Source organism: Ictidomys tridecemlineatus, chromosome 7, assembly GCF_052094955.1.
Source record: "Ictidomys tridecemlineatus isolate mIctTri1 chromosome 7, mIctTri1.hap1, whole genome shotgun sequence".
NCBI classification, from domain to species: Eukaryota; Metazoa; Chordata; class Mammalia; order Rodentia; family Sciuridae; genus Ictidomys; species Ictidomys tridecemlineatus.
The window spans coordinates 72,278,792-72,422,970 of record NC_135483.1 but is presented as its reverse complement, the minus strand read 5'-3'; the positions used below and the strand labels follow the sequence as shown (position 1 = coordinate 72,422,970).

The 144,179-nt window shown below is 40.1% G+C and overlaps 1 protein-coding gene and 1 non-coding gene across 5 annotated transcripts; both read left to right on the top strand.

Moving 5' to 3' along the window:
• Positions 1-24,944: 24,944 nt before the first annotated feature.
• Positions 24,945-142,919, top strand: Lyn (LYN proto-oncogene, Src family tyrosine kinase). 4 transcript variants are annotated; one of them, XM_013357547.4, is made up of 13 exons: positions 24,945-25,254; positions 82,789-82,862; positions 86,091-86,136; positions 87,187-87,292; positions 89,116-89,214; positions 89,334-89,437; positions 90,305-90,454; positions 92,377-92,529; positions 104,663-104,845; positions 106,931-107,007; positions 134,558-134,711; positions 136,319-136,450; positions 141,253-142,919. In XM_013357547.4, the coding sequence occupies exons 2-13, from the start codon at positions 82,794-82,796 to the stop codon at positions 141,453-141,455; spliced, it is 1,476 nt and encodes a 491-aa protein (XP_013213001.1). In that variant the 5' UTR covers positions 24,945-25,254; positions 82,789-82,793; the 3' UTR covers positions 141,456-142,919. The 4 variants fall into 4 exon arrangements, with proteins under 4 accessions (XP_013213001.1, XP_005322977.1, XP_077873288.1 ...); XM_005322920.5 differs by having other exon boundaries at positions 82,789-82,925; XM_078017162.1 differs by lacking the exon at positions 24,945-25,254 and adding an exon at positions 46,946-47,063.
• Positions 51,559-51,665, top strand: LOC120883768 (U6 spliceosomal RNA). Its single transcript, XR_005725965.1, has one exon. It is a non-coding gene; the product is annotated as a U6 spliceosomal RNA (small nuclear RNA).
• Positions 142,920-144,179: the final 1,260 nt, after the last annotated feature.

Here is a 144,179-nt window from a genome sequence, read left to right as displayed (position 1 = left end):
TACCGATGGTATAAATGGAGTAGAAGTGCTGTTCTCCTCCATTCCATCTCACATAAAGCCAATGACCAGATTCTCCTGAAATTCCTAATTTAAATTTTTCCATTTGCCAGCCTCTAACTCTCATTTTAGATCCACTGGCCACTTTTTCAGTACAGAAACTAATGGAAGGCTGCATTTAGCACTTCCAAGAACATTCTGATTTTGGACTTCTTAGGGTCTAAGACCATGTCAAGTAGCAAAGGAAGGAGAAATAAAATACAGATTTCAGATGTTTTGATTATATGTCCTATTGCTCATATTTGCTAGAAAATCTCTAGAATGTAGTGGACTTTAATTTAGGAGGAAAATACAAGTCCTAACACCAACCTAATGCCCATATGAACAGAAAGGACAGACAGTTTGATCGGAAGCATCAGAAGTTAACTGCACAAAGGCAAGCCTCTCCTTTCACCCTCTTATTCAACTCACATTTGGCTCTTGCTGTGTGTTGGAATGTTTTGGACCCTTGGGAAATGCAAAGTGCAGATTTCCTCCTTGTCTTCTAGCAATTTAGTGTGGTGGGGGAGTGGGGTTCAGCTGTGAATCATTCTCTCATTTCTAATTTCAAACTATCCCTAAATGTACAGAAAAATCGCAAGTACGATACCAAGACATTTCCCCTCAAGCAGCTGACACCGCTCCTGCCCTTTATCCCATCTGTATTAACCATGTTGCTTATTTTCTGTATTCCTATGCTTTGACATCTGAAGTGTTGCTGGCTGTAGAGGGACTGTCCCTTCCAGGGTTAGCCAATTCCTAGAGATAGCAAGCAACTCACCTGGCAGCTTATTTTTCATATTCAAACTAGTTAATCCAGAGTCTACTCCCCAGACTCACTCCAAGGGCCACTAACCTCCCCCACCCCGCCTAATCACCCCAGGCCAGGTCCCAACTAGGGCCACCCCCTCGTCCCCAAAGCCCACTGAAATGACTCAAACTAGCCAGGCACACGCCTACTTAGCCTGCTTCACCTGTTCCCTTCCATGGAAATTACAATAAATGTGGTTGCACACATTTCCCTCTCTCCCTCTGCCTCCTGACTGATCCTGGGGCTTCCCATGTGTCCTCCCAGGCACTGTGGCCTGATCTGTTGGCCTCATTATACTTAAATAATGATAAAAAACGATATTAAAACACTACCACTGTTGCACACTTGCAAACGATTCCTACATAATTACAGGGAAACTATTAAAACTGGGAAATTAGAGCCAGTCATGGTGATGCATGCCTGTAATCCTAGTGACTTGGGAGGGTGAGGCAGGAGGATTATAAGATCAAAGCCAGCCTCAGCAGTTTAGTGAGGCCCTAACCTTGTCTCAAAATCAAAAGTAAAAAGGGCTGGGGATGTGGTTCAGTGGTTAAGCACTCTTGGATTCAACCCCCAATACCAAAAATAAAATAAAATAAAAATAAAAACTGGGAAACTACAGGCTGGGGATGTAACATAGTGGCAGAGTGCTTGCCTAGCCATGCACAAAACCTTGGGTAAACCAGGTCCCTGGAACTGGAAATTTAATTTTAAAAAACCTCAGAAATTAATATTAATACTTTAGGCAACATACATCTGTAATCCCACCTATATTCTGGAGGCAGAGCCAGGAAGATCACAAGTTCAAGGCCAGCCTGGGAAGTTTAGCAAGACCCTGTATCAAAATATCTACAAAAAAGTTTGGGTAGCTGGGGATATAGCTCAGTGATAGAGCACCCTCCATTTAATCCCCAGTACCAGAAAAAAAAAATACATACGTGTGTCTGTGTTTGTTTTTGTGTGTGTGTGTGTGTGTGCATGCATGTGTATGCTTCACTTTCACCTAGTCTTCACATCCCCTTTGAACCTTGCCAGTTGTCTCAAGAATGTTCTTTAGAGCAGAGAGTTCCAGATCAGAACCAGGGACTACATTGACTATAAAGTCTCTACCATCATTTAAAATTGTAACAGTCCCTCTGTCTTTCCTTACCTCTCATGACTTTGACCCTTTGAGGAATTACAAGCCTTTTGTAGAAAGACTCTCAATCTGGGCCTGTGATGTTTCTTCTCACAGTCACACTCAGGCTTTGGCTCTGCAGATATCACAGCTGTGATGCTGCATCTTTCTGTGTGTCCTGGAGGATCATTTGGTCCCCAGTTTGGTTCATGCTTTGATGCCTTGATGAAATTGACATCTCCCAGGCTTTCCCCACTAAACATGTTTTCCCCCCCTTTGTAATTAATAAATTACCTTGTGGATAATTTAAACTTTGAAACTATGGAAACATTCTGTTCCTCATCAAGCACTAAACTTTCCATGTATATATCACACAGTCTCACGGTTTCTCTTTTACCCTTGAGGTGGTGATCCACTATACTTTGTTCCTTTCCCTATTTTATATTCAACTTGAGCCAACTTTGGCAAGAGGGAGCCCTTCCTGGCATTATCCCCATCGTGTTTAAAGCGTTTTCTTTCTGTTTCAACAAGGTGCTCCCTCTTTGTCTTGATTACTTTCCCGGCCCAGCCCTGGAATGGGCTGCTTCTCCGTGAGTCCTGTGTCTTTTTGGAGGAGAATGATACTTAGAAGCCAAGATGTGGGCACTGGGTGTGCTCATTTTGATTGCAGTGTTGCTCCTCCCAGGATCTCTGGGTAAGCAGAACAAGGAGATACGTTTGCATACATGTGTGCACTTGTGTACACACGCAGCACACTATTTCTCCAATGTATGATTCTATCTGGAGAGAAGGAGATGATAGGAGAGGTGCTGCCACTCGGGTTAGGATCCTGAGTGTCTGGTTCTCCCGTGACTTTTTGCTTGTCTGTTGGTTTATTGGTCGATAGCCTGCTGAAGTTGCCACAGCAAAGTGCCACAGCTGAGTGGCATGAACAACGGAAATTTCTTCTCTCATAGTTCTAGAGTCCAGAACTCCAAGAGCAATGTGTCAAGAGGGCTGTTTTTTTCTGAGGCCTCTTTCCTTGGCTTCTCAATAGTCATGTTTTGCCTGTATCGTCACATCATCCTCTGTGTGTGTGTGCACATGTGTGTGTGTCCTAATTTCCTCTTCTTGTAAGGACCCTAATAATATTCTGTTAGAGCCCACCCTCATAACCTCATTTTAACTTTATCATCTCTTTAAAGATCCTGTCGCCAAATATAGTCACACTGAGGTCCTGGACTTTTTTGACTTCGACACGTGAAGTTTAGAAGGACATGATTCAGTCGTAATAGTCAGCTTACCAGAAAAATCAATATCCAATTTGGCAAAAGTCTATGTGTTCTATACTAAGAGAAGTTAAGCTTAAACAAGACCAACAAGTAATAATAAAGATTTATGAGGGGCTGGGGATGTGGCTCAAGAGGTAGTGTGGTCATCTGGCATGCGTGCAGCCCGGGTTTGATCCTCAACACCACATACAAACAAAGATGTTGTGTCCACTGAAAACTAAAAAATAAATAAATAAATAAATATTAAAAATTCTCTCTCTCTCTTAAAAAAAAAAAAAAAAAAAGATTTATGAGGAAACAATCGAGATGGAGGTTCCCATCCCTGTTAGTGGGGAAGCCCAGTCTAAATTGGGCAATGGGCCAAATCTGCCCTCAGCTCATGACCTCCTTCATTTCAAGGCGTTCACAGATCCAAGGGGAGTTTGTTCTCCATAATATTTATCACGTGGTTATTTAAGATGCATTACATTTGAGGGTTTTTTGTTTTGTTTTGTTTCGGGTATTGAGATTGAGCCCAAGACCTCGCTCAAATCTAGGCAGGTGCTTTATTACTGAGCTACATCCCCACCCCTTTTAAAATTTTATTTTGAGGTAGGGATACTGTGCTAAGTTGCCCAGGTTGGCCTCAAGCTTGCAATCCTCAGCCTCCTCAGTCACTGGGGTTACAGGTTTTGGCCACCTTATTCAGTTTAAAATTCATGACTTTTAACCTTCAAGCTAAGCAATTATGGAGAGTTTTGCCTGTGAAAAATTTTATTCTTGTTTTGCAGAATTGTCAGTTCTACTGACAATCAAAAGATTCATTTTTTTTTTTGCACACTCATACATTGCTGGTGGGATTGCAAACTGTACAGCTAATCTGGAAAGCAATATGGAGAATCCTTGGAAAACTGGGAATGGAACCACCTTTTGACTCAGTTAACCCACTCCTCAGTCTATACCCACAGGACTTAAAAACAGCATACTACAGGGACACAGCCACATCAATGTTTATAGCAGCACAATTCACAATAGCTAAACTGTGGAACCAACCTAGATGCCCTTCAGTGGATGAATGGATAAAGAAAATGTGGTATATATACACAACGGAATATTACTCAGCATTAAAAGAGAATAAAATCATGGCATTTGCAGGTAAATGGATGGAGCTGGAGAATATAATGCTAAGTGAAGTTAGCCAATCCCAGAAAACCAAATGCTGAATGATTTCTCTGATTTAAGGATGTTAATCCATAATATGCTGTGTTGTGGGGGAGGGGATAGGATTAAATGAACTCTATATAGGGCAAAGGGGAAAAGAGGAGGGAGGTAAAGACAAGAGGAATAGGGGTAGGAAAGATGGTGGAATGTGATGGGTCATCATTACCCTAAGTACATGTAAGAAGACACGTATGGTGTGACTCTACCTTATGTACAACCAGAGACATTAAAAATTGTGCTCTATATGTAGAATAAGAATTGTAATGCATTCTGCTGTCATATATAACAATTCAGAATTTCAAAAAAAGTAAAAAATTTTAAAAAGATTCACTTTTATCTTTCAAACTGAATTAGATCAGAAACAAATTTATCACCATTTATTTCCATCTCATTCCCTTCCCCTCCTCCTCCCCACTTTTTTTTTTTTTTTGCAAATATAAATTAGACTGACACCAACAACCTCAAAGCCAACTAGAAAGCTATTTTTAGTGGAAATTTTTTTTCATCTTATCATGAATTTAGAAGTTGATCTTATGGTTAACCAGATTTTCATTATTTCCTTTCCTACTCTTCTTTTGTCTCCTTCTTGTGGCACAATGTTTGAAAAAGATCAGAGGGTTACTTCTTCTCACCTGGGTTTCAGTATTCTAATGAGATAGCATGGGGGAGTGGAGAAAATGTTAATATAAAAGTAGCTCCAGAGGTGGATTGTTTGGGGATACCCCATGCTCCTTTCCATTTTACCCTTTGTAAAGCAAATGTGCTAGTTGGCCTTCCCTGGTCAAGGTTGATTCCTGTTGTCGGGAGAGATTTCCACATGGCCTCTCTGCACAGGAGCAGCTGCCCTAGCTGGGGAAGAGAGAGTGTGCAGAGGACACATCAGGCTGACAGCTGGGCTCACCACCGCTGCAGGGGCATTTGGGGTGAGCGGCTGGGTCTCAGTGGTTCCTTTGCTTATAAAATGAGGATCATCTCCACCTGCCAGGGAACCTAGCAGATAGCAATTGCTCAACAATAACTGAATGTTGAATAATTAGGTGAATTAAAAAGAGATCACCTTAGCATATGCTTTAGCATGTTGCCTCAAGGATGCAAAAATTTTTGCAATGATACTCACTGGCCCAAGAGTAGAATCAGAAAGCAAAGTCGTTTTAAAAAGAGAAATAAAAGGGAATAAAAGGCAAATTTTATTATATACGTGTGTGTGTGTGTGTGTGTGTGTGGTGTCTTTGTCAGTTCAGGCTGCTATATAAGATTTCCATAGACCAGGTGGCTTATAAATAGCAGAAATTTATTTCTTACGGTTGTGGAGGCTGGAAGGTTGAGGTCAGTGTGCCAGCATGGTTGTGTTCTGGCAAAGGCCTTTGCTCTGGTGTGGTTCCAGTGTCCATCCCTAAGGTTCAATAGCAAACGGAGGCATGGTCCACAGGTTGGTGCTCCTGGGAGGGAAAGTGAGGTACAGAGGGAGGTCCTTAGGTCATTGGGGATGTTCCCTCAGAAGGTAGTTCTTTCAAAACCCATTGGTTGAGGTCTGAGTTTGGCCCCACCCAGTTCTCTCTGCTCCCTCATTGATATGTGGCCACTTACTTCATCACGTGCTCCTGCCACTGCCACCCACTGTCTGCCGTTCACCATGAGGTCCTCAGTAAAACCATTGCTACAGCCATGTCCCAAACATCCAAAACTGTGAGCTAAATAAACCTTATATCTTTTTAAAGTTAGCTGCCTAGGCTATTTTATTATAGTAATACAAAGCTGGTTTATACAGCTCTCTTCCAGGTTCCAGACTTTAGATTTCTTCCTGTATCCTCACGTGGTGGAGAAGAAATCAAGGGAGTAGGAGCAAGTTGGCTCTGGTCTCTCTTCCTCTTCTTATCAAGTCACTAATCTGGTCATGAGAGCCCCACCCTTATGACCTCACCTCACCCTCATTACTTCCCAGAGGCCCCCACCTCCAAATACCCTCAACATGCAAGCCTGAAATTAAGTTTCCAACACATGGGCCTCTGGGGGGACATGTTCAAACTATAGCAAACTGCACCCCACTTGCTGTGGATGAACCACTCTATATCATCCTTGTATTGATGTGGCAGATGCCACAGGACGTCGCTTATTTCATTTTGCATTCTGGACTGGCATCCAGGCGTCCAAACCCAGCTCTTCACCCTGAAGAGGGATTCTGTAGCCCCCCCCCCCCACACATCTCTGTGAGTCAGCCTTTGCCTGTCACCACAGGAAGAATCAGTTTGGTGGACAACACTTCTCTCTGGTTGGCTGGCACACACTGTTCCACATAAATAAAAGGGCATGTCATCTTTTTTTTTTTAAAAAAAAAAAAAAGAGAGTGAGAGAGGAGAGAGAGAGAGAGAGAGATAGAGAGAGAGAATTTTTAATATTTATTTTTTAGTTCTCGGCAGACACAACATCTTTGTTGGTATGTGGTGCTGAGGATCGAACCTGGGCGGCACGCATGCGAGGCGAGCGCGCTACGCTACCGCTTGAGCCACATCCTCAGCCCCATCTTCTTCCTTCATAGAGCTCAGATGTGAGTGATGTTGAAAGTGCTGTTCCCTGCAGTCTGGAAGTATTCGGATTTTTGAATTCGACATAGCAGAAATAGTTTGAAAGGTCGAAATATAAATAGGTTCTGTTATTTCTCTAGCAACATGAAACACTCCTTGCAAGTCCCTGTATTTTCTTCTTTCTCTTCTACCTCTATTTCATCCTTGAAAAATTTTCATAAGCCGAGATATGCTGAGTCACTTGTGTGTAGTATCTAAGTTAATCTTCAGTCCAGTTCTATGAAATTTTGGTCTTTCCAATTTAAAAATCAAATACTTGTGGCTGGGGTGTATCTTAGTGTAGAACATGCACTACACTTATTAGTGTAGATTATGCACAGGGCCACGGATTCAATCGCCAGCACCCAAATATGCACGCACGCACACGTGCACACACATAAACACACACACACACTAGTTATAACATTTTTTAAAATGAACATCAGATGTCCAAGTTTTAGTGAGTTCAATCATTTCCCAAGTTTGTAAGTGATGGGGTGGAATTTTGAGTCCAGGCCCTCCTCAGCTGTGGTCCCTGGCTGAGGAGAACCATGCCCTTGTCCTCTCAGAGGGGGCCTCTTGGGCTCCCATAATTTGGATCTTTACCCTCCCTTTCCCTGGTACTTGCCACCGGGGCCATCAAATCCAACTTATTTCACCTGGACAGCCGCATTTAGTGATTCTTTAGACTGTTCCTATCGTTCCCTCCAACTCTCCACTGTTTGTCCACAGTCTCAACTCCTCCCTGGGTTCTGAAGTCTGTACCGTCCAGCCTCAGCTGCCCTCTCGCCTTTATTGACTAATTTCACATTTACCCCTCCCCAGAGCAGACTCATTTTCACAACTGTTCCCCCAGAATACTCCCTACACAGGCACACACACACACACACACACAGGTATATGCATGTATACATACACATGCATGTAACCCCCCCACATCCCTGCACACCCACACTCCGACATAAACACACACAAGCACCTTTACATACAATGCACTCCTAGTACATACCCATGGCCACATATACACCTTCAAATGCAAACACCACACAAACACAAACATGCTACACACACACGAACATGCTATACACACATTCACACCCTGAACACACACATCTGTGTGCATATGTTCCTACACACACGCTTCTCTACATATATACACCTCTGCATATGTACCTATGTACACACACAAAACACATACTCCTCCACACTCGCCCTAAACACATGCTCTGCATACACATACATAGCTGTGTAGACTCCCTACTGCACACACACACATACACACACACAGGGCACAACTGGGTCATATCTGTTTGAATATGGATGAAAAGTAGAAACACTAGGGCCAAATTTTATCATTGAACAATTCCAGTGACTGATAGAGGGAAATTTTCTCTTTATGAAACTATTTTTTTTAATTTATTTTTTAGTTATGGGTGGATAATGTCTTTATTTTATATTTATGTGGTGCTGAGGATTGAACCCAGTGCCTCACGCTTGCTAGGCAAGCGCTCTACCTCTGAGCCACAATCCCAGCCCCAAAACTATTTTTTTAAATAATATGATTTGGCAATACATATATACTGAAAGCAGCAAAATCATATGAGGTAATAATGTGATCAAGAAGTTCTTGTGCAGAGGAGATGTTTTAGACTCTCTAAATAATTAGTGTAAATAACTGCTATTTATTTTTAAAAGAGGAAGAAATCTCCTCTGGGTGTTCATCTTGTTTTTCAGTTTTTTTTTTTCTCCAAAGGATTACAGAATTGGATGCATGGATTTGTTTCTAGTTGGTCACAATGAGAAAGTGTTATGGTCCCTTTTTATGCGAAGCTGCTTTTCTTTTCGGTATTATTATTATTATATTACTGTTGAGTGGGGTTTTTTTTTTTTGCCAGACATCACTTGGTTTGGTGTTGTTTGTGATGCTGGGGTTTGAACACAGGGCCTCAGGCTCACTGGGCAAGTGTTCTACCACTGAGCTACACTACAGCCCAGGATACTGCACTTTTCTGAGGGTAAAGAGCTGAATGAGAAGTTTTTAGTTAGTCAAGTGCCACCCAACCTTTGCAAAATAATGGCAAACACGCAGCGATTCTGTCAAGAGACATTCTCACACTGTTGATCATCATTAACTTAGGAAGGGGAACCTGGGGACACTCAAAACACTTGAGCCTCCTTGAGCTTTCTGAGTGATCACCTACCTGTCTAAAGCTCCTTTCACCTCTGCCAGGCACGGTGGTGCACGCCTGTAATCCCAGCTACTGGGGAGGCTGAGGCAGGAGAATCCCAAGTTCAAGACCAGCCTGGGCAACTTGGCAAAATAAAAATAAATAAAAAATAAATCTAAAGGACCGGGGCTGTAGCTCAGTGAGTACCCCTAGTTTCAATCCCCAATACCACAAAAAACCCAGATAGATAAATAAATGAATTAATAAAATGAAATGAAAACAAAGTTTCACCTCAAAACAAATTATATCAGAAACCTTTATATTAGGACAAATATAACTTGTTATCCTCAAATCAATGTGTTTGATATTTATGAGGAGACAAGAACCCTGCACAATAAAACCATTTCCGATGTGTCAAATTTTATAGTGAGTCATGGGTCTGTCCTACCAGATAAATGTAACAGGACATCCTGTAGACGCAGTGCAGTTTTTCCAATGCTTCTATTTTTTTTTTCCCTTTTCTGGCTCTGTACAAAATACAGAGGCAGCTACACATTAATCTAATACTAGAACACATTATAACTTTAGTTGAAATTGCACTCAAAAGGAATATTAAAGACACTTTTGAAAGATTACTCTTTCTGATAACATCCCTGACTTGATGGATTGATTGATTATTCTGGAGATTGAACCAAGGACTTTTTGCATGCTAGGTCAGTGCTCTACCACTGCACTACACCCCTTTTCACTTGTTAAATTTTGAGATGGGGTCTCACTAAGTAGCTGAGGCTGGCCTTGAACTTGTGATTCTCCTGCCTCAGCCTGTCAAGTAGCTGGAATTAGAGATGTGTGCCACTGTACCTCGCTTTGATAGTTATTCTTTCCTACTATTTGCTGACTGTGTGACCTCGGGTATTCACTCCTTATCCCCTGTGAGCCTTACTTCCTTATCTGCAATCTAGAGATTGATGAGGCTGATTGCAAGTCATTTTTATGAAAAGCAAACACAAAAATATAAAGCAAATATTCTGCCCGACGTGTAATGAAAATGAAACAAGAAGCAGGTGGTAGGAAGACCACAAACTTTTGAGTCAAAAAGCCTGTGTTCCAGGGATGAGGACGTAGATCAGTGGTGGAGCACATCCTTATATGTGTCTGTAGTCCCAGCTGCTTGGAAGACTGAGGCAGGAGAATTTGCTGGCTCCCTGGAGTTCAGGGGCAGCTCTGGGCAATGTAGTCTGTGTTCCATCCTGGAACTCCTGACGAGTTTAACGACATCGGACCAGGATTGTTCACTCCTTTGTGCTTTAATTTCCTTACAGTGAGATATATAACAAATATGAGCATATGAGTTTTAAGACAGCTTGGGAAACCTAGCAAGACTGTATCTCAAAAAAATAAATAAAAAGAACAGGGCATTGCTCAGTATAGTAGAGCACTTACCTAGTATGTGTGGGTCCCTGGGTTCAATTCCCAGTCCTGAAGATTAAAAAAAAATGCACATGAAGCTCCCAATCTGGCTTGTTGTGCCTTTTCTGGTTCTTGTTCTTTTTATTTTTTCTTCACAGTATTAGGGATTGAACTCAGGATTCTCTAGCATTATACTTATACATTATGTATAACCATAATATACTAATAAAAGCATTTAAAATAAAATTAAATAAAAGAACTAGGGGGGAAAAAGGTCCAAGCATAACATACATCCTAAGGCAGGCTGTACAGAGACATAGTTATGGACATATGCCTATAAATACAAATATAAAATTATGGTTTCTTCAACTTTGTTTTATAAATTATGCTAAAATTTTAATTTTCCTCCTTGATCTGTCTTTTATTTTTTAATTCTTTATTTTCCTAGTTTCTTGAGAGTAAGCTCAAGGAAGAATCTTGCTATGGCTTCAAAATAGCATTTCCATTCCCAAGTCTATACCCAAAGTGACTGAAAACAGGTATTCCAACAAATACTTGTACACAAATGTTCATAGCAGTACTATTCACAACTGCCCAAAGGTAAAAACAACCCAACCCAGATACTGATCAACAATTAAGTATTTGAATAAACAAAATGTGCTCTTCAGTTATAAAAAGAAAGTATTCATACATGCTGCAATATGGATCACCAGGCATGGTGACTCATGCCTGTAGTTCCAGCTACTCAGAAAGCTGAGACAGGATCACTTAAGCCCTGGAATCCCCTTAATCTGTCTTTACCCTGATATGTTTAAATTACAGTAATTAACATAGCCTATTTGGTTAGTTTTCAATCATTATCTGAGCCCATTTGTCTGGTAAATCTTTATATTAGATTTGCAAACTGGGTTCTGCCAAAGGAACCAATAAGAATTGAAAAATAATCTCTTACAACTATATGTACTCTATCAGCAATGTACCCTCTTTAGCCAAGCATGATGGTGCATGCCTGTAATCCCAGTGATTTAGGAGGCTGAGGCAGGAGAAACAGAAGTTTGAGGCCCAGCCTCATCAATTTAGCAAGACCCTGTTTCAAAAATATATATATGCACCTGTGCCCTCTTGGCCAGGTATTTTGAGGTTTGGGTCTCAAAATGGTCTTACATAAGGATCTTAGCACATTTAGTGCTGATTTTTCCAGACATCACAAGCTTTTGTCTTTCTGTTTAGCAGAGGCATCTAGTTGGACTGGTTTGTAAAAGCTGGTGGAGGTCAAATATCCTTACTGGGGGATTTTCTTACCACTTCTCTTGTTGTACCCGAACCTCTTGTGTTGCCCTTATTGAAATGAAAATCTCTGAATTGCCCTAAGCAAAAATATTGTTAAAAGAAAACAGTCTGTTACCTATTGACAAGCCAGCCAAAGAGCACCATGACAATGAAGAAGAGGAGGAGGATGAAGACAATTAGGACCTGAAGAGGACATATAGGACATGGACGAAATGAATGACTGAGTTACCTGGTGATGGAGAGGTCACTGAGCTTCTTGTCGAGGTGCACATGGACAGCAAGGAACAGGATGGGGACCAGAGAGTGATCTAGGCAGACAAGGCAGAACGGCCGCAGGGCAAATCCAGGCCAGCACAACCTATTCTATATCCCCACTGCAGAACCAGCTGGTGGACACAGCACCTGAAGTTCCCTCTTGGGCACCTTCTCACCAGGATCTGGTCTCCTTGACTCCTCCCAGGCCATCAGTGTGTCCTTGAATCCCCAGAGCCTGATCCCACCCCACTTCCCTGGCCTGTGCCTCATCCCCTTGGTTGCCAGGTCTGGCTTCTTTCTATTCCTCTTTAATAAAGATATAGGACTGATTCTCTCCCTACAAAGAAAGAAGAAAGTTTCCATTCATTAAGCACCAAGAGAGATTGTGTAGTAATCTCATTTCATTTCCAGTCTTTATTTCTTAATCAATACTTTGCTTTATTTCCAAATACTTTGTTTTATTTTTTATTCAATACTTTGTTCTATTTCCCTATAGTTACAATAAAGATACAGAGAGTATTAACTACCATACTATTGCAGCACGTTGAATGGTATAAATCTGAACCTGTAAAAAACGGCAATGACCTTTCTTTCCTGGGCCGAATGAGCTGAGTTCCTGGGGCACATCATCCAAGCTCTCTGAATCTCAGGTCTTCATGCCTACGCTCCTCATGACGATATTCCATTCCTTACTCAGAAAGAACAACCCTGGCCCCACTCCCTATGCAGTAAAGGGTTCTATTCTAGCTATGCCCCATGACTCCTCCTTCTAGAAAGGAGTCTGTTGGATTCATACTCTCTTAAGAGAGGGCCCGTGTACCCTTCCAGACCATGATCCAGGTACCAAAACCCCCAAAGTCCTCGTTCATGTGTTCCCGAGCAAGTCAGGCATATTGTAGATGAGATTAACCTTTCATGCAGTAGATTTTATGTAAAAAAAAATTAATTGCTTTCCATGGTGTGGGTTGGTCATATCCAATCACTTGAGGCCTTCAGAGGAAAAGACTGAGCTTCCATGAGGAAGAGGGAATTCTGCCAGCAGACGACTCTTGGACTTGGTTTGCAATATCAATTTTTCCCTGGATCTTCAATATGCTGAACTGTCCTGCGGATAACAGAATTGCCACCTTCCCCAATCCCATAAGTCAATCCCTTTAAATTAGTCCTTTTCTTTTTCTAGATAGAAAGATAGATATCAAGAGATTTCCTATTGATTCTTTTTCTCTGTTAGAAACTTGAGTAATTAAAAATAATTCAAAAGGATAAACCACATTTTATTTGTCACTTAATTCATAGGGACTAGACAGGTGGTATTTGGACCTCCATTTTTACTGTCATAAATGGTTCTACAAATATTAGTGCTGAGCTTGAATACTTCCATAATTCCCATTCTATGGAATGCAGAAGACCTGTACATGTGTGCTCTGTGGGCACTTATCATTACCACTGTATTATTGGAGGAGCTCCTTGTTACAGGATTTTGAAACCTTGACATGAGACCCAGAGAAACACCCTTATGACAGAAGGAGGGGAGGAATGGAAAGACACCGTGGAAAGACCACAGGCTAGCTTAGCTAAACCTAGACTCTTAGTCAAACCTAGACTGTGAGCTCACTAGCTGTGAGCAGTCTGTGTGATCCTGGAAAACTTTCCTAAACCCCCTGTGACTCAGTTTTGCCAAATAGAAGACAGGGTTAACGGCATGTGTCTCAAAGATGTCGATAAGCATTATATATGTAATGTACACAAGTGATTGCTCGGCTGGAGATTCAACCACCATTAACAGTCCCCCCCCACCCACAGGCAAAGTGTTGCCTCTCTGAGCACCCACACAGCAGTAGTATTCTCTCGTATCATACTCATCTGTCATTCAGTAAACTCACTCAGTACCTCCTGCTTACATGCACTGCTCTTAGTACTTAGGATTCCAAAACAACAAAAGAAGAGTTCTGGATCCCCTCCCAGGTTCACTGCTCAGTGTAGAAGCTCTGTGTAGAGAAAAGAAAATAAAGGTATAAAATGATGAGTGTCAACATGTGGTAAAGGCACTTTTCCACAGGACTTCAAGGAAGCAATGCAAGGTAGCGGGAAAAGATTTATTTGATAATGGGACATTTATACTGGTCCTTCAGTTCTGTGAAGATAAGAAAGACTTGGCCACATGAAGATAGAGGGCAAGGGTAGCCTGTAAGTAGAAAGATGCAAGGTTATCTGCCAGGGCCTAAGCCACATGAAAATGTCCTCCATAGCTTGAGTGCTCAGAATATTAGTTGACCTCTTTCTCTTATCTCTTCCCCCACGTCATGTCACCAGCACATTATGCATGGATTAGGGAGACTGGGTCATTTGACTATCTTCATAGGACTTGTACCAGCTAGATGTGACTCACCTTATAGGTGAACAGAGTCAAATGAAATATAATTTATCCAGAAAGAATTTCTTTTGACATCCACGGGCCATGTAAATGAGTCATTTAGTTTCCAAATCCTATTAGTTCAGACAAAATTCTCCTCATTGAATAGTAGGGCAAATAAATACAGCTTTAAATTCTAACTTCATAAAAATGTTTTTCTTCTTGTAACACTGAACCCTCTGAGACTACAATCATATCTGAAGAATCCCTAAGAGCCAAATGCCATATGTCATAGCAGGGTGTATTTTTAGGATAGTGGTATTCTCAGAGCTTAACAATAACTGATCAAAACAAACAGGACTTCCGAGGAACAGACACACATAAACTATTTACATCAACCAAAAGACACACCCAGAGGAAAAGAAAACCAGATGCCCACCCTGGGCTGAACTCTGTCGTTTATCAGGTGATTGATATTCTACTGAGTGAGTTAGAGGAACGCTCAAAATTTCTGGAAGTATTCTTCTGGAAGTGAGGTATGGAATGAAAAATGGCTATAATGAAGACATAGAGGTCTCCCTAGCATTTTAGCTAGGCACATGACATCACTAGCTTTTTGATCTGACATCTTCTGGGAAGATAAGACACTAGATCCATGTTAAAGCACACCACCACCTCTTCCCACATAATCTACAGATTTTTTCTATGAGATCATTCTCATTCCACACCAATGGTGGCCATGTACAAGAAGTGGTCATAACCAAGTTCCATTATCAGGTTGGTTGAACAGTTGAACTATTGAGGTCTCCTACCAGGACACAAAGAAGTAGCTTTTGAGGCCCCTGAGAAACTGGTCATTAATCAAACACATACCTATATACATGCATACATAAAAAAGGATGAAGTAGTGACCAATGCCAATAAAGGATGTTACCAGAATAAAAAATCATTATCAGCATTACATAAATATCCTCATCAGGCTATACCTTCACCTGATGGCTGCCATGAAGTTGCTTTTGTAAAACTGAATACAGCACCCCCGTTGCTGCTGGCACAAACGAGGTGCTGGGAAAATGGAAACAAGGGCTGACTGAGGGGGTTTGTGGATGAATGATGAGTGAGGGGCAATGGCATTAGCCAGAACCCAAAGGGTCTCTCATGGTTTGTGATGAAAGGTTACAATAGGTGAGTTGCATTCACACGGGGTACCAAAGCTTAGGGAAGGAGGCGGGGCTTGTTTTCATACTGGAAAGGGGGCTTAGACACCATGTGTATCACTTCACACTCACAGTTTAATTTAACTGTCCACACCAGTGGCCAAGGGCAGCAGCACATCAGTGAGCACAGTTCCAGGCACCTCAGTGACCTGTGACAATTCTGTCCACTGTTGGGATGTCCGCAGAGACATTGCTGCAAGACAACAGTTTATGAACATCAAGCATTTCTGAATTCGAACCATCTCAGCAGGTGGCTCTGAGAGGGCTCTATTCACATACGTTTTGCCCTGCAGGTCCCCAGGGTATCTCTCAGCACACCCATCACCTTGGCATACCTGTTGGGACAAACACACACTTAGCGTCTTCACCAAGATCCACAACATCTCTTTGCTAGCCAGAGCTCTGTGACACTGCATTCAATTCAAATCCCCCAATCCTATTTGATCCTGGATACCTTTCCACTTAATAAATAATACTCAGTCAATGTTTGAAAATTTTTGTTTGGTAGTAATGTATGCATAAATAATATTGTATAACAGTTATTAACACTTTTCTGTAGCCTAAAAGGTTTCTGTGAATTTTCTTTCTTTTTTAAAAAATTCAGTTCCCTAGTATCTGTAATCATTTGTGCTAAAGTTCCTCATTTTCCCTGGTAACACAGGTTTAATTTTCAGTCCTTTCTTTATTACTTTATAATGTATACATACATGAAACCTTCTTTCTCCTTTTTTAAATATATGCTATTCTCTCTCTCTTTTTCTCCATTTTTGCAGTATTAGGGGTTGAATCCAGGAAAGAGAGAGAGAGATTGCTACCCTTACCAGACAAAATACAAACCCCAAAGGCCATGCCGTCGGTGACCCACTCCTCCTCCAGGCACACCATACCTGTCTGCAGTTACCACCCAATTAATTCTTATCAGGGGATAAATGCACTAATTAGGTTAAGGCTCTCATAACCCAAACATTTTACCTCTAAGCTTTCTTGCATGGTCTCATACATGAGCTTTTGGGGGATGCCTCATATCTTCATAATATTTCCCTTGAATGACAAAAATCCACTTGCAGAAAGTTCTTTTTATTCTAAAAATCATGGATATATCATGTTATGGTTTGGATATGAGGTGTCCCCTAAGAACTCATGTGTGAGACAATGCAAGATGTTAAGAAGCAAAATCATTAGATTATGAGAACTTTCACCTAATTAATCATTAATCCACTTGAATAGATTAAGTCGGTGGTTAACTGTAGGCAAGTAGGGTGTGGCTGGAGGAAGCAGGTCACTGGGGGCACTTTGGGGGTTTATATTTTGTCCTTAGTGAGAGAAGCACTCTCTTTGCTTCTTGGCTGTCAAGGCCTGAGCTGCTTTCCTCTCTGCCATGTTGTTCTGCCTCACTTGGGCCCAGAGCAGTGGAGTTCATTCACCATGGAATGGACCTCTGAAACCATGAGCCGAAATAAATGTTCCTTCTTTAAGGGGTATATTGTTGGGTATATTGATTATAGTGACACAAAAATGACTAAAATATACCATTTGACCGTCATCACAGTCATCATTGATTCAGGCAAGAATTACCTATGGATGCTAACTAATATTAGTGGGCAAAGGTGTGATGAAAAACAGGAAACTTACAGTATCAAATTACCTCCCTACAAGATATTGGTTACTTATTTTTTTAAATATTATTTTAGTTGTAGGTGGACACAGTGCCTTTATTTTTATTTACTTATTTTTATGTGGTGCTGAGGATCAAACCCAGTGCCTTACCTGTGCTAGATGAGAACTCTACCACTGAGCCACAACTCCAGCCCCAAGATATTGACGACTTACTAAAGGAAAAACAGTGACTTTAGGGCAGAAAAACTGAGAAGACATGCCTTTAACCAAGTGATTAAATTTAACCTCACAAATGATGGCAGAGATAGAGCCCCTGTGCCTCCTGATAGACTGCATCCAAAATACAGCAACACAGCACATCAGAGGAATGCTAACCAAAAGGTATAACTTGACGCTATCATGAGGAAGTATCACATAAGCCCAAACAGAGAATTCTACAAAACACCCAGTCTATGTTCTTTTGAAAATGCTAGCTGGGCATGGTGGTGCATGCCTGTAATCCCAGCAGCTCCAGAGGCTGAGACAGGAGGATCACAAATTCAAAGCCAGCCTCAGCAACAACGAGGCACTAAGCAACTCAGTGAGACTCTGTCTCTAAATAAAATACAAAATAGGGCTGGGGATGTGGTTCAGTGGTCAAGTGCCCCTCAGTTCAAATGCTCATATCATGTACCACAAAGACAGATCTGTTCTAAATTAAAGATAAACTAAAGAAACACGAAAATCAAATGCAAAGCGTAAACTGTAATTTTCTTTTACTATAAAGCATATTATTAGGACAATTGCCAATATTTGAATAGGATCTATAATTTAATTGTCACATTCATGCTAGTTTATTGACAAATGTGTCTCCATTTTTTAAGAAATACACACTGAAGTATTAAGGAGGAAAAGAATCATTATGTCTGTAACTGTCAAACAAGAGTCCACATAATTTATACATAGATGGAGAGAGAGAAAGAAACAGAATGTGTGCTCATGAATACAAATTGATTAAATGTGAACAAATAGAGAATCTGTCTGAAGGATATACATGATTTTGTGTTTTTTTGGGGGGGGAATATTGGGGATTGAACTCAGGGGAACTCGACCTCTGAGCCACATCCACAGATCTTTTTTATATTTTGTTTAGAAACAGGGTCTTGCTGAGTTGCTTAGGCCCTTGCTAAGTTGCTGGCACAGGCTCATGATCCTCCTGTCTCAGCCTCCCAAGGTGCTGGGATTACAGGCATGTGCCATTTTGCCTGGTTGTGCTATTTTTAAAATATTTTCCTGTAAGTCTGAAATTATGTCGACATCACAAGTTCAAACGTGAGTTCCCAGACACCATAAAGTCCACCTAGAAAACAGATTTGGCACTTTGAAAATTCAAACTGGGTACAGAGCACATACTAGGATCTGAGTCAAGCTTGAATTGAGGAGCTGGACATCCTTGCTGAACAGTAAAAGGTGGAGGGAGGTGGAACTGGTCCCAGCCTCTCCTTTAAAAAGAAGCAGAAATGAAGTCACAGTGATGTTCCCTTTTACCTTCTGGACATTCCCCAGCAGACACCAGAAATCTCTAATCTGACTGTATGAGACAATTCTTAATGAGCAATCTACTATTTTGGTCTAATTACCCACACAGCACAACTTGACATATCATTGAATGTCAGATTAACTTTGTTGTAAAATAAGTTTCAAACTGTAATTATGCTATTATTGTTACTACCATTAGTATTTGGCTCCATTTTAATAATTTATTGATCCGGTAGCTTGTTCATTCCTTTAGAATGGCAAAGAATTGAGAAGGACTCAAGCTAGATTTTACCATGTTTGCTTTGGGGAATGCCATGCCATTTTTCTGGTATTTCGGGCTGAGAAGTCGAACTTCATAGAAGTCATTGCAATGTAAGGATACAAGCTTTGACGTCAGAAAGAACAGGGTTCGAACCCAACCCATTCACTTTGGCGAGGTGAATTTGGGAAGCCACTTGTCCCTTGTGAGCCTTTCCTATCTGAAAAGTGGAGGAAAATAGAGCATGGTTATGAGGATTGAGGCTTTAAAATAAAACTACCTGCCCAGTGTCTGGCTGCTGGTGGTTATGAGAGAAAGCCACTAAGATTATCTTCTTTCTGACAAAACTTGCACAAACCAGTGCTTCCAATTCCCTTTGTAAAACAAATAGGGGCTCGGGTTGTGGCTCAGCGGTAGAGCGCTTGCCTAGCACATGTGAGGCACTGGGTTCCATCCTCCAGGACCACATAAAAATAAATAAATAAAATAAACGTGTTGTGTCCATCTACAGCTAAAAATGTGTGTGTATACACACACACACACACACACACACATATATATTTAAAACAACAAAAGACTGCTTCCTCTCTTTCATCAAAGTGAGCCCTGTACTCTCTGGAATATTCCTTTCCAAAGTCATTCTTCTTTTCTTTTTCTTTTTTTTTTTTTCCAATGCCAATTGTGACTGTATTGCAAACAGGCAATTTAATAACTATAAACTTAAAAAATAGAAGTGACAGAGTTGTTTCTATATAAAACCAAATTGAATATTTGGAAACAGCCATAGGAAAAATGGTAAATGCAAATAATTCTGCTAAATTAGCAGAATGAAGCAGAGGTGAAACAATAGAGATCGTGTGAAGAGATGGCTTTACAGCCTCTTTCCCCACTTCAGCAAATCTGCAATTGGAAATCAGAGATGAGGTATCAGGGTGTGTTCTAGGTAACCCAAATGACAGAGTGCCAAGTTCAGGATCCATGCTTAGAGGAAACACCTTGTTCTTACACGAATCATTGGCAGTAAATGAATGCACTTAAGGTTGAAGTTTAAGTAAAATGTTTGACACACTTATATCATTTGTAGAATTTCCCCACTTTAAATAGTCTTTTAATATATTAGTCTCCAGTGCTTCAGATGAGGGCTTTTCTTATTTTATTAGGAATGTTGGTGACTTATATATTGACATTCCCCTCCTTTTAATTTTTGGTAAATATACCCCATACTCTCCCAAGATGTTTGGTTGAGACTCTTTGCCAGTGGTTCCCAATCTTTTTATTTTATTTATTTTTTTGGTACCAGGGATTGAACCCAGGACCCAGTGGTGCTTAACCACTGAGTCACATCCCCATTAGCTTTTATTTTGAGACAGGGTCTCACTAACTTGCTTAGGGCCTCACTAAATTGCTGAGGCTGACTTTGAACTTGCAGTCTTCTTGCCCCAGCCTCCCACACTTCTGGGATTACAGGTGTGTGCCACTGCACTTGTCTATGGTTCCCACTCCTGGCTGCTCACAGGCACCTATGGAGCCTGAAAATCTCTGATGGGTTCCCCTCCATTGACTTTGATTTCATTGGCCTCCATAAGCCTAGACATGGGCATATTCTAGCAGTTCAGCTGATTCTAACCTGCTGCCAGGGTTGAGCACCTCTGTTCTGTTTCCTATTTGGGCCACTTGGGGCTTGTGGATATGTTTGCAAGAGTCAGAGGAAGACTCTTTGGTCAATCTTGTCTTCCCCAAAGGAAAGCCAGAAAGCTTGAGCAAAAATTCTGAAGAGTCCCTGCACTGGCCTTAGGAGTCTGGACCCCTAGAGGATGGCTCCCAGAAGAATGGCAGTGGCACCAGGGAGAGTTCACATTGTGGCAGTGGGATGGGCTGGACATCAGGTGATGTGAACGGGTGCATTGAGAATGCCCAATTATAGCAGCAGCAAGCACCATGATCAGGCATGTGATGACGATGGATGGTCATCACATACAAGAGAAGTTCCTTGAGGTCATTTCATTTTCCTGCCAATAGATGATGGGATATTCTCATAGTTGATTCTCATTATTTGTGTTCTATGTTATGTTCTATGAAGTTACTGTGAGCACTGAATTAGCAAATTCTGAGCCATTGCTCCTGGAAAGAAATATGGAATTAGGTTCTTATGAATCTCTGGCTGCAACATTTTCATTAACTTATTGATACCCAACATTGTTTTATGCATGTGTCTGCTTAATAATATCTTATTTAACAGACTGCAATAACTTAGAATTCGCAGCCAACAGTACTATGACTCATGCCTGAGTGAAGCTTATCTAACACACATATTTTCTCCATAAGGAAAATCCCAGCCTCTTATGCCTGGGAACACTAGATAGAAATTCAGTGCTACGATTGGAGACCATTTCCAACAGCAAAACCACCAATCTTAAAAGGCACAAAAAGGTAGAAAACATGGCAATACATCAACTTCAATAAAGATACTCGTTTACAGTATGAAAGTAGAAATTAAAAAGGCAGAGTATCATCTTGCTCATCTTAGTTGGGAACATGGAGAATGGAAGACTCAAACATTTTCACTATTCTGCAATGTGCATGTCGACAAATGAGCAGGCTAGTGTTGATTTTGGGCTTATAAATAAAATATAGGAAGTAGGTGAATTCACAAATACAGTACCTACAAAATGAGGAAACACTGCTCATAGCTGTGCATTTCCACACTTCCTCCTCCATCCTGTAAGTCACATTCCTTTTTTTTTCTTGAAAGTCCTGCCTGACCTGTCAAGGCAGCCTTTGTTGATCTGCATCCTGCCTCCAATCATTCCATTCGGGGCTCACTTTAGAGAATACTGTTGGGACAAATCAACCAATCAATTAACCATTCAGTGGATATTAATGGAGTAGTTTAAAGCCTTCTGCAGAACTTTGAGGATGCACAGTGGGAAATAAGTAAGTATAAGAAGGAGTGTCTCCCCAAAGAAGAGCTACTATTTACTAGTTTTTGTTGTTCTTATTGTTGTTTGGGGGTACTAGGGATTGAATCCAGAGGGGCTCTACCACTGAGCTACATCCCCAGCCCTTTTTATTTTTATTTTGAATCAGGGTCTCCCTAAGTTGGCTTGATTGGCCTGGAATTTGTGATTTTCCTGCCTCAGACTCCAAAGTAGCTCGGATTACAGGTGTGTGACACCATGCCTGGCTATTTACTAGTATTTGAGAAGAGAAGGCAACACATGAAAAAAAGGTGAACAATGCCAAAGTACTAAACTTTAAAAGGGTCTACTTTAAATGAATTGCCTGCTATAAGTAGTATAAATGTCTAGAAAAAAAAAAGGCTACTAGTAAAAGCTTTAAATAAAGCTTTCTTGAGAAATGGGACTTTCATTGGACCGTAGGGAGAAAAGATAGATCTATGGAAAATCCGTATTCAAGATATATGAATAGAGCTTGAGAAGTGTGAAGGGAAATGGTTGTTGCTTCAAAATAAGAATAAAACCTTAGGTAGGATGCTTGCATGTGAGCAGGTAAAGCAGTGGAACTGGGTGCAAGCTCAGGTGTGGTTGGTGCTTTATTCCTTACTCTTGAGACATTTTACCAAAAACACTGACAACATTCCAGATGGATATTTTCTCTTCTTTTTTAAATGTTTTATATTGTGGATGAAACCTAGAGGTGCTTTTATCACTAAGTTACATCTTCAGTCCTCTCTATTTTGAGTTTGTGTCTCTCTCACTAAATTGCTAAGGGTCTCACTAAATTGCCAAGGCTGGCCTGGAATTTGAGATCCTCCTGTCTCAGCCTCCAAAATCACTGGGATTACAGGTTTACACTGCAGTACTGGGCTTCCAAGGTAGATTAACACACAGAAGATATTGTGTATCGGTTATTTTTTGCCACATGCCTTTAGCCAGCATCTCAAGGACTCATTGGTAGTGGTAGATAAGGCAAAGTATTTGAAAGATCATTCTAAAGAAAAGTACAGGATATGGACCCCAGGTAATGAACGTCTTCACAGGATCCTTGATAGATTTAACTCATAGGCTCATCACCTCCCCAACGTAATCCACCCACTACTCTTTAGCAAAAAACTGACTACATACCAGTGACCATTATAAGTGTAGCTATCCTGTTTTTTTTTCTTTTCATTTAAGGAAGTATAGTCAAGTGTGGCTTAGCAATGGGGACATGTCCCAAGAAGTACAGCATTACATGATTTTGTCTTTGTGTGAAAATCAGAGTGAACTTACTCAAACCTGGATGGTATAGGTCAACCACTAGACACGGCTTCTTGATGCAATCAAGAGATGTGGTAAGGGGCTGGGGCTGGGGCTCAGTGGTAGTGCACTTGCCTGGCATGTGTGAGGCACTGAGTTTGATTCTTATCACCACATATAAATAAAATAAAGGTCTACCAACAACTGAAAAAATTTTTAAAAAGAAGACATAAACATCAGATGGAGAAAGCTGGTGTTGGCTAACAGAGCACACTGTCAACTTTTCTTTTCCTAAATTTATGCTCTAAAATAATAATAAAAATATAATATAGTAAATTCATAAACCACAACATAGTTATTTATTATCATTATCAGGTGTTTTATGCTGTACATAATTGCAGAGCAGGTTGGTTGATATCATCACAAACATCTGAGTATTGCTTTTTGCTACAATATCGCAGGACTACAATGTCCTTAAGGCATCAGAAATCTTGTCAGTTTCTTTATAATCTTATGGGACCACTTTCATACATGTAGTCCATGGTTGACCAAAACATCAAAATATACAGCCTAAATGACTGCGGTAGGCAAATTTTTGTACTCCTTTACTAATAACAAATGATTTGCTATATGGGATTTGATACAAGGTGGCTGCTCTGACCAGTTGGACTATAGGTGGGGCCAGCCTCTTAAGAATATTGTTAAGAAAAGAAAGCAACCCTTTAAAGCAGTGTCTGGCACTCACCTAGACTTAAGTGTTTGCTCTTATTAGTACAAAGGCCAAGTTTCCTATGGTGTCCCAGTCACTTCCTTGTAAATTCTACAAAGTAGTACAATCCCAGGATCCCAGGAAACAGGAGCTGGCTTGGAACAAGTAGGCATCCACAGTGACTGAGCCTAATTGTACGTTTGGGATGTGTAAATGGCATTTATCCAGTTGAAACATGAGCTTGAATATGCAGTCCATTCTTTCTTTCAGCAAGCACTGGTTAGGCATGGGTTATGTGCCAAGCGCTGGGATACCTGTAGGCATGTAGAGTTAGCCTCAACTACAGCACCCTAGGTAATGTGAGCCCTCTACACAAGACATTTCATGAGAGTTAAGCTTTCTTCTCTTCATTTTCTAGGGAGGGAACGGAGGCTTTCAGAAATTTTTAGTACTTGCCAGGCATTTAACTCAACAGCCATCCCCACTTCCCCCTCCACCGCCCCATCGAATGACCTGGATACGTCCGTGAACATTCTTTAAGAAACTTACTCTGTATTGGTTAAAAAACAACAACAACAACAAAAAAACAAAAAAGCAATGAGACCCTTAGTAACAATTCTGCTCTCCTTCTCTCCAGAGAACTCCAAACGTTGAGCGGGGTCAGAGCATGCCACCCCCCCCCCCCTACTTCCAGGAGCACCCCACTTCTAACACTTTGAGCAGTTAGATCCGAAAGGAAAGGAAAGGAGATGCGAGAGCTTTCGTTGCCCCTTTGGGTCCTTGGGAGACCTTCAGTCCATCCCTACTTCAGACTGTAGGATCCAAGGCTACCAGGTTGCACGGTGGGTCGCCAGGTTTCTTTGCTTTCAAAGCTCTGCGCGACGGCCACACCAAATACCAAACGGTCACTTCCCCGCCCTCCAGGCGCAGTATGCAAATCCGAGCACCAGGAAGTAGCTGGGACCTCTCGGCCGAGCCCAGCAACAGCCAGTTCCTCTCCCACCGTGCCGGCCCGCGCAGCCTCTCGCTCCCCTGCGGCGGAGCCTTTGGGCCCGACGCGCTGCAGCCTCCTGACCGCTGCAGGCGGGGCATCGGTCACTCCTGACCCCGAGCCTGCAACCCCTGGGCCAAGTGTCCAGCGTTCTCCGCCCGCCGCCCCTCACCAGGAGGGCTCCTCTGGGCTGTCCAGTCGCGCGCCCAGCTTTGAACTCAAGTCACCGTGGAGCTCCGCCGCCGCAGACCCGAAACTTTCACCGTGAGCGGGTGAGTCTCCGGCTAGAGCTCGGGGGTGCCCAGAGCAGGGGCCTGGAGGGACTGGGTGGGATCGCGGCTGTACCACCCGTTGGAGCCCGGGTTGCGGGTTTAGCTCCGGACCCTGGGCTTCGGCAGGGGCCGCGGCAGCAAAGACCGCGCGCCGCTTCCTGGCCTCCCCAGCGCCCGCCCCGGCTGGTGGAAGCACACAGAGGCTTTAAACCTGTGGGTGACCCGCCCCATAGTGGGGACAGGACGTGGGCGCGGGCGACCGCGGGCGGCCGCAGGTGGCCGCAGGTGTCCGCAGCGCTCCCTCCCGCAGAGGTGCGGTGGAGGTGTGGGCACCGGGGCGGGTGCACCGCGCACTCCTCCAGGCTTGGGCGCCAGGGCCGGCTGCTGTCCCGGTTCCGTCCACTCGCAGTGCGCCGCGGGGAAGCCCCTGTCCACGCGAGTCAGCACGCAGCCGGGATCCCGGGGGAACTCCTTGGATTGAGCGATCGGGTCTCACCACTGGGGTCTGGGGTGCGGTCCCCTCTTTCAGACCTGCGGAAAATTGCCCTCCTTAGCGGCCCCGGGGAGGATGGTGACGTCGAGCGGCTGTGGCAGAGACTGGTGCTCACTCTCCCACAGAGCCGGCAGCCTAGCAGTCGGACGCTCGGGCTGGAGGAAGCCAGAGTTATTTTAAGAATTCAGGGGTTGCCTTTCCTTCGCGTTGGGGGATGGGTGTAAGCTCCAGTCCCCACTTTCCTGTGATATCTTGACCGACTGCTCCAGCTTCTTGATCCTGTGCATTTGTAATGTTTCTTCTAACAACAGCCCCACTGCCTTGTGAACTAATTAATGGTTGTGACTTTTTAAAAATTTATTTTTTTATTTTTGTATATCCGTGGTGTGTGTGTGGGGGGGGGGAGGGGGTGTTTCATCAAACTTCTCTGCTATCTTAGAAACCCAAGTTGGAATATAGGACTTGCAATCTCCCAGCTGTGCATGAAGGTGGCCAATTATTGAAATTCCCTGTTTGATTTTTCTCCTCTTTTACAAGTGCCTACCTACCTCCACAGAAAACCCCTAGTAGGTACGTGGCATTCCGTAAATGGTATTGTTATTGTTATTTATTGCAACTAATTCTATTAATAAAAAAACGAGACTCCTTGGTTCTTCATAGTTTGTCTATTTTAAACCTAAGACTACATGTCTGGTTTAGTTTCTGACTTTACTGGTAAGTTGCTTAATAAACACTAGAAGTCTTTACTGTCTCAAAGCAGGTCTAAAGCTGGGCATGGTGGTGCATGCCTGTAATCCCAGTGGCTCAGGAGGCTGAGGCAGGAGGATCACGAGTTCAAAGCCAGTCTCAACAACTTAGAGAGGCCCTAAGCAACTCAGTGAGACCCTGTCTCTAAATAAAATATAAAAAGGGCTGAGGATATGACTCAGAGGTTAAGCACCCTTGGGATCAACCCCCAGTACCAAAAAAAAAAAAAAAAAAAAAAAAAAAAAAGAAAGAAAGAAAGAGCAGTTTCAATAGTCCAATGCACCCTAAGAACTAGCCAGTAAAGATGTTTGACCCTTGTGTTTTCTGCCCCTAGGGGGCTGTAGGGATGTTCAACACCTATAGCATTGCTTAAGGAATAGACTTTGAACATACATGAGCTTATGGAATTCTTCCAGAGTTAGGGTGAACCCTGATGGGAAATGGGCTGAGGCAGAGGATATCTAGTTGTTTCTCCATTCTCATTTGGAGGTAAGAAAGTAAGCATTTTGAGGCTTCAGAAATTTAATTGGATCCCAAGAGCCTTTGATGACTGAGCCTCTTTGGCTATAAATGGGGTGACCCTCTTGCTGAGTGAAGGGTAGAGGGCAGTGGATGTGAGGTAAGAGAAAACAGGAGCCAGGAAACCTGAGTTTGGTTTCTTTCACAGTTTACTGGAGCTGTGATTTGAGATAAACCAATTAGGCCATTGAATGAGCCAGTGTTTTCCTTCATAGCAGCAATTAGTCATACTATGGTTCATCCACATGTTTATGGGCTGTATTCGCCACTAGAATGGAAGCTCCACAAACAACACTTTTGTCTGTCTTGTCCAAAATGATAGCCTGTGCCTGGCACATAGTAGGTATTCAGTAGAGGTTACTTGGAAGAAGGAAGGAAGTCCTGCCAAGAATATCTGGAGATGAAACAAAGCTAGTCCCTAAGGCATTTGAAGCCTTCTGGGAGCTTTCTGTCCAGGAATTTGAGGGACTTTGTTGAGCAAGACTGGTGTTCTAAATGGAAATTCCTGTTCAGGACCGGTCTTCTCTGCTCTATCTGTGGAGTAGCAACATGTCCCCTGATAAGGTAGTTGGCCCAATCTCTTCATCTTAGGATCTTCTTTGTTGCAAAGGTATGCAGAGACTTTGTATATCCAGAGACTTTCTTTGTTTTCTTTTTTTTTAAAGCAGAAAAGTGGTCTGGCATCATGTTGTAAATCAATGTCTTTCAGTTCTACCTGTATTTGTATTCAGAAATAATCACCAAAACACCTGAGATTCCAGTTGTTTCTCATGAATATGTAGAATTGGCACTTAGCAATATGAAACCATATGACTATTTATACAAACTTGTGCTAATTTTATAAATAAGAATATAGCATGTACATGCCCATGGCATGGGACATGGTTGCTGCTACTCACTGACACTGAAGTCTCTGGGATGCATGGATTAATGAAAACGGTGAAGGGCCACCATGGTCAGTTGGACTCTGGTCAAGGACACACTGAAAGCAAACATGTCCTCAGATATTTCCTGGACAGGTCTTGACAGTGTTGGTGCTACACCTTATGCTTTTCCAAGATGTGGAGGTTTCCTGAACCCTGACTTCATTTGAACCTTTTATGGTCTGTATAGAATAGGCAGAACAGATAGGGAAAGGGAGATTCAGGAGCTGGTCCAAGATCACAGGCTAAGTGGCACCATTGGTGTAGTAGGTGTGTTCTGGCTGTTCCCTCTTGTCTACCTTTGGACCTGTAATAGGTACTTAAAAGCAAAGAAACAAACTTATTATTTAATATATATTGTAGAAATGGAGAAATAGGGAATCATGAAGTCATTGTCTTTTATCACTGGGGATTTACCAGAGCCAAGTAGGTAACTGCTCAGACATAGAAGGAGACCCCTATTAAGCTGAGCACTTAAGCTCTCCCTCTAGAAATGAGTTTCTGTGTCTTTCAGCACAGCCTCCTGTGTGGGGGTATGGGTAGGGCATCTCCAAAAACTGCTAAGGTGACACCTATGTGGCTACTCTCCAAGCAGCTCTAGTGACTGCTTGGTGGCTACTCTCCAAGCAGCTCTAGTGACTGCTTGGTGGCTGTTAAGATGTTTATAAATTAGTACAGAAATGACCAAGGAACATTAGGCAAAAGTGCTATAAAGTGCTTCTCCAAGAACCCTACCAGAGCATCATTCAAGGTAAAAATATAAGGTTAGGAGACAGGGCCTATAGCACATATGGTATAACACACATGCCGTTGTATGCTCATTTGCTATGTGCAATTCATCACTCTAAACCAATATTCTTATAATACATATTCATTGCCTTCCATCCTTTAAGTTTGTTCATGGAAGAGGAAATATTTTTTTTAATAGTCAGAGATACTGAAATGTTCCTTACAGCTGCTTAGTTTCCTGATTTAAATTGTGAAACTTTGAGTTCACTCTATCATCATTTCTAAAATTTATTTTGAGTAAGTTCCCATTTGAGGGGAGACACACAAGGGTAAAAATTAGCATGGAAAGCTGCCAAGTGAGGGATGAGACATTGTGTAACACAGACTTTCTCTTATCTTTGGCTTAAATTAGCTGGAAGAATTCTCTTGAAATTTAGAATAGCAATAGGTTTGTCCAAGGTAACAAGTATAGGGACCTTATTCTTTATTTTTGGACTTTTTCTTCATTTTTGTTCTATACTTCATTTTCCCTTCTTAGTGAATAAGCCATCAACATTCATTATTTGCCACTAAGTGATTTCTGGAAAGTCATATTTATAATCAGGAGATAGTTTTCATGGGGACAGATCTCTCTCAAAAGTGTTGTTTTATTAACACTTGATATATTTCCAATTCTGCCTTCTCTCCCTCTGTTTGTCAGTTCTTTCTCTATCATCTAACAAAGCTTCTTTCAAACCAGGAATAGATAGGACATGAGTTTGACCAATTATGGGAAGAGATTATCAGTTAGTCTCATTATTATAACTGTTCATTACTCATAATACTGAGACCGCTCAATGATGTCAAACAAAACGACAAAACTAATGGGGATAAAATTATAGCAATTTCCTAATGGTCTAGACTCTGGTTTATGGAGTTGTAGAACATTGGGAAGAAGTCTTCGTGGGTGTGTAGCTCAGAGTCTTTTAGTTTGTTTCATTTCCTTTTGTACAGTTAGTACTTCAGACAAAATCAAATGCTGCTCTGGCTTTGAGCAGTCCTACCTCTCTCTGAGTATCTACAATCCCTCTTGTCATACTTTATTGACCCCAAATGGTACTGGTTGGAAACTCCTTGAAAATGTGTTCCTAGTTCCCTCCCTCAGATCCATAGTGGTAAAACTTTGGGTGGGGAGCTAGGTGCCTTTGGGCTTCTCTTGGGTGCTGGGGAGAGTACATAGGGAGTCTATGGGTCTGTGTTCACTCTGCCTCTGCTTGAAGTAACCAGGTCCAGTCTGCTTGGTGTTTGGACCTTGTGGGTGCCCCACTCTTCCTGTAAATGTTAACCCTGCCCCCTCCCCCCAGGGAGGGGAATGGAGAAGCTTGTCTGTCAGGGGCCCCTGGAGAAGGAGGACCACTTCTGCTTTCCACGGGAAAGCTGTGTCACTTGAGAACAGAACTGCAGCCTGAGGGAGGAGCCTGAGGGAGGAGGGGGCAAGGAAGTGATACTTCCTCCTGCTCTGAAGCCCTCTGCCCAGTCATAGCCTACAGCCAGCCCCACCTTGGCCACCAGAGTTGCTTTTCCCGTAGTATTCTTCACACCACCCCTTTTCTGTCCATTTTTCGTTTGTTAGGCAGAAAGGAAGAAGAGGGGATGGAGGGAGAAATGAAGAGAGGGGAGATAAATCCACAGTCACCAGTCTACATCTCTCCCAGGCAAAGGCCACTGTGGCCATACTTGATTTTTTTTTTATTTTTAATTTTTAAAATTTTTATTAGAGCTTTAGGGTTATACATAGTAGTTGGATTCATCCCAACATGTGTGCAAAGAAATCATTTTCAGTTCATGATTCTCCCCTTTTCCTCCCCCTTTTTCTTCTATTCTCCCCACCCTCATGCTTGATTTTTTTTTTTTAAACAGCAACAGAAAGATGTGCATGTTGGAATTCCCCATCATGGAGATGATTGCAAAACTCTAAGTAGATGTTTTGCAATCTTTTAATGTTCAGGCAATATAATACTTTCTTGATCCTAACCACAATAGTTGAGGGCTATTTTGAAAATTACTTGAGCTATAGCCCCTTATTAAATTCTTGGGAAGGGGCAATGGCTCTCAAGCTTCTTGTCAGAGTCTGGAGCAGTCCTATGAGCCAGGCTGGTGAGCTGCACCATTTTTCAGGGTATAAAATACAGAAGTGAGCACAGATATTGCACAAGCCCTGTCCAGGAAAGAGGTTTGTTAAAACAAATATGAATTGAGTTACTTGGCTTTGAACTCAGGGGCACTTTACCACTGAGAAATATACCCAGCCCTTTTAATTATTTTATTTTGAGACAGTATCTTACTAAGTTGCTAAGACTGGTCTTGAATTAGTGATCCTCCTGCCTCAGCTTCCTGGATTGCTGGAATTACAGGTGTACACTTCTGTGCCAGACTCATCATACTTATTAATATGAAAAAAATTTTTTAAAGCTGAACATCAACTGATAAGTAATACTCTGATGCCATTTCTAAAATAAAATATTCATATATAAGACACAACTATAAGGTCTCTATAAAAATATTATACTGAAGTTGTGTTTTGTGTGTGTGTGTAGGGGGGTGGTGCTGGAATTGAACCTCCGGCCTTGAGTATGTGAGGCAGATACCCTACCAACTGAGCTATATCCCAGCCCCAATACTGAAGCTTTAATAGTGGTTATTTGGGGGTGAATGCTGATTCTTTTCCCACTCATCCATCCATCCATTCTCTCTCTCTCTCTCTCTGTCTCTCTCTGTTGGGATCCAACCTGAGGCCCAACACATATAGAGAAGTATTCTATCATTGAGCTATATCCCAGTCCTTATTTTAATTAATTAATTAATATATTAACTATAGTTGAACATAACATCTTTATTTATTTATGTTTATGTAGTGCTGAGGATAGAACCCAGAGCCTCGCATGTTCAAGGTGAGTGCTCTACTGCTGAGCCACAACCCCAGCCTCCCTCATTTTTATTTTATTTTATTAAAAAAAAAAATATATATATATATATATATATATATATATATATATATATATATATATATATATATTAGTTGTAGCTGGACACAATGTCTTTATTTATTTTTATCTGGTGCTGAGGATCGAACCCAGTGCCTCACACGTGCGAGGTGGGCGCTCTACCTCTGAGCCACAGCCACAGCCCTCATTCTTATTTTTAAAACAAAAAGTATCACTTGTGATTTTAAAATGGCAGGATAAGGAGCAATGAAATGAAGCTAAGCTGGGCTCAGTGGTGCACTCCTACAATCCAAGCCACTGGAGAGGCTGAGGCAAGAGGATCATAAGTTTGAGGTCAGCCTCAGGAATTTAGTGAGATCCTGTCTCAAAGAAAAACAAAAAGGCCTGGGGATGTAGCTCAGTGGTAGAGTACCCACTCTTGGGTTCAATCACTAGTACCATAAATAAATGAATGAATGAATGAAGGAAGGAGTGAATGAACAAACAAATGAACAAATGCCCGTGTGACTTCAGAGAGGCCTGTAGGAGCAATCAGGCAACTTGGAAATCAGCATGGCCAGAATGATGCTCATATGTATATACAATTGTCCCTGGATATTCCTGGGGTATTGATTCTAGGATTCCCTGATGATCCAAAATTCTAGGATGCTCATGTCATTTATATGAATGTCATACAATGAGCATATAACCTATACGCTTCCTCTCATACACTTGAAGTCATCTCTAGGTTACTTATAATCCCCAATACACTGTAAATGCTGTGCAGGTAGTTGTTAGACTGTATTATTTAGAAAATAATGTAAAAAAAAAAAGTTTGTACATGTTCAGTACAGATTGTGTGTGTGTGGTGCTGGGATTGCAACCCAGGGCCCCGTGCATGCTACACATGTGCTGCACTACTGAGCAGCTTCACCAGCCACAGATGCAATTGTTTTCTGTATGGTTTTTGTCTGCAGTTGATTGAACCCATGAACAAGGAACTCAGGGATACAAAGGACCAACTTGTAATTTTAAGCAGACCTGCCCTAGGAGAGCTGATGGGCCAGGAAAGTTGAAAACAGAATTTTTTTTTTTTTTTATACTGAGGATTGAACTCAGGGGTCCTTTACCACTGAGCCACATCCCCATTCTTTTTTTTTTTTTAAATATTTTTTTTTTTGAGAGAGAGAGAGAGAGAGAGAGAATTTTTAACATTTATTTTTTAGTTTTCGGCGGACACAACATCTTGTTTGTATGTGGTGCTGAGGATCAAACCCTGGCAGTTCACATGCCACTTGAGCCACATCCCCAGCCCATCCCCATTCTTTTTTATTTTCTATTTTGAGACAGGGTCTTGCTAAGTTGCTTAGGGCCTCGCTAAGTTGCTAAGGCCAGCTTCGAACTTGCTATCCTCCTGCGTCAGCCTCCTGAGTTGCTGGAGGCATACAAGCATGCACCACCATGCTGCGCAGAATGTTTTCTTAAAGAAGCTTCCACTGTTATGTTTAGTGTTCACTATAGAAGCTCTTTCCTATGCTATTGTTATTGTTATTATTTGTGGTGCTGGTGGCTGAGCTGAGGACTCACTTCCTCATTGTAGGCACCATTCTTCCATTGAACAGCATCCTGGAGTACCACCTGTGAGTCAGGCACAACGTGAGGAGTTGGGGTACGAATCTGCATGTGTGAGTGGGAATTGGGAAGGGAGAGGCCCTTATGTAGGGAAGAAGAACTTGACTGAGAAAGGACAGGATGGGATCCTGCAGGGAGCAGTGCTGGGATCTCTCAGTGCCACTTCAACTTGCTCTGGGCAGCTGTGATAAGGCTTAACAGGTAGGCTTGAAGAGTCCTTGGCAATAATACCAATGATGGGTTTGATCCCATAAATGAATCGAATCACCAGGGCCTTTTAATGAGAAGCCATTAAAACAAAAGGCAATTTCTTTCTAGCCTTTTTCATGACAAAGCATTTATGATGTAGCCAAAGAATGGAAAGACATGGACACTCCTTTACTTCTTTATAAAGGTAATTAAGCAAGAGACTCCAAGGGACTTCCCCAGAGATTGTCTGGGAGCTATAAAATAACATTTATTGCTGTTTGTCATGAGAAGCAGAGTCTTAATCACATAACGGTCACCTGCAAGTAGGTACCTGAAACCTGCCCTCAATAGAGTTGATCTTGCCCTAATTTTGCTTAAAACTTCTTGGTGACAGCAATGTAAGTGAAGAAACATGCCATTTGGAGTAGGGTGTCTACATTTCTGGGGGATTACTAGTCTTTTCCATTCAATTTGAAATAGGAGAATATGCTGTAATACATCAGATAGGTATTGGAATTATTCTTATGGTTTAGAGTTTATTAAAAGCATCACTTTCACTAGAAATAGCAATATTTGGTTCAAACCAAGCAGCCAGCTCCATTTCAGGCACAGCATATTGAACGTCTACCATGCTCAATGCCTGTGTGAGACAAGGAAAGATAATATATCAAAGAAAAGTGGTCTACTAAGTTATATCTGAATTTCTGTCTAGGCTTTACCAATTTATGACTTTGGGCAAGTTGGTTAGTCTCATCCTTTCTTCCTTTAAAAGAGGATAATAATGCTACATTCCATAGTGCATGCCTGTAAATCCCAGACACTCAGGAGGCTGAAGCAGGAGGATTTGATTTTGAGGCCAGCCTCAATAATTTAGCAAGACCTTGACTCAAAATAAAAAAAAAATAAAAAGAGCTGGGGATGTAGTGGAAGAGTACCCCTGGGCTCAATTTCCCAGTGCCTAATGATAATAGTAAGTATAATAAAATTATTATTAGACACTGGGGATTAATTATTATTATAAAAATCTCCAGGGGCACTGTTTCTGGTGCACAGTGGGTGAGCTGTATTTTACTACTTGACTGTGTACTTCCACCTTGGAAGGAGGAATTCTGTTCCTTCCTTCCATTAATAAACAGATAGGGAACAAGAAAGGTTCAAAGTCTAATGGGGGAGGCATCACCATCTTGCCTGGGAAGTGCTGCAGTATTAGAGAGGGCACAGGGACATCAAGAGTGTGATCAGATGTGTGTGGGTGTGTGTATGTGTATGAGTATATATATATATATATATATGCAGCAATAAAGGGGTCTTGGGGCTGGGGTTGTATCTCAGTGGTAAAGTGTTTGCCTAACACATGTGAAGCACTAGGTTTGATCCTCAGCACCACATAAAAATAAATAAAAACAAAGGCATTGTGGCCATCTACAACTAATACACACACACACACACACACACACACGCGCGTTTATAAAATAATGTGTATATTGAAAAAAGGGGCATGTCTTGGTTGGTGATGGCGCAAACATGGTGATCTAGCTGGTTTTGTAAGGGGAGAAAGGATTTTCCAGTTGCTGCCTGCAAGGGAAATGCAAAGATTTAAAAGCTCAGAACGGCTGGAGCTTCATCCATTTTAAATAAGGAGGGGCTTCATGACCTGGGGAGTGACAATCACATTTGGTAATGGTCACATAATGCCTGGCTTCAAGTGAATTTTTAATGCAGAGTTTATGGTCATGAAGGTGGCACGGTTACAGTTGTTTTGTTTTTCTGGACCACATTGATCTTTTGAATTGTTTGAAGTTGAACAGATGCCAAAGGTATAAACAAGAAATTTTAGGGTAAGGTGAATTTTGTAATTGCCTGTAAGCCTTTGTGAGTGTGTGTGTGTGTGTGTGTGTGTGTGTGTGTGTGTAATATGATGCTAGAGATTGAACTCAAGGCCTTGCACCTACTAAGCACATGCTCTGCTCCCAGTCCCTATGTATCTTCCATTCTATGGTTTTCAATTATTTTTAAAATTTTTAATGATTTTTTAATAACTACTGACCAGGGGCTTAATTGTAACTTTCCTTAAATTCCATTACACATGAATAATCTTGAACTTTAACTTTCAAGAATCTAGTAGAAGAAAATAATTCTCTATTGATTTGGTGAATGACTTTTAAATGTTACACTGTTGTTGCTTTGATGGATCATCAACAAAAGCTCTTCTGGGTACTCTTTGACAAGTGATTTGTCCCCTTCTGTGTCCAGGATCAACCACTGGGCTTTCAGAATCACCTGTGTTCCTTGCTGGCCAACATTAGAATCATAGAAATTTATAGAATGTAGAGGTTTACAGAACATATAAATTTCTAACAAAGGTTAGTTGTCTGTCACAGGTAATTCTCATGCAGGTGACAGAGTTGACATCGGGAGGGCATGCTGACAGGCATATTACTGGGGTTACCCAAAATGGCTCATTTCATTTTTGGAAGGTATCTTTCCATTTTTCTGTTGCAATAACAAAATACCTAATACTGAGTTGAGTAATTTATAAAGAAAAGTGTGTGATTACACTCCTGTAACCCAGGGACTGGGGAGACTGAGGCAGGAGGATACCAAGGTTAGGATTAGTGTTGGCAACTTAGCCAGACTTTGTTTCAAATTGAAATAAAAAGGGCTGGAGATGGAACTCAGTGGTGCAGTGAGGCCCGAGTTCAGTTCTCAGTATTGCAAAATATCAGAAAGAAGAAAGGAAGGGAGGAAAGAAAGGAGAGGGGAAAGGAATTTACTACAGTACTGGAGGCTATAGTACTCTTCCAAGAGTATGGCACTGGTATCTAGTTGGCATCTTGCAAGGGCTGCCATGGTGCCTGATAACATCACATGCCAAGACAGAGCAGGTGTGCTTGAGACAGTTCTCTTCTATTACAGAGCCACTCCTGCAAGAACCCACTGTGGTGACCCCACCATCTCCTGGAGGTCCCACCTCTCAGTACCATTAACATGTGACTTTGGGCATTCATTTTCCTAGGCATGAAATTTAGGGCACTTATTTATTTATTTACTAATATTTATTTTTTAATTTTTTTAGGTGGACACGATATCTTTATTTTATTTTTATGTGATGCTGAGAATCGAACCCAGTGCCTGCCGCATGCTAGGCGAGCGTGCTACCACTTGAGCCCATCCCCAGCCCTAGGGCACATATTTAAACCAAAGCAGAAAGCTGTGGATGTAAGCAGGATGCTTTTCCTCTCAAGCCACAGTCTTCGGCCCCTGGAATTTCTGCCCCTTGGTTCTAGTTCTGCCTTCTGGCAGTTCCACACTTTTGAAGTCAGCCCCTGCCTTGACCAAGTAACCACTCTGTGTGGTTTTATGTGTAGATGTGCAGGGATGTTACTGACTGCCCGCCCAGCCCTCTTTCCCTTCCTCCCCTTATCACAGAACCCAAGCTTCATAGGATCCATCTCCCTGAACATTTTAGGAGAAGTTTTCTCCATCCTCGTGCACAGGATGCCCCTGACTGGCCAGAGTTCCTGTTTCTGTCTGTAATTGGTTTGTGAATGGATCTGCTTTGGATCAATCTGTAAAGTCATGTTCCATAGACGGTCCTGAACTATAAGAATAAAAGGAGTGGGGGAGGGAGAGAAAGAAAGTGACAAAATAGAAGGGGGAGAAATAAACAGAAGTGAACGGACAAGCAAGGATCGGCGCAAAATCCTGCAAGTGATCTTGATTCCTATTTCATGATATTCAGGGTGTGGCTGCCCTCTCTATGCTGCGTCTACTCACACAGATTGGTGTGGGGTTGATGGTAATTGGGCTCCATAACCACAGTTTATTTAAAAGTGTGTGTTTTTATTGAGCACAGTGTGTTGAATGGTATTGGGTGCTTTGGAGAAGTAGAAACGTGTGAGGTTCCTTCACTAGTCTGTGGTGCTCTGTTCTCTCGGGGTTGTTCACAAATCCAAATGCTGAGAAATTAATCTTCTTTGGTTGTGGGTGGTACAGTTCCCGTCTTGCCGTCTATATAGAAAGGAAGGCAATGCAGGGTAGTGGGTAGAGCACAGGATGCGGAGTTGGTCACACTTTGAGCCTCAAATCTCAAGTCTGTTCCTTCCTAGCTGTAGGCTGCTAGCAAGGTGCTGGACCTGCTAGCCTCAGGGTCCCTATATTTAAACCTCAGACACTGGTGGTCAGGGTTGCAGATTGTAATAGGTTACAAACTAACCACATAAGAAACACATGGTTGATGGCAGTCATTGTTATTATGGAAAGAAATTTGCTTAAAATGGTTACTATAAAAAAAAACAAGGGAGTAGTGAGGATATGGTGAAATTGGAACCCTTGTACATTGCTGGTGGGAATGTAAAATGGTGCATACACTAAGGAAAACAGTATGGCAGTTTCTCAAAAAATTAAATATAGAATAGTCACTTGATACAGCAATTTCACTTCTGGGAATATACCCAAAGAAATGAAAGTGAAGTCTTGCTGAGATAGTTGTACTCACTTTCATTGAGCGTTATCTACACTAATCAAAGGATAGGAACAACCAAAACAAAAGGCAGTATATCCATAAAATAGAATATTATTCAGCCATAAAAAAGAAGGAAATTCCAACACTTGCTACGATGTAGGTAAACCTCGAGGACATTATGCTCCATTAAATGGGGGTAGTCACAAAGGACAAATATCACTCTTATATGAGGTCCCTAGACAGAAGTAGAGACAGAAAATAGAATGGTGGCTGCCAGAGGCTGTGCCAGGGGCTGTGACACAGATAATTATTGTTTAATGAGCCCAGAGTTTCTGTTTTGTAAAATGAAGAGAGTTCTGGAGATGGATGGTGGTGATGATTATACCACTGAATTATAGTCTTAAAAATAATTAGTATGTAAAATTTATCATGTGTGTGCGGGAGTGGGGGTTGTGGTTCAGCAGTAGAGCGCTTGCCTTCCATGTGTGAATCCCTGGATTTGATCCTCAGCAGCACATAAGAAAAAATAAGTAAAATAAAGGTATTGGGTCCAACTACAAATAAAAAATAAATATTAAAAAATTTATTATGTGTATATGTTAAAAAATGACTTTAGAAGAATGATGTTGATGAACTGAAATGTGTACAAAGAGACAGGAATGATCTTGAGCACATTTCATTAAGTTTGATAAAATGCCTTTTTCTGCCTGGGGATTCGCCTACCAAGCAGACTAGGGATCTGTTTTTAGCTGAGGGGTGGGGGGTAACAGAGTCTCTCACTAAGTCACTTAATACAAGGACTGTGGATTTCTAACTGACAAAGTGCCAAACTGGCGGTGATGTGAGGTAGAGTGAGATGATGGAGAGATTTACAAAGGCAGAGATATGGGGTCAGAAAGTAAGGAGGAGCTTTCTAACAGATCAGGCTGCCTGTGGGGAACTCAGTGTGGTACAGAGGGATGCTTGTGCATCCTTAGAGGTTTTTCAGCACAGGATAAGTGACTGTCCTACAGGGCTTCTTAGAGTAGGCAGGGTGAGTTGGCTTAAAAAGCACTCTCTGATTTGATAATACAATACTGCTATTTCTAGATGTGTAATCATGGATTCCATTTTTTAATTTAAAATTTAATTTTATTATTTTCTTATTAATTTACTTTCTTCTTATTATTTTTAGTTGTAGATGAACACAATACCTTTCTTTTATTTATTCATTTTTATGTGGTGTTGAGGATCCAACCCAGTGCCTCACACATGCTAGGCGAATGCTCTACCACGGAGCCACAACCACAGCAACTATTTATTTATTTTGCTGGGAATTGAATCCAGCGCCTCTTGCAAGTACTGTTGAACTACATTCCCAGTCCTGGAAAGAATATTTCTCATGGAATTGTTCCTCTTAGGCTTTGAGTTGTTGTTGTTGTTGTTGTTTTTTAAGTTTTCTCACTGTGGAGTGTTTTTTTGTTTTGTTTTGTTTTTTTGTTGTTGTTTTCTAAAACATACACACACATAGAAAAGTACAGAAAACACTGTAAATGTTAAATATATAAAAAAATATATAAATATATAAATAAAAACATATAAAATAAAAAACAAAAAACATTTATTTATATATGCTGCTGTCATATATACATGAAAAGTTAATTCAAAAAAAAAAAAAAGAAAGAAAGAAAAGTACAGAAAACAGAAAAGTCCAGGCCAAGCCAGACCTTCTCATAACCACTGGCAGATCCCCAAGCAGAATGAAGGGGGACCTCTTGGTGCCACCTGAGCCATGCTCTTCCCCAAAGGCATCTACCACCCTGCTTCTAGTTTTAGTTGAGTTTTCAATGTAGGCTTTTCAACACTACAGTGGAAGCAGTTGAAAAGCTCCACAAAGCCAGTTGGTTTGGCAAATGAACCCCTTTTCAAGCTGTGGGTTCGGCTGTGTCTGGCATCTCTGCGTTGGATTTCCTGATATTCCACTGTGGAGGGAGTCCTGGTCCTGCTGTAGACCCTGGCCGTTCGGTTGCTATTTCTCACACTTGAGTTTGACCTAAGCCTTATTTAAATACCTTTTTATTCATTCTTTAAGTAGTAAAATTATCTAGCAGGAGCCATTCTTAGCTTGTTTTTCTACCCAGGTCTGCATGACTAAATACATTTATAAATGCAAATGTGTGGGTGTGATGGGGTGTTTTCCACTGACCCACAGATAATCAAACATCCTGCTGAGTGACATCGAGCCAGTCTCTGCACAGGCATTTGAAAGCACTAACTGGCGCCATGCATTCAGAGATGCTGTATTCAGTAAAATAGGACTTCTTTTTTCAGATGTTAAAGACCAGCTCCTTTCTGATCGATGGATGGTTCAGCTTTGCTTCATGTAGTTTTGATATTTATTTTGGTTGGGGGAGAGAGAGAGGAAGAGAGACATAATGTGACCTGTGCAATTTGTTAATCCATGAAGTAATGCTTTATTTATTCATCATTCAGAAAACATTTCTTGGATACTCACTACTAATGAATATGCATGGGTATGGCTTACAGTTATATCCATTAGTTCTCAATAGCAGAATTGTTCCATATATATAGTTGGCCCTTCATATTCTTGGGTTTTGCATCCTCAGATTCCACCAAATTTGGGTCCAAAATATTTTTTAAAAAGTTACACATGTGCCAAATATGAACAGACTATTTTTTCTTTTTCAGTCTAAGCAATACAGCTATTTACATAGTGCTGACATAGTATTAGGTATCGTAAGTCATCCAGAGATGATTTAAAGTACATATGAGGGGCTGGTGCAGTATCTCACATCTATAATTTCAGGGAAATTAGAGCCTGAGGCAGGAGGATTGTAAGTTCAAGACCAGCTGGGGCAACTTAGTGAGACCCTGCCTCAAAACTAAAAGGCTGGGATGTGTATCAGTGTTTGAGCACCCCTGGGCTTCATCCCTAGTACTGCAAAAACAAACAAATAAACAGGTAAAATAAAAAACACATGAATAAAAATAAAGTCTATGGGAGGATATGTGTAGGTTATATGCAAATGCTATGCTACTTTATAAATGAACTTGAGCATCCATAGATGTTTGTATCCTCAGGGCACACTGGACCTACTCCCCCACTGATATTGAGGGACAACTATACTCAGAAAGTTAAAACATATTAAAAAGTAAAAACGAGGAATATAAATATTTGTTTCACACAAATTATGAAGAACATACCAGGCAGTGGAATGTCAAGGAACCCATCTTTTTGTGAAAAATTTCCAGGTGTGGTTTGGAATAATCATACCCCAGGAAGACAAGCTGAACCTGTGGTTTGACTGTCTGAGCCCCTCGATCCCCAGTTTAATACCCCCCCACCAACCACAGTTGTTGGTATTTGGCATCTCTGCGTTTTCATCGCTGTCTCTGTGGACAATCACGGATGCCACAGAGAATTTGAACAAGGAGTAAATCCTGAGAATGGAGGGAAATGTTGGACTCCAGAACCTCACCAGAGCAGAGTCATTTCCAAGTGAAGAAGTGAGTTCCCCAGTTGGAAATCAAAGAAGAAAAGATGGGAAAATGAGTAAGCCAAGTTGCTTACTCTTCTTGTTGAAGAATGTCGGACATGGGTTAGCATCAAGATAGTGCATTGGCGAGAAGTGCTACACTGTGAATTTGGGGATGTTCTAGGAAGTAAAGGAATGTCAAAGTTATGGGGCTAAAATTCAGGAATTGGGTTCTAGCCCACTCTGTTGAATACTAGTCTTGGGACATTAGATAATATTCCTTAAATCCTCCAAGCCTCATTTTCTTATTACACAAAATAGTAATCACAGCTATTACATTCATCGGCTTCGTATTACTATAACAAAATATCTGACGTAATTTATTTAAAAAGAGAGAAAACTATTTTGGCTTCTGGTTTTAGAAGTTCCTGTTCAGGAATGAGTGGCCTCATTGCTTTGGGCTTCTGACTGAGCAGCACATCATGGCAGGAGCACATGGTGGATCAAACTAACCACCTCGTGAGCCAGACACAGAGAAAGAGGAAAAGACCAGGTTCCACAGTTCCCTTCTTGAGCATGACCTAATGACCTGGGGTCTGTAACTCCCAACCTCCTGTTAAATGATCCTGTAGCTACATTTTTGCCCAACTTCCTGAAGGTCTATAGTGCATCCCAATATCACTACTCTGGGGACAAAACCCTTAACACATGGACCTTTAGAGATCACTTATACAAACTATAGCAATACCTCAGAGTTCTTTGAGGGATCTAGCTCATTATACAACATTGGCTATTTATTTATTCATTTATTTATCTTGTATGTTGCCTAGGCTGCCTCAAATTTGCAATCCTCTTGCCTCAGTCTCCCAATTTCTGGTATTAACGTAGTGCACCACTGCACGTGACCTGCAAATTCATTATTTTTTTAATAGTTCATAATATATTTTATTAAATCTGATAGATTCTATTTTTTTAAATTTGTCCTAATTAGTTATACATGATAGTAGAATCCACTTCGACACATCACACATAAATGGAGTGTAACTGCTCATTCTTCTGGTTGTACATGGTGTAGAATCACACTGGTCATGTAGTCATATGTAATACTGTCCAATTCATTCCACTGTCTTTCCTACTCTCATACCCTCTCCCCTCCCTTACAGTGTTATGGCAAAAGGCGAAGGGAAAACATTTTCTTTTACTATGAGATGGTCCTTAAACATCCTATGGACGATAAAGCAGTTTTTGGTTTTTTGAGGAGGATAAGTGACTGAATATCAGTGAAGTCGGTTTTTTTTTTGAGTCTGAAAGACTGGTTGCCCTGACATCATATAAAACAGTGTTTTTTGTTTGTTTGTTTTTTGTTTTTTGTTTTTAAAGCCAATTTTATAGATATAGAAACAAAGAACCACAATTTTTGCTTAATTTGGTAGAGGTGCTCCCCAGACTCCTTGCATCCATTTAAATGGTGAGGAAGTAATGCCACCTAGTTGGCTGGATGGAGAACCATGCTACTTGAGAAAACTGGCTTTGTACAGGTTCAAAGTCCACGTAGAATCCTACGACTAACCGCCCACCAATCTTGGCCCAATTTCTCTTGATACAGAGATGAGGAACAAGTATCAGTATGTTAGAACTTTGACTTATATGACTCTTATCATGCCATATAAAAGAAAAATCAGGTTTTAGATTAAGGAAAGTAAAGTTCTCTGCATTGTGTTTTAAAAGGTATGCTCCAACCCCACTGATAATAAATTACTGGCTAAGTTCCCCTATCTAAAATGCTTGGAACCAGAAGTGTTTGGATTTCGGATTTTTTTTCAGATTTTGAAATATTGGCATATGCAAAATGAGATCTCAAGAGGGGACCTTACTCGAAACACGAGATTCATTATGATTCACATATTCCTTATACACACAGCCAGAAGGTAATTTTGTACGGTATTTTTAGTGCACTTCTGTTTTGACTATAACCCATCCCATGAGGTCAGGGATAGGATTTTCCCACTTGTGGCATCATGTCAATGTTCAAAATGTCTTGGATATTGGTGCATTTCTAATTTTTGAATTACAAATGCTCTACCTGTCCATCCTTCTCTAAGTCTAGGTTAAAGAAGCCTTGAGAGCAGGAGTCAGTATTTCAATGCTGAATAACCTCTGTCTTCCTACAAGATGATTCTGGGGGCTCCACTGCAAAGACCCCAGAGACACCAGTTTGGCTTGGAACTCTCTTCTGTCTCACACTTCAAAATTTGCTTTTCCTTCCTTGTTTTTCCTCTTAGTTGAACCTACTACTTCATGCATATACCAAAATATTTCAGCAATTAAGTAAAGGAATCTAGTACACTAAGCCTTCAGATTCATCAGTTTATTAAGGTTAGTAAACAATTTTTTTAATAGAGCTTTATAGTTATCCATAATAGTTAGGCTCATCCTGACAAACTCATACCTGCATGGAACCATTTTTTCTTTTGAAAAGAATAGCAAAATGAAAATGAAAATATCTTTAATTTTAAGAAAAAACTTTTTTTTTTTTTTTGGTCTGATTCTGTTTTGTCAATAGACTTTAATTTTTGCTGTACCAGCCAGGCACGGTGGTATTTACCTGTAGTTCCAGCTGCTTGGAAAGCTGAGGAGGCAGGATCGGCTTGAACCCAGAGTTCCAGATCAACCTGGGCAACATAGCAAGACAGTTTAAAAAATTTTAAAGTATATAAACATTCATGTGACCACCATTGTAATAGGGATCCAGAACAGTTCTGTTACCCACCAAAAAACTCCCTCGTGCTCCCCGCATCCCCATCCCTGGCAACCTCTGATCTGTTCTGTGAGTATTGCTTTGCTTCTTCCAGAATGTCATGTAAATAGAATCATGCTGTTTGGGACCTTTTGTTGTTGTTGTTGTGTTTTCTTCAATAATGGCTTTATTGAGATCTATGTCACACATCGTAAAATTCACCCATTTAGAGTACACAATTCAGTGTTTTTTTAGCTTATTCACAGAGCTGTGCAACCATCACCACAATTTTAGAACATTTTCATTACACCAAAAAGAAATCCTGCAGTCACTCCTTGTTTTCCCCAACCCTTGCTTTCTCCTTGCCCTAGCCAACCACTCATCTGCTTTCTGCCTGGACAATATGTTCTAGGCAACTGTTTTTATATATTTTTTTCTTTTGCACTGCTGGGAATTGTACCCAGGACCTTGCACATGCTAGGCAGGTGCTCTACCACTAAGCTACCTCTCAGTCCTTTTTAATAACATTTTGTACATGGCTTTTGATGTTTCCCAGACTGAGCTGTTTCCAATTTTACTAATTTAATTTTGCAGAATTTCAAGGTGTTAGAGATAATGTGATTTTTTCTGAAGTTTAATATTGTTGGATAGGAACCATTATTATGTCTTTTATCAGGAACAGTATTGCAATAAAACACTTTTTTTCTTTTTTGATCTTCTACTGGAAAAAATAAAATAAAATAAAGACCTTCTTCATTGGATTCCTCCAGGATGTAAAGGCCAGCATTGTTTATTCCTGGAATGAACATTCATTGGAAGAGAGTCTCTGAAAGCTGAGTCTCACACTTTCACACTTTTTTTTTTTAATAGTGTTGGGGATCAAACCCAACATCTTGGGCCTATGAGGCAAATGTTCGATCACTGAACTATACCTCTAGCCCTAAAAGGTAAGTTCTAAACCTGAGGGTCACACTGTGGACATTTTCAATTGCCACCCATCCTTGCTACCTGAGATGATGGCAGTGCCCTACCTCCCAGGTTTACTTTGGGGGAGTCATTTCAGTGACCTCCAGCTCCCTAACTTAGAAAATAGACAAAATTACAGCTTCTCAGGGTTCTCCCAAGGTTTGATGCATGCATGCTTCTTAGCCATTCCCTCTTGATGAAAGGCAGTGTCACGTAGGACCAAGCGGAGGGTCCAGGCACAGGACCTGGCTCCATATTTGAAGATAGATTCCCATTGCTGGAAGTATATAATCTTCAGCAAGTCACTTAGCTTCTCATTGTCTCCCTGTGGCCGTCTGTTACTTGGTGAATAATAATAGGAGGTCATTTTGAAATTTCACTCTGTTCATTTGTGTGGATGTACAAACACAACAGAGACTTGATAAAAATATAAACTTTTTTTTTTTTTTTTTGTAGTGGGAAACTCAGTGGTGCTCTACCACTGAACTAAATCCCCAGCCCTTTTTATTTTGAAACAGAGCCTCATTGAGTTGCCCATCCTGGCCTTGAATTTATAATCCTTCTTCCTGAGCCTCCTGAGTCTCTGGGATTACAAGCATGTGCCATCATACCTGGTGAGGCTTAATAAATATTTAATATTTGCTTTTATTTTTCTTAAAAGTCGTACAATGTTTAGGCCCTAGGAATTGTTAAGGAGCTTTTCCTGTGCAACTTTGTAGAAATTAGTGGGAAGTGATTCCCATACTTTTGTGGGGATTTTTGTTGGTTTGTTTTAGATCTTGCTGTTACCTAAGCTGGTCCCGAACTCCTGTGCTCAAGTTATCCTCCTGCGTCAGCTGCCTGAGGAGCTGAACCCAGCTCCCATACTTTTAAAATTTGCAATAAGTAAAGCTTTTGACAAGATCGTGGTCTTCTGAACGCACATGCATGCTTGGGCTTGAGCCAGCACTGCATTTTGTGATGTTTGCAAAAGCATAAAAGCAAAGTGTGTTGCTAAAAGGGAAAGAATGTTTGGATGGACGAAGATAGACAGTGGAGAAACCCACAACAGGATGATTTGTTTTCCACACATTGTTTGGTCTCCATAGAAAGCAAAAAGAACTTTCTGGCTCATAAGCCCTAATGTCCTTCTAAGGAGGAACCTAAGCCTTCTGAGAGTGCATGATGACTTGTGCCTCCTAACTGAACATGAGCTGATGGTGAGCCACATGACCCGATCTGAAGTTCTTTTCTTTAGAAGAAAGATTAATCTGTGGGGACCAAGGAGAAAAAGAAGCCTGGGAAATGATTCTTTTGGGCACAGAAGGGAAAATAAGTTTCTTTCTTAGTGGAAATTATTTTTATAATGGTGCCATCATGGTTATTATTTGTTTTACTTTTATATCCAGTAATAATTAACTTTCACATAAAATATGATACAATTGCAATTGTGTATTGAATGCATGTCCTCTGTAGAAGATCAATTCCTCAGAAGGTGTGTTATTGACAGTCTTGTTACCGATAAGGAATCTGAGGCACAGAGATAATAATTTGCTTATTTAATGACTAAGTAAATGGAATGTGAGTCAGCCTGCTTCCCGAACTGATTTGCTTTTTTTTTTTAACTTTGAAAGGTTATTTTTTTTAAAAAATCATAATTATATGTGGATGATAATGTCCCTGACTTTAGTTTTAATCAAGTTGACTTCTGAGAGATTAATAATGAATATGATACTGCAAATATTTATTGAGCACACACCTCATTCCTACATTATTCTAAATTCTTGCCAAGTTTGGATTCATTTAATCCTCCCAATGACCTTGTAAGTACAATTATAATCCCTTTTTATGCAAATAATGTTGGTCAATGAGGTAGAGGTGGAACTTGAACCCAGGGAAGCCTTGCTTTGTTCAACTTAGCTCTACATCTACATGAATCCAAGGTGCAGCCCCTCTGATGTGAGAAGACAAATCCAGACACTGCAAACCAGGTAGGATAGCCTCAGCAAGAGAGCCTCCAGTTCTGCCAATTGGGTGCACGTTTTACTGTGACCACAGCTGACAAAAAGAAATGAATTCATTGCCATTGCATGGAGGATTTAAGCATTAAATCAGGAGTTTAAATCATGATCTGGTGGAGCCGTCGTCTGCATTAACTTCAGCTGACAACTCAGTTCACCTCTATTACAACGGTCATTATTTGTTGGTAACAGTTTTCCTCTTCTGGCAAAACAAAGTAAAGCAACTGATTTGTTGTTATATTAATCCCGATTGAATTGAGCCTTCTCTTCATTCTTTCTCTCTTTCTCTCTTTGCTAAATATTTATCTAGCTTGTGTTTTTTTCTCCCCACTAGATAGCAGTTCTTTGCTATTTTACATTTTTATAACTCTTTCCCTTAAAATGCTGCTACCTTGGACTTTGAAAAGCTGTTAAGGTTTTAGTTAATAGATTACTAACAGCAAATGGAGGAGTATGTGATTGAGTGAGTCACTTGGTCATTCCCTTTTAGTTTCTTCCTGGCATTTGAAGCAACCTGTCTCTGCCTACGCAAACCCTGTTTATTACTTGGGAATTGATGGAATCTCTCTGGCCACTGCTTTCTCTCAACACTCAGCACTCTGTGGCTGAATGTCTCTTGTGTGGTATTCATAATATTCTATATGCGAATATTTCCATTTTTCGATGATAGCTATTTTAATAGAATAACAGTTTTTAAAAAATGGGTAAGAGTTCAACTTTTCCTCTACAGAGGAGGATGTCTGCAGATTCCTGACTTCCTTTCCTTATTCAGAGTGTCAAGGTGATTATTCAAGTAAAACCCCTATTCTCTCTTGTTGTCTTATCCTGATGAAGTCAGTGGAAGTGGAAGTGTTTTGACATTGACTTGAACTTAGAAGAAATGGTTTAATTGCACCATTTAATCTCAACACCAAGGCTTGTAGCCTTGTATTTATTCTTGGGCTCATGTGCAAGATTTTTTTTTTTGTATAACCCATAGTCTAACTGGAACTACTTCTGGTAGTTTTCTTGGATTTAATAACTCCCAAACATAGTCATTTAAGACTTGGCATTGGGTAGAGGTGGTGTGTTGTTCTTGCTATCTGTGTGGCTGGGAGAAGAGCTGGGGGTACAGGCTTCTTTCTTTCTATCTATCTATCTATACATTTTTGTACCTATGATTGAACCCAGAGTCACTTAATCATTGAGCCCCCCCTTTTTAATGTTTTGAGACAGGGTCTTATTAAGTCCTTAGGACCTCCCTAATTTGCTGAGGCTGGCCTCAAACTTGCAATCCTCCTGTCTCAGCCACCAGAGTTGCTGAGATTACAGGTGTATGTCACCATTCCCAGCTGTACCAATATTTTTTAATGCTAATTCAGAAGGATTATGGGGCAATTACCCACCAGGGTACCTGAAGTTAAACCATCCCTGCTTTCCGTTGCTATGATTTGCAATTTTGAGGTGCAGATCAGGGGTTGGGTAAGGTTCCTTACACTATTGGACTATGCATTTCATTCTTTTGCAAAAGCAGGGAAGGCTGGAGCCTGGTGGGTTTCACTCAACTCTGAATGCTCATTCGAATCAACAGGGAGCAAGCTGGCTGCAGTGGTGCATGCCCATAATCCAAACAACTCAGAAGGCTGAGGCAGGAAGTTTGCAAGTTCAAGGCAGCCTCAGAAGCTTAGTCAGAACCTCAGCAACTTTTCGAGACCCTATCACAAAATAAAAAAGGATTGGAAATGTAGCTCAGTGTTACAGCACATATGGGTTCAATCCCCAGTGCCACAAAGAAAGAGAGAATCTCAATGGGAAGCATGGCTGTTCTCTCACAGGTCCTAACACCCCGGCCAAGGCAGTGCTGTGTCGGGAGTGAGGCTGTACTGGCATAGTTCCATCATAACTACATCACTCAGTAGGTTCTTTTTTTTTTCTTTGTTTGTTTATTTCTTTTTTCTTTTTTACATATAAGAAGTAATTTGATGTGTTCAAAAATGGGGTACCTGTTTAGTCAGGGGCTGGGATGGTGCATTCACCCTGTGAACTCTGCTAAGGTACCTCTTCTGAGTTGCTCTTTGTCCATCTATTAGAATGCCTTTCCAGGATTTAATCAGGATTAGTTGTGAAAGACTGGAAAAGCACTTTGTTAAAAAAAGAAGAAGGAGAAGGAGAAAAGAAAGAAAAAAGAGAAAGAGAAGGAAGAAGAGAGAAAGAGAAAGAGAAAGAGAAAGAAAGAAAAGAAAAAAAGAAAAGAAAGGAAAGAAAGAAAGAAAGAAAGAAAGAAAGAAAGAAAGAAAGAAAGAAAGAAAGAAAGAAAGGAACTTCATGTAAAATTCCAGTTTTGGAAGGAGCATAATCCAGCCAGCCTGAAAGAGAAGGAGTAGTCCTCGAAAAAGCCAATAATCTGCCCCGGAGAATTTTTTTTCCCTCTTTCTATCACAAATACTTGCTCAGTGAGACATTGCTATTTCTCAACAAAAAATGCCCAATGCTGGTGAGGACGTGGGAAGACCAACATGCAAATAGGTACAGCTACTGCAGGAAGCCTTTGGATAGTTTCCTGTAAAACTCAACAGATGTCTCTGTCACAATCAAGGAATTTGAAGGTGCTTATGCAAGAGAAGTGAAAATGGATGTCCACAAAAGAACATGTACAATTCTGTATATAGCAGCCTTAGTCATACTATTAAAAAAAAAAAAAAAGAAAAGAAAAAGCAAGAAAGAAAAGAAAAAAGAACTGTGGAACTATCCAAAATTTTCTTGGTCAGAAAATTGCTTAATTAAAAAAAAACCCTGCTCAATGAATTTTGATATTCTAATAAAATGAAATACTACGACTCAGCTAAGAAAGAGCTGCTGCTCTATGCAACAACTGGTTTCCTCTCAAAAACATTACATTCAGCAAAAATAATCCAGACAGCAAAGGCTATAGCTTGGGTGAAGTTCAAGGATAGGGGCCTGTAGGGGAGGTGACTTAGAAGCGGGTGCAGTGAGAACATGAGGAGATAGGAACGAGGGTCTTATTTTGGAAGATGGGTATATGTGGGGGTACATCTATCAAAACTAATTTCAGGGAGAGTTAAGTTCTGTGCCTTTCACTGTATATACATTTTGGAGGGTAAAAAAAAAGTCAATTTTTAGAATTTTTTTTTCATTGTGACAAACATAGAATTTACCATTTTAACCATTTTTAAGTGTGTGGTTCTGTAGCATTACGTGCAGCTACACTGTTCTGCAAATATTACCACTATCTGTGTCCAGAACAGCCTATCAATATTGCCTCAGTGGGGGGGGGGGGAAACCGACTGAGAATAATGTCAGCTGAGGAGATCCAGTTAGCCTGGAACTGAGATGCTAATCTTCTGCTTCCATCAGGCTGATTCTGACATTTGGCTGTCGGCTTTGATCTGTGGCCCAGAGTGTGTTGATGTACCTCTGTGGTTGCACATGCTATGTCTCATTAGTGTTCCCTTCAATTTACCTGTTTCTCTTGCTGTTACCTGAGCTCTTGAGGGAGGAAGGTGGACACTGTCTTGCGCATCCTCCTGTCCCTGGTTCTCGGTGTGAGGAAGGGGTTCTGAGAAGCATGCTGAATGTCAGATGATCCCAACAGCAAGTTGACTTGCTGTATTTCCAAGGTTTCCCTAGAGGAGGTTGTGTGTCCGTGTTTTGCACAATTACCTGTGTGAAATGGCTTGACACACTCTGAAATTTGGAGTCCTGAAATCAGAGTATTTAGTATAACATTTCTGGAATTGTTGGCTTCTGTATATCATACTGGTTTTGTCTCCCTACCCCTGACTCCATACTTCTTGCAAGACTCAGCTTATAAGATCCAACACACAAAATCACAACTTATAATCTTCCCTTCCTCCTGTGCCTGATGGCTTCCTGCCCTGTCTGAAAATCGTCCATCTAAACAACATCAAGGGCTGGATGACCATTGCAAAGTTTTTATTCTCTTAGCTCATAAGAGTTGAAACTAAAACTTCAATTTTTACTTCTTTAGAGGTTCCAACATTTCCCACAAAAATAGGAGGATTATAAATTCTGGATTATTGCATGCTGCTTAAGGACCCGGTCACACGGGTTTTTAGCTGTGCAGTGGTGATTCACAGGCAACTCCTTACCTCTTAAGCCTGAAAGCCAAAAATAGTGTTACACATGATAAGGGCTATCATTCCCTGTCAGCTAAGCTGTTTATACCTTATAATTGTAGATTCTAAGTCAGACATAATTTTCAATATATGTTCAGCATTTTATCCTTGGTCTTTATTTTTACTTCTTTTCTTCACAATAAAACTATCAGTTTAAGTTAAAAAAGTGTTTTGCTTAAGACAAACGGGCCCTTTCTTTCAGCTCACTTGTGATTTTTAGCTTGTTGCAGTTGAATTAGGTTTATGGCACCTCTGCATTCATACCAACACCTTGGTTTTTGGCTTTCTACAAGGTTTTTCAAATTGCAAGGTTAAAATACAATGAAGCAGTACTCGCTTTGGCAGCACATTTACTAAAATTGAAATGATACAGAGTAGGTTAGCATGGCCCCCGTGCAAGGATGACACCCAAATTCATGAAGCGTTCCATATTTAGAAAAAAAATACAATGAAGTAGGGGTGGGGTTGTGGCTCAGTAGTAGAGTGCTCATTTTGCATGTGTGAGGCCCTGGGTTCCATCCTCCCCACCACATAAAAATAAATAAAATAAAGGTTTTGTGTGCATCTACAACTAAAAACATATTTTTAAAAAATGCAATGAAACACTCAAGTAATGAATTGCATCATCTATCACTTCTGTGCAGACTTGAGATGAGGCTTCTGATGATTTGGAACTCTTAGGAATGGCAGCACCACCAGGCAACGGGAGGAATTTGCATTCACTACTTGGTGGAACTAAGTCTGAATTTGGTGCAGGAAAGATTCTTTAGGGATGTCGGCAGATTATTTTAAAAATTGGGCATGCAAAGGGAAAGAATGTTGAGAATTTCAAGAAATCTGACTTTACAGATGGGAAACTTAGTTAATAATTTATCAGCCAATAGATATTGAGAAGTTCTGAGTTCTCTGGAACAAGAGTCACTACTCTGCTATGATGTGCATCCATCCCCTCTCACCCTCTTCATCCAAAGACCCTGATGGCTTTGATAAAGAACTTGAATCTTATTCCAAATTCTGAAGAAAACCATGAGGGGTTTTATTTAATTAATTTACTTATTTTTGCAATACTGGGAATTGAACCCAGAGCCTCAGGCAGGCTAGGCAAGTAAGTGCTCTACCACTAAGCTACATCTTCAACCCTTGGGAGAGAGTTTTCATTAGTAGAGGTTCAGACATGCAGGGAATGCGGGAGCATCTGTCAGATTTAGCAAATAAAAATACAGGCAGCCAGGTTAAACTTAAGTTGTAAGCAACAGATTCCTTTTAGTATAATTAACTAAGTCTCATGAAATTTTGGGGATGTATATACTGCAAAATGATTTGCTGTTTATGTGAAATTCCAGCATATCTTAGTGTCCTGTATTTATCTAACAGTTCTCGGTGCATGAACAGCTAGCTGGGCAGCAGAGCTGAGGAGGTGTCAGACTGGGATTTAGTTTTGTATGTGCATTGAATGACTTTGCTGATAAGTTGGTTTTGGGGAGAAGAGAAATCAAGGAAGATTCCTGGATTTTGAACCTCAGCAGTTAGTGGTGCCTTCCATTGAGATGGAGGAAATGGGAGGGAGTGGATGTGAGTGCCTTGTGATGTGGACAGGTCTGATGTCAGAGGTGTAGTTGTCCAAGTGGAGATTTGGAAGTTTGATTCTTCATAGTCTGATCCATTTCTATCAACCTCTTCTAGTAGTCTCCTCTCTTTTTCCACTAGTGTTTTCCTGGAAGGAGAGGTGGAATTCAGAGCACAGGGTGTCGGGGCAAGTAACCTTCTAAACAGACATTCAAACCCCAGCAAAGCTGCTATTTAGGAGAGGAAATGGTGGTTAAAATAAATATACTTCAAAGAAGTTGGACTAAAAAGTATTTTGGTGTATCACAGATTTCTCTGTGTGTTGCCTTTTTTTGCAATATATCTTTAAGAATAAATTGCTGAACATAGGGTACAAAATTTTTGCAATGAAGTGATTATGCAGGCAGTCAAAGAAAGAAAAGAAATTAGTCTCAAAATTAGTGACAACATTTACAAAATCTAGCGCAAGTAGACCGTACCAGGCCTGCACTTAAGTATTTTTTGAAATTTTAACCCAAATAAAAAATTCTTTCATTTGAGGGGAAAAAACCCAGGTGCACATACGCACAGTTGAAATATTGCATCCCCTGATTAAAAGAGAGATCTTTTTAAAAAGTGGACTACAGATATTATAATTTCTCTTTAAACAACCTGTGTAAAATATCTATTCACCTTGACTTTGTTCTTATACAGTAATAAAATTCCATATTTAGATCTATACCTTGTATTACAGTATTTAACCACCAGAAGGACAGACGATGCTACTTCTTAGACATTGCAGAGCATGTGATAGAGTTAGTGGAAGATCTGCCTGTGGGAGCCACTTCATTAGATAAAGATAAATATTTTGATTACAGAGGTTTTATGGATGTAAAATTGACCCAAATCCAGATAATGTTTTATAAAAATCAAACTAGACACGTTCCATGGTGTTTTTCTTTTTCTGTACCCACTTCATTAACTTTTTAGCAAGGGGTTTTGGTGCACAGTTCACATTAAGCTATAAGTGGTTAATAAAATTTGTCATGTTGCTGCTTTTCCTTAGGGGACAAAGTGTCCTCTAAGTCAAGTCCATATAAGAATTACCTGTAGATGGTGGGGGTGTAGTGTAGCTCAGTGGTAGAACACTTGTCTAGCATGTGTGGAGCCTTGGATTTGATCCCCAGCACTCCCAAAACAAGCAAGCAAAACAAAACCAAAAATACACTACAGGGCTGGAGTTGTAGCTTAGTGGTAGAGCACTTGCCTCGCAAGTGAAGGGTACTGGGTTTGATCCTAGCACCATATTAAAAAAACAAAACAAATAAAGGCATTGAGTTCATATATAACTAATATATATATATATATATATATATATATATATATATATATATATTTAAATTACACATACAAATGAACTATCTGCAATCCTTGCTATAAACAAATGCAAAGGGCTGGGGTTGTGGCTTAGTGATAGAGCTCTCACCTAGCGTGTTCGAGGCCCTGGGTTCGATCCTCAGCACCACATAAAAATAAAAATAAATAAAATAAAAGTACTCTGTCTAACTACAACTAAAAAATAAATATTAAAAAAATTGCAAATACCGACAACTCCCATATAGGGTCCAATTCAGGATACTGCCTTGTGTAGGGCCCAAGAATCTTTATTTGTGATATACTCCCTGGTCATTCTTGCAAAGTGACAAAAATGGATAACCCTGGCTTGAGCAAAAAGGATTCAAGTTGTTAATTATTAGATCTCATCTCTATTAAAGATATGAGTGAAGACGACTTTAGAGGGGCTAGAGGAGAAATAATTGCACAAAAATCATTTTAGTCATGAAATAATACATCAAGATGTATGGAGGGGTTGGGGTGTGTCTTGGGCAGCAAGACACTAAGTGAATACAGACTAGTGACCCATCCTAAATAAGCAGGAATGCGGGAGAAGGGATCTGTGATGTCGCCTGGGGACTCAGGACAGTTTTCAGAGAGGATGTGGCTTGTGACATGGGTCATTTGAAGGAAAAAGGAGGCTGTTTATATGGGGTGGGTGGGTATTCCAGGAAGTGAGCAGGTACCACAGCACAGTCTATGAAAGACCGTAGAGTCCTAGGTTTCTTTTTTTATTTATTGATTTTTTTTTTAAAAAAATAAATGGCAGCGAAATGCATTACAACTCTTATTACATGTATACAGTACAATTTTTCATATCTCTGTATATAAAGTGTGTTGACACCAATTCATGTCTTCATACATGTACTTTGGATAGAGTCCTGGGTTTCCATGTGGCCTCTTTCTAGCATGGGGTGGAAGGACATGAGTAGCTTATAAATGAGCAGGAAAACAGGCTGCTATGGAGGAGCTACATGCTAGGCTCTTTTGATGGAGCAGCAGGCAGTAAGAGCGACAAGTCCGTAGTTGTTTGGGGAAGATAACTGCAATAGCAGTGAGAGTGCGGAGAATGGGGTTGTGGGTGGAGAAAGAGAAGGATAATGGGAAAACAAGAGAAAGGAACACCAGGTCAGAGAGTTTGGGGTACAGGTCTGCTGAGGTGTCAGGTATGGTAGGGCCCTCAGGTAAGCCTCTGGAAGGAGAATTGACAACCAGGAATGGATCCAGAGAGGAACCAGGGTATAAGAGGAGGCCAGTTCTGCTGCTGGGGAGCAGCATTTTATGATTTGATATGACATATGCAGAGATGAGATGTTTGTTTCTGGGCCTTGATTAGATAGATAGATAGATAGATAGATAGAGAAAATTATTCACTGTATATTTCAAAACCTAGAAGAAAGGATTCTGATGTTTTCATCATAAAGAATAAACAAATGTTGGAGGAGATAGGTGTGTTGAACCTGATTTAAGCATTATACAATGTTTTGAAACATAACGTGGTTTCCCCAGGAGTATGTACAATTTTTATGTGTTTGACACATCAGCTAAATAAAGAAAAAGAAAATATACTAAGACAACCTTCATACTTTAGAGTGTAAATGTGTGGTGAAGGTGCCAGTGGAAGAAGAAAATAAGAGAATGTTCTAATTGGCTAATGTTGAGAAGTGTTGGTTCCTCGGGTTCTCAGGCCCCAGGCAGGGGATCAGGCCTGGTTAAATCACAAGCCCTTCCACCATCTGCATGCGCTCCATGACTTGTTCAGTGGAAATCAGAGGGGGATCTTAGGTGGGAATCCAGGCTGCAGGATTGCTTTGTTGTTTGAGTTCCTTCCACCTCGTTGTCCACCAGCCTCACTCTTTCCTTCCTCTTATGAGAAAACACTATTTTAGAATCAAATCCTCTAGATTTACCTACTTCGTAAAAGAAGGCAGGCCAAACGAGTTACTATCCTTTTAACTCCTTGCTTCCCCTGTTCATTTTATTTATAACAGTGGAGCCAAGCTCCACACAGATGTTAGAAAAGGTGTACGGTGCTAGTGGGTTTGTTTCAAATGGGAGTCAGGGTTGGCTAACCTTGAAATTGGCTCTCAGCCATCTGTTGGTGTGCCTGGGTTTCACCTGCTTTGAATCAGGATGATATCATCATATCCAATTAGACTGGGGGAGTACAAATGGTTTTGTTAATTAGATGAAAAAGTGACCTTTTATAATACTTATCAGATTAGCCATGGGTTCAAGGCTGCACTCTGTAAAAGCCTTATTGCTCCCTATCCTTCCTTTTGGAAACCTGTCTTCCTGCTTCATCTCCATCGTGCTGTGTACAGCTGCCCGGTCTTTCTGGCATTTTAGAACTGGGAGCTACTTGCGTTTCCTACTGCTGTTCTTCTGTGTTTCTTTGCCTGATGTGTTGTGAATATTCACACTGCATTTACAGCTATCATGTCTCTGCTCCCTGGGTTTAATTATATTAACTATGGATTGTTTAAATCTATGAAGTTTGAGGGTTTTTTGCAAGTAGATACTACTGTGAAATTAGAAGCAAAGAAGAAGATGTCTTTGAGATCCTGGACTAAGATCTTAAGGGCTGGAATTCTTTTTTTTCCACTTTGCTATGTCTGAGTCGCAGTACCTCGAGCATTACTCTCTTGTCTGTAAACTGAGGAGGCTAGAACTTGAACTTTAGCAGTCTCAGAATCCCCTGGAGGGTTTGCTCAAGCACAGATTGCTGGCTCCATCCCCAGGGAGCCTGATTGTGAGGGGCAGCCTGAGAATCTGCATTTCTAACATGTTCCCAAGAGATGCCGATTTGCTAGTCAAAAATGACTCGTTGAAGTCTTTACTTGCTCCTAAATATTGATTTTTACCTTCTTCCGTTAGGCATCAAGGGAGGACTTACTGAAACATTTCTATCATGGTGTTGGTCTTTCCATTTCTTCCCTCATCAGGTATATCTATCTGTAATATTTCTCTTGCTTCCTCAATCTTTTTGCAGTCTCACTATCATAATTCTGTTTTTCTGCTCCGACAGCCCATCCTACCCACTCAGAAGTCCTCTACCTGTTAGCACACAAAGGCAGTATCTTGGGCTATTCACAGGGTGGAGCCATTCTGGGATGAACAGCAATGGACGTGGGTCCTCCTTTCAATTGTGCGGCCTGAAGTGTTGTCTCTTATTTTAATTTTTGCAACACTCTCTGAAGAACAGATGGTGCTTACCCAAGAATGTGCATCTAACTCTGGCTCATTCTTTCACCCTCAGTCTTGTTGGGAAAGTAGTTTTATCTTCTTAAGCCTCAATTGTCTCATATGTTCATTGGGTGTAAAAATAGCTTCTGAACAGTTGTTTCAAGGATTGAATGAAGCAGTCATATAAAGTGCTTAACATAACATCAGATACACAGTAAGTGTTAAAATAATATTATCAACTACTCTCACTGGCAGTGTTTGAATTGCGAAACAAGGTCAGAGATGTTGATAACAATTTACCCTAATAAACTGTGTGCCAGGATTTTCAAATACTGTTCATTTCACTGTTAAATGGGAAAAGAACATATGCCTGCTTCTTACTCAAGTCCAGTAAAACTTATTTTAATATTAACTAAATTTTCTCCGCTTAAAAAGAATGAGAAAGGTTGGACATGTAGCTCAGTGGCAGAGTACTTGCCTAGCATGTACAAAGCCCTGGGTTCCATTTTTAGTACTGGGGGCAAAAAGGCATTTATGGATAAAAAAAGAACAGAGATTATGATCTCTAAAGAAATGAATATTGAGTTAACACATTCTTACTCTATATCATGAACTCTAAGACATGAGTATTTTTACATTTTAATACCTCTAAACTCACAGTTAATGATACCTTAATATTTTAAAAGGTAGTCATACTTTTTCTTTTTAAAAAGTGGTATATAAAATAATAGCATAAAAAACAGTGGTTCAAAGCCAGGTGCAGTGGCACATGCCTGTAATCCCAGCAGCTCTGGAGGCTGAGGCAGGAGGATCACCAGTTCAAAGCCAGCCTCAGCAAAAGTGAGACCCTAAGCAACTCAGTGAGACCCTGTCAATAAATAAAATACAAAATAGGGCTCGGGATGTGGCTCAGTGATTGAATTTCCCTGACTTCATTCCTTGGTACTGCCCCCACCCTGGAAAAAAAAAAAAACAGTTGTTCAGTAAAATATAGAACTTTGAATCAATCAGTTTGGTAATGCTACTTTAAAGTAAATTATCTTTTGTGATAGTCTCATTTGTTAACTAAGTCTTCAGAAAAAAATTTTACTGAGTTGATCACTGGTGAAAAAAAGTAATATTTTATTGGTTTTGAAGAAACTCATTTTATATTTTTTTTGAAGAGAAAGAATATTGAATGTGTTCAGTGTTAACATTTCTAATGTCAGTCAGTTGGAACTGGTGAGGTGTGTTTTCCATTGCAAACTATTAAATAGCTCTATTTCCTAACTTAGAAGTAGTATTTCTGAGTCGAAACCTTCTACTTCTGGACTTTGTCAGATTATGGACTTTGGGTAATTCTAAAAGATCACCCCTGATCTGTGAACATGATCATGCTCCAGAGGGGCGTATGCGGATGTAGATCACCAACACCTACCATGAGGACAGTTATTTGCATCTGAGAGCAGCTCTGTGGTCTGGGATTTTGGGAGGGCTGTTCTGGGTGGGTATCCTGTCTTTGACAATGATTCCTGAGTGCCAGATGTGAAGGAAGATATAAATCGCTCGTCATGTGCTGAATTTCACAATGGCTCTCCCACCCCCTCCACTGGGCCACCAGTACAGTCTGACCTCTGTCTGGCTCCCATCCTAGAGGGGTGTGTGGGAATGGTGACATGGCTTTTTATTGCTATGCACCGTACTGAAATGTCACCTTAGGTTGAGTGTATGTGCTGTGGTTTGGGTATGGTTTGAGAGTATCCACCAAAGCTTCCCATGTTGCAATTTAATCCCTACTGTGAGATATGGAGAAGGTTGAGGTTTAACCCCACTGTGGGGTCATGAGGTGGGGCCTTTAGGAAGTGATTAGAATTAGAGAAGGTCCTCAGGTTGAAGTTTTCATGACTGAATCCTAGTGGCTTTATAAGAAGGGGAGGTGAGACCAGAGGATAGTCACACACACACATGTGCGCTGTGTCTCCTGCCATGTGATGCCCCAAGCCATATGAAATACCTTCACTCTGAAAGCAAGAAGGCCACCAGCCAATGTGGTCCATTGACCTTGGGACTCCCAGACCATGAGCCAAAATAAACCTCTTTATAAAGTAACCCAGACTCAGGTAATTCCTTATAATGATGGAAATGGACTAATATTTTGTGTGTACGTCTGTGATATCAGACAGAAAAATAAAACATCAGATTTCTGTTAATTTGGGGGTGATGATTGAAGTCAGAGAATTCTTTCACAACTTGTTTTTCAAGGATTTTTATATCCTGTGTACATACCAACAATATGTTGTTCAAATTCATGGAGTGGAGAGAGGGCGAGAAGAGAAAACAGTGCAAATGAGCTGCTTACAGAGATTGAAAAGAAAGAAGAATAAAGTTCTCTAAGTACCTGCATACAGGAGTCCTCCATGAGCACGGAGTTTTGAACAGACTCAGCACCTGTCTTGTAGGTATTTCCTCCTCTGGCTGTTAATCTTGTGATATGTCCAAGAAGTGAAAATGATCGCAGATGCAGAGATACATAGAATTTGAACTGGAAGAAATGGAAATTTTGCTTGACCCATTTGTTTTACAAGGGAGGAGGAGATAATAGGCCCTGAGAAAGCGAAAGGATGTGTTTAAGGTGCTTCCTGGTAGATGGTGTGACAGATTTCTCCCGACTTCCCAATCTGTTTGCAGATTGCATATCTGTTTGCCAAATATGATTACATAAATGAAAACTAAGTGACGTGCTGTACCAGTAGACATTCTTTGGGTTTCTACGGAAACCTCCTCTTACTGGTGTCAGCAAAAAATGAGGAATTTATTGGAAGGAAGCTGAGGTATTGCACACAATTGCACAAAACTGAAGGAAGAGCTGACCAGGCAAGACTGCAATGGGAAGGAACCCGGGGTGGGGGTGGGAGGTCCTGGCAGCAGTAGCTCATGAATCTGAACTCGGACTATTCATCACTCCCTATTTCTCTGATCCAAGTAGGAGACTCTGCTCTTTCCTCCCACAGAGGCTTCAGCGGAAGCAAGATGTGCTTATACTGGCCTCCTGGACCCACCACCTCACCTCACTCTCTCTTGTTACTCTGCTTCTATTTCTTTATTGCCCTCCTTACCATGGAAAAGTCACACTTGCATCTCCGTGAATATCTAAAAACACAAAGGCTAAGACCTAACCCCCAGAGATTCTGATTACACGGGTCTGAGGTGGGACAGGGGTGTGTGCGTTTATCTCAAAAGTCCCTGTGTTGTTCAATTGTGTAGCCAATGGTAAGAATTCTGGCCTTCTGCATTGATGGAAAAATTACAGAATGTGTCCCGATACCCACTGCAGCTGAAAATGTGTTTAAATGAATTGAGAATGACAGATCTAAAAAGGGTTGTTCAGGAACAATAAGGCATTTGTGGGTCACCACACATCGGTGACATTGACCAGAGTACTCCCAGGCTGAGAGTTTGGTAGGTGCTCTGAATATATTATCTCAGTTTTTCCTAACTATGGCCTTGTGGGTTAGGTAAGCAGTATCTTCATTTTCCAAATGTGTCAACTGAGCCTGGAGGAGAAAGTGATTTCCTAAAGTGGACCAGTAGCTTCAGATTCAAACTCAGCCCGTGCCCACATTTCTTCAACAAAGACAACCATGGGGCCAGCTGACTGTGGAGGGATTCTGACCACTCCTTCTGGGCGATGCCCACGAAGGGTTATGCCAGGGCTCTGGTGAAGACTGCCCAGCTGTATTGAGGTCAAAATTGGGGTAGGTGGACCTCCACAGCACAAATGATGTCAGTCAGACATTCCTGACTGCAAAGACTGCTATGTGTCGGGATGTAGTGCTAAGGGAGTAAGAATATTTAGCAGAAGTGATAGGAGAGAAAGAGGATCTCTGCTATTGCAAGAAAAGCAGAACTTACTTCCCCACAGGGAAAATTAGGGGAAATATGAAGAATGTAAGTATGCAAGAGTCTGACCCCATATTTTAAAAAAAGAAAGAAAGGAGAAGGGAATGAAGTTTTTTGATTTTTGACTTTTTAGGAAATTGAGATATGACTAGTGTTTGTTCTGGAGTTTAGGCGAGAAGAATAGAAAACATATAAGTACAATTGAACTGGTAAGAGAGTGCTTTTCATAAAAGTAATGGAATAGATTTGGGGTGGTGTAGCTTAGTGGTAAAGTGCATGCTTAGTGTGCACAAAGTCCTGGGTTTCACCCCCAGCAAACCCTTCTGGGGAAGAAAATATCAGTGGACTAGAATAGGCTTCACTGAGAAGTCTGAAAATTCTCTCTTCTGTTAGGGCAACTTGGAAATGCACTGATTTTAACCTGAAGGGGTAGGATGGACCACAGCTGTGAGTTTCTGGAAGAAAGAATCTCTAATCCTTTTGGGCTTAACCATTAGGCAAATTTAGCTTCTTGGTTTCAAAAAAGAGAAAACACACCCACAAAAAGAAAAACTCAGGCCCCGTGGGAACGAGAAACTTCCTCCTCTGAAGGCTGCTGAGAGGCCAAGTCCCCTTCCTGCTCAGCGTGAGGCAAGCTGGGGAGGCATCCAAGAGGCAACGGGGTGCTAGGGAGAGAGGATGTGCCAACCAGGTCGAGTCACTGAGGTGAGAGGCTTGGAAAATGGTTGTGTGGGTGAAAGAGGCTGCTTGGTAATTCTCCATCCACCTGGGAAAACCAAGGGATTGTGTGGCTTTGCCCCATCTCCCCCATTCTTTCCTTCTTTGTCCCTTCTGTTTCCATGAAACATGACTCGAGGTGGAAAGAGAGAGAGAGAAAAAAAAAGTGAAAGCTAATTGAAAAAGAAATATCTGCAGTGAAGAACTCATTTTCCTGCCAAATGTGGTGTGGGCCGGACATTTAGCTAAAACTGTGGGGCCAAATAATCATAAGGAGGGCCAAAGTTTGAGAAGATCTGAAATCTGAACTTCTTCGGTTTCAGTTAAGTGAATAGAGAGCTGGAGATGAGGAGGGGTGCATTAGAAATTTTCTGGAGTGCTGCAGTTGTTAGCGGAATCCACACTCAACAAAGGTTCTGTGGCAATTTTTATTTTAGTAATTTTGTTTGTACCAGAGGTCACGGGAGGGAGCCTTTCTTCACTTAAGCATGGCCATGTCACTCTAATCTGGCTTCCTTGTCTTATGGGAGAGGGAAAGGAAATTGGTAAGTAACACATTGTTTACTTGCTTTGAGAAAAAGCATTTAACATCTGCTATTTCATTTAATTCTCACAGCAGCCCTTGAAAGAGGAGCATTATCTGCATTCTACAGAGGAGGAAAATGAAGTCTAATTAAATAACATGCTTGATGTTTATATGGCTATTAATAAATACAAGAACCAGGTTGGGTCCAGTTTTCCTCCTGTCCCAAAGTCCTTTGAGACTCGACTTTAAGAAAAGAAAAAAAGTTAATTGATAGATTTTCAGCACCAAATTTTTGAAAGCTCATAGATTCTCAGTGAATATGGGGTGATGGTATAGATATGTCTGAAAACAAAATAGTTTTGGGAACTGATGTTTATTAATCATTTGTTATAAACCTAGGAGATGTGGCCAATACATCTACTTACAGAATTGCTGCTGACCCCAAAATATAGTCCATAGAATTTCTAACTCGCTTTCTTTCAGCAAATGGTGTTTGTTGCTGATTTGGTACTGTTTTAGTCAGCTTTGCATTGCTGTGACCAATATACCCAACAAGAACAAGTTAGAGGAAGAAAAGTTTATTTTGGTTTCAGAGGTTCAGTCCATGGTTAGTCAACTCCATAGCTCTGGGCCTGAAGTGGAGCTGAGAATTATAGCAGAAGGGTGTGGGAGAAGGAAGCTACTCAGTTCATGAAACACAAGCAGAGAGAGAGGTGAGGGAAGGAGGGGGGAAAGAGCCAGGGACAAGGTATAGTTCTTCAAGGGCACACTCCCAACCATTCATCCAAATTATTAATCCATCAAATGAATTAATCCACTGATTTGATGACGGCTCTCATAATCTAAGTATCTTATTCTGAACATTCCTGCATTGTCCAACACATGAGCTTTTGGGCTTACCTCCTATCCAAACCACATTAGGTACATGTATGTTTTGGTGGTGGAAGTGGGGTGATCTATAAAGAGGGAAAATAGATGGTATCTGTCCTCCAGGAGTTTATATCTAGTTGAGAAGAGAGAATTGTACACATGTTCACAGATAAGAGCTCGGCTTTAGTATGTATAAGTGTCCCTCAAAGGCCCATTTGTTAAAGGCTTGGTCAACAGCTTATAGTGCTATTGGGAGGTGGTGCCCAGCACACTTAGGAACATTAGGGACATGTCCTTGAAGGAGATATTAGAACTTTTAGGCACACACACCCTTCTGTCTCTCTCTCATATTCTCTCTCTCTCTCTCTCTCTCTCTCTCTCTCTCTTCCTAGCTACTTTGAGTGAATATCTTACTTTGCCACATGCTCCTAGCCATGATATACTTGCCTTGCCACAGGCCCTAAGGGGACTGAGCCAGGAGACCACGTACTGGATGCTCTGAAACCATGAGCCCCAATATAACTGTCTTCCTCATAAGTTGACTGTCTCAGGTATTTTAATAGAAAGTAGACTAACAAAGCTCCATAGCAGACATAAAATCATACCATAAGATCTGTCTTGGGATTTGTGACTCAAGTCCCAGGTGGACCGTAGAGAGAAGAAATCCGAGGGGGAGAAAGAGTGAACTGTGGGGGACCAGGCAGGGCCGGGTTTGGGTTACAGTTGGGGCACTGGTAGGACTTGCCTAAATGGGAAGAGCCTACATGACTAGACATGAAGGCTACTGTGTTAATTAATAGAAGTGTCTGTCTGTGACAGAAGTCTTAAGGACAAAGCCACATAGGTGATGGCACGGAGGGTTGGTTGGTAAGAGGCTGGAGTAGCAGGTTGATTGTTTGAGATATTCTTCTATTAGCAATGGCAGTGGTGTTTACTGCAGTATTAAAGGTGATAGTAAAATAATAATAATAATAATAATAATAATAATAATATCATCTAGTGATTATTGAGCATTTATCCCACTTTATTTAACAAATGTTTGTAAAAGTTTCTGAGTGTGAGCACTGTACCTTGCACTAGCAATACAGGGTGTTCAAACTTGGCAAAAATCCCTGATCTCAGGGGCAGATGATAAAATAGATTATTCTTCTACTACTAAGAGGGTAGTGGGTGGGAAGGGTATAGGGTAAGAAACATCATAGTCTCAAAGCCTGGATCTGTGTGTCATCGTATTAACTCATCAGCTGAAAGACAAAAGGCAGCCTTTGAAGAATTTTGAATAGAAAGTAACCTGATGACAATATAATCTTAATGATAGCGTAGCAAAGAGTAGGGAAAGATGGATGCTGTCAGGACCAGTGAGGAGGCAAAACCATTCAGAACAGTTATCCTAAGATGGATCTTTTAATAACTAATATCATGGAGGGGTCTAGTAGGAAGAGAAGACCAAAGTAAGGGAAAAATAAAAATTCACTATTTTTCTGCTGTATGCTTTCTCGTAAGCCTAGAAACCAAGCATAATTATATTGCAAAAGTAACAGGGCTTGATGGGTTTTATTCTAATGAATAAAATGTAACATAGAGTTGTCAAAGATGATTGAGGTTTTGAGACTTGAGTGACTAATGCAATGAGAAAAGATGTTTTCGATGAGAAAAAGAGAAATTCAAAATAGAATTTTCTGACACGCTGTTTAAGTAATTTAAGAATTTCTGAAACATTTGATATATTACATAGGTATGAAATTATAATGTATTTGATGATACTGTTGATATTTTCCATGATAACATTATACGATCACTTGAAATGTTTACTTGTATCTTTATTTTCCTTAAATAATTCAAATGTTCCATCTTTTTAAAAAAGTGTTCTCTTATAAGGGAAAAAAAAGTTTCTGAAACCAACTGGGTTGTCTTCTAAAGGATTAATCCTTTTTGAAAATCCATAGTTTCTCCCTCCAGTGGTGTAGGCAATATGGAAGGGGGGGGATGGTGGGTCATGTGGCGGGGAGCTCTGTTTCTCCTTCCTGGGGTGCACTTGACCCCACATGCTGCTGCCTTTCCCCCTCACCCATCATGCCCCAGTGCCCAACTGCCCCATCCTGACCCACTAGCTGCTGCTTCGCATTTTTGAAAATGACTGGCTCACAATTTCTCAAGCACTCTGCTCATAGCACTGCGAATGTACGGCTTTCAAGGCAACCCTAAAGCAGAAGGAGTTCCATTTAGTGATTAATGAGGTGCAGCAACTTAGTGAGTTTTGGGGTATAATGATATGGTACATTTGAAAAAATAATAATGCACATGGGAAGAAAAAAATCATGTTTTTATATTATTATTAAATGACCGCAATTGCTCACAAATGGGATATGTATACCTTCCATATTTCTCAAATAGGGGACACATACCAGACATGGCCACCTGCACTTTTTTGCTCCATGTTGCTTTCCAGGTGATACTTGCCCTTTTTTTTCTTTTAATCATAGAAAACACAGTCAACCCAATTTCACAAAGATATGATGATGCTGAAAGGGGCATATCACGATCTAGTGTCGAAATGGAACAACCTTGAGCTAGAAGTGCCCATGCTGTCTGATAGAAATCCATGAAAACATGGAAGATCCAGGAGCTCCCCTGAGACATCACTGTTATGCCCTGAGACGCCTCCACACACAGGTTGAGAACCACTGTGCAGGCCTGTCCACCACCATCTCTTTTTCTCTCCTTAATCTTATGACACTTCTTGACCATCTCCATGTTGAAGAAAATAGCTTTGGATGCAGCCATGTCCTCCGGTTTCCTCCTTTCCATCTTTAAATTCCTGAGTTTAAAGGAACTCTTGGTCACTTTGTTGCCCTGCACTGTACTGGTCAGCCACTTGGTAAGCCACGGCTTTGGCTCCCAGCATAGTCCCCGAAAGATTTCCAAATCTCTCCTCTGCCTCATTTCTTTGGTGCTTAGAACCTTGGCACGGGTTCAAATCATTTGCCTTGCTTTGACCATCTACTTTACCACCAGCTCATGTATGTATGTGCCAAACTTGAGAGAGAAGAATGTTCTATCCCTTTTGGCTTCTTTCAATGCATTTACACTCTAGCACAACCCCTAGAAGATGCGTGCAATTATAAGCTCCATTCGTACAAGAGGGAACAGGCCAGCCTAATGCCAGGGCATCAGAGGGAACCGAAAGACACCTGTAGGCATGTCTTGTCTCCCAGATCCTGGGAAAGTCCAAGAGGCCTTGTTTGGTGTGGGTGATAAGTTTGACTTGATATGTTTGACTTTCAACTAATATGGTTTTATTTTCATAAAGGTAAAATATTTGTTGTTAATTGTAGATACTTTCAAAACACAGAAGAGAAAAATAAAAATGGATCCACTGTGGAAGCATAAATGTGTTAAAATGTTTATTTCAATTTAATTTGATTTTGAGAGTCCTTCCAAATGTTTTCATGGAAACATGATTTATACAGAACAGCCTTTTCGCAAAAACTTACATTATAAATATTTTCATTTAATTATGTAATTCCTTTAGCCATTCTTAAAAAATAAATTCTTACATTACATAATATATACACGTATTGAAACATACAAATATATATAGTTTCTGTGTTTAATTAATGTTTTGGTGTTGGGGACCAAACCCAGGATTGTGCACATCCTGAGTGTAAACTCTATTGCTGGGCTATCCCCCAACCCTAGTACATTTAAAAATGATTCTTATCACTTCAAGGCAATAGCTTTCACATAATTTTAAAATAAAAGCAACTAAAAAGCTTTAATGTAAAATAGCCAACTCCTGTCCTCCCGCCCAGATTTTCTCGCCAGATCCAACTATTTTATGGTCAATTTTAATAGTTCTAAAATAGTCCATTGGATGATATTATAAAGCTAATGTACTCACTGTCCATTCTATTTTTACCTAATTAAGTTATTCAATGTAGGCATGTCTTGTCTCCTACGTCGTGGGAAAGTCCAAGAGGCCTTGTTTGGTGTGGGTGATAAAAAGTATTAAAAGTAGTGGTTCAATTAGATTACTAATTGCTGATAAAGGTCTATTCACTATGCAAATTTATAGAGATATTGTGAGAGTAAACTCAGGGATATATTATCAGGTGTACTTTGCCTTGCTATTTTATAAGCCTAATCTTATTGTACATGTCATTTATCGTCAATACTCTGGGCATAGTATTGGGAACAATGACTTTATCATTAAACATTAATAGATCTTCCAGCTCTTACCAGTTACTTCCTCAAGCTAAAACTGTAGAAGTTTGGGAGTTGAGCCAAGAAGTTTTAATGAAATTCTATTATGTCTACTCTTTCTTCTCCTTTTTGAATACATGGGGTCTTACTGTGTTGCCAAAGCTGGCTTTGAACTCCTAGGTTCAAGGGATCTCTAGCCTTCTGTTGTATTTTAAATTATAATTTTTAATGCAGAGCAGGTACCAGCCTATCCTGGATAGTTGTAAAAACTACTGAGAGTTAAGAGGCACATCATGTGAATATGTTTATTTATTTATTTTCTATACTAGGGATTGAGCCCAGGGGTGCTCTACCACTGAGCTACATCCCCAGTCCTTTTTATTTTTTATTTTGAGACAGAGTCTTGCTAAGTTACTTAGGGTCCTGCTAAGTTGCCAAGGCGGGCCTCAGACTTGCCATCCTGTCTCAACCTCCCGAGTCACTAGGATTACAGGCATGTGCCACCACTCCTGGCTGTGAAATTTTCCTTGCAAAAATATTTTAAGGTAATGGTGTTTTCAAAATTGAGAATTCATATTCTGAAATACTAATTCAAAAGTATGTGGATTGCTATCTATTGTGTCACAATACACTTTTAAAACATTAATGGACATTTTACGAGTGGTTTTAGATTTACAAATAAATTGAGCAGATAGTACAGAGTTCCCAGATAGCTCTCACCAACCCTTCTCCCCCACCAACCAGTTTTCCTTTTTTTTTAAACATTTTTTTTAAGTTGTAGGTGGACACAATATATTTGTTTTATTTTTATGTGGTGCTGAGGATCAAACTTGGCGCCTCATACATGCTAAGCAAGCGCTCTTCCTCTGAGCCACAACCCCAATTTTTCATATTATTAATATCTTGCATTAAGTGTGGTCTGTTTGTTACAACTGATGAGCCAATGTTGATATATTATCATTAAATAAAGTCCACGGTTTTCAGTATGGTTCACTCTTTGTCTTATACAGTCTATGGATTTTGACAAGTGCTTAATAATATGTATTGATTATTGCAGTGTCATACAGAATAGTTTCAGTACCCTAAAATCTGTTTTGTCTGTTCATTTCTCCTCCAAAACCCCTGGTAACCATTCATCTTTTTTATCACCTCCATAGTTTTGCCTTTTCCAGAATATCTTATACTTGGAATCATACTGTATGTAGCATTTTCAGATTGGTTTCCTCCACTTAGTAATATGTATTTAAGGTTCCTTCTCACAGTTGTATAGCTCATTTTTTAAAATGTATTTATTTATTCTAATTTGTTATACATGGCATTTCAATTCATAGTACACATATAGAGCATAATTTTTCATGTCTCTGGTTGTACACAAAGTAGAGTCACACCAATTATGTCTTCATACATGTACTTAGGGTGATGATATTCATCTCATTCCATCATCTTTCCTACCCCCATACCTCCTTCCTTCCCCTCCTCCCCTTTGCCCTATCTAAAGTTCCTTCATTCCTCCCATGTTCCCCTCCACCCCCATTATGGATCAGCATCTATGTATCAGAGAAAACATTCATCCTTTGGTTTTGAGGGATTGGCTTACTTCACTTAGTATAATATCCTCCAACTCCATTCATTTACCTCTAAATGCTACAATTTTATTCTCTTTTATTGCTGAGTAATATTTCATTCTGTATATATACCACATTTTCTTTATCCATTCATCTACTGAGGGACATCTAATTTTGTCCCTCAATTTAGCTATTGTGAATTGTGCTGCTGTAAACGTTGATGTGGCTGTGTCCTTGTAGTATGATTTTTTTAAAGTCCTTTGGATATAGACCAAGAAGTGGGATAGCTAGGTCAAATAGTGGTTCTATTCCCAGTTTTCTGAGGAATCTCCATACTGCTTTCCAGAGTGGTTGCACCAGTTTGCAGTCCCACCAGCAATGTATGAGTGTGCCTTTTTCCCCAGGTCCTCACCAACACTTATTGTTGTTTGTATTCCTCATAGCTGCCATTTTGACTGGAGGGAGATGAGATCTTAGAGTAGTTTTGATTTGCATTTCTCTAATTGCTAGAAATGTTGGACATTTTTTCTTATACCTATTGATTGATTGTATATCTTCTCCTGAGAAGTGTATGTTCAGGTTCTTGGCCTATTTATTGATTGGGTTATTTGGTTTTTTTTGGTGTTAAGATTTTTGAGTTCTTTATATACCCTAGAGATTAGTGCTCTATCTGATGTGTGAGTGGTAAAAATTTGCTCCCTTTCTTTAGGCTCTCTGTTCACCTCATTGATTGTTTCTTTTGCTGAGAAGAAGCTTTTTAGTTTGACTCCATCCCATTTATTGATTCTTGATTTTATTTCTTGCACTATAGGAGTCTTATTAAGGAAGTTGGGGCCTAATCCAACACGATGAAGATTCGGGCCTACTTTTTCTTCTATTAGGTTCAGGGTTTCTGGATTAATTCTTAAGTCTTTGATCCACTTCGAGTTGAGTTTTGTTCATGGTGAGAAATAGGAGTTTAATTTTATTTTGCTGTATATGGATTTCCAGTTTTCCCAGCACCATTTGTTGAGGAGGCTATCTTTTCTCCAATATATGTTTGAGGCACCTTTGTCTAACTTGGGATAACTGTATTGATGTATGTTTGTCTCTGTGCCCTCTATGCTGTACCATTGATCTACAAGTCCATTTTAGTGCCATTACCATGCTTTTTTGTTACTGTTGCTCTGTAGTATAGTTTAAGGTCTGGTATAGTGATGCCACCTGCTTCACTCTTCTTGCTAGGGATTCCTTTGGCTATTCTGGGTCTTTTATTTTTCCAGATGAATTTCATGAATGCTTTTTCTATTTCTATGAGGAATGTCATTGATATTTTGATTGGAATTGCATTAAATCTATATAGTGCTTTTGGTAGTATGGTCATTTTGACAATGTTAATTCTGCTTCTTCAAGAACAAGAGAGATCTTTCTATCTTCTAATGTCTTCTTTAATTTCTTTATTAAGCGTTGTTGTTGTTTTCCCCCATTGTCTGCATGTACCATAATTTATTTATGTATTCATCTATTGAAGGATATCTTGGTTGGTTACATGATTTGGCAACTATGAATAAAGCTACTATAGATGTCCCTGTATAGGTCACAATTGCTGTGTCCTGTGGTAAGAGTGTGTTTAATTTTTAAAGAAACTTTAAAATTGTCTTCCAAAGTGGCTGGACAGTTCCATTTTTCCCTAGCAATGAATGAGGATTCCTGTTACTCTGCATCTTTGGCAATATTTGGTGTTGTTAGTATTGGATTTTTGCCGTTCTAATATGTGTGTAGGTCTCATTGTTGTTTTAATTGGCAGTTCCCTGATAACATATATATGGAGAATCTTTTCATATACTTAGTGTCTGTTAAGGTCCTTGGCCCATTTTTAACAATTAGGTTGTTTGTTTTCTTATTAATGATTTTTAAAGAGTTTTCTGTATATTTTTTATACCAGTACTTTATTACACAGATACTTTATAAAGATTTTTTATGAAGATTTCCAAGTTATCTTTTAATTTTCTTAATAGTGTCTTTTGCTGAGCAGTATGTTGTTGATGTACTTTTATTCTATTTATTTATTTATTATTTATTTACTTATTTTATTTATTCATTTATATGTGATGCTGACAATTGAACCCAGTGCCTCACACATGCTAGGCAAGTGCTCTACCATTGAGCCACAACCCCAGTCCTTGCTGAGCAGTTTTAATTTTAATGAAGTCCCACTTAAATTTTTTTATTTTGTAGATCATGCTTTTGATGTTGTATCTAAAAAGTTGTTACTAAACCAATGGTCATCTAGCTCTTCTCTAGTGTTATCTTCTAAGAATCTTATAGTTGTGCATTTTAAATTTAGGTCTGTGATTGTGAATGGTGTCAGATCTGGACCTAGATTATTATCATAATCATTGTTATTACTTTTTTGCATGTGGATGCTCAACTGTTCCAGCACTATTTGTTGAAAAGACTGTCCTTTGTTTGTTGAATTACCTTTGCTCCATTGCCAAAGATATGTTGATTATATACTTGTGGTTCTATTTCTGGGCTCTCTATTCTGTTCGAAATATCCTTTTAAATAAGTTTTTATTGTTGTTGTTGTTGTTGTTTTCAGTGAAAATAAAGTCTACTAGTACCTAATCATGATTTGACCCTTAGTTCTCTTGTGAGAGATAGGATAGATCATTTCTCCTATTGCTTTCATCTTTATCTTGTGAGAATAGTTTATATTTAAGTATTCTGTCCAGATGATGACTTCCTTATAAAAAATTCCTGGGTCTGTTTTAACAGGTAGGAGTCTGTGTGTGTGACTTAGTGTCTGTCTGTGTCCAGGCTGATTGGTAGGCATCTAATTAGGCATAATTTCTGATTATGTCTCTTACATTTCATAATGGGATATTAAATATATTTTACATTGACAACTAAAAAATATTGTTCTGCCTCAATCTGTAATAGCATATTGATATTTGAGGTTTGTACTAACAATTAAAGCATCAGGATTAACCTGGTGCATTGGTACTTGCGTGTCATCCCAGCTACACAGGAGCCAAGGTAGGAAGATTGCAAGTTCAAGGCCAGCCTGAGTAACTTAGCAAGATCCTGTCTCAAAATAAAATAAAACATGCTGGGGCCATAGCTCAGTGGTACAGCACCCCTGGTTCAGTTCCCAGACCTACCCATGCAGCTTTTATCAGTGGACATTTGGCAGTGGGGAGAGACATTTTTGGTTGTCACAAGTTGTAGTGAGGGTAAGATGGTGGGCTGAGGAGTTTAGATTCTGCTAAATATCTTGGGCAGCCCCCACAACATATAATTTTCTGGCTGGAATGTTAATAATACTGAGGTTCTAAAAGCTCTTTGTTGAGAAGCATATTTATTTATATCCACGGACGGGGTTTCCTCTCTGCATTGGCTTCTAGATAAGCTAGACTTTACATAAGCTGGACTTTAATAGATTTGCTATCTACCTCTACAATTGTGCAGAAATTTATGGTATGATATAATATGCAGCAATTGGTTAGGTGTTTTGAGCTTAGTTTCACTTATTCCTGAATTCATAATAGTTTCTATTATGTTACATGCGTTTACTTAACATGCTCTAATTTTTAAAGTGAGACATAAATATGTAATTATATATATTGCTGAACATAAATGGCCAGATTTGGGGTCATAAAAGCCTGAGTCTGGAACCAAAGTTGATGTTTAATAACTCTTCTTGGTTGTATATATTTAGGTACTGCTTCTGATTTCCCCTTCATGTCCTTTAAATGGCCTGTTTCCCTATCATGCATAAGTTTCCATGAGCTCATCTTGTTTTCATAGTGTTCCCTTTTATTGTTAAGAGAAACAAAGCCAAAAAAAAAAAAAAGAAGAGAAAAGAAACTGACTTGTTTCAGCAATCCACTGTTGTCTTCCTCTGCTTGACATTGCTCAACTAAGTATTATGTAACAGGATGGGCCATATAGTGGGACCTTCATCGTGCACATTAATCCTGGGTAACTGGCACCCAGAACTATCATGGACTTGTTGACAGGTCTTCTCTCTTATAGGAGGTCCCTCTGACTACTTCTGTGGTTTGCTTCACTGCAACCATCTAGCTCCCTCTCTGTCTCTCAGCTCACTACTCTTGCAAGATCTTTGCATAGTGGCCTGTTTCTTCTATCTGGTCCCCCTTTGAGATGCTCAGCTATTATCCAGAGCACACTCAGGCTCATCTCTTGGATGTTCAGAGGTTTTCCTTACACCTAGTGAGAATCTTCATGATTGACGTTTTATTTTCTTTTAAATTCTTAGCAAACCATGATTCCAGCTGCACCTTCCCTAAGTTCCTTACTCCCACAGACTATCAGAGTTTGAAAGACCTTGGGCCATGAATTCAGGTCCTCTTGTTAAAAGTTTTAAAACATGTTTTTCATTTTTGTGTCAGTTATATATATGTGTGTTATGTGTATGTGTGTGTATTATATAAACATTACATGTTTTATATATCACAAATTTTTTCTATATTATATAGTATATATTGTATAATGTGTGTAGTATTATATAATGTATTATACTTGCTATAATATTGAATATGTTGTATTCTGTATACACATACTATATTTATTTACAACCTGTATATGTTTATATTATATTTATATAATAAAAATATATTGTATACATTCATATATATATGGTAAAAGTAGAAAACATTTCAACATTTTCAGAATAAGGGGAACTGAGTACAAGACCTAAGGGACTTTAAGTTCACATACTTATGATGGGAAAATTTAGAAATTTGGAAATACAAAAACACAAATATCTGTAGTCCCATCACCTATAGATAAAAATGATCATATTTGGGCATATTTATTCATAGACATTTTTTCATATAGATTTATGCCTTTTTCCCTGTCACAAAAATGGTGTTATTTCATATATATTCACATATATATGTGGCTCACATATACACACGTATACTGTTTTCATCTTTTTTTTTTTTACTTAAATTTACTGTGAATCTTTTTATGTCGACAAATATATTTGTAAAGTATTTTAATAGAAACACATTATTCTTTAGTATTGCAGAATCATGCTGTGGATAAATTTTTCAAAAGCTGAAGAACAATTTTATGGTTATCACATGTTCCACTTTACTAGTGAACTTATTTCTTTTAATTACTTGAATATTGTTTCTATAAAAAAAACTCTATCATTTTCATATCCTTCTGCTATTTCTTCAAATGGCATGTCAGCACTGATGTTTGCTTCTGCAGTAAAAAAAAAATTAAGTTTATGTTTAAATTTAAAATTTGAAGTATCAAAGAGAAAAAGGAAATGATCAATGTATTCCCAACACATGACATGCTTAAAATTTAGTTTGTAAGAAGGAGAAATTAGGATGTGTTATTTTGGCAGCTGTTTGCAAAAGCATTTGATGTTAAGGATAGAACCATTCTGAGGTGTGGGGAGGGAGTGGGGACATGCAGATCAAGACCAGAAAGAAGCAGAACACTTGAACTCAAATGTGCTAAAAAATATGCCACCAAGTGGAAAAGATTAAAATTGAAGTCCTAAAAATGTAAAGGTGGGTAAGGTAAGAAACAAATAAACTACAGAAATAACCATATCTCACATGAACTGATAAGAATTATTACTCATGCTATTAAAAAAACTCCAACTGATACAAGCCATTATAAACGTGTGCTGTTAAAACAATTGCATCTAATATGAAATTATATAAGTCTCACAGATGGTTAAAAGGTACAAATTTTGGTGAATTGATCAACATACAAACTGAAACCCCAGGAGAACTGGCTTTTAGTGAAGTTTGAGAGCTGATCTGCGCTTATATAACTAGTGACCAGCATGCCTTTTTCTGTATGGTGTTTAAAGTAGTCTCACATAGGTATCCTTTTATACAGAGCTTTGAGTGTAAAGTAATTTTCTTAGAAACAATTTACTCCTAGAAGTGTTGATGGTGTGTTAAGAGGGGCATACATTCTAAAGAACTTTAATGTGTATTGTCACTTTAAAGATTATATCATTTGGCCTCCTGTACCAAGCCCAGCAATTTTATTTTATGGTGAGGAAATTAAGAGTCCAGAGAGTGGTTTGTCTATAGTTATAGGACTGTCAGGTTGGATGCAGCAGCGTGACTTCCTGATTCCTACTTGATGCCAACTTCTTATACTGTCTGTCCCTTCCAGGCCAGAGACAAATTACTCTCAGCTTCACTGTATAGACACTCAGCTCCCAGGCATTTGTCTTTATTTACCTCATTAAATGTTTTACAGTTCTTTTCTGGACCTATTCTAGTAAATGCTGTGATTAAAAAAAAAAAAAAAAACAACCAAAAAACTTTACCTAGTGCTATAGCAAGGTTCTGATATGGATAATTTGCTGTTTTATGAGTCATTATTTCAGAATATCTCAGCAACAAGTTAGCCATGTAATTTTAGCTAACCAGTCACATCACAGCTCCGCAACCCTTGGATCTTCTTGTGGCCGTGCTATATCTCTTATGACAGAAAATAAAGAAGTGGATTCAAACCAGATACCTGCAGACATGAATGAAATTGTGCAAGATTTGGAGTGCAAAGGCATAAAGAAAATAAAGAGGAAATCATTGAAAAAAAATACATATAATCTTTATTTGTTAATTGCATATATTTGGCATTTTTTAAAAAGAAGTAAAAATAAAGAGGAAACAAACTTTACCATGTCTCTCGTTTTTAGGGTGGAGGGCATTTTTAAGATTAATTTTTTATTGATAAAGTCCATAATGCTGTAAAACTTACCATTTCAAAATATTCAATTCAGTGGTGTTTAGTATGTTCTTAATGTTGAATACCATCACTACTGTCTAATTCTAGTACCCACTGCATTTTATGTGTAGCAGTCTGGCCGAATTTATACACAGCAGCACAATTTTGGAAAACAACAAAACAAACACATACATGCTGTGTTATTCTCTCCTCAGTCCTCTGAATAGTAGCAGGAGAGGAACCTCCCTCAATTGCCAATAGGGTTTTGCTATTTCTGGTTGAAATAGACTGCTTCCCACATGACTCCATTTCTTTAAGACAGAGCTCAATCCTTCACATTTCTCCCTCATCACTTAGCTTCATGACAGCTTTGTAGGGACAGAGCCGCTCTTTCGCTGTTTGGGGAGAGAAGCCACAGATTCCCCTCACATTCCATGCACATCTGTGGTCTCACTGGGTTGGTCCTGGCTGTAACTAGTTGCAGAGATTGCATAGGGCTCTGTTGTTTTGGGATAGTGTTATATGGACACAGAAAAACTTCTAGATTCTCCCCCCCCCAAAAAAAAAACCTTCTGCAGGCTGAGCGAAGGGAGCCTCACACAGCCTCTGACCTCCCTCTTGTGTCTAGGGATATGTACCCTATACGTCTACTGCATATACTTGAAGCCACTTCCCACACCACACTCCCCTTTTCCATTTGACCCCTAATAGTTAAAGTGGGGGACTGGCAGGCACATTGGATACAGGTTCAGTCCCAATACTCTTCCCACATTTCTTCACTCTGCTCTCTCACTTCTTATAAGTCAAGGAGTGCTCACTTCTTATAAGTCAAGGAGGAGTGCTTTGCAATCTTAGGGTTAGCGGAAGAGGTGGGCTGAGGTTCTCGATCTCAGTCTGACCCCTGTGGCTTTGATCGGTAGCTGGGAGAAAGCTAATTCTTTCATGGACTTTGTTTCTCTTATCAGAGTCTCATTTCTGAAAGTGAAGTAAGAAGGAAAGCAATCGGTGCATGTCTAAGGGTTTCTATGTTGATGGGCAAGGTGAATCTCCTGAGCTATAGACTTAATCCTGGAATGCAAGTGTGAGAACTGGAGGACACGGTTATAAGGCTGAATTCCTATCAATGACCCTTCCATCAACTTGAACCTGCCTTTGAAGTTCAAGATCACTTTGGTTTGGGATAGGTACCCCCATCTCTGTTTCCTTGGGCTTCCTCTTCTTCCTCTTGTCTTTCTAAGCTCCTTAATTAGGAAACTGTTGGAGATGAATCTCACCCCACAGAGAGGCAAAGACTTGGGTGGATAAAGAAGTGCAGCTTTGAAGCCAAATGGGCCAAGATTCAGTTCTCCCAGAGACCTGGATTACCTGGTTCAGAGTCCTCTTTGGCTTTGCTTTCCTTGTCTAGGAAATGCCAGGCACAAAAGAGGTAGCTACTTATTCATCTCTTTTCTCCCTCCTGAGCCCATCATCTACACACCCTCATTGATGATGGTGGTTACTCTCTTTGCTTCAGGTGAGTGGCCAGTTGCTACTGCAAGGTCAGGAGAGAGAAGATCAGATTTCAGAGCCCTCAAGGAGCCTGTGGATGGTAATTCACTTCTTGCTGGGAAAACTTAACTCCATTAAAGCATTCAGTGTAGGAATTCGTGGCAAAGAAAAAAAAAAGATTTTAGTTTCTTTTTGGTGGGTGCTGGAATAAAGGCAGAAAATGTATAAGTCACAATAAAAACAAAACGTGGTACCAACACAGTACATATTATAGCTCTTCATAAAGGCAAGATGTTTAAATTATCAGGGGCCAAATCCTAGTAATTTCCTTTTTCAAAATTAAAAAAAAAATTTGGAGGGGGAGGGTTTCTAGGGATTGAAACCCACTGAGCCATATCCCCAGTCCTCTTTCTTTTTTAAGAGCAACTGAGTTACTGAGGCTGGTCTCCACCTTGAGATCTTCCTGCTTCAGGAGGGATTATAGGCATTCGCCACTGTGCCCAGAGTAATTAACTTCCTTAAAATTTTAAGATTTAGGAATATGTGGACCACTTATAGAAAAATATTGTAGGATTCATAAGAAGAGGAGTCTGAAATAGTCAGATTTCATGGGGGGAAAGTGGCATCCAATTTCCTAGTTTTGATTCCTTTAAGGTCTGCTAAGATGAGTGGTATATAATTTAAAAATCTTCGTGTGACAGACAAGGAGGTGAATAGATGTAGGTAGGAAGACTTGTCAGTTTGCCCTAATTTCATGAAAGATCCCCTTTTGGTGAATATCTGGATGGGCCCTGTTTATAATATAAACAATATTAGTGTGAACATTCTGGTGCCCTTTACAATGTGGCTTCAGAACAGGTTCCCAGAAGTAGAATCCAGATGCACAGTTAGTTGTTCCTTTGAATATTAGGCGCCATTAGGCATTTGTGCAGATCTTACCTGAGGTAATAGACTACAACTCCTTGGGATAACAGACTACAACTCCTTGGTACCATTTTTTTAAACCACTCTTTTAATAGACTAAGGCCCTTAAATGAGGATGAGCCACCCCATTGGATATTTTTCCCCATGAGAGAAATTTTTGCAAAGAAAAGTCACCAGTCTCCCATTTTTTTTCCTTCCTTCTTTCCTTCTATCCTTCCTTCCTTTCTTCCTTTTTTTTTTTTTTTTTTGCACTGGAGTTGAGCCCAGGGACACGGCACCACTGAGCTATATCCCCAGTCTTTTTATGTTTTATTTTGAAGTTCTACATTGTCCAGGTTATCCTCAAACTTGCCATCCTTCTGCCTCAAAACTCCCAGGTCACTGGGATTTACAGGTGTGTGCCCACAGCTACTAGCTGCCTCCCGTTTTCTGTGGGTGTTGGTGTCTGTCCCTTAAACCATGCAGTTGAGCTTTTGCAAGAAACATCTCAAGAGTTGTATTTGCATATCAAACCCTTAGTGAGTAAGACTATTTTTAACCAAAAGTTTCTTCATATTAAACACGCCTTTTATTTACAGTTAAAAATGGTACTGGGGGGAAACATTACCAACAATATCATCCACAGCACTTTTAAGTCCATTAAATGCAACTTAGAACTTTTACTGGGGACACAGTTCTCAGTGAGGAGCCTGGTCCATTTCCTCTCGCCTGCAGTGACTCACGCTGCCCCTCTGGCCCTTCCTGCCAGCAATTCAGGGCAAATGTGCAGTTCAGTTTCACCAGATCTGTTACCCACAGTGTAACCACGTTTGCATTCTCCTCTTTTCATTGGCTCTGGTTTTCTGTTTTCATTTTATTAACCTTGTTATTGATTCCTTTGTGGTAAAGCATTTCATATCCTTCTGAGCAGGAGGCAGGCTATGAAAATAATGCCTGTATTTAGCATTGTTAATGAAACATGAGTTTCAAAATAGTCGTCATATGACAAAATGTAAAAGCACAGTTTGTGGAAATTAGCCTGCGTATTAGATTTTATTTATTTTTAAAATTTTTGTTCTGGGAATAACACCTGGGGTGCTTTACCGCTGAGCTACCTCCCCAACCCCTTCTTAAAAACTTTGAAACAGGGTCTCGATAAGTTGCTAAGGATCTTGGTGAGTTGCTGAGGCTGACCTCAAACTTGTGATCCTTCTTTCTTAGCCTCCAAAGTCACTGAGAATACAAGGGTAGACCCACACACCCAGCTGTATTAGGTTTTAGACCAAAGTAGTTTGAGTGAGGCCCAGCTCCAAGCGCTTACCAGCTGTTTCTCTGGGCCAGACATTTAACCTTTCTGAGGCTCAGTTTACTATCCTGTAAAGTGAGCACAGTAATATCTTGGGCACAAGGTTTTCTCAAGGATTAGAGGAGATGCTCAATCCATTCTGAATGTTTAATTAGAAAATACTAAGGTGCAAATCATTGTAAAGTGTAGTTCATATCTCTTGGAAATGTGTAACCACTTTCAAATTTTTATCAAGAGCAGATTGTATTTTCTGGTCTCTTTGCCCAGTATAAGGAATTGCAAGACCTGGTCAGAATTTGGCATGCTGATTGCCATGTCATAGGAGGTGCTCTTGGAGGTGTCTTTCTGAACTGCAAGGCGCCAGACACAGCTCCGTATCAGCAGGGGTGAGCAGAGGCTGGCTCCAAGCCATGAGACCATGCTAACTCTCCATATGGAGTGGCGTTTTCAGTTTTGAAAATCCACAAGATGTAATTTGGTTCTCAATTATCCATGGTGAGAGGGAAATACGTAAAATAAGCATAAGCAAATGACAATCTCTTGATATGGTGCCGTTGGTTGATACTCGCCCACATCCACTTGCTTTTTGCCTTCACTCTCCCTCTTCTCAAGGTCATTGCCATCTTGTCTTTTTCTGGATTTCTTTGGCCTCTGAGGATAGATTCCCCCCTGCTAGCCTGTGCTCACCTTCTTGCAGAATTCTCTCTCAGAAGCAGAGTTCTCCACACGTCATTCCTGCTCAGAGAACTCTCTGTGGCTTCCTGCTAAAAGGAAGCCCACACTGTACGGCAGGCCACATAAAGAATGCCTGGCAACAAACTTTTCTGATGACGTCTCCTGACTTCACGTACGCACACCAAAATTCTAAGCATTTTCTAACATTTTTTTTTTTAAATGGCTTTTGTGTAGCTGTTCATAATATCCACTTATTTTCTCCCATCCAATTTTTAACTTTGAAAATTTCAGATCTATAGCAAAAGATGAAAAAATATACCCTTTCCCTAGGTTGAGCAGTTTTCAAATACTTGGACACATCTGCCCCTTTTCATTGTGGCTGAAGTGTTGAAAGTCGCAGAGACCTTAACCCTTACTCCTGCTCATCTCCAAAGATGTGGACATTCTCCTTTGTGTCCACAGTACCATTATCACATTTGTAAAGTCTAACAACAATCCCCTAGTGTTCTGCTGAAACCAACTGAATTTCCCCAATTATCCTGGTTGTGCATTTTAGATCTCCCTGTTCTCCCAGGATTCAGCTGAAATTCACATACTGTTCCTGTAGCTTTTTCTCCTCCTCCTTCTTTTCCTTCAGTGCTGGGGATTGAACCCAGGTCCTGGCACACATTAGGCAAGCACTGTCCCCCTGAGCTACACACCCAGCCCTTTAGTCTCTTTTAATATGGAGTAGTCCTGCCCCTTTCCTTTCTAGTAGAAGTGTCCAGGCTAGTCGTCTTGAGAATACAGCAGATTCTGGATTTTTTCTGATCATCGTATTCCTCTCTCCCCTGTATTTCCCACAAACTGTAAGTTGGTTCTAGAGATCTCTGCTTCACTTGCTGCATCTCCATCTCAGAACCCTTAGCCTATGGGGCGAAAAAAATGTGCTGTTTTGAATTAAAGAAGTACTTGCTTCCCCTTTATTTTGGGAACTACAGCTCGCTAGTTTCAGAAAGAGGTGTGGCTGTCCTACAGAGGCTTGTCCCCCAGCTAATGAAATGATAAACAAGTCCAAGTTCCCAGACCAACTGGAATCCTGCAGGACAGTGTGAGAGCTGGGCCCGGGGCAGCCGAGTTCTGAGAGGAGCTCTGGAGGTTTCTTAGCACAATTCCTTCCCCATGAGGTACTGTCTGACTCACACCACCTTTCCCCCAAACTCAGTCATCTTGCTCTCCTCTGAAGTTCTAGCACCTGGCCTCAAACTTTGGCAGCACTCCAGAATTACACAGAGAGAACCGTGGTCCCACTGGACCCCAGAATAGTTTTCTAGAATGTGTCCAGTAAATCTATTCTGTAGGAATCACTGCTCTGTAGGACCTTCTAATGGAGATGATTTTGCTTTTAAAGTGTAGTTTCAAAGGTATGCTCTAAGGCAAGAGTCACCTGGTTCAAATGTTGCAAATCTTCTCAGTATCCAGAGTGCTCTGTGGAGTATTCTGCCCATCCTAGGATTAATTAAATGAAGCAATGAACAGGTTTTTATGTCAGAAGCATGGCAATGTCATTCTGCACGGGTCAACACAAGCCCTCCACTCACTAGGATGGCTTTTCCTCCAGAGTCCCGTCTCAATCCTGGCTTGCAGTGCCATAACTATGTCATTTGTCAGCTGGTTTCTAGGCTCAGATATCTATTTTTTTATAATTGGTGTATCACAATTATATGTAACAGTGGAATTCATTATGCCATATTCAGACATGCACACCACATAATTTAGACTTGATCATCCAGATGTTCGTACAAGCATCTTTTCTACCATACCTGTCTCTTTTATTTTCAGCCTTGGGGGAAGACCACCACCATCTTCCTGGGTCCCAAGCCACATTCAGCTGGAGCCAGGCTCTATATACTCTAACTCTTACTCACACCCACCTTGAAATCTCAAGCCCTCTCACCTTCACCTTGCATGCTATAATATAGATGGCATATGCCACTTGTCTTCAGAATAAAAAAGCCAAGTCATCAGCACTGTACCAGCATGTGCCTCCTCTCCAGCCCTGGCCTTCCTGCTCAGTCCTGGACTAAAGGTGTAATTTTGTTGAACCAGTTTGAAGGGGTCACACTATGTTGAGGCCACCGTGGTTGCATGTGAAGTTTGTTCTTCCTGGAAACCCTCTGCTGACCTTTCAACTGGCCAACATCCCTCCCAATACAGATCATTTCCTTCGGGAAGCTTCCCAGACCGGGTGCTTTTCCTCTTATCTGAATTACGTGTCCTCTCTTAGGTCTTGTGCATCCTCTGTCATTGACCCACCCCATTGTGCCATAATTCGAATTTACACATTTTTGCCACGAGACTATGAGCCTATTTAGAGGAGGAATTATGTCTGGCTGATAAAACATTGATGTTCAATAAATATTTTTGAATGAACGAATAAATGAATGAGCAAGCAAACCCATTTGCGAACAGTGTCCACATTTGAGTATATTAATCTAAGTATGATGAAGAAGAAAAGTACTTCCTTTTATTCTGCTTCAGCGAAGAGATTTTGGAAACCAGTTCTGGAATGGTAAAATAATGTCCCCTTGATTTTCTATCCCGACAGGAAATATGGGATGTATAAAATCAAAAAGGAAAGACAATCTGAATGACGATGGAATAGATATGAAGACTCAACCAGTACGTAATACTGACCGAACTATTTATGTGAGAGATCCAACGTCCAATAAACAGCAAAGGCCAGTAAGTAGATAGTCTCAGGGAGAATTCCCACAGCAGGATCCGAGCATGGCTGCATAATTTTAACCCCAATCTGTGATATGTGCATGCAAAAAAAATCACATTGATTTCTTGGACCTCAGATAATTTTTGATGTGCTTTGTGACTTAATCCTTTGAAGAATGTGTAAACTTTTAGGGATGACCAGGCCACTTATTGGGCAATAAACAGGCCTTTAACCACATTTTTATATGTGGAGAAAAATATCTTTTATATAATTGGTGAAGAGACCCCAATACATATATAGGCTGTATGACTGAGGATAGGTAACAAGATCAGCAGAGTGGTGTGGAAGCACAAGAAAATTCTGGATTCAAGTCAGAAGCTAAAATAGGTGCTCATGTCACATTTGGTGTATCACATTTTATCCAACTGATTCAGAAGAGTATAGATATTAAAAGAATCATGATTTGTTATAATGAATTAAAGGATTAAGAAAAGCTCATCTAATTCTGCCTGACAAGTCAGAGTTAGTTAAAAAGCAGTGAAGGGCTGGGGTTGTGGCTCAGTGGTAAGAGTGCTCACCTGGCGTGCATGAGGCACTGGGTTCAATCCTCAGCACCACATAAAAATAAAATAAAGATATTGTGTGCACCTAAAACTAAAAAAGAAATATTTTTTTTTAAAAAGTAGTGGAAATGAAGAATGACTATATAATACTATTAAGTTATCATATGTTTTCTGGATAGATAAATTAACATGTATTATGTAAAATTATATTTAGAAAATAAATTTACTCAAATGGTATAAGATTATTAGTAGCTTTAATAATTTAGTGATGAAAGTGGAAGAAATGATTTACAGTAGAGGGGGTAGAGAGAGAAAAGGGGAGGGGAGGGGAGTGGAGGGGAGGGGGGGATAGTAGAGAATAGGACAGACAGCAGAATACATAAGACACTAGAAAGACAATATGTAAATCAATGGAAGGGTAACTGATGTGATACAGCAATCTGTATACGGGGTAAAATTGGGAGTTCATAACCCACTTGAATCAAACTGTGAAATATGATGTATTAAGAACTATGTAATGTTTTGAACGACCAACAATAAAAAAAAATCTTAATGGGAAGAAAAGCTCTGGTGGTGATAATAAATTTTATAATGATAAAAAAAATAAAAAAAATAATTTAGTGATTATATAAACATACATATAAAATTTAAGAACATACTACATAAGTGTGTAGTGATATAGGACTATATATTACATAAATGTGATTAACAGAAAATAAAATGAGGAATTCGAGTTACAAATAGTTTTCTTATAGGCTCCACAACTCTCATAAAAATGATCTGTTTGTTTCTGGCACTAACTGCTGCAGAATTTATATGCTTTAAAAACTCACATTTTTTGGTCTGTTTTATTTTAAAATGATGAATGAATATGTCTTTTATTCAGAAAAGCAGGGTAGACTCATACAAAATTACATGCCCATTTTCTCCTCTTGTTCAGAGTCAGGGAAATTAAAATCAAGTTAGAAAGCAGAAGTAGTAAAAATGTTTGAAATCTTTCAATTCCCTCATGTATACCATAAGTATTTCAGTGCTTGCCTTCTGTGGTCACAGATGCCCTCACTTCATGAGCCAGTTCTTTTGGCCTCATTCCATGGCCATAAATAACATTCTCAGCCTTGCCAGGTGTGCCAAAATGCTCGCCATGAATTGATTACTAGGGGAGTTTGATGAGGGGGTGAGATGGAATGGATGTGATTCTCCAGTACACTAAGAATAGCTATTTTAAGGAAAGTTCTAGGGCAATGGTGTAAGAGTTGCATATATGTGTTTTAGTCTTAGAAAAAGTGTATTTGAAAGGGCTGGTGGCATAAGCCCTGTGGTCTCAACTACTCAGAATGTAGAGGGAATCACTTGAACCCTTGAGTTCAAGACCAGTCTGCAGGGCAACATAATAAGACCCCATTAAAAATAGTATCTTAAAATGTTTGTACATTAACATGTCTGATATTTTCCCATCAGCTTGTTGTTTTCAGAACTACTTAGTTTCTTACTTAATTATTTCCTCTAAATCATATGAACTAGATCCTGTTTGCTAATTATGCAAATCAAAATGACTGACAAATCAGTGTAAAATTTCTTGAAATTCTTGAAGGATAGCGTGGACCCACAGATTTTCTGATAGATACCTTGATGAATCATGTTCCCTCCTTAATGAATTAGAGATGTTATGGGCTGACTTTCATCAGAAATTTAAATTTTAGTACAAATCATTTTGGTCCCATTCCATGAAATCATTTTAATCAAAGAGAAATGGAAATGTCACATGGTTTGCAGTGTAGTCCCCTATTATATACCATCCTTAGAATAGGTCACGAAACCTTGCCCAGCCTCATCATGCATTGTGTGAAAAAAAAAAAAAAAACCTTTGGCAATTGAGATGGTCTTTTATACTACTAGTCCTTCCCAATAATACACCTCCCAGGTACAAAGGCAGGGGATGCCATCTGTCCTCATGATGGAGTTGAGGTCAGCCCAAGAAAGTCTGGATCAGCTAGGACATGCTCTCAGTTGCTAGTGACAGCCCTGACTGTGTTTAAACAAGTCTGGGAAGCATGGAAATGGAATGATGTGACAATTCTGCAAAGTCACCAGGACCCCAGCCACTTTCTTCTCTCCCTCAACTGTCATGGGCATTTGGTTTCTTTAGCTGCTGGGACTCCAGCCTTCAATTGCTTCTAGGCAGAAAGAAGGAGGCAAGAGAAAAGGTGAGGCTTTGCCAAAGTCCTGCATAACCATTGAGCATACGGAAATGCTACCTCTCAGGTCTGTGTAAGGGGCTGGAGGATCTGGAGCTAGGCAAATAATATGAGGGTTGTGTTATCAGATAAAGACAGAATTACAATGGGGGTGAGCATATAGCAGCCACTGATCCAAGCTCTGATCACTTCTAGCCAGCCTGGGCGAATGACAGCTTTTAGAAGGAAGATGGGTTTCACTGAGCGATATATAGGCAGTGGTATTGCTCTCCAGAATTTTTTCTCTGTTCTGCTTTTCTTTCCAGCTTAATAAACCAGCAAATCCAATCCGCATTTGCTACTGCTAGAAAAATGATATACCCCACTATCATGAGCAGAAAAGGCTAAGCATAATTTTTTCCTAACAAATATTCTCTCATAGGTTCCAGAATCTCAGCTTTTACCAGGACAGAGGTTTCAAACGAAAGGTATGTTTTCTTAGTAACATAGTTACTGGGTTTTTTTTTTTTCTTTTAGAGTCTTTATTAAGTAGTTGCCCTCGAAGTTTGTATTTATTTTTCAATGTGGAAAATAAATACACATTACATCTTCACAATTTTAACCATTTGTAGAGTTAGATGGTGGTCTGCACATTCACAATTTTGTACAGCCACCACTCCCATCCATCTGAGAGCCTTTTGGAGGACTTTTTCCTCTTCTCAAACTGAAACTCTGTACCCGTTAAACACTAATTTTTTATTTTCCACTCATGGCTGCTCCTGGCAACCACCATTGTATTTCCTATCTCTATGAATTCAGTTATTTTAGGTACCCCTGTATGAGTGGAAATATAGTATTTGCCCCTTTGTGCCTGGTTTATTTAATTTAGCATCATGTCCTCTATTCATCTATATTATAGCCTGTGTCAGAACCTCATTTCTTTTTAAAGCCAAATGATACACCATTGCATGTATGTGCTACCTTTTATCTTTTTTGGGGAGGGAGGGAGTACCAGAGATTGAACTCAGGGGCACTCAGGGGCACACTGAGCCACATCCCTAGCCCAATTTTGTATTTTATTTAGAGACAGAGTCTCACAGAGTTACTTAGTGCCTTGCTGTTGCTGAGGCTGACCTTGAACTTGAGACCTTCCTGTCTCAGCCTCCCTAGCTGCTGGGATTACCTGCGTGCGCCACAGCGCCTGGCTACCCTTTATCTTTTCATCTATCAATGGACATTTAGGTTGCTTTCACATTTTAGTTTTGTGAATTATGCTATTAGGAACATAGGTGTTCATAACTGGAAAGCAGAACACGTGGTTGGAGGTCAGTATGCCTTGCAGTAACGAATACTGTACCCAGTATATACACCACGTTATTTTGCAGACCTGGAGTTCCACTAGGTAGGAAGTTCACATGCTCATCCAGTTACCCCTCTTCAGCACTTCTTCTCATTCTTTGTGCCCCACGGGGATTAAAAAAATTTTTTTCTCTGCTGATGGATTCTTAAAAGTCTTCACTTGTGTCCTTCATTTTCAGATCCAGAGGAGCAAGGCGACATTGTGGTGGCCTTGTACCCCTATGATGGCATACACCCCGATGACCTGTCTTTCAAGAAAGGAGAGAAGATGAAAGTCCTGGAGGAGTAAGTGTTCCCAGGCCACAGCTCAGGCCATAAGCTCTTGCAGACTGCCCCCTGGCTTTCTTTCAGGACCAGAGTGATACTCAAACCCACTTCTTGCAGTGGGCACGAGGTCCCTCAGCCCTTTGTGCTGCCAGTAGCCCTCAGCATGGGAAAGGGTAGGTTCAAAGTATTTCCCTTTGAAGTCCAGCTGTGAGCACGCTCTGGACTTTTCCCTTTGAGAATAGATCCTGGTGTCATTCTTCACCCAGTTGTGCCACCTTAAGAAATTTGAGTCTGTGTGCAGCACTTGCATGGTCTTTAAGTGGTCATTGTTATTTGGTTGTATTGCCAGATTCAGATTGGGTTTATGGGCCAGTTGATTTGGTTTTCGAGGTCATGGTACTACAGAGCCCTAGTGTTGGACTAGCTGTGCTCAGTAGCAACAGCGTTTCTGTAAAGATGCTTGGACAGTTCATTTCCTTGACTTCTGCGTTGCTGACTCAGACATGTGGCCCTTGTCAGACCACAGGGGCACAGGACAGTGAGGAGAATAAGGAACTCTGAACATTTTATTCTAGCTTGCTTCTCCTATTGATTTTGCATGAAGTGTCTCCCAAATTTGCCAAATAAGACTAAAGGAGGAGGAGACTCCCTTATTGAGAGCAGGTTTACTATTGGGTTGAACATGAACTTAAGCCTCAGTTTGGCCCTTCCTCTTGATAGCTCTGTGACTCAGAAAAGTCACTCAAAGTCTATACTTGGTTATCTTTGCTTATGAAACTAGAATGACTGTATATATCTCATAGGGTGTTGTAAGCATGGCATGTGTATGTCTATGTATACAGTTCCTGAGTATCCCATGGGGTACTGGTTCCTGGACCCCACTTTGATATCAAAGTCTGTGGATGCTCAAATCCCTTATATAAAATAGCTCAGAATTTGCATGTAACCTCCACAATCTCCTGTTATACTTTAAATCATCTCTAGATTATATATGCTACCTAATACCATGAAGAATACTATGTAAATAGTTCTTAGACTACATTGTTGAGGAAATGATGATAAAAAGAAAGGTCTGTACATGTTCAGTACAGGTGCAAATTTTTTTAATATTTTGGATTTTTGATTGGTTGAATCTAAGGATGTAGAACCTGTGGATATGGAAGATCAGCTATATGTGTAAATACAGGATAGGAGTGCAGTAGGCATAGTGGTAGTTGTAGTTGTCCTTCATGCATCCCAGATAAGGATCCTCCAGGGGCATTTGAAGATGAGCAGAGTTGGGACTTGCAGAGAGACCCATTCTGTTCCTCCCTCCTTCGTGGGGCCACCTGCTCCTGCCAGTGCTGGTTAGGGCTGTAGCACGATGATGAGACGTACCTTCTTGGAATTGTTTTATGGGCTTTTTTCTCTCTCTTTTCTTCTTGGCATCTGTCTCCATGGAAACTACATGTCTTAGCAAAGAAGTTTATGACACTTGAACTATGACCCATTATTCTCTTGTCTCCCTTTTCTGTGAGGATTCTAAACATTTCATAGCTATCCTAGGGGAAATGACAAAATATTTTGCTTCTGCAAGATGGGAATCATTTTTACCAACTATTTTTTCTGCAGCATCTATCACAACAATCCACATTTAAGTTATAAGACCATTTTCCTTTGCTTTCATCCCTAAACATATTTTTGTACCATAAAGGGGAATGAATTTTCCCGTTGGATTCTAAGATTCCAGAGATGCCCCCCCCAACTTCCCTCATTCCACAAAATAAACACCGTGAGATGATGGCTGTTGGAGTTCTTGAGTCTTACATATAAACCATTTCTGATATGTGTTCTTATTCCAGGCATGGAGAATGGTGGAAAGCTAAGTCCCTTTCAACAAAGAGAGAGGGCTTCATCCCCAGCAACTACGTGGCCAAAGTCAACACCTTAGAAACAGAAGAGTAAGTTCTTATGTCGTCACCTGCAGTGGGGATGTTGGCTGCACGGGGTTGCTTGTTTTTTTATTCTCCTTTTCCTTCCCTGGAACATAACAACTATGAAAGTGAAAATGTCTCCACAGGTGGTTTTTCAAGGATATCACCAGGAAAGATGCGGAACGACAGCTTTTGGCACCCGGGAACAGCGCAGGAGCTTTTCTTATCAGAGAAAGTGAAACATTAAAAGGTGGGGAGTGGCTTAAGACCTCTTTTAAAACTCTACTTAAGAAATCATTTTTAGGGCCTGGGGATGTGGCTCAAGCAGTAGCGTGCTCGCCTGGCATAGGTGGGGTGCTGGGTTCGATCCTCAGAATCACATGAAAATAAAGATGTTGTATCCACCAAAAACTTAAAAATAAATATTAAAAAATTCTCTCTCTCTAAAAAAAAAAAAGAAATCATTTTTAGAAACTGCTAGAACTACTAAAAAAAAGGATATACTAAATTCTGGTGGTGAAATGTTGATAGTTTGATATCAACAAACTCAAATGATTCATTTTAGTAGTAAAAATAACAAAAGCAGCCACAGTTGTGGCTGGGGCTGACCACACTTCTTGCTTGCTGATTCGTCTTATGGTTCTTATGTATAGTAAATCCTGAAGTTTTAAGAGAAAGAAAAATCAAAGTAATTTTTCTGTTCAGCTAAAATTTTTTTCCCAGTGATTACCCAGGGGTAATTTACCACTGAGTTACATTCCTAGCCATTTCTATTTTGTATTCGGGACATTTTATATTTTGCTAAATTAGCCTGGGTTGACCTTGAACTTGGGATCCCCTGCCTCAGCCTCTCAAGTCTATGGGATTACAGATATGCACCACCCCGCCCCGCTCAGGTAAATAATTTTTTTAAACTGTCAAAGAGAAGGAAAATGGCATGTTGGCAACTTGCACAACAAATAGTACTAGCTTCATTTGTCAAATAGAATTTTTATAGGACTTTTCAAATCTATGTATGTATATATAATTGGTTGTATTTTATATATATTATGGCAAAATGTGTACCATTATTTGCAAAATATAAACATACACTTTACTTATACTTTTTCCCCCATAGGAAGCTACTCTCTTTCTGTCAGAGACTATGACCCCATGCATGGTGATGTTATCAAGCACTACAAAATTAGAAGTCTGGATAATGGAGGTTATTACATCTCTCCACGAATCACCTTTCCCTGCATCAGTGACATGATTAAGCATTACCAAAGTAAGTAAAACCTGTAGGTTGAACAAAACAGAACATGTACATTATAACAACTATAAGGTATCAAATACTATTTTTGTACTAAAACATTTTATTTATCATTTTTTAGATAAAGTTGGCAGATCATATTTTATAATGGATTCTAAATTAAACTATAATTAAATTTACAGATGCTCCCTTACATATGATGAAATTATGTCCCAATAAACCTATTATAATTTGGAATTGGTATACATTGAAAAATGCCTTTAATATACCTAACCTACCAAATTTCATGGCTACGCTTAGTTTCTTTTAAATATGCACTTTCATCATTCTGTAATTGAGCAAAATCTTCTAAAACAAAGCCAGTTTTATAATAGAGTGCCTGGAAAACGCATGTAAGTTTTTTAGCACTGTATAAAAGTGAAAAACAGAATAGTGCATGAGTGAGCTTTCACATTATCACAAAATAGAAAAATCCCAGTTTGAACTGTTACGTACTCAAGACTATCTGTACAAAGTAAGACTTGATCTTGGTGAATGATCATTCCTGCCTAGTCCATGCTATTAATATTTAAATTCTGAAATTGCTTAGGGAAAAATATATGTTATTTTTGTATGCTGCCAATTTAACAGAGTGTACAAATAAGTGAAATAGAAATGCAGATCTGTGGGGTTTTTTTTTTGTGTGTGTGTGTGTAAAAGTAATGTATACTCTTGGTAGAAGAAAACAAAACTAATACCACAGACATCTTTAAAAGTAGCAGGTCAGTATTCTTTGTCTCTATTGTCACTTTCTAGCCTGTGAAGCCTGTGCTTATGACCTTTAGGTCCTTTGCCTATGTGACTGATGTCAGTGGTTGTCACTACTGCTTCTTTCCACCACCTGCTCTAAGAGAATGCACATGGAAGGTTTGCTCAGGTCCCAAAAGATGAGAGAACAAGGGACCTCAGATTTCGTGAAGCCCTTCCTCCCTGTGATTCCCATGCATTTAGGGCTTCCAGCTATGTCCTGAGGGCTTCCAGTGCTCTGGCCCTGTTCTGGGATTGGGGGAGGTGACATGACAACAGCCATGTCTTTTTATCATGTGCAGCTTATGTGGCCTCAGGAGTCTGAACACATTCTATTAAGTATGACAACCTGTCAGCCTCTGTTTACTATATTGTCTGTTTACTATATTGCTTTTGTTTTTGTATTTTAGGAGTGTTAGCAAGTAAAATCAAATGTTTTGAATTGTATTTTAAGAATTTAGAAAGTCATGAATGTGCAAAAGATACCTCTATCGGCATTTTAGGTTTATAGGCTATGGCAAGTTAGACGTTGTAAGATAACAGTTCAAGATTTTCTTTATTAACATTAGCAAAGTACAAAGTATGTACCATTGGTTCTTCATCTTTGGGGGGCGGTACTAGGGATTGAACTCAGGGGTACTGGACCACTGAGCCACATCTTCAGCCCTATTTTGTATTTTTTATTTAGAGACAGGGTCTCACTGAGTTGCTTAGCAGCCTCGCCATTGCTGAGGCTGGCTGTGAACTCGTGATCCTCCTGCCTCGTTCTCCTGAGCCACTGGGGTTACAGGAGTGCGCCACCACGCCTGGCCTATCTATTGGCCTGTCACACCCACAAGTTCTATATCCAATCATCCAAGGATCAAAATATTTTTTAAAAATTTTGTATCTGTACTGCATTCATTCTAACTTAATCTTGTCATCATCCACATAACAATACAGTATAACAATTATTTGCATAGCATTTACATTGTGTTACGTATTACAAGTAACCTAGAGATGACTGAAAGTATGTTATGTTATGTGCAAATACTATGTCATTTTTTTATGTAAAGGACTTGAGCATTTATGGGTTTGGGTATCCACAGGGGTCCAGGAACGCAATCTCTCATGGATTGCAGTTCTTAATCTTTGTTCTCATTTCAAATTAGAGCAATCAGATGGCTTATGCAGAAGATTGGAGAAGGCTTGTATTAGTCCCAAACCACAGAAGCCATGGGATAAAGATGCCTGGGAAATCCCTCGAGAGTCCATTAAGTTGGTGAAAAGGCTCGGCGCTGGACAGTTTGGGGAAGTCTGGATGGGTGAGTGTGGCTCTCTGGGGCTGACATCCCTCTCTACAGGGGATGACAAAGAAGGGCTCAAGCCAGTTTCTTTCAGCCTCTGAGCCAGACACTAGATTGTGTCAGAAGCATCATTTCTTTTACTTTCCTCTGTCCACCGGAGGCTGAGAACTGCCTTGCAGAATCTATTGGCTTCAATTCTTGCTTTTCCTTCTGACTCAGTATTTTCTTCATGTTCATAAGGAAAGGAGTGGTGGGTGTTTACTTGAGTGTTTCGTTTGCTCTTTCACGATTCTCTCATTGGATTCTCTAGATGTACATTTGCATCCACTTAGGTTTAGAATCCACTGGCTTTAATAGGAAATCTCACATTTTTTGCAGTTTGAGGGTCAACAAGAAAGTTTCCAGAGCAAAGCACAGTAGCACACACCTGTAATCCCACCTACTTGGGAGGCTGAGCCAGGAGGATCTCAAGTTCAAGGAGTGCCTGAGCAACTTAGTAAGACCCTCTTTTTAGCTGGGCATGGTGGCACATGCCTGTAATTCCAGTGGTTCAGGAGGCTGAGACAGGAGGATCCTGAGTTCAAAGCCAGCCTCAACAATGGTGAGGCACTAAGCAACTCAGTGAGACCCTGACTCTAAATAAAATACAAAATGGGGCTGGGGATGTGCTCAGTAGTTGAGTGCCCCTGAGTTCAATCCCTAGTACTGAGAGAGAGAGAGAGACCCTGTTTTTATTTTGAGGCAGGGTGAATAGCTATCTCTGTGGTAGAGCACCCCTGGGTTCAATCCCCAGTACCACCAAAAAAATTTTTTTTCTGAAAATGCTCAAAGTCCCATCATTTAAGAGTTCTTCTTTAACACTAAATGTATCCTTCTCAGCCTGGCAAGAAGTGCATCAGTACCATTAATTAGAAAGTTAGTGGCTTTCTCCAATGAATTCTTTTGACTCATGTCTTTTTTAAAAGTTTTATAGTGAATATGAGTTTGTTTTGTAATAAGAATTAAGCAAGTTTTTTTTCCTCTCTGTACACATCTGACTGGATCACTTTCTCTGTGCCAGCTTTGTGTTAGTGAAAGCAAAAGTGATTTCCAAGCAGGAGGGGCAGCTGGCTTTTAAAACGACTCCAGCCCCAGGTGAGCAGGAACTGAGAACTTCCAGCCTACTGCAGCCCCAGGGTATGTCACTGCCCTGCAGAGACTGAGGGAGAGGTTTCCCCTCCAAAACCCCTGCCCCTGGGACCATGGCTTGGTAAACTTTCTCCTGGAGCCAGAGTGTCTTTTAAATATGGGAGTTGCTGACCCAGCCTGTAATTATTGCTTACTGCACTCTAAATCTGAGCTCACAAAATTGGTAGAATTCAGATGACTCATAATTGTATCACTCCACATTCTTCATTTTGGTTGGTTTGTCTCAGAACTGGCTGGGAGTGTCCGTTTCATGAGTGCTCTTGGGAGAGACGGTCCCTTCCTGCATGTGCTCTGTTGCCTACATCCCCATCTCATCCTCCTCCTCACTTCTCTCTTTTTAAAAATTAACATGAAATTAACAGAACATCAAATGAATCATGTTAAAGTGAGCAATTTGGTGGCATTTAGAACATTCGCATACTGTGCAAGCTCCCTCTCTGTGTAGTTCCAAAATAGCTTCATCAACCCCAAAAGAAACATCATACTCATTAGGCAACAATTCTCTGTTCTCCCCTCAGCCACTGGAAACCACCATTCTATGTTATATTTCTATTGATTTGTCTATTTTAGGTGCTTCATATAAGTGGAGTCATAGAGCGTTTGTTCGTTTGTGTCATTTAGCTTATTTCACTTAGCATAATGTTTTCAGGGTTCATCCAGTTATAGCATATATCAGAGTTTCATCCTTTCCTGTGGCTGAGTAATATTCCATTGTATGGATATGCCACAGTGTTTTTAACCATTTATCTGTTTATCCACTGATGGACGTTTTGCTGCTATGAATGTTTATGTACGAGTTACTGTTTGGACACATATTTTCATGTCTCTTTGTTTTATACAAGGAGTGTAAACACTGGATCATACTGGATTTGTCTATGTTGAACTTTTTGAGGAACAGCAAAACTGTTGTCTGCTCATTTTTTAAAAAAAATGATTTGCCATCTTCTTTTTACCCCTTGAAAGACTTTTATTTATTTATTTTTCCAAATACACAGAAATAGGGGCAGGAATAGAATAATGAACAAAATATACTGTTCACCTCAATTCACGAGCTGTTCATACATTGCTCTATTTGCTTCATCGTGTATGTAAGTGTGTGTGTGTGTGTGTGTGTGTATGTGTGTGTGTGACACACATGTTGTTGAGCCATTGGAGACTAAGTTGCACACATGATGACTCTGTACTCCTAAATTTCTTACGCGTGGGTTTCCTCAGATCAGGATCATTATCTTACACAACACAGTGATCACGTTCAGGAGATTTAACATGGATACATACTACTATCTGACATAGAGTTCATATTCAAATTCAAATTTCTCCCATTGTTCCAATAATGCTGTTGTGACTATTTTCACTAACCTCTTTTCCCCAGTGTATTTGCACTTAGTTGACATGTCCTTAATCTCCTTTTTTGGTTTGTTTGTGTCCCCCCCCCTTGTTGTCTTTGTTTTGGTACTAGGGCTTGAACCCAGGGCGCTTTATCTTGTCATCGTTCTTTAGTTGGAAACAGGGTTTCTTTAAGTTGCTGAGTTTAATTTCCTTTAATCTAGGACAGCCCTGTGTCTTGTCTTCATCTTATGGCACCCACATTTTGTAGAACACCAGCCAGTTGTTTTGTAGAAGGTCCCACAATTTGGATTTTTCTAGTGCCTCTCCTGATGTGGCTCAGGTTGTTCCTTGGGGAATAGGATGGTATGTTCTCTGTGATCATCAGGAGACACAGAACACTGTTTGGTCCTGTTCTTGCTGATGTTCTATTTGGTTTTAAGGCAATCCACCAGATTTCTCCATGGTGACTTGTAAGTCTTCAAAACGGTGTAAAAGGAACTTTCCCCAAAGAGCTTTAGCACAGCATGCTCATTTTTAATTCACTGCCCTCTTAGAAGCTGGGACATCACTCTAAAGCTGCGTTCTTTCCTCCTTGACTAGCTCCCTAAACATACCTGCTCTGACCTCAGCAGCTCACATTAGGAGCTTCCTCTCCCTGGCTTTTCTTTTCAAGGGTTATCTCTTTATTGAGAGTTTGGGCTGGAAAACATATTACCAAAACTGCCTTTAATCCAGGTCTCTGCATGCTCCCTCCTCTATGTTCTTAGTGCATTTTTGCATGCTTGACTCTAAGTCTGGGCTGTACAGAGTCCTCAGGCTCTGTTCCAGGTGCATTTTCATTGGTTTTCTGACTTCATGCAAGTAGCACTATAAGAAAGACATTGTTGTCAACATAAAAAATGATAAAAAAAAAAAAGATTTAAAAATTCGCCGAAGTCACTCAAAGCAATGAGAGAGCCAGGCTGTTCTGGCATCTCACCTAAGCCCTGGACTCATTCATTTCTTAAGCTATCTACAGGTGAACTTGACTTCTCTCACCTTGATTTCCATGTCAGTGAAATATGCAATCAACCAGCTCATCAGCTGTTGAGAGGATCAATGAGAGATGTATCTGAAGTGTTTCCCAGAGTCTGGCTTTGTGTACTTCATTTTTATTATTTTCATTTTTGCATGCTTGACTCTAGTCACTGTTGGCAAAATGCCAGGGGCCATACAGACTTGGCTGTGGCTCTAGCAACTGGAAGCTGTATTTTGATGGATTCTTTCCAGTTTCGGTCATGAAATCAAACTATAAATAAGGAAATTAGACCATTCTGGGGATACTTGTCCATGAAGGAATTGCATGTCTATCATTAAGAGAAATGTAGAGGAATTTAACAAGGGTGTGTTCATTCCCCTGAAGATAGTCGTCCTGCATGTAAAATGATGGTTTGGAATTTCGTTCCACCTTTTCAGGTTTAGCTATGAAGCCAGGATAAAGGCAGGGAACTGTATGCAGAGGGATAAGTCACCTGTACCTGAGAAATAAATAACAGGAAGCCAAGTTCAGTTACATGAGTGGATTGTGTGTGTATGAGTTGTATCTCAATTAATGCTGTTTTAAAAAGTGCAGTTACTGTGTCAGAAATGCTATTGTCAGCTGCATGGTCAGTGAAGCTTCCAGAGGTACCTGGTGAGGGTCACGGCAGACTTTATCTCGTGCTTCTCTGTACCAGTCAGGGTCAGAGAGTGTTAGAAAACTTAAGGGGCCTCAATAGTGAAACAGGAAATTGGATTTTTCCAGGGGATTCTTTTGGCTCATCAATCTTTTTCTAAAGTTTTGCGCCCTTCCCCCACACACACACACACTGATCTGGGAAGTTATCAATTTGAGGGAAAGAGATTAAGATAATCCTCTTGTATTTTCTTAACATTTTTTTTGAGGGCTTCTAGCAAACAGAATGATAAACTCTCTACCAGCTCCATGGTGGTAGTGCCCAGATCTGACATTTACCTGCCCAACTTGCCCATTCGAAAGAAACCAAGGGTTGAACCAGCAGAAAACCAGAAGCAAGACTGGGGACACAGGACCAGCCTACACTCAAGTCAAATCATGTACAGCTCAGTTCTGTCTTCAGGACTCCAGCCTGTGCTAAAATTGTGCACCTGGACTTTGGCCACATGTGACTGAAGTTTGAGAAAATTCTTTGTGTCCACAGCTCATTCCCCCTGTCCACTCCTCACCCTTTCCTGTTCATGGGCTTTCACTGTGCCATATGCTAAATATTTGCCCTTTGATTTTAGAGAACTTTATTTTAGCATGCTCCTAGGTGCCTGGGAGAAACTGGGGTTTAGAAGAGAGGAATGGTAGAGTGTTGGAAAACATGTAATTTTCCTACCCAGTGTGTTATTTTAAAATTATTTTAATGGTACATTATTATGATACATAATGGTGGAATTCAGTATGCCATATTCATACATGCATATGACATGATTTGATCGCTCTCATTCCCCAGTACCTTCCCTTTCCCTCTCCTCCTCCCTCTCCGTTTGTTTATTTTATTCTACTGATCTCTCTTTTATTATTATTATTATTATTATTATTATTATTATTATTTTAATTAGTGCACTATGATATGATTATATAGAAGCAGGGTTCATGTGTTCTATTTATACTTGGACATAGCACAACTGGGTAGATTTTGTTCTCCAGTATTCCCCTTCCTCCCATACTCTAGATTCCCTTCATCTACTCTCTTAGGTAGAGAAAAGGGGCGGGGAAATCACAGATGGAGTCTTATGATAATAGAGTGTTACTTTTTATTTAAACTGCCTGAATGTCGAAAATCTTATGAAAAGGCATTGGATAGATTTGCTAATAATGATTTTTTTAAATTGTGGGAAAGTACACATGCAACTTATATCTTCACCATTTTTAAGTTCACAGTTCGGTAATTAGGGACATTTAGTGTTGCGCCCCTAACTTCCAGAATCTCTTTTCATTTTATGAAACTGTATTCATTAACACTAACTTTGCCCTCTGCCCTCCCCAAACCCATCGGCAACCACATGCTATCCTGTCTCTATGAATCTGACCATTCTGAGAACCTCAAATAAGTGTCCTCTCGCAGTATTTGTCTTTTGGTGACCATCTTATTTCCTTTAGCATCGGATCTTGAAGGCCCTTTCCATTACAGCATGTGTCAGAGTTTCTTTCCTTTTCAGAGCTGAATGGTGTTTCCTCCTATGTGTGTTATCAGTTTGTCTGTTCATCTGCCAATGAGCACTCAGGTTGCTTCTACCTTTTAGCTATTTTGGATAATGTGGCTATTAACAAGAATATACAAATGTCCCTTGGAGACTCTTTTAGTTATCATGGGTATGCACCTGGGAACAGAATTTCTGCATCTACGATCTTCTATTTGAATAATTTTGAGGAATCACTGTACTGTTTCCCACAGTGGCTCCATCAGATGACATTCCCTTTGAGAGTGCACAAAGGTTCAGATTCCTCTACATCCCCACAACCACTTGTTATTTTGGGGGTTTTGCAGGGATGGTTTATTTGGTTGATTGACTTTTTTTTTTTTTTTTTGACAGTAGCCATTTCAAGAAATGTAATGTGGTGAGTGTCTCATTGTGGTTTTTAGTTATAGATGGACACAATATCTTTATTTATTTATTTTTTTAACATGGTGCTGAGGATCATACCCGCGGCCTCACACGTATGAGGCAAGTGCTCTACCACTGAGCCACAACCCCAGCCCTCACTGTGGTTTTGATTTTCATCTTTCTTATGATGAGTGCTACCAATACCTTTCTATGCATACTGCTCATTTTTGTGTCTTCCTTGGAGAAATGTCTATTCAAGTCCCTTGCCTTTTTTTTTCTTGGTACTGGGAATTGAACTCAGGGGTACTTTACTACTAAGCTACATCCCCAGTCCTTTTTCTGCTAGACAGGATCTTGCTAGTTGCTGAGGATGACCTCCTGCTTGCAGTCCTCCTGCCTAAGCCTCCTTAGGTTCTGAGATCACAGGCATGCATCTCCACCCCAGGCTTATTTTTTAGAATCTTATTGCTTATTTATACTAGTAATGTTTTAAAAGAGAAAGGTAGAACAGCTTTATCTGAAATGGGGCTAAAGTAGAATATAACATATTGTAACCTGTGTGCTGTTGAGTGAAATGATATGGATAAGCAGTGTAGTTGATTGCATTCAAAGAATGAAAATTATTAAATATTTAATATTATTATAAATAAAATATGGTAAATTAGTATAAGAACTATGAAATAGAAAAATCACCTAAGATTTTCGCTGAACAAAAGTTATTTGTATCTTTAAATAATCTTTTTTTTTAAATTTTGGGATAATGGTGGATTTGTATGTGACACCAGGAAAAAATACAGAAATGAAAGCATGTGCTCACACAGAAATTTATACATGAATATTCATAATACCATTCATTATTGAGAAGAGCCAAAAAGTGGAAACAAATCAAATGTCTATCATCAAATACTGAATGGATAAACAAAAGGCAGTACACCTATTCAGGGGAATAGTCAGCGAAGTAGAGAGAACAAAGAACTGATGCAGTCTATGACCTGGGTGACTTTAAAACTCTATGCTAGGGGAAAGAATCCTTCACAAAACAGCCTGTATTGTATGTTTCCATTTATATGAAATATCTAGAACAGGCAAATCTATAGAGACAGAAAGCAGGTGACTAGTTGCCTAGGGGTAATCAGAGCACAGTGAGAGTGACTAATGACTACTGTATCTCTTTTAGGGGTGATGAAAATGTTCCAAAGGTGATTGTGCTGGTGGCTGTACAATTTTATACTTTAAATGGGTAAACAGTAGAGTATATGGATTTCAATAAAACTGAGATATAAATAGAGGGAGGGGCAGGGTGCAGTGAGCTCCCAGTTACCAAGGAAAGAAAACAAAATAAAAAAAGGAAAGAAAATTTGACCTGAGATCTTTTCCCAATCGGGTCTGAGAGTTTGGCTGTCATCCAGGAAATCCCTTCTTAATTACTGAAATAATTTCAATCTGTTGAGCACAGGAATACTGGGAATAAAACCAAAAGAGTGATGCTATTGCTATGTGTCTCTATTTGACCATCCAAGGGCTGGTGGTGCAGCAAGTTTTCGACAGTTTCGAGCTGTCAGAAATTGGTTTTTATTTCTCATGTAATAAGCAGGCTAGCTTTTCTTGTTAATAAAAAAAAAAAGCGACCAATTTAAATCATATCATCGTTAGCCAAGTGAGTTCATTTTTAATCAAGCATGAGGAATTGTTCATATGCTACCTGTCACATTTTATGGTCTGATTTTTTTTGGTTTGAAATACAGAGAACAAATACTAGGAAGTGACCTGTCCTCTGGGGAAAGAGGTTAGGTGGGGATAAAAGAAAGAGGTGTCCCTCCCGCAAGCTGTTTCCTCCTGTTTGTGTGATCCTCTTGACATCTGACTTGGGCGACATGTTTCCTCTGTGGATTCTTTTATTCCCAGGGAACTGTCCAAGCAGCGAGGAGACGGATGCTGTTTCCTCTTACCGCTTGGTCTATGAAAAGACTTTGTGGAAGAAGGGAGACCTTTTAAGTTGAATTTTGCTGGATACATTCTTATTTGAGCCAACTACATTGAAATCAATTACCTGCCAACTTCCAGTCAAATGCATGCATTTTTTTTTTTAAGCTACCCTCCACTTTGAGGTATGTGGGCACTTTGTAACAAACCAGTCATGGCTGGAATCGGGAGTTTTCTCAAGTTGTCACATTATCTATCTTTGTGGCCAACTGAAACTCCACAGGAAGCTCTTTACTACCTTGAAAATATTATTTTTAAAAAACATTTTCGTTCTGCAACAACAGCCCAGATCTCCAGATCTGCCCTTCATGGAATCTTCAGTGACAGGGGAGTATCTCGTAAGGTATGATTTGATTCTTAGTGCTGAATGGAAACCCTGCTTCTGGAGTAAGGATGAAGACCCCGGCTGTTTTCAGTACCGCAGCCTGAGAGATCCCTGAGCAGAATCTGCTGCTCTCCTTGAGCTAAGGGACACAGCTGTTTAGACACTGTTGGTCTCCAACCCCTTATCAGCATTTTTAATGTCTTCAGCAGCTGCAGTATTTCCTGGCCAGTTTTTCCCTTAACCCTTGGAATGCACTTTTTTTTTTCCTTCATCCTTTAAAAGTATGTAAATGTCTCCATAACCCCCATTATTTGTAAGATGACAAAAGAAGAGCGGTCTTGTTCCTGTAACTTTCATTACCATGCAATGTAATGAGAGGACAGGAAAGTGCGTCAAGCACAATATTCAACTTCATGAATAATCACAAAATGAAAGCCTGTGTCCAGGCCCCAAATGTCCCCTTACCCCTCCCCAATCACAGTTTTGCATGTTCCCCACAGATATCTGCTATTCTGACCTTTGCGATGAAATTTCCTGGCTTTTTTTCTTTTTCTTTTTTTTTTTTTTTAATGATGGAGATTGAACCCAGGGCTTTGAGTTACTAGGCCTACCCCTGAGCTCTGCCCCAATGACGTTTTTCTTTTTTTAAATAGTTTTACTACTTTTATATTGGTGACATGTGTATCTATTGGCTTGTTCTTGAACTTCATGTAAATGAATTGTACTGGATGTGCTCTCTTACACCTGGCCTCTTCTCCTAGACATCTTTGTGTATTTCTTCATGTTTTTCGGTTCAGCCATCGTCATAGCTATATGGTGTTTGTTGTAAATGTATTCTGGACATGTAACAGTTTGTTTGTTCATTTCACTCTTTACTGTTGAAACTGGAGTTATTCCCAGGCTTTGGCTACTAGGCACAATGTGCTTGGAACAATTTTTGTGCTGGTACAAGAGTGTGTAAGTTTCTCTAGGGTGACTTGGAATCAATTTGCTGGACTGAAGGGTACAGTCAGCCCTCCATACTTCCATGTCCACAGATGCAAACCAACTTGGAGGGAAAATATTTGAGGAAAAAAAATTGCACTTGTATTGAATAAGTGCAGACCTTTTTTCCTTGTCATCGTCCCCTGAACAATATATGAGGCATTTACATTATATTAAGTCTTACAAGTAATCTAGAGGTGATTTAAAATATGTGGGAGGGGGCTGGGGTAGTGGCTCAGTGGTAGAGCTCTTGCCTTGCATGTGTGAGGCACTGGGTTCAAGTCTCAGCTCCGCATATAAATAAATGAATAAAATAAAGGTTCATTAACATCTAAAAAATATTTTTAAAAAAATATGTGGGAGGATGTGGGTAGGTTAGATGCTAATGCTATGTCATTTTATATAAGTCAGGAGTCATTGTGTACTTTGACCCTCCTCAGATTTTGGTATCCTTGAGTGGTCCTAGAATCAATTGCCTGCCGATTACCTAGGGTTGACTATTTATGAATCTTCAACTCTACTAAATACTGTCCAGACTTATTTTCCTAAGTACTGGTCTCAGTTTAGATGCTCAACAGCAATGTGTAAGAGTTCTTAATAGTTTCTTGCTTGACCAGTAGAGTTATACCCAGAAGGATGTGGCCAGAGCAGCACAACTGGTATGTGGTCCCTTGGAGGGAGGCTACAGTCAGCCCCTTGGGCCCCTTGGGATATCATTGCAAAAGTCTGCAATTGAATCTCACTGATGCACGGAAAAGAGCACAGAAAAAGCACCTAAGGAGGCTGTCCCGGGGTCTTCCCATGGGCAGGGGCTCACCAGCAGTTGATATTGTCAAGCTGGGCAGTGATTTTTCCTTGTGGCTTTATTTGCATTTCTCTGATTACTAATAAGATTGAGTAACTTTCATCCATCTGTTAGTCACTGGAATTTCTTTTGGAGATACCCACCCAAGTCTACTGATTTTTCTGTTTTACTTACTGTTTTGTAAGAATCGTTTACAGATTCTGGACATTAGTCTCTCTTCAGTTGTATTTGTTATGGAGAGTGTGTTTTCTGGCTATGTTAGGCTACTGATAGACTCACATAACTGAGGATCTATTTATGAATGAATAAAAAAATTGTAAAGGAATCTTCTCGATTCACATATAATTTTAAAGGGTTTTTGTTGGTGGAATTTACTTTTAAATGACCTTCAAGATCGGTAGAAAAGGCCACATTGCTTATAATTGTGGGTTTAGATGGCAATTCAACTTAATATGTTCATGATTCTGTTACTTGAAGTAGGTTGTAGCTTTTGAACAGGATATGGACAGTTTTATTTTTTTCCCCCAGCTTTCTATTACGATCTTCTTCTTATGTTCTAACATTTATTTTATACTGAGTTCTTCATTTTCCTATAGGGTGCTGCGAACTACTGCTATGTAGAAACCAAAGTGGAACAAAAAGGAAACATTTCAATGAGTAAATCAGTCTTTTTTTCCCCCAAGTACTTGGGATAGAACCTATGGCCCACACCAGCTATACCACTGAGCTACACCTCCCCTGAGAAATCAGTCTTAATGATCAGGGATGACTAAACTAATACTTTTTCTTGCCCATTTGAGGGTTTGAAATTAAAAATAACCACTTTTATTAAAAAAAAAGATTCAGTCTCATTGACAAATTTATTTAAAGTAGAAAAGAATAAGAGAAAATGAAGTTCATTCCAAATTCTACCACCCAGAGGTACTCCTGGTCTGACTGAGCCTGCTTCCTGTCATCTCTGTTTATTATACACATACAGATGTGACTGTGACCCCCAAAGGGGAATTACCACTTCCACGATACCTTTTTTAGGACAGGTACTTGCAAGACTTCAACACACCAGGTAGCAGTAACCCATGGGAAGATTCTAGGGTATCACCAGCAGCACCTCCCTTCTCAACTTCAGTTTTTACGCTTCCAAAAGAACCATGGAAACCAAGACAAAAGGAAAGGGCCTAGTGATCATTTCTATTTCCGCTTTGTCAAACCGCTGAGGAAAGGTTTTCCCAAGAGAAAAATCAGAATTAAAATTCAGCTCTTTTCATTGAGCAGAGTCTGCCTAGCCCGTAAGTTAAACCATGCTGGGTTTTTCCCCCTTTCACTTATAATAATAAAAAATAAATAAATGATAAAGAACTCCTCTAAAAATATAATAGCCCGTAGTTGCACCCTTGGAGATAGCCAGTATTCATTGTGTACTTTGGCATAATTTCTTCCACATCACGTGTGTGTGTGTGTGTAAAGGATTATAAAATATATAAACCTTTTTGTTTATTTTGGTCTTGGATAACATTTTTTGATGTTTATTTTTCAGTTGTAGTTGGACACCATATCTTTATTTTATTTATTTATTTTTATGTGGTGCTGAGGATCGAACCCAGAGCCTCATGCGTGCTAGGCAAGCGCTCTACCGCTGAGTCACAGCCCAGCCCAGCCCTTGGATAATATTTTTTAATCAGAGGTCTCATGATGGAGTGCAAATAGATTCATTTTTTACTATGATCTTATAAAATCCTTTGATTTTGAGTAATTTTAGATTTTTTATAAAGAGAGTATGAGAATTCCCAATTGTCCTTCACCCAGCCTCCCTGATTTCAATACTGTCTAGTGTTTTATCTTGGGCTCTCTCTGTCTGTAACTAAGTATTTGTCTAACTCTGCCTCCAAAGGGAAGTTCTTTGATTTCCCATTTGATGTGGCCTGCCCTGCTGTCTTGTCGCTTCCTAGGTTACTATAACAACAGCACCAAGGTGGCTGTGAAGACCCTGAAGCCTGGCACCATGTCTGTGCAAGCATTCCTCGAAGAAGCAAACCTCATGAAGACTCTTCAGCATGACAAACTGGTGAGACTCTACGCCGTGGTCACCAAGGAGGAGCCCATTTATATCATCACCGAGTACATGGCCAAAGGTGAGTGGTCCCAATGCCCAGTGCTTCAAAGGATGTCCGATCCACAGTAGAACGTTAAATTTCAATTGAAAAACAGAATGTTCACTACTGAAAATCAGAAAATATTTTAAAAAAAGCATTTCATAGGCCTATTCATCATCATAAGTAATCCATGTTATCAAATTGGTGCATAGTCATCCTGTTTTCTCTGCATCTGCCTACATATGCCTATGAGCCCAATAATAATGTCCTACACCTATCCTCTCTCTTAAGACTGCAATAAACAATTGTCAAATAAATGAATACACATTTCAAAGAAGTCCTTGAAATTCTAAAACCAGCTCATTTTTTTCATTGACATTATCTAGTAGATGTTCAAGGTGTCACTTAAAAATTTTTAATCAATTGTTTGGGGATTTGGCTTCATGGTAGATTGCTTGCCTGGCATACAAAAGAAAGTTAAAATTGAGTTGAATTCTTATGCAATCATGGAATCTCTGAAGAAGAGGCTCCAAGCAACCTTCTTTTCTTCTTTTGTGATCACCTTCAGATAAAGGACTTTATATTACCAGCCTTCTTCCTTTATTCACCTCTGATTCAGTAGAGATACTAATAAATTCTCAAATAATTTTTAAAAATGTCTTCGGAAGTAATGAATGAAGAGAAGAAAGTAATATGAACAATAATTCAAAATTAAGTCATCTCATACATGGTGAACTTTATAGTGTGATGTCATAGCCAAATAGGTTAGAAAGATGAATAGTGTATTTTCTTATTTAATATCTGTTAATATTTCAGCATAGCATCAGAGTCCTTCCAAAAATGGACATTGTTAAACAAACAAAACCAAACTAAGCCTATATGACCTGGGTTGCTATAGCCCAGGAAATAGGCTCAGGACCAGACATTTGTAGGAGTTCAGCAGATATTATCAAATTAATTAACTAATAGCATTCTAAGTAATATATATATAGATATAGATATAACTTTTCCTCATAAGAATACCTAGCATTTATTGAACACTTACTATGTACCAGATGGTTCTGAATACCTTGCATGGGTGATCTCACTCAATCTCTTCAGAAATATGAGGGCTAAGAATATTTCCTGTGTAACATTTATTGAGCCCTTTCTACCTGCCAAGCACCACACTGAATGCTTTAAATCTATCCCAAGTACATCCTCACAAGACCTCCAGTATAGCTACTGTGCCTATTTTATGGAGATTTTGCTAAACTCAGTCACTTGACCAAAGCTACCCAGGAGGTTAACTCTTATAAGTACAGGGGAAAAACAGGTCTTGTTTTAGACATGATACCACAGGAAATAAAAGAGTTTTTCTGTTGACACACTCCTGTTTGGGTAGGCCAAATATCTTTTTATCAGGGCAGAGTTCATTTATCAGATACTCTTTTTAAAAAATTTATTTATATATGGCAGTGGAATGTATTACAATTTTTATTTGAGGATTTATGGCATGTACAGAGCTCTGTACCTCTTGTCAGTTACAGATACATGCACACTTATAATCCCAGCGACTTGGGAGGCTGAGGCAGGAGGATCATGAGTTCAAAACCAGCCTCAGAAAAAACAATGTGCTGAGCAACTCAGTGAGATAGTATCTCTAAAATACAAAGTAGAGCTGGGAATGTGGCTCAGTGGTCGAGTGTCCCTGAGTTCAATCCCTGGTACCCGAAAAGAAAAAAATAAAAAGATACAGATGAGGGTGAGCCTAGCCTGGTGTCTGCTAAAGGCAGGTCCTCTATGAGGATTTACTTGCCAGCTTTCTATTCCAGAAGAGCCCACGAAAGATCAGGTGGATGTAGCAGCCTCATTATGATGGCAGATACTCTTAAATGCATTGTTTCAGACACCTAGAAAAAGGAAAGCAGTGTCTGCCATCCTCCTTTCTCCCCTGGATCATGCACTATGTTTAACAGATTGGAAGGGACTGGGTTTGACCACCATCAGGAAAAGGCTTATAACCATACAGAACTGCGCAAAGCCAGTCATCTGTCGGTCTTCCCCGATATCATTGAATTTTGCCTGGGTTTTTTTCTTCTTGCATGTTTGAACTACACTGCCTTGTTCTTCTTCTGTGAACAGGCAGTTTGCTGGATTTCCTCAAGAGTGATGAAGGTGGCAAAGTGCTGCTCCCAAAGCTCATCGACTTTTCTGCTCAGGTAAGGTCTTCAGAAGCCCACTGCACATGCAAATTTGAAAAGACCTTCCTGCTTCGAATTCATGATAAAATCACTTTTCCAGGGAGAAGGAATTTCTGGTGAATAGTTCCTAGTAGTAATTATGAGACAAAGACCTTCCAAAGTGCACATCCTTGGAGATAATAATGGGACTTTTCACATGTGTCCAGATTTGACTTGGATATTGTTTTTTTTTTCTTTCTGGTTTTTTTTTTGGGGGGGGGCGCAATATCATCTTTTATAAGACAGGTAAACCTCTTTATGCTTATATCATTTCCCCACAAATCATAGAAAGAGTGCTGAATCAATCAATTTGCTTAGCTTTTTGAAGGGGCAATTCCATACAGTTAAGAGCAACTTCTAAACCGTGCCTGTTTCTTTAAGTTCTAAATCTAAGACACTGATTCTTTTAAGTCCTCAGCATTCTTGGAAAAGCAGGAACTGTGATTCCTTCTCTTTTCCTGCTCTTTCTCTTCTCACTTTTTCTTGTTGGGCTATGTTGTAAGGATTCTGAGAAATATTCATTGGTAATGGTTTTGGTAACTAACCTAGAAATTGCCCATTTGTTCACTTTGGAATCCCATGCATCCTGAAGTGTATTTAAGAGCAGAGACAGATTACCCAGAAACAGAGCCATTGTGCCTGGTACATCAAGGAAATGCACATATGAACAATGCCAGCTATTGATTTTTAATAGTTTCATCATATCTCTTATTCATGTTCAGTAATTGGCTTGATTTATTCCTCAGTGTTGGCCATGGGTCGCTTACTCTGGGAAGGTCATGTACCATAAAACCCAATGTATGAGGCCAAAGAGACTTACAGACATCTAGGGAAGGATAGGTGGCCTTTATGATCGTCAATTTTAAAATTTTATAAATTTTTTTACTGGTACATTATAATTTTATGTAATAGTGGGATTTTTTATGTCATTTTGTGCATGCACATAACATAATTTGCTTAATCTCCCTCCCCCAATCCACTTAGTCTACCAATCTCCCTTCTATCATTATCATTTTAACTAGTATATTATCATTATATACGTGAGCAGGATTCACTGTGGTCTGTTTGTACATGAACATTGCATAATTGCATAATTTGGTTGCTTTCATTCCCCCTATACTTCCCCATGCCCTCTCCTCCTCCCTCCTGCTTGGTCCTCTTCCTCTTTTCTGTTGGTCTGTCTTCTATTTTCATGAGATCACTTTTTTAAAAAATTCCTTTCTTTATGAGCTTCCACATATGAGATAAAACACTTGACCCTTTTAATTTCTGAGTCTGGCTGATTTCACTCTGCTTGATGTTTTCTAGTTCTATTGTTTTACCAGAAATGAGATCATTTCATTCTTCTTTATGGCTAAGTAAAACTCCATCATGTATATATACCACATTTTACTTATCCACTCATCTGTTGATGGATACCTAAGTGGATTCCATAACTTGGCTATTGTGAATTGGGATACTATACACATTGGTATATACTATAGTATGCTGATTTTAGTTCCTTTGGATAAATACGACATATTATTTATTGAGTCTAATATGCTCAATCCCCCTCTTCTATTGGTCTGTTATCTTCTCTTCTTATTCCCATTTTTTCCCTTGGACCCGCTTTTATTTGGACAATCTTTGAGGTCAGGCCTTCTTGGGAAGATGAGATCAAAGGAATGAATGGAGCCCACAGGGAAAGCACTTCAAGTCTGCTTGAACACATACTCTGCAATATTGTAGGCAGAGCTGGAATTCAACATCTGGAGTAGAGTTTGTGTCCTAGATCTATGATTCAGTAAATAGCTGTACCACTTTCAGGAAGTCCTTTGCCTCTTTGGGTTGGTTTATGTGCCCATAAAACAGAAATAGTCATTCCTACTCTGTGAAGATGTGGAGGGTCAGATCATGTGAGCTCTTATGGATGCAGGTGCCTCAGAGCTTCTTGGTGGATGCTGGGAAAACCTGAGAGACAACAGTGCCCACCCTCCCAGGAAAGGTCTGTGAGGAAGTTACCCTGCTCAGTCATCATCTCAATTTCTGGAAGTTGGCCAGCTTTATAGCTTCATACTTCATCTGGGTGGGAAATCCAAATGTGATCTAGAATAGCACCATCTGACATAAACAAATTATTGTGGTGAAGCAGGCTGGGGTGGCGTGGAGCGTCTATCAGCCCTGCCTTCTTAACCCTGTCCTTGAACTCCCTGTGTTGCCCCATGAGGATTTCCACGAGACTTCAGGGATGCCAGGTTTGAAGACCACTGCTCTGCAGCAAAAGGAAGGGTATCATGACTGGGTGCAGCTCTGGATCCTATGTAGATAATGAGGCAGGAAATGAAGAAAGCAGAAGTCTGATAAATTTGTATCACATTTGACACAGATAAATGAGGCCTCTGCTTGAGTGGTGGCTTCGATGTCTCCTATTGAATGAGAGCCTTGAGGAGGACAGTAACAATGTTTCATGCTGGACAGGGATGTCCGGGAGGCCTGAGTGGTCCTCACCATTCCAACCATCTAAGGGTCTGATTTGTGCCCACAACACTACAAGGTAGAAACTGCACACCTCAGGATGTGTACTATACCCAGAGAATGACTTCTTTTGTTGTGTGGCTGTTTTGTGTTTGATTTTTGCATAGGTTTTTCTCATAAAATGTTATCGTAGCAGAGTCAAAGCTTTTAAGGTCCATGTCAGGTCTTAATTAAAATCATGTTGAATTAAGTTAACAGAATATGGGTGTCTTAACTGAAAGTTCATGTTTTAACTTTGTAAATTACCACTATCATCAAACAATAACTTTTTCTAACTTAGAAACAAGTGGGAGAGGTCACTTTCTAATCCTTCATAGCTTGCGAGGAAGATGATTCGAGTTTAGCATTGACCATGACCATAAGACTATGGATTCCATGCAGCTGGAATGGATTCTGCTGTGATGGGACTGAGCCTTCCTGGTGACAGGAGGGACAATCAAGCCATCAAAGCTGATCTCCATCCAAGCCAGTTGACCAAATCCAGATACTTATTTTTCTGTCCCAGGTTTTCTTTCCTGGCCAGTGGCCCCTGGGTAGAACTCATAGGACATGGTGGGGCATAGAGAGCAGTTTCAGTGAATGGATTGTTAATATCAGTGGGGAATCACAGGTCAGCAGCAGCCATGAAGACCTGGGTACGTGGAGTTAGCACAAAATTCATTCTTTTTTCCTTCCTTCCTTCCTTCCTTCCTTCCTTCCTTCCTTCCTTCCTTCCTTCCTTCCTTCCTTCCTTCCTTCCTTTATTTTCTTGATCCCACGGCCTCATGCATGCTAAGCACATGTTTCACCTCTGAGTTGCACCCCCAGCCAAAATTCATTTTCTTTAAAACCAAACACTAGCTCTTTCTGAGTTCATCTCTGTTTAAGGTGCAAACCCCACTGAAACTCTTTCCTAGTCCTTCCCTAAAGGTGGAGCTGGTGAGACCACCTTTGGCCCCACCCTGAATTATTATCTTCATGTACTTGTGACTTTTCTTCTTATAATACCAACATGAGGGGACCTACCTTTGACGACAAGCAGTTGGGCTTCTCTGCTTCAACCTCAGTCTCAAATCACATGCCTCACACATCCACTTTCCGTTCACTGTGCCTGGCACCTCACCCAACTCTAATACCCCCAATTCCCTTTATACCTTGCAAAAATTCTCTATACAAAAAAAAAAACACACAACTTTGTACTTTTACCTCTTCCTCTGCATCATGTGTCACTAGTTAACTTTGTCACTTTTCCACAGTGAATAACTTGAGAATAGTTAATATTCATAAAGCCGGCCCTTGCTGATAGCTGGTGCCCAGCTACTTAGATAATCCAATCTATTCTCCACATTTTCCCCATCTTACTCTCTAGCGTAGAAATTTAGGGATAAATCAGAAAAAAAAAATGGGCATGTCCTTTTGATATTGGAGTCCCAACTGAATAATTGGTAGGTTGTACAATATGTTAATGCTTGCTTTCTTTTATGTAAGCATTGTCAATAGGATCCAGAGTTGGCAAACTGAAAGTTCACAGCAGGATATTGCTAAAGTCAGCCATTTCTCACAGCAAAAAATTGGTTACTGGGAGTAGAAATAAGTAGGTTTACTTAAGTGCATCCCCAGAAGAAGAAGAAGGGGACAGACTGAGGGGCAGAGCTGGGACTTTTCCCACTGTTTCTGTCTAGCCTCTTCCTCCGTTGTCCCATGACCCACTTCCCCAGGCTCTACTTTTCTCTCCTCCACCTCCCTACATATCCACTGAGACAGGAAGTGGCTGGGTGCACATGACAGCCTCCCAGTTCATCTGAGAGCTGATGTCATCACTTCCTGTCTCAGGATGAGTTCTGAAATGCTTGTCAGAGCCTAAGCATAATCCTCACCTCCAACCATCCCTCCGCTTACACTCCTTCTGCATTTGATGGAGATGAAGAAGGTTGGACTGGGTCAGATTTGCCCACTGCTTTTCCTCCTTGTACAAAATGAAGCAATTTTGTGCATCCTATATTAAAATAAGGAAATGGCCCCTTGGCAAAGTATGTTTGACATTTCAGAGTAGAGACTGCGTATCCCTTTCAGCCTTTCCCCCAGATAAGAGAAGAAAGCTGAATTTGGAAAGGAGTGAGTTGGAATCGGTGGGAATTTCCTTTACCAGATATGAAGATGGAATTATAGACTTGTAAAACTGAGAGGAAAATATAGTGCAGAAGTCACAGTGACACATGGAGGTCAGATAAATCATCTTGTTATTCAGGCCAAGTGAATGAAAGCATTTGTTGCTCTTTAGTGGCAATATCTCTGAAGTGCTGACATGAGCGAAAATGAAACAGACAATTATCTTTGAGCAAACTGCAATAAAAACTGCAAGAGGAGAATAGTTGCTATAATCATGGCAACAAGGAACACTGATTTTGAGTTCCTTCAAGTTAATAAAGCAGTATGCTGCCATTGTCTAATTTGGGCCTTGAATGTATTTATATGTTATTTAACCTACTTTTACAGATAAAGGAAGTAAACTTGGACTTGTCCAAGGTTATAGAGCTAGTGGGTGGAACTGCTGGGACTTGATCCTACATCTTCTGACTTCAGACTTCTGGCTCTTTCTCTGCATCTGAATGTTATCCCATGATCAGAGCTGCACCCGACAACACTGTGATAAGCCTTTTCCCCCTTTTTAAATTTTACCTATCAGAGTTAATGATTTCCTCATCCTTTTTCTCCCCAAAACATCTTTATTGTAAAGATATAGATCTTTCTGTCCTGCAGCAATCATACTTAGGATATGCCACATTTGAAGTTGGAAGAAAATCTTAGTCCATCCATGTAACTCTCTACCTTTTTGAGTAGGCAGACCTTTAAACATCTCAGCTTTTAAGTGCATCCTCATTATTTAGATTGGGAAACCTTTGTCAGAAGTCCAGGTTGGGACCTCCCCAGTCCCACATGAATGGTGGGTAGTGAATCTGGCCTGAAAGATCCAGAGGTGGATGTTCTCGAGACATTTCTAGAGTGTTTGTCATCATCATCCAAAGTGGGACTCCTCAGCCTGTCTCCTTGTAAGGAACCTAAGAGGTAAGTTAGGTTTTCATTTTGTCTGCTCAAGGCTGTTCTCCAACATCACCTCCCATCACCTCCACTGCCCCATAATATCATCATATCATATATATATATATATATATATATCTTGCTATATATTCATACCTGAACACAATATAACAGTATATATATATATATATATATATATGTGAGGATATAAAATATCCTCATCCTCAGCTAGTTTGTTTTCAAAACCTTTATTAATATTAACCTTTGATTGATAATGTCCCATTTAGTTTAATTAAAGAAAGGGAGAGTTGCATTGAGATATTGATGAGACTCAGTGGTGGGTGGAAACTTCCTGATCAACCTGGGTTCATTTTCCACCAAGAGACCTCATCTCCTGCCCTCTCTCTTAATCTCACCTCTTCACACAAGATGTTCAGATATGCTTCTGTGTTGATGTCTCTGCACTTCTGTCAAACAAAAGGGCCTCCTCAGAAGGGAAAAAGACTGGCACTAAAGTGGAAATCAACTAATTCCATAGCATAATCTGAACTGGATAAAGGGGCCACTATGTCCCCTTAGTGTGCATCATTAAGGAGCTGTTGTTTGGAGACCATAGCTTTCCCAGCATATATCTTATACAGCAGATGGTACTTTTTAATTTTTTATTTTAACAGAGTGTAAGAAATATTGCCATGATTTTGTAAATGGAGCTATAGATGATGTTAGTGGTGGAGAAAACACTGTGCAGAGTGCAGGAATCTTCCTTCTGTCTGGGAAAGTCATTTCAAGGGCCCAGAGTTCTCATTTCATCCTTAAGATGACAGGCAATGTCAGGTTTCTAGCCTCTATTCTACTATTCCATGACTGAGAAAAATCTTCTTTTACTGTATGGGAATCATAATGATTTTCATCACATTCAGATGGCATTAATATGAGATATGTAAGTTACACTCTAAATAAAGGAATAGGAATGTATCATATTAATGTAGTGCCCAGATGGCAGGCCTATGGGTGATTTATCTTTTTTTAATCAACATATTTTAACTGATGTATAATGATTGTACATGTGTATGGATACAGGATGATATTTTGATATTTGTATAAAATGTGTAATAATCAAACCAGGGTAACTAACATTTCCACCTCCTTCCTTAAATTCTTATTTATTTGAGGTATGAACATTCAACGTCCTCCCTCTTACCTATTTTGAAATGTACAATTAACTATTGTTGATTATCTTTTTTCAACTTCTATTGTCTTTTTAAAAATTTTTTATGTTTTAATTAGTTATATAAGACAGTAGAATGTACTTATATACTTTGATAAATCATACATAGATGGAATATAATTCTCATTCTTCTGAGTATATATATTATAGAATCACATTGGTCACACAGTCACATACTTAAAGTAATAATGTCTGTTTCATTCTACTATCTTTCTTATCCCCCACATCCCCTGCCTTCCCCTCCTTTAACTTCCCTGTACCTAATCTAAGGTAATGCTATTCTTTTTTTTTTTTGCATTACAATTCTTAATACACATATATATACCACAATTTTTGTATCTCTGTTTATATACAAAGTATGTCGACATCCAATTCAAGTTTTCATACATGTACTTTGGATAATGATGTCCATCACATTCCACCATCCTTGCTAATCCCCTGCCCCCTCCCTTTCCTGCCCATTCCTCCCATGCTCCCCCTCCCTACCCCACTATGAGTCAACCTCCTTATATCAGAGAAAACATTCGGTATTTGGTTTTGGGGGATTGGCTGACTTTACTTAGCATTATCTTCTCCAGCGCCATCCATTTACCTACAAATGCCATGGTTCTATTCTTTTTTAATGCTGAGTAAAATTCCATTTTCTATATGTGCCACATTTATTGTTAATTATAGTCACCCTACTATGCTATAGAGCACTAGGTTTTTTTTTTTATCCAACGTACGGCAATTTGGGACCTGATTCTATTTATCTGTTTTGAATAATGGATTTGTCTGTGACTTAAACATTGTCCATGAAAACTTATAAAATGGACATATGAAACTAGAATCAATTTCACAACTACAAAACTGCATGCAGTTTCTTTCTGAAAAATGGAAAAAGAATAGGCAATTGTCATTTCAACATAATATAAAACAGGAACTTTTTTTTTTTTGGTAGATAGGGGCAAGATAGCAAACAAGGCAGAAAAATTTGTTCTTGTTTTAATTTTGATTAGGAAACTTTCTAGCACCAATAAGAAACTTTTAGCTAATATACAGGAGAGATAGTAGTATTTTTGGCCTTTGTGCCAAATCCGCCTCTTATCCTGATGTTATTTTGCCCAGAGCGGCAATTTCTGGTCAATGCTAATGTAAGTTACAAAACAGTTCCCCTTTGGGAAATCCTGCAAGGCTAAAATTAAATTAAAGTAGCTTAGAGATTGGCAAAGGTCATTACCAGCTGCTCACATAGAAAGTGGAGGTGAAGGCACTTTGAAGGGACCAGCAGTGTCGATTCCAACAAACCTTTGTTTTAAGCCTGTGGCTTGCTCGCCCTGTGTCCCCCTCACCCATGCTGTGGTTTTCTTCCTCCCACAATGTGCACTGAGCACAACCCAGGCTCTGCTGGGAACAGGATGAACAAGACACATCCCCGCCTCCTGGAGTGAGTGGGTTGGCGTAGGAGGCAAGCAGATAACAGGAGAGATGGTGGACTGTAGCCAGAGCTATCCGGGCAGGCCCTGGAGGCCACTTTTAGAGCACAGGGGAAGGACAGAACCCAGAGGGGCAGTGTCTCAGGCAGACAGCAGGCTTCCTGGAAGAGGTGATCCAAAGAACCAGGCTCAACCATCCTATCTTAGGAAGGTGGATAGATGTAGAAAGGGGTCTTCTATTGCAGGAGCATAAGGGCACAGAAAAGGGGACCCAAGGGTTTGCAAGTGGAAGCACATGATGAGAATGTCGCGTGGGAGGACACCAACGGAATAGACGTGGACATTAAGGAAATTGGAAGCATCATCAAAGCTGAGTTATAGAGGAGGAGTTGTGAACCCGTTCATGGATAACTCCACTTTGAAAGGGATCAGATTCAGCAAATAGTCTACAAAACTTATAGTAGTTTCTCTCTTTCAGTTACATTTTACCTTCAGTAATTAGTCAATGCTATTTGGATTTGGATAATATGTATTTATAGCCACCTGCCCCACTGCCCTGCCCCGTGCAGGGACACATGTTCTCTTTGGAAATTGGTCTCTTTTGAAACTTCAGGCTCTCTGCCTGTTGCTTTTCTTCAGGAATCATTTTTTTTTTCTTTTTATTGGTGCATTATAATGATTCATAACAGTGAGATTTCTTGTTATATATTCATACCTGAACACATTATAACAGACTGAAATTTAGTCAATTTCATCCCCCAGTATCTCCCCTTCCCTTTCCACCTCCCTCTCCCCCTCCCCTCCCCCGTTTTTGTGATAAAATATGTATAACATCAAATATATATTTTTATCATGTTTAAGTATAATACAGTTAGTGGCATTCAGTCCATTTACACGGTTGTGAAACCAAACCATTCATCTCTAGAACTCTTTCATCTGCCCCAACAGAAACGCTGCACCTGTTAGACACTAGGTCACCTTGTGTCCTTGGCCCCTGACAATACCCTTCTAACATCTATCTCTATAAATCTGACCACTCTGTGTATCTCACCAATTGGATGGTTTTCATCCCTTCAGTGAATTCCCACCATACTTAGAAAAATTCTGGATGGTCCATGGGTATGACTGGCCCCCAGCACCCTGCCTTCTTCAGCTGTGCAGCTCACCAAGCTTTTTCCTGTCTTGGCAGCTATCCCACACCCACTTCCTAGAAGCAAACACCCATCACTCCATGCCACACATCCTTCCTGTCCAGAGATGACTCCCTTCCCTTCCCACTGAAAGCAGTTCCGTCCCAAATGCCCTGCCCACTGCATCCTTCTGTATCTTGACACCTGTCCATTTCTCCCGGAAATTCCTTCCAGAATTTTTTTAAGTCCTTGTTTACCTTTGTATCCCCAGCACTTAGCATAGGGCCTGATATTATAGTAGGTGCTCAATAAATATTTGCTAATTAATCCATCACTTAAGATAGGGACTGTCTACATTTAATTTAAAACCATAAACTTTTAATTCTCAGCCTCCTACAGTTCTGAATGAGTGACTAGAACACATGTTGTTTTAAAGGTTCTCTGAGTGACTATTCAGGTGTGAATAAAGCATGTTCTTCCTTGTTCTCTAACCATGGGTTTACTTTCCTGAACAAAACTTCTTATTGGTCAAAATAAAGTGAGACGAAAAGAAGGAAGTAGAATATGAGCATCTGAGCCACTGAGAAAAGACAAAGAGTCGCTCTGTTTCACATTCCTTGTGCCATAAAGGACAGACACCAGGAGGCATGAGGAATTAAAAATGAGGTCTTTGACTCTGAGGCTAGTGGTGGCTGCATTTAATTTGAAGGAAAGAAAAACCACAGCGGAACAGGTTTTTCCTCCCTTTGTGTCACTTGGGGCCTTTGGTGGCCTCTTCTTGGTGCTGAGCAGAGCCTGACTCTGCAATTCCCAGGGTGAGGGCAAGGCCAGGATTTCTAGCCCTTGGGAATTTTTCCACCCCCTTCCGGGCATCTACAATGGAATGGCCCAGGTCAGAACCAGCTCCTTGTATGTTTATTGATTAGGATGCTCTTTGGAGTGGGTGTTAGTGGTGCAGAGTGCAAACCAGGGTGTGTTTTAGCTGCAATTCCCTTGCTATATTATAAGAAATTGCACTGCTTGATCCTCGTTGCCAATTACCATCTTTAACCTCACATCCCTGGGCACCTCCTTCAGCTCTGTGACTCAGAGCTGTGACTCAGCTCTGGCTCACCCCAGCACAACCCCTGTCATCATCTGTAGTGATCTATACCTTCAAACTCAGGCCTAGTTCCTTGGCTCCCTTCCCCCTCCCCACTGAGCCACTCCATGGTGTGACCAACAACTCTGCCCCCTCCATTATTTCCATCTCATCCCATCACCTCCCTTCTGTTTGGTTCACCCTCTAGGGCTCCAACCCACCAATCTAGCATCTGTTCAGCTCTTCCAGTTCCTCTTGTCCCATACCTCCACCTGCCTCATGTTTTCCTTCCCTTCTTCCCCAGTTGATACAGACCCCTTTGCCTCCTCTTTGCCACGTGTGCCTGATAAATCCCAACCTGTGCAAGCCCGGCTTTCCACCTGTTTGGCCCCAGGTCCACCCAACGAGTGTGGTCAGGATTTATAGGACAGATGGCTTTTTGCTCTTCAGATTCAAGACCTGAGGTGCCTAAGTGTCCCACTACACATTTCCAGTCCATTCCCTGTTCCTCAAACCTAGGCCACAATCACCCTTTCAGCTTCTCCATCCCCATACCTTTCACTCCTCCAGAGTTCCCAGTGGACTCTCTTGCTGTCTCTTTCCCTGAGAAAAGAGAGGTCAGCAGCAGAGAGCTCCCCTCCTTCCTCCATGGCCTGCTCCTTTCCACCCTGCTTTATGCCCTGGGTCCTATCCTCCCTAGATGATGACATTGGTGTCTCTCTCCTCTCTGACACATATTTCTTCACTTGGTCTCATTCTCTGCTCTCCCTCTTGCCCTCACTGGCCAGTTCCTGTTCATTTCCCCAACAATTAAACGTAAATTCAGAATTCCGTCCTCCAACCTCCTCTTCCTCCACACTCCACACGTGGTGAGATCTCCTAAGTGATCTCATCTTTTTTTCCTAGGGCTGCCAGAGGGCTTAAAATAACAGCAGTTTACCCTCTTATAGTTCTGGAATGGATTCTGGAAGGAAGATATCAGCAGGACTGTGAGCCCTACATAGACTCTCGGGGGAAATCCTTCCTTGCCTCTTCCAGCTCCTGGTGACTCCTGGCTGTCCCTGGCTTGTGGCAACATCACTGCAATCTCTGCCTCCATCTTCATATGGCCTTCTCCTCTGTTTCTCTTAACCTTCCCACAAATGACATCAGTCGTTAGATTTAGGGCCTACCCTAAAACCAGGATATAATTTTATCTCAGGATCCTTAATCAATCAAACCTGCAAAGACTTCAATTCCAAATAAGGTCACATTGTGAGGTTCCCTCTGGTCATAACTTTGGGGACACACTTGATCCAGTGCAGCTGTCTACACTCTGACCACTCTGAAGTTGACATTTCCAACTCCAGCCACTGCCTTGAGCTGACTGCTTACTGGGTTTCTCCATGTGGATGTGGACCAAGCATGTCAAATTCAACGCACCGAATTGAGCACCTCTTCCTCCTCCAAAACCTATCCAACCCATAGACATTCCCCCTACCATTGATGGCTATACCATCCTTAGGATTTCCAGGCCCCAAATCTTGAAATCCTTCCTGACCCTCTTCCTCTTATATCGCTTCTCCATTCCTGCAGCAAGTCTACTTCCAAGTAGATTCACACTCCTAATCCCCCACGGCCATCACTCTGAAATAGTTCCAACTAGCACATTCTCTCAGGATGAATTACCCAGTAACTGCCTAATTGGTCTCATACCTCAGTTCTGACCTCTCCTGAACCCAGAACACTGCATGTAGGACACCCATATCAACACCCCCAGTTACTCTTTGCCTCACTCAGAACAGGGCTGAGGGCCCCATGCTATTTGCCTGCATTATTAGTTGCATCATAGATTAGCTTCCAGAAATTACTTCTTCCCATAAGTTTGTATTCTCTTTGTATGGAAATCCATATTGCCAGGTTTCACATACTTATCGTGAGGCTCATCTTAAGTTCTTGTTTAAAAATCTACAAATTTCTGGATCTGGTTATCCATGACTAAGTTAGCATCTAGGACAAGCCACAGGTGTCTTGTGGGCTTGGATGAGTCTGGGAAACACTGCTGTCAAGAATTGGCTGAATTGAGTAAGGGATCATTTTCCTAAGTCACAGCTTACAAGTAAGTTTCTTTTTCTCATCATAAAACTACAGTCACTGGGGAAGAATTATTCTGTCACCACATTTGATTACACCCAGTAATTAGCTGCCCCAATTACTGGGCGCAGATGTGTTTTACCTGGTAGGCTGACGTCTTCTTGCTCAGATTCAGTCGTTCCCGATCCCAGGCTCCAGCCCCTCCTGATTCCATATTTTTCAGAAAGGGAAAATTCAGGAAGGAGCAGCCACTGGGGAACCTTACAGGCTCCATCCATTAACACATGTTATTTTGAAAACTCACATCAAAAGAGTTGAAACATAAATAAAGATGATTGCAAATCTGTTTCAGGTGTAGTTGGAATTTGTTAGATCTCATTACACTTCCTTCAAGTCCGTCACAGAGTAAATAAGTCAGGGATTGTTTTCAGAGTTCCATGGCTGGCTTGGCATGGGAATTCTGTTTAGCCTAACAAAACTCAAGGTCTTTCTGTTTTAGTTGAAATATAACATAGGTGCTACTATTTTCTTTTTGTTTTTTTCTTTTGTGTGTACGTGTGTGTGTGTGGTTTTTTTGTTTGTTTTGTTTTGTTTTGTTTTTGGTGAGGGGGATTGAAACCAGGACTTCTAATTTTTTTTTTTTAAGTTTGAGCATTGATAGTACTTCAATGATTAAAGAGAAAAATGTAATTACACTTGTCATTGATAAACTAAAAACCTTATTATACCCTATCTGCTTGGACCCAATTTTAATAATTCTAATGCATGTTCCCAGATACCAGCAGAGATTGTGGACTCTTTTCCCTGTAGATGGTATTTATACAGTTCATACCATATGATTTATGTTGTAACTAGATAGCTTAATTTATTGTGATCCTCTTTTTATATCAATACAAAGTAATCTCTCTCATTCTTTTACAGCTGCTTACTATTCTCTTATAGAGCTGTCCTATGACTCATTTAACGATTCCCTTGTGGATGGATATTTTTGTTGTTTTGTTGTTGTTGTTGTTGTTTTTGGTGGGATTTTTGTCCTTATTGCTGGTTTTTGTTGTTGTTGTTTCTTCTGCTGTAACAGTATATGGTAATGGTTCTTCTACATACTTGTTTGTGTACTTGGACAAGTACATTTGAAGGATAGGTTTTTGGTTGTAGATCTACCACACCCAAAGTGTGTACACATTTTAAATTTTGATAATTTTTCCCAAAGTCTTTCAAAAAATGAGAGTGCCTTTTACTTCATCTTCTTGTCCAAACTAGGCATCATCATCTTCCTCTAATCCAGTCCAGTAGGTGACATTTTTAAAAAAATTGTGTTTATTTAACAAGAATGAAGTCAAGCTTCTTTTCTTATCTTTATTTGTTGTTTACAGTTTATTTTTATGGAACTTTTTATTTTTATTTTGGGGGGAGATGGTACTGGGGATTGAACTCAAGGGCACTTTACTACTGAGCCACATCCCCAGTCCTATTTTGGTATTTTCATTAGAGACAGGGTCTCACTGAGTTGTTTAGCAACAGACTCGCTTTTGCTGAGGCTGGCTTTGAACTCATGATCCTCCTGCCTCAGCCTCCAGAACCACTGGGATTACAGGTGTGCACCACCGCGCCTGCTTGTTTATGTGGAACTTTTTGTGTGAGCCCTTTCCACATCTTTTCTATTAGCACTTTACTGTCCATCTTTTATTATTTAAATCACATCGTTTTTAAAACTATACCTTAGGCTTATACTGTATGTATGATATTACACATTTAAAGGTATTTAACTGAATATGACAGTTTTTCATTTTTTATTAAAAATTCTATGAACACGTATGTACCTTTTACAATTCCAAAGAGCATATCATCATTTCCTTAATGTTCCCTCAGAGACAAACATTTAGATCACCTCCAGTTGTTTGCTGACATAAATAACAGTATAGATCATTTCCATGGACAATCCTCTCCTTGTTTTGCTGTGTTTCCTCTACCACTGACCCCCCAGTCTCCAGGTAACAAGATCAGAGGAGGAGTGTTTTTACATCTCTTGACAGTTGCAGCTTATTTTCACTGAGCAAAACTTGGCTTGAGTCTAGTGAATTGTTTGTCACTTTGAAACATTTTGCATTACCTGTTGGGTCAGTTCACATTCCACATCAGAGAAGACCATGATTCAGCCCGTCCTGCCTGTCTCCAGTGGAAGCAAGTACGCCTGAGCCAACTGCTCTTCTCTTGTTTCCTCCCTCGCTGGGATAAGTTGAGAACATTTTACTTCCTTCTTCTTTTAAGTGATAAGCGCAGCTGATTAGCCACAGAGCAGGGGTTACTCAGATTGTTGCAATGGTAGCAAAAGAGATTACTGATCCCAGAGTGTCCTTTCCTCACTGTCCTGTCCTGTGTTCAGAACTAGTGAGTCTCTTTCATGAATGGGAGGAAAGGGAATCATTGCAGATGGTCTCCTTTTCACCTTCATGAACCTGGTACTATATAAGGGGGCCTCTTTGGGCTGTTATTAGAAGCAGAGTCTAGAACCTTCTCCTGATGTTGACAGCTGTCAATCAGGAAAAAGAAGATGGTAAAACCGAGGCCTGTCAACCTGCAGACACACCAGTGTACCTGAGGTTGGACTTGTGTGCCTCTCTGTGGCCTCCCACTATCCCATGGCTCTGAAAGATCAACTCAACCATTTGGCAGTTTACAATTATGAACCAAATCTTGACTTTTATCTTTTTATTTTAAATAATACTATCAGAGCTGTGGGTATAGCTCAGTGGCAGAGCATGTGCTTAGCACATACAAGACTCTGGGTTCAAATCCTAGTACTACCCACACTTGTACACACAAAAACTTACAATTCAGAAAAAAATTAATAGTATAATAGTAATAATTAGTTCCATTTTGCTGCATGGAAAAGTTGAAGCTTGGGATGGAAACTTGTCCTGTTTTACATAAACCCCAACACATTCCACAGTCCCTGATGCATAGCCCCAAGTGTCAAAGTCTGAGACGTAATTGGTAATCTGTCTGCCTTCTTCGAGAACCAGACTCTGTATTAACATAGTCAGGTTTATGTCCAGAGTTCTGAGTCTAGACTTAAGAGGCAGCTAGTAGGAGGAAGTTATAGAAGCCTTTTAGCCACTTCCTCTTTGGCTGGGTCCTACTGTAGTGTGGATTAGGCCCTCTCATGCAGCCTGCCGCCTTGTGAGGTTGATAAACTCTAACTTCTCTCCCTGTAGCCAGTATCCTTTGAGAGGTTCTGCTCCAGCTGAAAGCATTCAGCAAAGGTTTTTCTTCTTTTTTCTTTTTTTTAGTTGTAATAAAATATACATAACATAAAGTGTACCATTTTGACCATTTTTAATTGTACAGTTCAGTGGCATTAAGTACATTTACGTTTTTGTACAGCCATCACCACCATCTGTCTCCAGAACTCTTTCCTCTTCCCCAACTGAAATTCCCCAACTAACTTCCAATGTGCCCCCTCACCCAGCCTCTGTTAATTAACCACCCTCTTGCTTCCTGCCTCTCTGATTTTGACTATTTGAAGTACCTTGTACAAGTAGAATCTTAACCGTTTTTGTCTTTTTAAAACTAGTTTCATTTATTCTAATATCATCAAGACTCACCCATGTTGTGGCATGTATCAGAATTTCCACATTTTTATGGCTGAACCTATTCCATTGTATGTACATACCACATGTTCTTTATCATCCAATGATGGACTCTTGGGTTGCTTACACCATTCACCTGTTGTGAATAATGCTGTTGTGAACTTCAGTGTACAAGTATCTGTTCACAGGTACTTCCATTTATTTTGAGAGTTGGAATCAGTGGAACATATAGTAATCCTATTTTTAACTCAAGAAACCTTCATCCTGGTTTTAAAAGCAGCTGCACCATTTTACATGCCTACCAGCAGTGCATGGGTTTCTAACTTCTTCACATCCTCACATTTGTTATAGTCTGGTTTCTGATATATCCATCTTCATGGATGTGAAGTAGTCCAGTGTGTTTTACACAAGAGAAATTCTATGAGGATTAGTTAACAGTTTTTTCTTTTTTAAAACTTTTTACTAAAGAAGGTGATTCTCTTTCATGGACATTTAACTCATTTAAATATGGTTATTTGATGAAGCTATCTTTTTAGAGATCATGTCTCCCAGAATTCCTTGTGTGTTGTTAGATTGATTACATTATGATCAGTTGCAGAAATCTCCACCAGCTCTAATGTTTTGAAAATGTTTGCCCATGCCAAACTGCCCTCATCTTTGAACTGTGAAGGTAGGCTGCCTGTGAGGTTTAACTTGGGCAATTGTAAATGATCTAGTTCTTTTTTTCCTACTGTTAATTTAGGGAGCATTCTATTTTTAAAAGAAGCAGCCAGTTTGGATGACTGGTTGAAAGCACAGATGGGGGGACCAGCCAGTCATGGATTCAAATCCTGGCTTTTCTAAAAACATCATAAGTTCTCCAAGACTCAGCCTCCTCGTACTATGAGTAATACCTATTTCATAGTCTTATTATTGGGGGAGAGGGGTGCTGAGGATCAAACCTAGGGCCTCATGTATGCAAGGCAGGCACTCTACCACTGATCCCACAGTCTTATTTTAATGAACATAAACTTAGCCTTATGCATGCCAGGGTAAGTGGTAGCACATAGTAACTAACGTCATCATCATCTAAATATAAATATCACTACTCCTTGGCATTTTGTTTGGAAAATAATAATATTATAGTAACCAAATACAGGTAAAACAAGAATTTCAAGAGATTTTAATCCTAAAAAAGATAAGAATGCAAACAAGGCAATGAATGAGCTCTCTTTTCCATCCTTTCCTCCATTCAAGTTTCAGAGTGTAGTGATCCAGGATGGGGAATCAATTAATATTAATAGAAAAGAGTTTCTATAACTATATGCTATAAAAAATGCTGTCATATTTGGTATGGTAGAGGAGATAGGTGCTTACTAAAACATTATTTTTGTAAAGTCCCTGTTTTATGTTGTTGGAATTAGATAGTCCTTTGAGTTTTGGGATCAACCCCGGGGGCTCCGGATTAGAAAAGAGCCCTCAAAAAAGACTGTGGGTTTACTCAATTGCTATTCATTTTTCACCTCCAACTTATAAATGTTATTATTTCACAGGCTCTCTAGGGGTTTTGAATGTAATTCATTATATGAAATTCTTTTTCTCAAGCACAGGAAGAAAATATATGGAGAATAAAGCAAACAGTCCTGTAAGAACAGGCAAAGCGACAGGAAAAATCAGATTTTTATTCTTTCCTGCTTTTTTGGCAGATTTTAAAAATTTAATCTTTCTCACTGCCTGTCTTGATGACAAATGTTTTCCAGCTAGCCAATTCGAAGACAGGTTACATTTTCAGTTCCAGTTTCTCATTTGGGCTGGAATTTCCTGGGGTAGATTTTAGCTTTGCTTGAGAGATCACATTCAGCTCCTCCGTGAGGTTCCTTTGATTCCTTTTTTTCCCTCAGTCATTTGACTCAAATGTGGGTGCCTCTCATTAAAGGGGGGCGGGGGGGTGCTCACCAAACTAGACAGCCTGTTATTTGCCAATTTCTCAGGAAAGCCATAGTCGTTAGAATGAACACAAGAGCACTCAAGCAAGACTTCCAGAGCCAGGTCATCCACACAACACTTCATTATTTGTCTAAAGCATCACGTAGCTTCTCGGGTGACAGCAGCCAGGTCTGTGTGCTGAGCCAACAGTCCACAGAGCACATGCAGGACAAGCCAAATCATGGCTGGGAGCCAGAGCCGTGTGTGAGGGGAGCTAGAAGCTGCACTGTCTTGGGTGCTGGGGTCGACAGACTCCTCCTAGGACATTTGGGGAGAAAAAAGGAGAAAGAGATGAATGACTTGGGTGGTCATCATTAGCAAGAAAGCCACTGGAAAGGGGGGATTATTTGAGCTTTGCTTAGGTTTGTAAAATGTAATTGAGATTTCTCTCTATAGTCAAATTCCTTGCAAAAGAAGTACACGTTGTGCATTCCCAAGGGCCTTCATTGTTAGGTATTTCCCACCCAACATCACTGTACTATGAGCCCCCAGCATGCTCACAGGAAATTTGCTTTTCAGAAAGTGTATTGATGATATGAAGTCCAAGTTCATTAGCACAGAAGGACCAGTGTAGTCTTCCTCAGAGCAGTGCTGGCAGGGGAATGTGTAGGGAACTTGCTGAGACCATGCAAAAATGTGTACTCCTCATTTGGGGAACAGGGACACAAACTCTATTTAATAAACATTCATGGACAGGAAATTTAAATGAGTGTGCTCAACTAAGATGCTTCCAAATTTCTGGTCTGATTTAACATTTTTTGACTTTATATCCTGTGGGAAGAATTATTTTCAAATAAATGGAACTCTAGAGTTTGTGTTCGGTCCCCTTCCTGCCCATCACAAGAGTGTGCCTCTGTAAGGGTGAGGAACAGGGGTGGTAGAAAGCAATGGGCAGCGAGCAAAAGCTGTGATGCTGTAAGAGCTGTTGAGAGAGAGACCAAATACAGTCATGCTCTGCATGACGACGTTTCTGTCAACGGACAACTACATATACAACCGTGGTCCCATGTGATTATATTGCCTACTGACATCATAGCTGCCTTGGTTTGTGTAAGTACACTCTATGATGTTCTAACAATGACAAAATCATATAAAGACACATTTCTTGGAACACATCCCCATTGAATACACCAAAAAAACAGAGACGCTGGCAGCATTACCACATAGTTATGCAGCATGTCCAACAGATGCTCAACAGAGTCCCAGCTTTGATCCAGCTCACCCACAAGCCCTGACAGTTGGGTCTTTCACCTGAAGAAAGCAGCACATTTTTTTCACCCACTGTAGGAGCTTGAGAGTGCCTCTGTTGGAGGTTGGCCCTTCCTGTTTCACAGCTCTAGGGTTGGGATACCTACCTTTACCTGTGACCCTCCTGCTGTGGAAGCGCATATATTCAGCTGATTGGGCTGCTGAGGAAATTCAGCTGATTGGGCTGTTGAGGAAGTTCAGCTGATTGGGCTGTTGAGGAAGTTCAGCTGATTGGCAGTTGAAGCAGTTTAGTTGATTGGGCTGCTGAGGACATTCAGCTGATGGGCAGCTGATTGGTGGTTGAGGAAGAGGCAGTCTAGGATGGCTCACTCCTTTCCTTGTCCCCATGCATTGAAAAGGCCTCTTTGTGGGACTCACTGTTTTATAAGACAGAAAGTCTATTTATCTAACATCTAACCAGATGAGGCTGTCCTTTGACTCAGGAAACATCATTATTGTGATCTTCTAGAATTTTTCACTGGGTATCAGATGCCAGGAGTTTCAACTGCCTAGTCTGGGTTGCTGGCTGGTGTGGACCCCTGTGGTTTGCTGTCTTATCTAGTAGTTCTGTCCTTCCTCCCGGGGCTACAGTGTGCTCAGCACAGGCGAGTTGGGTGTGTTCCACTTCATTTGCTTCAGTCCTAGGCATCTTCAGGTGACAGCCATCAGGCTCTACACTCACAGCACGGTCATTTTGCACCTCCACAATCTCACTTATCAATTTTCTCAGTAAACTCATTTTTTAAAATAAAAGTGAACAGAAACATCAAAGAAGAAAATGTCACCTTTATACGTTTTCACTAAAAGTACAAAAAGAGGAATTAAAAATGTGTTTGCCATGCTAATTGAGCAGACAACTACATCAGTTGACTTTAAACCCAGAGGGTGGAAACCTCCCTAACAGTAATCTTCCTTCATAAATATTCTCACTGCAGGTTGTGGGATGCTTTTCTATTTCACCTTTCCAGTAAATAGTTTCACCCATAGACTGAGAGGGCGATAAACATCAGCACAGGAGGAAAAGAAACATTTTGAAAGCCTTCTTGAGCTCCCGTTGGTAGGTGGTTTAGAAAGTTGGAGTTTTCTTGTGTTTGTACACCACTGGGCCCGGCATGGTGAAGCTGGTGTGGCCCAGGATGGAGCCTCTTCAGATTTGGAATCAAAGGGTTGAATCAGTTCCCCAAACCCTCTAAGTAATGGCCAGAATGCCCAGAGCTATGACATTTATTTGAAAATAATTTTTCCCTCAGGATATAAAGTCAAAAAATGTTAAATCAGACCAGAAATTTGGAAGCATCTTAGTTGAGCACACTCATTTAAATTTCCTGTCCATGAATATTTAAATAGAGTCTGTCTTCCTATTCCCCGAATGAGGAGTACATGTTTTGCGTGGTCTCAGCAAGTTCCCCACATACTCCCCTGCCATCTTCTATCTCTGACCTCAGGTTGTAGGAAAACCAAAAGCTCAAGCCACCTGTTTTGAACTGTTGACATACTAGGAATTCTAGTAAGTTATTCCCAGCACCTTAATCATCTGCCACCTTGCCTCCCCAAATTACCTCCTTCTCCTTAGCCTGGGCTCTTTAGGATGACCATATACATCCTGCTTGCTGTTTTATTTATTAGTAGTCGTAGTAGTAGTGGTAGTACTGGGGATTGAATGCAGGGCCCTCAACCACTGAGCCATATCCCCAGCCTTATTTTATATTTTATTTAGACACAAAGTCTCACTGAGTAATTGCTAAGCACCTCTCCATTGCTGAGGCTGGCTTTGAACTCGCAACCCTCCTGACTTTGCTTGCTCCTTTTTTACACCAACTTGCACTGGGACTTACTTCCCAAGCATTATGAGGACAGCAGTCCACGTGTGACAGAGTGTTCATTGGCAATATGTTGAAATGAAGATTTTGTTCCAGTTCACCTAGAACTTTAAATCCTGAAATAGCATAAGCTCATGCACATACAATCTGGTGCAATGCTTCTCAAACTTTAATGTGCTGGTCATGAACCAGACTTCCTGTCTCAAGGACTTATAGAGGTTCCTAGCCTGGGTGCATGTCTTGATTCCCCAAGGGGGCCCCACTTCTAAAGATACAAGTTTAATTAGTTGGGGTGGGGCCCAGAGAGTGATAATGTGTAAAAGTTTCCCATGTGATTTCAACATACAGCCAAAGTTAAGAAATACTGGCTTAAGAATTAACATTTAATTTAACTGTAAAATGCACAGAAGGGAAATTAAATTCACTTGCAAACCATGGCAATAACCTGTAGCACGATTCTGGGAAAGTAATTTCCTTTTGGCCCCATCAAAGTTCCAAAGGGAATGACAGCTATTGCTTTTTTAAGACATATAGGGCTATCTGGATGAAAGGATATTTAACTGCTTAAATTGTTTTTATTTTATTTTTAGTTGTGGTTGGACACAATGCCTTTATTTTATTTATTTATTTTTATGTGGTGCTGAGGATAGAACCCAGGGCCTCGAACATGCTAGGTGAGCGCTCTACTGCTGAGCCATAACCCCAGCCCATCCCTGCTTAATTTTTGCTAGTTGTTTTCATTGTGACCTCATCCTAGCCAAGAATATGTCATTCATGCATATCATTTCTCTCTTTTGATTCATAGGACAAAACTGGTTTTAAACAATCTTTGTTCCCTTAGTATCTTTAGGCAATGTGTCTTAATTCATTAGTGCCGCTATAACAAAGTACCACAAACTGGATAATTTATAAAGAACAGAAACTTATTTCTCAAAGTTCTGGAAGCTAGAAATCCAAGATCCATGTGCCAGCATTTGGTGTCTAGTGAGGTCCTCTTTGTTGAGTTTTCACATAGCAGCAGAACTCTGTGAAACTTCTTTGACTTTTATCCCATTCAGAAAAGAGGAAGACCTCATGATCTAATCTCCTACATACTATTGCACTGGAGAGTGAGTTTCACAAACTTTGGGGTATGCATTCAGACTACATTTAGGTACTGGGGGGAAAATCATCCCCAAGTGAGAAAAAATTGGTTCTTTAGAGGTAAAGAAATCGTATTACAATGGTTTGTGGCCCTCCAAATTTCAAACATACTTAACACAATATTATTTATTTGTGTTTAATTTCTCCTGTTAAGAATAAATCAACTGTAATTAATTAATTTTTTATTTATTTTCAGTCTTGGGGATTGAACATAGGGCCTCGCCCATGTCAGGCAAAGGCTCTCCTTCAGAGTTACATCTTCAGCCCCAATTCAAATTTTAAAATTAAATTTTTCTCCATAGGGAAGTGATAATGGGGGGAAAATATTAAGAAACACTGTTCTGGATGGTTCAGACAAACCAGGCTTTGTATGTACTTCCAAGTTGAGTATCCTGAACTCCCGCTGGGAAGAGTTCATGGTGCCATTTCTGAAGGGTGAAATGTGGCTTACCAATGGTTGAATTCTAGGTGGAAACCTCAAATGTCTTTTTGTCTCTTCTCATTAAAGAAGTAGTCTCTCCATGAAAACTCTGGGTTCCAGAAGCTTCTATAACCAGATTGTCAATAACCAGCTTGAACTCCCTTATACATGTGACATTGTGGAACATGGACTTGGAGGTCAGACACACCTGATATAAATGGTGCTTTCACTCTGGCGTTTGGCAGGTCCCTTGATTTCTCTGAGCCTCATTTGCATCTGTTTGGTGAAAATAAAGCCTAGGTGATAGATTTTTTTTATTAAGATGAAGCATGAATTGGGTATAAAGGATGGAAGACAGGGTCTAGTACATAAGAAGTGCTCAGTTAATATCTATCTATCTACCCATCTACCTGTCTCACCTTCATAGTAAGATACTGTGAGCACAAAACCATAAAACTGTTCTGAATCCAGTAGATTCTTTTCTCATCAGACTTGACTGACTCTACATACTTCCCACACCAGGGGTCTTTCTGAGCTACTGGAACAATAGAAAGCAGGAGGCCAGGGCTCTCAGCTGGCAGGGTCCCCATAGACAGCAGAGCCTTGGTTTTATGTATTTATGGGACAGCTCTTTCTGCTGTGCTAATTGCTACACGGCCCTGGGGAAGGAAGAAGGACTTTAATGAAAGAAGAGTTGATCCTAGATTCATTAGCCTGATTTCTTCCTGCTATTGCAAAGTGGGGCCAAATTTACTTTAGCCAAAAGAAATACTAAAACCCAAAACATAAAATTTAAAAATTAAGGTTTTTAAAAAATAAACCAAGAAGAAACAATGCTTACAAATCAGGGAAATAAAGACAATGAACTAATTTTTATGCAAGAAGAGTCTCAATATTTATGAACCCAAATGCAAGACATACCTGAACGCTTTTTATTTTGCTCCCATGTCTCTCATTTATTCAACTTGGCTAATCTATTGTTTTGAGTCCTGTCTTGATAAATGCTCTAATTATTTTTTGGAAGCTGAGCTCCTTAAAACCCTGTGGTGCAGAAAGGAAAGCCAAAGTAAACACACACTTGTTGCAAGTCTATTGTTATTTCAGAGAATCATTTTTATGTTCTCTCCTCCTTTTTTTTTTTGTTTTGTTTTCTTTTTTGCTTTGGTATTAAGGATTGAACCTGGGGCCACCTTACCATTGAGCTATATCTCCAGCCCCCTTTTTTAAAAAAAATATTTATTTTTTTATTTGCAGTTGGACACATACCTTTATTTTATTTATTTTTATGTGGTGCTGAGGATCGAACCCAGGGCCTTGCACATGCTAGGTGAGAGTTCTACCGCTGAGCCACAGTCCCAGCCACCCCAACCCTTTTTAATTTTTATTTTGGGGCAGAATTTCACTCAGTTTCCCAGACTGGCCTTAAACCTTGAATCCTCTTGCTGCAGACTCTTGAATGGCTGAGATTAGAGCCCATTTTTTAAAAATTCATTTAGATGTTATGTAAATGCAGAACTTGGGTAGAAGTAATAAACCTTATCAACAAATTCCTGGAATGCTCTTATGTTTTAACGGCCAATCATTGAAATCCATCACCATCTATCACGTCCATCAAGGATGTGAGTTTTTATTGTCACATTTGTGGGCTCAGTCCATGCAGCCTGCTGTGTGTGCTGTGTGGAGGAGCTTCCTGCGCAGGTTGCTACTGTCAACTTCAGTGTCAGCTCTAAGCTGAGATTTCAGCCAACTTTGGGGTTTTGTTGTTTGTTTGTTTATTCCTGGACCAGTTTGTATATAATTACTGGAATGTCAGATAAGACAAGTAAGAAATTCAAAGGCAGAATCACCAAGGAGCACAGACAAAGGCCCAGATAGCGTCAGCAGCTCCTACCCAGCTGTTCATCTCCTCTTGGCTCTAGAACCAGCTTGGGTGAATTTCAACCAGGCCTCTTGCTCTGTCTCCCAAAGCCCAAATATTCAGATCCATTTTATTGCAATGGTATCCTCCCATTCTTTCCCATGGGCTAGTCTGATCTTCACTCTCCACTTTTCCCAGTTTTGGGCTCTAATAAGTCTTGTTGAAGTTAAAGTACAGCAGACAAAGGGAATCAGAATGCACAGCTCCTGCATCCCAGCCTCCACCAAAATCACCCACTGTGTCATCACCCATTTCAGGATTGCCAGTTCCAAAATGGAAGGCTAATCAAGGGTGGATCCTGCAGGCCATGAACTTCTCCCTGTCCCACTGTGGATGTGCTGAAGTTTTTCCTAGAGAAAGTCACAGCAATGCTCTACTTTCACCTGGGTTCTCACTTTTGCCCACTTTTTTTTAAGTTGTAGATGGACACAATATCTTTATTTGTTTATTTTTATGTGGTGCTGGGGACCGAACCCAGGGCCTCACACATGCAAGATAAGCGCTCTACCAGCCCTTTTTGAGATACAACCCCAGCCCTTTTTGCCTACCTTTTGTGGACTTCCCATAGAGGCTATTTGAATATTTTCCAGAATTCAATAAAGATGGCACATCTCCTGAGTGCCAAGGGCTTGTGAGTATTGGGGGGAAAGGCAGGAGGCATAGTCACTTTCATCCAGATCTAACCAATCTTTTCCTTCCTCTCCTTTCCACCCTGCTCAGCATCTGTCCCACTTCCTTACAAAGACAGGCTCCCAGGTCATTATGCTTTGCCCTATGCTCCGTGTTGAGATACAGGAATAGATATGCCCTGCACATGGTGCCAGAGGGTTACACGTCTGCAGTGATTGAGGACAGGCAAACCAGTGAGGATTGGGGATCCCTGGTGATGGAAATATGAGGGGAGAGGGGTGCCACAAGGTTTCTCAGAGATGTGCCATCTCAGCTGGGACCAGCAAAATGAAAAAGGCAGGTATAAGGCACAGGGGGCAAATGTCCCAAGCAGAGGCCGGTATGTAGAAGCTAGGATACCAGAAAGGGTGGTCTTGGTGAGGAGCTGGAAGACTAAGTGAGGGCAGACCCTGCAGGGCTTTGCGGCGGTGCTAAGGAGTCTGGACAGCATTCCTTAGTGCCCATCAAAAGGGAATCCTAGGATGATCAGACTTCGAGAGGAGTGTTGAACAAACTTTATAGGTAAGATTCTTATAATCACAAAAATAACACTTGCCAAATTCCTGCAGCAGTGTGCTAACAACATAGTTTTCTGATAGTATTAAAACCCTGGTTCATTTTCTGAAGAGACTTGGTAACAGTGTTGAAGTTTTCAGTTGACACAAGCGAGAAAAGATATAAGGGGTGACTTTTGCCCTTGATGTATTTATCTTCTGTTTGGCCTAATCATAAGTACATTAAAGAGTGTAAAAATAATGATAAAACTACGATCAGGAGCTGGAAATGGTTTTTATGCAAACTGACCATCTAGGGTGAGTAAAGAGAAATTATGGAAGAGGACTTGAGGGAAGGAAGATTCACTAAGCGGAAGGTGAGCTCAGGGAGAAGACCAGAGGGGAATGAAAAGCAAACCTGGAAATAAGGAGCTGGTCCTTTGCTAAGCAATAGGGCTTGGAATTGAATTTGAACTGCATGATCATGCAGGCTACTGCTGAGGACTGGGAAAAGTCCACTCTTCTGAGCTGAGCTGCAGAATTGTTTCATTGTGAAACAATTCTAATTACAGTTTTCTCTAATTGTTTTAGCAGTAATAACTAAATGGTTCATTCTTTCTCCCGCCCCACCATTCTTCCCTCCCTCCCTCCCTTCCTTTCTTCCTTATCTTTAACTACAATTTTTAAATGTCTTTCTTAAAAACCTGATTTTAGAGCCATGCCACTTTTTCTGTTCAGCACTGAGTAGTAGTTTCTCATACCCCTTGTTACTGTTCTTTTTAAATCTTTGATTCCTTCCCACTGTCATCTCTGTTGTCAAAGTGAATCTTTCTGGTCATCCTAGAGAGACTGTGCCCAGAGAACCTGGAGAGCCGGTTCCATGAGCTGTTCATTAACTTAACAGAGGGGATGTGTTGACCAAGGACAGACATCCTGTTCTTGATATCCTGTTAATTTATTTGTATTAGGTCACTTTCTCCAGCTCTATTGTCTTTGTGTGGGCTGCTACAACAAAATACAATAGAATGGGTTGCTTGAACAACATATTTAGTAGGCAGGCCTGGTGGCATGTAATCCTAGATGTTTGGGAGGCTGAGGCAGGAGTTTTGCAAGTTCGAGGCTATCCTGGGAAACTAGTAAGACCCTGTCTATAAAAACAGAAAAAAACACCAGACATAGTTCTGGGGACTTTGGAAGTCCAAGATAAGGCAGCAGATTCAGTGTCGGGTGAGGACTCTCTCTCTCTGGTTCATAGACAGCACCTTCTAGTTATATCCTTGCTAATGGAAAAGCCCAGGCAACCGTCTTATATCTCTTTTATAAAAGCACAGTTCTATATATGAAGGATCTGCCCTTGTGACCTAACCACCTCCCAAAAGCCCCACCTCTTAAAACCATCACACACGGGGTTAGAATTTCAACATATGGATTTCAGGGGAAACAAGCATTCAGACCAGAGCATGTGTTTTCTGATTTGAAAAGGTTGGATAATGACATCTGCATATCAACATGTGAGGATTTAGTAGAGTCTTAAAAAGCTTCTCCACACATTAGTGAAGTTGAGACATATTGTTATTATAAAAATTTTAAAAGGGACCTCCATTATTGGAGACTTTTGGTTGGGGGCATGGTTATTTTAGAAAAGATTCAAATAACAATTGTAATTTACCCACTGTCTTTAAAACTTGAACCATCAGAATAATATACACGAAAAGGTTTCAGGAACATAATTTTTTTTCCTTGGTGGTCCACTATGATAGTCTATGATAAATACAAAAATGAAAGCCTGTTTCTGTTTTCAGATTGCAGAGGGCATGGCTTACATCGAGCGGAAGAACTACATCCACCGTGACCTGCGAGCAGCCAATGTCCTTGTATCTGAGTCACTCATGTGCAAGATTGCAGATTTTGGTCTTGCTAGAGTCATTGAAGACAATGAGTACACAGCAAGGGAAGGTGCGTTCTGACAGCCTCTTTAAGTGTTTGGTTATTGTCTTTAACAAAGCAGTTACAAAAAATCATTATTTAAAAAACAACTGGTACAATATTCAACATATCTGTGAATGGCTCTATTATAATTATTTTTAAAAAGTCAGTGATCTCCATGATCTCCATAGATTACCTTCATCAGCACTATCATTTGTATTTCAATTAAGCAAAGCAAAACAAAAATAGATTCCACAAGATCAATAGTCTTTTTTATTTTTTTGCATTATATGGTGGAAGTTTTTCACTCAAATCATGAAAGGTATACACTTTTCTTAGCTATAGAGAAAATATTTGTAAGAGTAATTATGGGCTTTATATCTGACTTTTTTGTTTTTCAATTTGGAGATGAATTTAATTTGGCAATGATCTGTTAGCCTCGCCTCCCCATCCCACATACACACGCATATTCTGGCCTTTTAAATACAAATTAAAATATGGACATTACCACACACCCAGAACTAAAGGTAATACCCACAAGAATATTTTGCTTCACTTTCCTACATTCCAATTGTATGTGAGAACAAAAAGTGTGTAGACAGTTGTACATTTCTCAGTCCTGGCATATGGTTTCGCCAGGCACACGGTTGGGGATCCACTGGCCTTCCCTGTGGTAGGGTTATCTTGTTGCACATGACCTGGGCATTCTGATGCTCTTGCCCCCAGAAGTGAAGTGAATGTTTTTTGCAGAGCTCACTGTCTTCCAGTGAGCCAACTGCTTTCTTAATTTTCCTAAGAATCGTTAAACAAGGATTAGTTTTATTTTAACCACTTGTGTGTTATTTCTGGAGGATAATCCTAAAAGTTTAATATTTTTTTTCCTAGAAACTTAAAGAATAGTTCATTTCTGTATGGAGTAGCATCTGAAATCTCTTTTGGCTCAGGCTTAGCTATAGTTGTCCACAAAAGCGTAACAATAATTCTAGCTGGGGGTGTAGCTCAGTGGTAGAGTGTATGCTTAGCACACATGAGCCTTCCATTCAATCCCCAGTGCCAAATAAGCAAGTAAATAAAAATAATATGTAATAAAAGATATGTATATCCCATGTAAACAGAATAAAATAGAAAAATGGAAATGGTTCATTAGAGAAAAATTAAAATTCTTCTTTCCCTTTTTTTTTTTTTTGGAGATGGGAGTCTCACTATATTGCACAGGCTGGCCAAGAACTCCCTGCCTCAGCCTCATGGGTCATTGAGACTCAACATCATGCCTGGCTCTAGAGAAAATCTGAACACTAAAGATCTATGCTTTAAAGCCTGGTTTTTAGGGGCAAACAGAAACCTAGAATAAATCTCTTTATATTCCCTATCATATTCTTTTATGTTTCAAGTAGGCTAGATATAATATCCCTGGGAGATGACACAAGAAACTTTGCTACTAAATTGAGAATCAAAAGAAGATGCAAACATTTTTATACAACATTTTGCACATCTCCATTTTATAACATATATATGTGTGACCTGGTTAAGATAAATAATGTGAATTTTTAAAAAATCAAAAGGGAAAAATGTGAGGGTTCGTGTCCAAGACTTTATGTTGAGATGCTCAAGTAAGAGTCACCTGTCTTCGTCTCTAGGTGCTAAGTTTCCTATTAAGTGGACAGCTCCAGAAGCAATCAACTTTGGATGTTTCACTATCAAGTCTGATGTATGGTCCTTTGGAATTCTCCTGTATGAAATCGTTACCTACGGGAAGATTCCCTACCCAGGTACTGCTTACTCACCAATTCCATTCAAGTATTATACATGAGAATAGAGTCAAATTTATGAAGGCATCTACTTAAAAAAATTTAAAAATAAAGTAAAGAATAAGCACTTTGTACCAGAACTTGGCTTTCACTGTCTTCAGTGTCAAGACACTTCTCTGCCTTCTTTGAGTGCATACTCATTTTTTGCTAATTAATTCTACCACTTCTTCAGTGCCTAGAGCATGCCTGGTACTGTTAGAGGTGTTGAGATGAGACTGGATTAGACACAGGTGCTCCTCCAAGTCGGAGCCCCTCACAGAGGAGGAAAGAGAACAAGTGAGGATTTCCAGTGCCTTCTGACTTGTTTTGGAACTGAGGTTTTGTAATAAGCACTGTGGAGTCTTTTCTTGTTCAGAAAATGACTGCCAACATTTATCAGTGGACCATCCTGCTGATCTTTAACTTATGGGTGTCAGTTGGAACATGATTCAGTATCTCCAGATTCCTAACACCTGAAGCCCACAGAGCCAGATTCTTCACGTCTCTTCCTTTCCCCTGGGTCTGTGCTGAAGTGGTTAACAGGGATTTCTCCCAAACCTTCACTTTCTTTTTAATGTTTGACTTTTAACAAAATCTGTAGATGAGTTAAAGTTACACCTTTAGTATTTCAAATCCTTCTTTCATGAGCTGGAAGCTGGAGAAGGCTTTAGGACCTAAGAACCATGGTGGGTGTGCTCCAGTTACTCCCACTGCTGTGGGGATGGGCCACAGAGAAGCAGGGACAGGGACTACACCTGGGAGCAAAGAATTTCAGAAGGCAGAGAAGTGCCTTGGCACTGAATACAATGAAAGTCAAGTTCTGCCTGCAACAGAGGGCCAGTGGTCTCAGGAAATCCCTCTTGTGCCAGCATTTTGTATTCCAATTGCCCCTGGCTCTAGACACTGAAGTTAATAAATTAACACTGTTGTAAACTAGGAAATATATTTCTGATGAGCCCTGATGTCTGGCATTATATTTCTATATCTCTCCTTAGACCTACATCTGTAGTTATATCTGTTTGAAGTAAGAAAAAGATTGTATATTCAGATTATCTAACTGATCATTACCTGATAAACAATATGATAATGTAATGTAACATGTACACCATACTACACATGACACTCAGCAGAGGCCTCTTAGGTTCAGAGACCTCTGACTGGTAGCAGAGCTGCTTCCAAACTGAGACCCACATGTCTCCTAAGACTTTCCCCTCACCCCGTGTGCTCCATGTCCAGGATTTGGAATATTTGGGGTGCAAATCATAAATATAAAATAATCAGTAGAAGAATAGGTAGATTCACAAAAAAAAAGTATATATGGTAGAATTAATCAGAAACCATTGCTCGGGGTGTTCTCCAAATAAATTAACCTATGTAAGGATTAGGGATGTGAGGTACCTCCAGGAGGTCTTCATTATCATTATTCCTGATTATTAGATCAGGAGGACATCTAGCATTGGGAATGATGAGAAGAATTTGCCTATTTACTTAAATATCAGAGGACTTGATTTATAGATATCACAGAAATTGGTAAACACTGCCAAAATATGCCATTTTCCACCATTATAATTAAAATGCTCCACCATTAAAATATGCTCCCCTCATATGGAGTTATTTAAAAAGACTTTCTTTGCACAGAAAAGTGCTGGACATTTTAGTCTTTTTAAAAGTGCTTTAGAAGTGATAGGCCCAGTTTTGTAAAACTAAAAACAAAAAGGAATAAAAGAAAAGAAAAAACAAAACAAAAAAAGAAATAATAAAGCCACATAAAAAGTGAACACATAATTATAAAGGAAAAAGACTAAAAGGTGCAATTTACCAAAATGATATTATCCTTGAGCAAAAAGATAATAAGGTTATATTAGTTTTCTTCTTGATAAATTTCTGAAGTTTCTAATTTTTTTACCATGACATTTTTATTAAATAATATTATTCTATCTAAGTAATATATACACATTAAAAAGCCAGGTAGTGAAAAGAGGCTTCTAATGAAAAATTGCCACAGGCCCCCACCTGTTGATGCTTCTCAAAGAGAATCTACTTTTAGGAGTTTGGGGTTATTTATTCTACTATTTGTGGCTCATAGTTCTAAATTATTACACAATCAAATCTTGAGTAAAATGAGTTCCTTTTCCCATTTTACTTGTTATTAAATAAGAATATAGTCAAGGTCCTTCCATGATATGGCCTTTGCCACAGGGTCCCACTTTTTTGTTTTTAACCTTTCTTCTCATACCCAGTCTTCTGTCCTGAACTCCCCCTCCCTGCTGGGCATAGAGCTTCTCCATTTAGTTTTGTCTTAGTCTCTTTTCTGTTGCTATAGCAGAATACCTGAGAGTGGCAACTTATACAAGAAAGAGGTTTATTTTGTCTCTTAGCTCTGGAGGCTGAGAAGTCTAAACATAGCACTGGCATCTACTCAGCTTCTAGTGAGGACTTTGTGCTGCTTCAACTCATGATGGAAAGCAGGAGGGGAAAAGAGCTCATGCAGAGGAGATGAAACAGGAAGGGTGGCCTCACTAGATAACAACTCACTCCTCTGGTAACTAGTGCAGTTCCTCAAGAATGAAGAGGATGTACTCCTATGAGAAAGTCGTCATTCTCCCTTCATAACCTAATCACCAATGACCTACCTCCCAACGCCATCATAAAGGCAACCAAATTTCAGGGAGTTTCACAGGGAACACACCATACTCAACCCGTCGCATGGTTTTTCCAACATTACCCCAGACACCACCAGGCAGGCTCTGGGTACCATCCTCCCTGTGACCACCGTCTTCGCACCCCCCTTAAGGGGTTCTGGCCACTCCTTTGGGAGCCCTCCCAGTGTTTGTCCTAGTGGGCCATCCTGCCTGTTATCCCTCTCTGTGGGCATTGTAGTTATACTTTCTTCCTCCTGGCTCAGATCACTCTACCTCTGGCTGCCACATGTCTCCTAGTTTCATCAAAGATGAAGTTTCTATTTTTTGTTCTCTATTTTGGGGTGAAATATAGGGGAAAAATGGAAAGGGAGGCAAAAGATCCTCATTCCATTATCTTAAAATCAAAACTGTAATTATATATCTCTATAAGAATTTTGTAAAAAGAAAAAGTCCCTGGGTACAGGGTTTTGATTTGCTTTGCTCATATAAAGAGAAAGGAGGTTTGAAAATGACAGTGTTCTGAAGCATATGTCTTTTCTAGCAGTCTTCTGCCATATGTACCTAGCATCTTAATGCCATGTGTGCATCAGAATTTAAAAAATCATACTTGTGAATTTACTACAAGAAATTCTCAGCAGAAAAGAGAAAAAAAGAATAAATAAAAATAATAGTTTGCCTTTTTGGAAAAACTATTATTGAGTAGACAACTATGGTTAAAAGGTGGCTGGTTCTCATTCTCTCTCTCTCTCTCTCTCTCTCTCTCTCTCTCTCTCTCTCTCTCTCTCTTCTCTCTCTCTCTCTCTCTCTCTCTCTCTCTCTCTCTCTCTCTCTCTCTCTCTCTCTCACACACACACACACACACACACACACACAGGAACCCTGTATCTTTAAAGATTGTTATAATCTGTGGAACTACTGGGTCCCCTCTCCTGTCACGAACCCCAATTCCTTTCTAACCTCTGTTGAACCACATTTTCTTTCTTCCTGTGTACCTCTGCCAACTTGTAGTATCTGCTAATTCCTGATCACTCCAGATACCACTTCCTGCCCCCAACACCTACGGTGTCTTCCCCATTGGGCTGTGTGCCATTGATATCGTCTCTGCTTCTCTTAAAGCCTCGTGCTTTCTTAAAAACTCTAGTGATTATCAATAAGTGACTGGTCAAAGACTAAAGGATAGAACATGAAATTGCTTGTCTAGTAAGGCAATCATCAGCCAATGGGTGTTTGCCTTCTTTAACCAAACCACAGACCAAGTGCTAACTAACAAGTTTAATCTCAGGGTCTAATGGAGGTCTCACTCCCCATATTTTCTTTCTTCTACAAAGACTTGTCATTTAGTGATTTGTTTGGTTTGTTGACTTATTTGTGCATAAAAAGATAGAGTTCAGATTCTTTCCACTTAACTCCTTTTATCAAGTTAAATTCTCCAGACAGAATGGAGTATGTCTGGCCTTTATCTGCATCACTGACAGTTTCCTTCAGAGTTAGTGAGGACTTTGTGCTCATTAATAAGGATACAGAAGAATAAGGAAGAAAATATCTGTGGTAAGGTTAGGGGGATCTGGCAAGGTTTATCTTCTGTGGGCATATTCTGAACTTTTATGCAACTGGAGGTTTTCACTCAAAGAAGTGAAAGAGATATTCCTAACCAAATTTGCATTCCAGTTCCTGTTTACATCATTCCAGAGATTACCTCCATCACGATGCCGATGCCAGAACTTCACCCAAAGTCCATGCTTTGAAGGATACGGAGATCAAAGCATAAACAGAGTTGGTTTTATCCAAGTCTCTGCTTGACTGGTAGATGGCAGTCTTGTCCCTGTGTCTTCATGTGATCACCACTCTGGGCCTGTGCCTTAATCTCCTCTTCTTAGAAGGACACCAGTCGTATTTGATTAGAACTCATCCCTGACCACCTCTTTAAAGGTTTATTTCTAAATACAATCACATTCTGAGGGATTGGAAATTAGGACTTCAACATAGGAATTTTAGGAGGATACACTTCCACCTGTAATAGATTTAATAAAACTTTTTTCAATCACGGGTGCAGGATGTAAATAGCAAAAAGACTTCTGTAGTGCATGCATGCCCCTCTTGTCAGGTTTCTAAATGTCTTTTTTCTTTCCTCTTTGGCCTTAGGGAGAACCAATGCTGATGTGATGACTGCCCTGTCTCAGGGTTACCGGATGCCCCGCATGGAGAACTGCCCAGATGAGCTCTATGACATTATGAAGATGTGCTGGAAAGAAAAGGCAGAGGAGAGACCAACGTTTGATTACTTACAGAGTGTCCTGGATGATTTCTACACAGCCACGGAAGGGCAGTATCAGCAGCAGCCTTAGCACTCAGGGTGACTTGTCCCTCCATCAGGAATGGCTGCCTCATTTGGTGAAAGAAAGTGACAGTCACTGGTTGCGCCAGTTATCTCACATGCTGCGATCATTTGCCATGCCTGATTCCTGAAAGTAGAGGCTAAATTACTCAGGAAGCTCACAGTGAACATGGAAATGTATTCTGTTCTCTTGGACTAATGCCCAGCAGGATACAGCTTGGACCACACCTTAGCTGGTCACCTTGCTCTGCTACCAACATCAGAATACAACCTCTTAAGAAGAAAACACCTGTTTTCTCCAAAAGTGCTCCCACACCAACCCTGTTTACAATTGGATGTGTAAATCAAAGGTTCAGAGACCGTTGCAACAAATCCCCAGTAAAGCAGAACTATACTCATTTTTAAAAAGCATAAATAACCAGATGCATAGCCTGACATTTTGTATTTTCTTTGTGCTTTGCCTTACTTAAAAAAAAAAAAAATTACTAATCCAACCTGTTAGATATTACAGATGAAGTCAGCAACTTAAAAATGTCTTTCCCAGACTTCAGTGTTTTGGGTTTTGTGGGGTTTCCTGCCCAGGAAATCTTACACCTTTAAACATTTTTCTTTGATGAACGCTGATCAGATCCGAGGCCTATGGCAGCCCCAAAGTAGCACATGTGCTCTGAGCGCCCCCTGCAGGAGCGCCATTGATAAGCACTCACAGCAACTGGGCGGCCCATGGAATCCCAACTTCACAGAGCTGGCTCAGACCTCCCAGGGCCAAGGGAAGAACCTGGGAAACTGCCTGGGAAACTGCTCTCTCTCTCTCTCTCTCTCTCTCTCTCTCTCTCTCTCTCTCTCTCTCTCTCTCTCTCTCTCTCTCGGAGGAATATTTTTAACAGTGTAGCTTTTTCAGTTCCATGATTTCCGAAATAAAGACTTATTTGACAGTGCCCTTTGAAAACCAAAATTAAGATTTTAATCTTTGCAGAGCCTTTTAGGGTTTTCTAAGACATAAGCATTTCCTTTGTTGTTTCAGATGATTTGAATATTATTTTAAGAATCAAATACTAATTTTAGTTGTACTCTAGAAAGTAAAAATGCCATATTTGGGGCTACTTTTGTGGTTAAGCAATCTTAATTGTATAAGATGTGTGTGAGACTATTTATACGTAAAGATATGAAGGAAAATAAGTGACTAAGGAAGCTCTTTGAGCAGCTGTGACAAACCACCCCAGATGTTTTGTTTACTTGATTTTTGTACTCAGCTTTGGACAGAAACTGCTGTGTCACTTCATTTCACTTATGCTGTTATGTATATACCTAATAATTCTATTTTTTTGATTTTAATATACCTGACCCAACAACCTCTCAGGCTTTTTTCCTGTGTTTAACATTTCAACTATTGCCATTGTAAAACTGTGTACCAGTTAGTAGGAAGGGGGGAGAGAAATAACTCCATATAAATATGTGGTAAAAACTTGCAGAAGTTCTACCTCCATTCTTTGAGCATTTCAGGTTGGAGAACTGAGGAACTGACAGCTTGGATGCCTGAACATTCCATGATGGGGACCAAATAAGATGTGTCTTCAAATGGGCTTTGTGAGCACCATTTATTTTGCATGTTTTGTTAGGTCCTGGTACCTCAGGGAAGGAATCAAATATTGTACTTTTCTCTTAAGTTTTAACTTCTGTTTTTCTTCTGCGATTGTTTAAATGTCCCTTCTAAAGTATTCTAAGATTCTTCATTCACAAGTGCCCTATTCACAAAGACAGAATATTATCATATTTGCACAGCTAGTCACAATGATGATTCACAATGGTAAGTTTTCTACCTATACCCACCCTGTTCACATTTTACTTCAGAACCACATGTATTCCCCAATATATTACATAGAGAGGAAGTTTAAAGTATCCATAGGACAAAAAGAAGTCTCTAGAAAATTACTAAAAATTTGTCTTCACTTTGTTCTGTTTTTTACAATTTGGTGAAGGAAATTGACAGTCATTTTTTATTTTTATTTCTCATTTTTTATTTCACTTTCCCTCTCAATCAAGCATTTGATTCTTTTCTCTTCTGTCAGGAGCCATCAGAGATACACACTTCCTCTTCTCAAGGAAATACTATGCAATGGAAGTAGGCAGCCTGTCCCTAGAGTTTATCAAAAGTTAATAAAAGGAGGAACTGTTTACACAGTGGATAGATCGAGATTATAATTATAAATTCATTTGCAATTCTGCTAGTGGTGCCTAATTTCCCTTTATTCTTCCCCTTGCTCTCATAAGCTACATCCGCTACAGGGGTAGTAACTGCTAAAATGTTCTTAGCACTGAAACAACAGCTTCTGATACATTCAACTGAATTAAACAAAATGCTCCTACTGCTGGGCTCCCCAGTGCTTCTGATTTTAACCACTGTGTTCCATAGCCAGTTCATGAACGGTTCCTGTTTCCCAGCTAAAAGCATGTCAAAGATGAAATCAAACTTCCCACTTTTCCTCCTCAATGTCTCCTTTATCGGCTCCTGCCTGGTGGAACAGAGACCCCACATTTTTACTACATGAAGTTTTTAGATTAAGTGAAGCTGAGCCTTGCCGTTCATGCTGATGGAAAGTAGTGAATATAAACACATGAAGATACTTATACATCTACCAGGACTCTCTTTGGTGCTCTGGCACTTTATAAAAATTATCTCTTATACAATACACTGGAAGATCTGGCAGGCTGTCTGTTTCACAACTGAGAAATA

Excerpts from the sequence above, each read along its gene's own strand:
- Lyn (XM_005322920.5), top strand. The coding sequence starts at position 82,794 with ATGGGATGTATAAAATCAAAAAGGAAAGACAATCTGAATGACGATGGA. Across the intron at positions 89,215-89,333 it reads AACACCTTAGAAACAGAAGA|GTGGTTTTTCAAGGATATCA; the intron begins GTAAGTTCTTAT and ends ATGTCTCCACAG. Across the intron at positions 136,451-141,252 it reads CGGGAAGATTCCCTACCCAG|GGAGAACCAATGCTGATGTG; the intron begins GTACTGCTTACT and ends CTTTGGCCTTAG.